Below are 144,179 nucleotides of genomic sequence, written 5' to 3'. Positions count from 1 at the left end.
ACTAAGGCGCTGGGTGTGGGGAAGCCAGTGGTCTGCCCATCGCTCATCACTGCAGAGACACTAAGGGGCTGGGAGTAGGGAAGCCAGTGGTCTGCCCATCGCTCATCACTGCAGAGACACTAAGGGGCTGGGAGTAGGGAAGCCAGTGGTCTGCCCATCGCTCATCACTGCACACTAAGGTGCTTAATGCTAGGTGTTATCAGGTGCAAACAGAGTATTGCTGCCAATGTGAGGGATAAGACGTCTGCCAGCCTGGTTTACTTTGCGCTGTGAACAGAGGGGATACGCATTCTAAGGTGAATTATTGTGAATGGTTTTCTCCTCACGAATGCATGCGCAGCCGATTACATGGGCAGGATTTCACGTGTGCAGGGCGGCATTTACCTGATCCATGGCCTCCGAAATCAGATCAGAATCAGGTCTCAAGATTTCTATCTAAAAGTCTCTCAAATGGATCCACAAAATCCCAGAATTGTGACATAAATAAATAATTAAATGTATTTGCACCACTGGCATTGCAGCAGGATTTGTCCAGGTAACGCTGAGCGTGACAGCGGTAGGTGGTTCAAAATATCCCGCAGTAAGGCATTACTAGGAGATAAGGCATTACTAGGAGATATCCCGCAGTAAGGCATTAGTAGGAGATAAGGCATTACTAGCAGATATCCCACAGTAAGGCATAACTAGGAGATAAGGCATTACTAGGAGATATCCCACAGTAAGGCATAACTAGAAGATAAGGCATTACTAGGAGATATCCCGCAGTAAGGCATTACTAGGAGATAAGGCATTACTAGGAGATATCCCACAGTAAGGCATAACTAGGAGATAAGGCATTACTAGGAGATATCCCGCAGTAAGGCATTACTAGGAGATAAGGCATTACTAGGAGATATCCCGCAGTAAGGCATTACTAGGAGATAAGGCATTATTAGGAGATATCCCACAGTAAGGCATAACTAGGAGATAAGGCATTACTAGGAGATATCCCACAGTAAGGAGATAAGGCAGCGATGATGGATGCACTAGTTTCCTCCGCTTATCTGCTCTGAGTTTCCTCCAATTGTCCAAATTCAGAAACAACAGAAAAACTCTGTAGCAGCGACATTTAAGGGAAAACTTAAAAAGGCCCAAAAAAGGTTCTGTGCGACCAGATTTACACTGCCTACGTTTTTACGCCCCCCCATCTCATCGAATGATTTCTCTCCCCTTAAGCCACATGCGGGTGGCTGGTGGGGTCGGGCGTTCGTCGAAACATCGGGCGGCGCTGAACTGTTCGCTCGGGGATGTTTCCTTGTATCGTGCAAAAAATCCATTAATTTGCAGGATGCTTTTTTAACTTGGGGATTTTTTTCAGCAGGCCAAAATTATTTAAATATGTTCGGCTTATTTGCGGTCAATCATCGGGGGGCGGCGGTGGGGCTCGGGGGCTGCACAAACCTCTTTCCCTCAGATTCATGTGTGTTTAACTTGGTGAAAAGTTCAATGTCTGTTGTGTTTTGCAGCGTGTGTCACACAAGCTGATGAATGACGACGCCCTGAAGCTAAGGATCTATTTCTCAGACTGCGTCCTACGTACATCTGGTGCTTTCGTGTCTTATAACCCTGCTCGGGATTATCCAGAGTATGATTTATGAATCACTGGGAAATGGGAACTACACTGAGCAGCGGTTTTTAAAGGGAATAAAATCATTTACATATCTGCTGACGAGCGTTGGCTAGCCAAGTGTGTGCACAAGGCAACTCTCCTGCCCTCCGAGCTTGTGAATGACATTGTGTGCCCAGCTGGACATGGGCAGCAGTAGGACCCAGTGGGGAAGTGCATAGACACATGCGGTGTGGGCAATGACAGATGAGATAAACAAATAGGTCTGATGATGCTGTATTAATAAAGGGATATATATATGAAACCAGGAAAGGTTTTCTGAGCGTAACATTTTGCCCCTTTTCACTGCTTTGGAGTCACAGTAAATGGACTAATGAGAGGATTTACTCCAGGGTTGCCGACTTTTTCTGTCTCCTCTCCGGGAGAAGCCCGGAATCCGGGAGGGTCGGCAACCCTGTTTTACTCTGGGAGACCTCAGAGGTGAGATCCAAGCGGCAAGCACAGACGGCCATGCTGACATTATTCCCAGCATCACCCCAAACTAGAGAGACAGCAACGCACCAGTAGAACGCGTAGGGGGAAACCGAACATGCACAGCACTAACAAATGCAAGATCTGTCTGCAATGCCGATTAGAATGAGCCCCAATATGCCCCCCCCCCCCCCCTCTCAGTTCCCCCATGGGTGCTCTGTGATTGGTCGCTCCATTTTCGCAGTCTGACTAATGCGAGTTCTAAGTTTCGGCCTTTCTCTTGCTCGCTATTGACCGGCCGCCTCGCTGTAAAAACTTGTCAGCAGGTGCCCGTCTAGTAATTAGAGCAGAGGAATGTTCTCCAGAGAGGTCAGTGCTGTATTAATCTGCAAATCACTAGGGCTGTACAAAAAGTCAGCAGGCTGCTCTGCAGAAGTCTGTTTCTGGATGGTATACAGGTGCAGTTGTGCTCATAAGTTTACAGAATGTGTGATTTTCTGGCCATTTGTCAGAGAATATGAATGATAACTCACAAACTTCTTTCACTCATGGTTAGTGGTTGGGTGAAGCCATTTATTGTCAAACAACTTTGTTTACTCTTTTTACATCATAATGACAACAGAAACTACCCAAATGACCCTGATCAAAAGTTTACATACCCCATACTTGCCTACCCTCCTGCATTCTGCAGGAGACTCCTGTTACGATGCCCTGGCCTGGGCACCTGGGACAATACGGGTTCCAGACGGTGAGATAATAAGGCGTGAGCCCACAGCCGGGACCGCCGGTTAGGACGGCCACAGCGGGTCCTACACTCTCTCTGTTGAGTTCCCGAGGCAGATGGCAAACCCCTGCAGAGCTAGGCTTCACCTGTGGCCGCCGCGTTCGAAGGAGCGAGTTAAGCCCGCTCCGACCCCGATGCAGTCAGGTCTTAGGTGATGACAAGGGGTAAGCGATCGCCACGGGGAAACCTCAAGAGGATAAGCTGACTAACGGACCTAACTGGAAATTGGCCCCTACCTGCCGGCACCAGGCCAAGACGGGGAGTGCGACCTAGTCGCAGACACCAGCGGATAGAAGGGAGTCCCCAAGAATACTCCAAAGGGACCGTGACTCCCAAAGCAGGGATCCGGATGAACAGTGACACTCCTGCCTAAGCAGAACACTAATGACAGACGGGGGCCAGGGAACAATTACCAAAAGACGGGGACAAGGAGGCAAAAGAAGATAACCAGGGATTATCCCACTGAGGGGCTTAGCCACGGAGGGCCAGAGAACCAAAGAAGAAAAAGACCAGAGCTCCACTGGAGCACTTACGTGACCCACGGAAGATGGAGACAGTGGGTCCGCTGCAGGCTCACAGGCTGAGGATGGAATTCAGCAGAGGAGTCCGGGGAAGTGCTGGAATCAAGGGATCCACTGACAGACACAAGCTGACAGACAGGGAGACCAGGAAGGCTGCAATAGAGATCCACAGCCAGGGAAACTGGGACCAAGGACCCAGGGGACTGGAGAGAACAAGCAATATGCCCTGGAGCAGATAAAGCTATAACCGGCGTCTGTGCCCAGCAGACGCCGGCTATTTATTCAAATCTCGCTCCGCCTGACTGACGTCAAGGGCGCGTACCTGGCCGCCGGGTGGAAGCTCGGGGACGTTGCCTAGCAACGCCCCGACGCTTAGCCTCAGAGGGAGGCTTGGGACGCTGCCCGGCAACGTCCCCCGCCGCGTCAGATGACGCCGTCCGTCCGGGTGCAGGGATACCCGGATGGCGTGCAACAGTACCCCCCTACCCTTGAGGAAGGGTTAACAACCCTTTCCCACCGGGTTTATCTGGGAATTGACGAAAAAAGGCCCTCCTAAGGTTGGGCGAGTGCAAGTCTCCATCGGAAACCCAGGACCTCTCTTCGGGACCAAATCCCCTCCAGTGTACCAGAAACTGCAAGGAACCTCTCACAAGTCTGGAATCGAGGATCTTTTCCACGTGGAACTCCTGTTGCCCCTGCACCATCACTGGGGCGGAGCCATTCCTCAGTCTGCGAGGAAATCTCTGTGAAAACACCACTGGCTTAAGAAGCGAAGCATGAAAGGTACTAGAAATCCTGAGGGACTTAGGTAAAGCAAGACGGAATGCTACCGGATTAACCCTCCTGACAATCCGAAAAGGCCCAATGAACCGAGGCCCTAACCTTGCTGATGGTTGGTGAAGCTTTATATTACGGGTGAATAGCCACACCCAGTCACCAACTTTGAAAGAGCAAGGCCGTCTGGACTTGTCAGAGAATACCTTCTCTCTGAAAGAGGCTTCTTTAAGGGCCAAGTGGACTTTCCTCCATATGACTTTGAGGCGAGAGGCAGCTGTCGAAGAAGAGCCAGAGGCATTCGGTCCCAGAGAATTAGCCCGTGGATGGAATCCGTAGACTGCAAAAAAGGGCGACGTCTTAGAGGCCGAATGATGTGCGTTATTATACGCAAATTCGGCTAACGGCAGGAAACTAACCCAGTCATTTTGAAGTTTGGAAACAAAGTCCCTCAGATACTGTTTAAGAGACTGATTAAGACGCTCTGTTTGTCCATTGGCCTGTGGATGGAATGCGGAAGTGAGGCTGATCTTAACCTTCAAGGCAGCACAGAACATTCTCCAAAACTGAGCCACAAACTGTGGACCCCGGTCGGACACAATATCACTGGGAAATCCGTGCAAACGAAAAATGTGCTGAAGGAACAGCGTGGCCAGTTCTTTAGCCGAGGGTAACTGCCTTAAAGCCACGAAATGCGCCATCTTAGAAAATCTATCGATGACGACCCAAATGACTTGACAGTGTGATGAGACTGGAAGACCCACAATAAAATCCATGGCCAGATGGGACCAAGGCCTGCCAGGAACAGATAAAGGCAACAACTCTCCCAATGGTCGAGAACATGGAACAGTGGGCCTTATTCTGGTTGGTGCGGCCGGGCCATACGCGTACGTTCCGGGGTTTTTCATGATCTGCGCATGCGTACAATCGCCAATGCGCAGGCGCGAACACTCCACAACGCTTACGGACGGGTCTCTCCGTGCGAAAAAACCTGTACGCGAGAGTACGGGCATTGGGGGCGGCATAGGGGCGTGTTGAGGGGAGCGGCCGAAATAATGAGGGAAAATGGGCGTAAATATGGGCGTACACGGGTGTGTGCACCAAAAATGAACGGTGCTACTACCGCACGATCGCCTAAAGCACCGTTCATTTCGGACACAAAACAGGCGGCCGCCAACCGCCACCTCAGACCACCCCTACAGATACCGCATGCCAGCGTGCGCCTGGGTTTGCTAATTTACGCTGATTACTACTCAAACACATACACCTGAATGTAATAAGCAATGCTGCAGTCTATTAAGTCCAAACCATGATTTCACTACCTGCAAGCCCCACACAGCACTCAAACACATTGGAAGCTTATCTTTCTATACTTCTCGACATTTAAAGGTTTGTTTAATTTAAGGTAAGAATCTTTTTAAGACCTGCTTATATATGCTAAGGTAGGTATTTGGTAAACAGTTATACACATTCACTACGTGCTTTCATAGACTTTACACAGTAGCACACTCAATCTACACAAGTCGACATGTGTCAACGTGTTCACTCTAATACAAACATAGGTTTTGTATTTATGATACAATAACATAAACCACATCTAACACCTACAAAGTATGTTTCAGCAATGTTTTAAGCCCATGCCCACTATTTTGCACACAATCTTTGTATAGTACCCAAAATACAGAACTGTACCACTATCTGATCTGCTATGAATTGGATTTTACTACACTCTGGATGTAAGATGCCACCAATCACATTATTGCACTCACATCTGCTTATGACACTGTAAAATCATATATATTTAAAAAGTTATACATGTTTGTTCACAAGCAATTTTCTCATGTTTGGCCGATTCACACATCTTTTTTTAGGGAGGACACATATGAATTCCTACACAAATGTACCTTTTGACCCTTGTTTGTCTGCCTCACCCACTCCATGAGGAAAGCATTGTTCTGGACCTGCTTTTACCTACTACTGTAGGAGCTACCTCACCTGCACACAAACTGCTTTCTCACCTATTAAGTTGCTCTGCACATGTGCTGACACAAACTAATTAGCAGGGAAAAGTTGGATAGGAACATGGGAATGGCCATGGAGAGGGTTACACATGGGAAACTTCTACCACACTTCAACAAATGTTCAAAAATACCCTGGTCAGTAAGTACACATAAATGTAGTATTTGTTTCACACAAGAAATTACACATACAACAATTTTGTTTTAATTGGTAAAAGAAATTTATTTGCTGTTCAGCATCACAGCTTATTTGACACTTTAATGTCATAAATCAAATAAACAAATAAAATAGACACAAAAATAAAAAAAGAGCCAGAACAAGAGGTTGCATATCTCCAAACATGTGTTACCCTGCAAATGCAATGATGAAAGAAATGGGGACACCAGAATACGTACTGCAACAACCAGGGTGAATACTAAGCAAGATACACACCACCAAAAATTTATCCTGCATTTGTAGAGGTCAAAATAAGAACTTTAATGCCCATGGCACGAAAATGGATCGATGGCCAACTCAGGAAGTGGATGTCCAGTGCAATTTAAACATTTGGGGTCCAACCACAGAGGAAGTGAACCAGGTCTCATTATTTGGGGCCTTTTTTCCCCTTTTTAGATGGGGCCTTGGGGACAGGGGCCTTTGGCTCAGATGGCTTGCGGCGTCTTCCCCTAGTGGACACAGGAGGGTCAGCAGAGGTGGAAGGTTGGGGAGCAGCTTGGGGTGGGCCAGCAGATGGGGGATTGTCCCTTAGGGACCTGGCGGTGGTCAGCAGCTCCGCAAGAATTTCATTCTGGCGGCTGAGGTGTTGGCCAATGCTTTGCATGCCAGCCGCCAGAGTGTCATTCATGCGGTTGAAGGCCTCACACTGCTGCCTGTTTGTGGCCTTCCAATCCGCCAGAAATTCCCCAACCTGCTGCTGACGGATCGCAGCATCCACCCCTTGCTGCTCGATCCTCTCCAGCATCACCATCACGCTGGCATCCCATGTCTCCTGTGGCTGGGGGTGTCATCTTGGTGGAGGCTGGACCACTTGCTCCACCTGTGGCTCTGCAGAGGAAGATGCTGCCGGTTCATCCTGGGTTTCTGCTTCTTCTAGGATAATAATTGAAAACAATGTCACCATCACATACGCACAAAAAAATATCTTTCAAAATACAATGCATTACTGGGACTTACCATCAAAAGCAGCAGCAAAGACCTCCGCCGGGAGCTCACTATCCATATTGGATATCCCCCTGACCTCGGCCACATCAATGACATCCAAGGCGTCCTGCTCCAGGGGGGTATACTCCAAATTATCTGGCATAGGCCCCCTCCCGGTGGACATGCTGTAGTTGTACCTGTCAGTCATCTTCCTCTTCAGTGTCATTTTGAAGTCTGTCCACCTACAAGTTTAAAAATACAAATATCACCATGAGATATGTGCACCACTGTGCTACGTGACATTTCCTAGTGTGGGTGATCTTATGTTTTTTAGCCATATGTGTCCCACACACACATTAATGTCTCCATTAGGAGGCATTTCAGTGTCTCATCTCATTCATTAGGCCACTAAATGCACATACATAGATCACTATGCAGAAATGACATCATCCATGGCCAAATTATGCACCTCCACCTGTTGTGAAACTACACATTCCACCATAGCTTGACAGTGTGGTTATTATGGAGTAATTTAACTATGGGATGGCATACTGGGATGTGTAGTTTCTCACCAGCTACATGTGCACAGTTTGGTCATTCTTGTTTCAGTAGCATCATATGGAACATGTTACAACAACTCTTTCAAAAACACACTTTCTCTTGTCCCATCACATACTTCACATACTTCACATGAGCAGAACTGTGCCCATAACCTCACATCACACCAATGGTGCATGTTTCATATATAAATGTGGGTTATTAGACATGGTTGTGTTCACATGTGACATTGAAGTGTAGCACTATCTACAAACACACCTTTCTATTATTCTCAAAACATACATGTAACATATGTACACACATATGACATTATCAGGGGGACAAACACACTTGCCTTTTCTTCACCGCTAGCCAATCTCTGACCACTGGTGACACCTGGTTCACTTCCTCTGTGATCTTGTCCCAAAGGTTTCTCCTTGCACTGGCACCCGGCTTCCTGGTTGGCAATTCGATCCATTCGCGTGCTCTGGGCACTAAAATTCGCAATTCTGCCTCTACGAATGCAGGGTTTCTCTTTTTGGTGGTGGTATCCTGCTCAGTCCTCACCCTAGATGTTGCAGCTCGTTTTCTGGTGGCCCCAGTTCTCTCACCATGCACCTGCTGGGTCACACCTGTTTGGAGAGATGCAACCTCTTGTTCTGGCTGGTTGCTTGGCCCTTGTGGAGCTGGTGGAGGTTGAACAGGGCCTGTTAGTGAGGGGCCCGCTTGGTCTTGCAGGCTACTTCTCTCTTGGGCCCTCCTTCTCCGCTCCTGTTCCCTCTTCTGCAAAGCTTCAAGCAGGGATTCTGCTGTAGCTCTCTGTAGAGCGTCCTCAGCTGCGGAATCGTCTGAGCTAGACATGTTTGCAGCAATTCTGGCCTGCATCTGACTGAATATTTATATGTTAATCTCCCGCCATGAACAAGGGGGCGTATATTTTTCCCCGCAATGTAGTTGCTAATTTACGCTGATATTTCCCGCCGATAATTGCCGCTTAAATTACGCAGGTCTCAACGCACCTGATCAATCACCTGTATATGCACATACACAGGTTGTGGAGCATTGTGTGCTACATCGTGAAATGTGTGCACCTGTCATTCCAATGATGAGTGTTGTCAGCTGGTATCTGTTGGAGTTCGTGTATGCTTTGTGAGTCACATTTCAAAACATCACGTTATAATGCTTTCCTTACATATGTAATGAGTATGAAATTGTCATACGCCAACATGTTGCATTGTGCCTTTTTTATCAGCGTATTTATTAGTAGACGGTTGCGTGTATTATTTTCCGCACACTGTATATACAGTACGTCTCTATACATTGAATGCATGCTGTTGGTTATGGTGTGTGAATATCGGAACGGTCCGCGTAAGTTTCTATTCGCATCCAGTTTGTTAATGTAAGAAGGATTAATAAAGTTAATACTAAACAAACAATTTTTTACACCAATCAGCAAGCACCAAAAGTGATATATGTACCTGCAATTAATAACTGCGCCATTGCCACTATGACTTCAACCAGGGCTAGGGCGTTTTCGACCCAGGAGCTGGTGGCCTTGGTTGAGGTCATGGACCGTCGGCTGGGGCCCAGGGGCCCATATGTGTCCAACATGGACAAGCGGCGGGCGTATAATGCTGCCCGCCGCCTAATATACACCCGGACCGGCGTCCGCAGAAGCCTGGCCCAAGTCGAGCGGCGCTGGTCTGACCTGCGCCGGCGGCAGCCAGTGATGCTCTCTTCAATTCGCCGCCATATTGCCCGATGTAAGTTTTTATTAACTAGTATGTCTGCGTTTTTTTTCAAATGATTTCTGTACTTTTATAAATATGTTCCTGAGTATGTGGGTGTATATGGGTGTAAAGGGGGTGTATATGGGGTGTATATGGGGTGTATAGGGGGTGTATATGGGGTGTATAGGGGGTGTATAGGGGGTGTATATGGGTGTATAGGGGGTATATATGGGGTGTATAGGGGGTGTATAGGGGGTGTATAGGGGGTGTATATGGAGTGTATATGGGTGTATATGGGGTGTATATGGGGTGTATATGGGGTGTATAGGGGGTGTATAGGGGGTGTATATGGGGTGTATATGGGTGTATAGGGGGTGTATAGGGGGTGTATATGGGGTGTATATGGGTGTATAGGGTGTGTATATGGGGTGTATAGGGGGTGTATATGGGGTGTATATGGGTGTATATGGGGTGTGTAGGGGGTGTATATGGGGTGTATAGGGGGTGTATATGGGGTGTATAGGGGGTGTATAGGGGGTGTATAGGGGGTGTATAGGGGGTGTATATGGGGTGTATATGGGTGTATATGGGGTGTATAGGGGGTGTATAGGGGGTGTATAGGGGGGGGTTTAAGTAGTTGCTCAGTTTTTGGGTGTAGCATATCAATTAGTTTGCATGATAAATGTCTGAAATATAACAGCAATGATAATTTGGAAGGTTATGAGCATGACTAATGTGAATTTTTCTTTCCCCCTTTTTTATGAAACCCAATCTTCGATTTCTATGCCATCAACATGAACATTTCAGCACGGGCAAGGGCACGCATAGAAGCCCGGGAGCAGGCAGCCCGGGAGCAGGCAGCCCGGGAGCAGGCAGCCCAGGAGCAGCCAGACGAGGAAGAGGAGGAGGAAGAGGAGGAGGAAGAGGAGGAGGAAGAGGAGGAGGAAGAGGAGGAGACAATGGGTCCAGCTGGGGCCCACCAAATTTCTACATCCCCTTCCACCAGCCACTCCCCTACCTTTTGAGTGTGGCCATGTCTCACCCCTTGAATAATTGACATAACAGTACATCCAATGACATATCCGACATTAGTGGTGTTGTAGTTATGTGGATCCAGGTGTTGTGTAACTCCACTTCCCAGCATGATGTGCAACATAAATTTAGAGATTGTTTTGTTAATAGTGTGTGAGGCCATGCGGATGCATGCTTTACAAACATAGCTTTAGGCCTATAATTTGTACAGCAATGGCAAACATTTTACTAAGTAAGGAGTGGTTAAGCCACAACAATGTCATTACCCTTAAATAGCACAGGTTAATTGTGAGGTTAGAGGTGATTCCCCCAAAACAAACCTCCCAATGGTGATACAGCATACATTTATCCAATAAGGAGGCATTTATTTCATTTCATGTAATATGTACAGTATGTGTGTGAAAACATACTAGTCTTTTGTACCGTGTTTACAGCAGACCCATCTTCAATGTAGTTAAAAAATGTATGTGGCCTTCACACTTAACTCACAACTTCTTATTATGTACAAATACAACAAACATTTGTGTATATTATATATTCAATATAATGTTTTTTTTTCCTTCACTACAGACACTGAACAGCACCAGGAAGATGTGGCCCGCATTTTGCAGGAAATATTTTTAACCCTGCTTTATTTGAACATTCTTTTTTTGCGCCTGGAGGGTCTCCTTTAATTTTTTGATTATTTTTCTTTTTATGTTTGTACAAAATACAAGTTTATATTCAGTTAGAAGTTGCCTGTGTTTTTAATCATAAATATGTGAGAGGGTTTGTAAGGGCAGGTACATACAGATGTGTCATGTAAGTTATATTGGTAATTTGAGGTGAGGGGTAATGAATGATGTGTGAATGTGTGTGTTTTGGGGTGAAATAACACATAGTGAAAAGGCATGATTTTTTATTGTTGTTAGATGAAAACATCACACATAACATCAGGGTAGGTATACATGTTAACAAAATCAGATCAAACTAATTAGGGACATAATTTAGTACATACACACAAACACCAACATAAATTTATTTCCAAGTAAAAACAATGTGGGGACACATAGATAGTGATTAAAATGCCACATTAGAACATTACAAATATACATGTAATGAGGGTTAAAATGTTGTTTTATTAGGGTCTTTATTAAGGTAGACAATTGAGTTAATAGAAAACAATAATTGAATAACAATTAGAATAATTAATTAATTGTCAGAATTGTAGTTGAAAGGCAAGATTTGCAGGTCCATATATGTGAAGGGTATGCCAGCGTGCACGGACGTACGCTCACTCTCACGAGCGGTGACATAAGCTGAGTTTTCTATTGAAAACAATAGGGACCCGTCCGTGCAAGCTGGCGTACGCTCAGATAGCCGCAAGAAGTCGGTGGGAAGACGGACGAGAGACGTCCGTAAACGGTGGCGTACGCTCTGTTGTACGCCAGTTGTCGGAGTGTAAGGGCTGGTCCGTCCGTGTACGTTGGCGTACGCTCATTTGTACACCACTCCCCTTCGACGTTGTTTCTGGCCGTACGTATGCGGCTGAGTTGTGGGTGGACTTAACCCCAATGGCCGCGTACGGAGAGCGTACGTTAATAGTGAACGTACGCACGTTTGGCCGCTCCGATCAGAATAACCTCCTTTATGACGAGCACACTCCGGACAAGATAAGACAAAGTCCTTGCTGTCCCTGGCCATCCCTGGCCACCAGACCACTCGGGATAATAAAGCAAGGGTTTTATATACTCCTGGGTGACCAGAAATCTTGGTATCATGGCATTCTGCCAACACTCTGCGTCTCAAAGAAGGAGGAACAAACAGTTTATTCTCCGGAGTTTGGGCTGGAGCTTGCCCTTGAGCTTGCCGGAGAAGACCCTCTAAGGTCTGGCTAACTCCGGCATGGATACAGGACGAAGGAATGATGGACCCAGACTTGATCCCACCCTCTTGTTGAGGAACAAAACATCTGGAAAGGGCGTCTGCCCTGATGTTTTTCGATCCAGGGACATAAGAAATAATGAAATTAAATCTCATAAAGAAGAGTGCCCACCGGGCTTGGCGAGCGTTCAGTCTTTTGGCTGATTCAATGTATTGTAGATTCTTATGATCAGTTAAGACAAGAATCTGATGAACAGCTCCTTCCAGCCACTGTCGCCATTCATCAAAGGCCCACTTAATGGCGAGTAACTCCCTGTTGCCCACATCATAATTGGACTCAGCTTGAGAAAATTTTCTGGACATGTAGGCACAGGGGTGGAATTGTGAAGACTCCGGATCTCTCTGAGAGAGAACCGCCCCGGCCCCAACTTCGGAGGCGTCGACTTCCACCACAAATGGCAGCTCAGGGTTGGGATGTCTAAGAACTGGAGCCGAGATGAAGGCTTGCTTCAAGGTCTTGAAAGCCTGTTCTACCTGAGGAGTCCATGCTGATGGATCCGCACCTTTCTTGGTCAAAGCCACCAAGGGTGCCACAATTGAAGAAAAGGCATGAATGAATCGCCTATAATAATTGGCGAACCCAAGAAATCGCTGGACTGCTTTTAAATAGGTGGGTCGCACCCAATCTAAAATGGCTTGTAATTTTTTGGGGTCCATTTGGAACCCTTGCGAAGAAATTATATATCCCAAGAAAGACACCTGGGTCACCTCAAATTCGCATTTCTCTAATTTAGCGAATAACTGATTCTCGCGTAATTTCTGCAGAACCTGACGAACTTGTGTCCTATGCGAGTTCAAGTCTTGGGAAAAGATTAAAATATCGTCTAAATAGACAACCACGAACTTGCCCAAGAATTCCCGAAGGACATCGTTAATAAATTCCTGAAAAACGGCTGGGGCATTAGATAGCCCGAACGGCATTACCAGGTACTCATAGTGCCCTGTCTGAGTACTGAATGCCGTTTTCCACTCGTCCCCTTCCAGGATTCTTATGAGGTTATAAGAAAGTGATCTCCTCCTGGTGAAAAAGACCAATGGTCAGCTGTATGGGTGGAGTCTGAAAAGTAACTGCCCCATTGGACAGAACCCCACCATCTAAGCCCCGTAAGGTAATGGGGATAGGAAGCTGGAATTGAGGAATCCCCAAACTCTGGGCGAGGGAAGAGTCCAGGAAATTACCAGCCGTGCCGCTGTCAACAAATACTGACCCCGAAAACGTAACCCCTTGAAAAGAAATATGCCCCGGGATTAATAATGAATCTAGAGAGGAAAAGAGCTGGAGGCCAAAGTGAACCCTCTTTTCGTTCACTTGGCCCGGCCTTTTACTGGCCTATTGGGGCAATTTCTCAAGATGTGACCCTTACAACCACAGTATAAACACAGACCTGAGCTTAATCGACGAGCCCTTTCTTCCGGGGAAATGCGAGCTGCCCCAAGTTGAATGGGCTCCTCACTTTCCTCAGGGGTCATCGGAACATAGGGAACCACTCGAGTGAGCGAGCCCCGTTCCGACCTCCGTTTACGGAGTCGACGGTCAATTTTAATGGCTAATTCCATTAACTTGTCCAATGATTTAGGTGCCGGGTATTGAATGAGGCAATCCTTGATCTCATCAGAAAGACCGCAACGAAACTGACTGCGTAATGCAGGGTCGTTCCACCCGCAATCATTTGCCCATCGGCGGAACTCGGTACAAAAAACCTCGGCTGGGTCTTTCCCTTGCCTAAGGGCTCTAAGATGAGTCTCTGCTGAGGCTTCACGGTCAGGATCATCATACAACAACCCGAGAGAACTAAAGAAACTGTCTACAGAGGACAGGGCTGCGCTGTCCGAAGGCAATCCAAAGGCCCAGGTCTGGGGGTCACCCTGGAGCAAAGAAATAACTAGTCCAACACGCTGGGCCTCGGATGAGAAGGAGCGTGTTTTGAGCCGAAAATACAACTTGCAACTCTCACGAAAATTAAAAAAGGTTTTGCGGTCTCCAGAGAACCGATCAGGCAAGTTCATTTTGGGATCTGAACCCCCTGAGTCTGGAGGCCGCGTCCTCTGCTCTTGGGATGCTACCTTCAAGGACAATTCCCGGACCATCTGAGTAAGCCCTTGAAGCTGATCAGAAAACGTCTGAGAAGGGGTACTCATAATACCAAACGACACAAATAACTACCCCTCCTGGTATTTGACAGAGGAGACCTGTCTTTATTTGGCCGGTTATAATGTTACGATGCCCTGGCCTGGGCACCTGGGACAATACGGGTTCCAGACGGTGAGATAATAAGGCGTGAGCCCACAGCCGGGACCGCCGGTTAGGACGGCCACAGCTGGTCCTACACTCTCTCTGTTGAGTCCCCGAGGCAGATGGCAAACCCCTGCGGAGCTAGGCTTCACCTGTGGCCGCCGCGTTCGAAGGAGCGAGTTAAGCCCGCTCCGACCCCGATGCAGCCAGGTCTTAGGTGATGACAAGGGGTAAGCGATCGCCACGGGGAAACCTCAAGAGGATAAGCTGACTAACGGACCTAACTGGAAACTGGCCCCTACCTGCCGGCACCAGGCCAAGATGGGGAGTGCGACCTAGTCGCAGACACCAGCGGATAGAAGGGAGTCCCCAAGAATACTCCAAAGGCACCGTGACTCCCAAAGCAGGGATCCGGATGAACAGTGACACTCCTGCCTAAGCAGAACACTAATGACAGACGGGGGCCAGGGAACAATTACCAAAAGACGGGGACAAGGAGGCAAAAGAAGATAACCAGGGATTATCCCACGGAGGGGCTTAGCCACGGAGGGCCAGAGAACCAAAGAAGAAAAAGACCAGAGCTCCACTGGAGCACTTACGTGACCCACGGAAGATGGAGACAGTGGGTCCGCTGGAGCAGATAAAGCTATAACCGGCGTCTGTGCCCAGCAGACGCCGGCTATTTATTCAAATCTCGCGTCGCCTGACTGACGTCAGGCGCGCGCATACCTGGCCGCCGGGCGGAAGCTCGGGGACGTTGCCTAGCAACGCCCCGACGCTTAGCCTCAGAGGGAGGCTTGGGACGCTGCCCGGCAACGTCCCCCGCCGCGTCAGATGACGCTGCACTCGCCGTCCGTCCGGGTGCAGGGATACCCGGACGGCGTGCAACAACTCCCTGAAATAGCAGCAATCTCCCTCTCTCCCTCATTAGTCTAGCAATCTCCCTCATGTCACCTAGCCCACATTACACTGTAACATTTTTGGGGAAAAAAGGAATGAGAAATAGATACAGTTACATTGATTCATCAGCACCATTTTCCAGCACTTGACCAAGTATAGTAGCTCTTACTAACTGCTTTGAGGCTCATCTACAATTGTATATAAGTCATTTTAAAATATTCTTCTCAGATTTAGCAGTACACACCCACGCTTCTAGGTGCCACATTCACAATCTCTTTTCATAATCTCTGGAACTAGACACGCCCTTTGGGTGGAGCATGACACGCCCTCTCAATGGGGCACGGTGCAAAATTTTAATTCCAAATATAATCTCCCTGGAACTAGCTTTCAAAAGTAGGCAAGTATGACATACCCCAGTTCTTAATACCTTGTATTGCCCCCTTTAACATCAATGACAGCTTGAAGTCTTTTGTGGTAGTTGTGGATGAGGATCTTTATTTCTCAGATGGTAATGCTGCCAATTCTTTGTGGCAAAAAGCCTCCAGCTCCTGGAAATTCTTGGGCTGTCTTGCATGAACTGCACGTTTGAGATCACCCCAGAGTGGCTCCATGATATTGAGGTCAGGAGACTGAGACGGCCACTTCAGAACCTTCACTTTATTCTGCTGTAGCCAATGACCGGTCGACTTGGTCTTGTGTTTAGGATCATTGTCTTGTTGGAACATCCAAGTACGTCCCATGCGCAGCTTCCGGGCTGATGAGTGCAAATGTTCCTCCAGTATTTCTGATAACCTGCTGCATTCATCTTGCCATCAATTTTGACCAAGTTTCCAGTGCCATTGTAGCTCACACATCCCCAAAACATCAGTGATCCACCTCTGTGTTTCACAGTAGGAATGGTGCACTGTACCTTTCATCATAGGCCTTGTTGACTCCTCTACAAATGTAACGTTTATGGTTGTAGCCAAAAAGTTCCACAAGTTTTGAGGCTCGTCTCTGTGCTGTTTGGAGTACTGTAAGCGGGATGCTTTGTGGCATATGCGTAGTAATGGCTTTCTTCTGGCGACTCGACCATACAGCCCATTTTTCTTCAAATGCCTCCTTATTGTGCATCTTGACACAACCACACCACTTCTTTTCAGAGATTCCTGTATTTCAGCTGAAGTTATTTGTGGATTTTTCTTTGCATCCCGAACAATTGTCCTGGCAGTTGTGGCTGACCGTGATTTGGTTTCCACAGAATCCCTCATTTCCCACTTCTTAGTTAGAGTTTGAACACTGCTGGTTCTCAATTGCTTGGATATCTTTTTATATCCCTTTCCTGTTTTATACAGTTCAATTACCCTTTCAGACACATCAGTGCAGCACTGGATGAAATATGCAAGGGTCTTTCAGGAGACCAGAAATTCACTGATCTTTTGTACACACACACACTGATTACAAGCAAACAGATCACAGGTGAGGATTGTTACCTTTAGTAGCCATTCAAATCATCCATATGTGGAAATTCATGCAGGACTCAAGGGAAGGGTCATATACCAATGTAAGCAACCCATGACTCACCAGTGGATGAAGCATAGTTACCTCCCCTCCTGCATTCTGCAGGAGACTCCCTGACATAGCAGCAATCTCCCTCTCTCCCTCATTAGTCTAGCAATCTCCCTCATGTCACCTAGCCCACATTACACTGTTACATCATAGTTACCTCCCCTCCTGCATTCTGCAGGAGACTCCCTGACATAGCAGCAATCTCCCTCTCTCCCTCATTAGTCTATCAATCTCCCTAATTTCATCTAGCCCACATTACACTGTTATATCATAGTTACCCCCCCCCCCCCCTGCATTCTATAGGAGACTCCCTGACATAGCAGCAATCTCCCTCATTAGTCTATCAATCTCCCTCATGTCACCTAGCCCACATTACACTGTTACTGGGGAAAAGGGAATGAGAGCCAGACACATTTACATTGAATCATCAGCGCCATTTCCCAGCACTTTACCAAGTATAGTATCTCTTACTAACTGCTTTCGGGATCATCTACATTTGGATATAAGTCACTTTAACAGATTCCTCTCAGATGTAGCAGTACACACCCACGCTTCTAGGTGCCACGTTCACAATCTCTTTTCACAATCTCTCCATATTGAACTAGACACGCCCTTTGGGTGGAGCATGACATGCCCCCCTCAATGGGGCGCTGTGCAAAATTCGATTACCAACTATAATCTCCCTGAAACTAGTTTACAAAAGTAGGCAAGTATGGCATGAAGAATTAGAAGATCCAGTATGCCTCTCCAATACTTGAAACTTGCTCCATCCCGAAAAAGCGACTAAAATTTATTCTGTTACATAAACTGTTAGAGGTTAGGGGCCTGAATTATGTTTGTAAACCAAGCAAATTATCAAGCGACTGGGCAAAACCATGCTGCACCACAGGTGGGGCAGATGTAACATGTGCAGAGAGTTAGATTTGGCTGGGTTATATTATTTCTCTGCAGCATAAATACTGGTGTCTTTTGCATGTAGCCCACAGATGTTAGACCGCTTTAACTCTCTCTGCACCTGTTACATCTGCCCCACCTGGTTTTGCCCAGTTGCTTGATCATTTGCTTTGCTTACAATTACAAACATGAGGCAGAGGCGTAACTAGATATTCACAGGCCCCCACTGGCGTAACTATAAGGCCGCAGCCCCCGCGGTGGCGGGGAGGCGCCGGGGGTCTGCGGGCGCTATTTTTTCTCTGCCAGCTCCCCACTGCTTGTGGGTGCAGCGGGGAGCTGGCAGGGGGGTCCGTGCGGCGCGGAGGTACCTGTATTCAGGGAGAGCCTGGAGGTCCCTGTGCCACTGAGTATGATGTTGCCGCCGCCGGGGTCCCTGCAGTGAAGTGGAAATAACGCGCTATCTCCGCCGGAGATAGCGCGTTATTTCCACTTCACTGCAGGGACCCCGGCAACATCATACTCAGCGCCGCAGGCGCAGGGACCTTCAGGCTCTCCCTGAATACAGGTACCTCCGCGCCGCACGGACCCCCCTGCCAGCTCCCCAGGGGGGTCTTTAAACGGGGGGCAGCGGCTAAATTGTCGGGGGGGGGGGGGGCGGCGAAATTGTCCCGGCGGGGGGGAGCAAAATTTTTCGTTACGCCACTGCAGGCCCCATTGCAAAAGTTTGTAAGGGCCCCCTATTTAGCAACTGATGGTGATAAATATATATAAGACAAATTACTTAAACAGCAAAGATGGGGCCCCTGCAGCTCTGGGTCCCATAGCAGCTGCACCCCTTGCACCAATGGTAGTTACGCCCTTGACATGAGGTGCATAAGGTGAGGAAACAATTTAGTAATTGGACAAATCCTTCTCAACTAAACTCCTCTCCCCTCCTAAAATATATCAGAGGTAACAATATAGAATCCTGTTATGGAAATGACGGGGTGAGCAAACTTTCCCAGGAAACAAAGTGCCATTAGCCATTTCCTTGCAATGTATTTAATGTGAACACTGTTTTGCATAACTTGTAGCATCAGTCCCCCGCTCCCCTAATCAGATCGCATTATCGCAGAGACAAGATGCAACGCATTCATTGGGAGTCTCTGCCTCCAGAATGTATCCAGCTTGTACCTTCCCTCAGGGTATATTAACAATTCCTTGCACCTCCCAGCTGCCTCGCTGAGAACAATGCGGGCTTCATGAGACAAGGTGACCTCGGAGACGGTGGCATTCCGCTGTGCCAGTGCCAGCGACTGAGGACAGAACTGGGAGACGGAAAAATAAGTCACCGTTGGGCTTTGGGATTCATTGTTCATTATTTTGGAGGAGGGAGAGACAATGGCCTCTATCCGGCATCCTCGCAATGGAGGTCATGCAAAATGAGGTGTCCTGTCTGTTCTACTCATCTGCCCAAGGGTTAAAGTCACAGATAGGCAAGTCTGAGCACCTTGCCAAATCTGATCTGGCCTCTGGCCCTGCGGTTTATTACATACCATGTCATTGGGGTCAGAAGGAAGCCATGGGTGGAGGGGTGGGGGTGAGGTGTCCTATGTACCAGGCACAGCTTTAGTGTTGAGTGAGCATAAGGTTTAGGTACAAGGGTAGGTACCGGAATACAGCAACACTTGATACCACTGGACCCAGAACACACCAATTGCGCTGCTGAACGGGGTGATCCCAGTACTGCCAGCAGCCAGCGTTTTGGTGACATCCTAAACATGTTGGCAATTCATCAGCGTCGACATGCTGAATGTCAATGCAGGCATTGTCAAGGTGCTAAACATTTTGACAGGCTGCATGTTGACATTACACCTATGTCGACATTGTAATTCTGATGACTTGGTAAAACCATGCTGCAATGTAGGTGGGGCAGAAGTAACATGTGCAGAGAGAGTTAGATGTGTTCAAACTCTCTGCATGTTACATCTGCCTGTCTGCAGTGCAGCATGGTTTTCCCAGTTGTGTTTTATTTTTGCTTTGCTAATCCAGCTCTCAGGCCCAATATCAGCATTTAATACATATTGTTTATTAACAAATATTCCAAGCAATTCCTAGCCTATTCCCATCAGCCAGAGTAGCAGCAGAAGGTTACACAGCAGTGTGGCTGTTCCTGATCCGGCCAGCTGGGGGCGCTGTGCTGAAGCCTCGCTCCTCACTGTCACCCATCATGTGTGTACTCAGTCACAGGGCAGCCTAACAAATTCATTCCTCGTTCCCAGCCCTATCTGCTGTTTACACTCTGCTATCGATGATATTCAACCAAGCCAAATAGTGTGTATAAAGGTGCAATTAGTGACCCCGGGGTCACATAACAGGGCATGTGCGGCAGCATAGTTCTCCATCATCACAGCGGGCAAGTATGACTGATAGGGCCTGGGCCAGACAGATCTGGGGAGTATTCCCGCCTCCGTCATCCAGCTTAGGGAGGATATGAAGTTTTCTTCCACACAGACCAGATGTCTGACACTGGCCACACGGAATCGGTACATCTGTCAGACCACACTTAGGTCTACAGTCATTAGGTCGACCCCACTAGGTCGACTGGCAGGAAGGTCGACCTGACTTAAGGTCGACATGGGCCAAGGTCGACATGACTTAAGGTCGAATTTGCATAAAGGTCGACATGAGGAAGGTCGACTGGTCATAAGGTCGACATGGGTTTTTCACTGTTTTTTTCCCGAATGTCGATACAGTCGACATGGACACAGTTCGCAATGAAAATCGGACCCTCGCATTGCTCGCTTCGCTCGCAATGCTTCGGGCACGGTGGCTCGCTTCGCTCGCCACAGCTTTAATAACCTCCTCCACGCCCTAGTGGATGGTAGGGCATGAAATACCGCCTGTCGGCACATGTCGGCTCAAAAAACAGTGAAAAACCCATGTCGACCTTATGACCAGTCGACCTTCCTCATGTCGACCTTTATGCAAATTCGATCTTAAGTCATGTCGACCTTGGCCCATGTCGACCTTAAGTCAGGTCGACCTTCCTGCCAGTCGACCTAGTGGGGTCGACCTAATGACTGTAGACCTAAGTTCATTCTAATAGATCACCGCTTCCCGGCCACACTGAGGATTCCAGCCCAGGATCCGATGCCTGCCGACCTGATTCACCGCACAAGGCTGCCCCTTATCCCAATCAACGCCTGATTGGAGGATGTAGACGTCAAGGGTAAAAAAGGGGCAGACTAGATGGGCCAAATGGTTCTTATCTGCCGTCAAATTCTATGTTTCTATGTTTCTATGTTTCTATGTCAATCAAGACCGATGGGATGAAATCAGGAGAGTGGCGTTCGAAAGCGGGCGGAGTAAGAGGGATCCGATGCTGCTTCCTAGAACGCAGCATCAGATCACCACTGTAGTAATAGAGGCCTCCTGCTACATTACCATACAGCGCTAGTGATAGCAACTCCGACCGCCTCTGAATGACACACCCCCCCCCCCCCGTGACTCGCCAATAGTGGAAGAACTATAAGTTCCAGCATGCCCTTCCAAAGCCTGAAATTTGGTTTATTCATAGAAGCCACAATCACATTCTATAAACTGTTCCAGATAAAGGGCCTGATTCACAGCTGTATACAGCGCCAATATCAGGATCGCTCTGCGCACAGCCCAAGGTACCTTAACGATGTCACTCATAGGGGGTTATTCAGACCAGATTGAATGGCTGCAAATTTTCAGGCTGAGCGATAATCGAACAACAGTGCATGGATTGCAATGTGCATGTCCACCGTCCTGCAATAAAATCCTGCTACTTTTATATTGCTGGCAGTACAAGTTGATTGACAGGAAGCACCTGGGGGTGTCACCCGGCCTTTTCTGGGCGTGTCAGGGAAAATGCAGGTGTGGCCAGGTGTATGATCCCACCGGCTCCCCAACACCCCCGAAGGTTTTTATTTTTACATGCATGTCACCATGCCCCCTCCCAATGACCACGCCCTTTCATTTTACCCGGACCCGGTAGAGGTGTTGGTGCCCCTGTCAGGGACTGTTTGGCGGAGGTAACGGGGAGTGGTGGCAGAAATGCAGGCCCGTTTGTGACAAGTGTCTCAGCCTGCAACTGTGATCCTGTATGTAGAAATATGGAGCCAGCGTCTCAATTTCCGCGACTGTAAGGGTAATCAGGCAGTCAAAAGATCTAATGCTAACCCGACCAACATACTTAGGATCAGCCAATATTTCAGCGTCGGCATCCTCCTCGATGTCCACATTCCAATATCAGTCTTCTGACTGCAAGTCGGGATGTCGACATCTTTATTTTGACTGCTGGCACCTCAAACGCCGGTACAATGAAAGCACCCCCTGGGAACTCCCTTGTTACCTGCAGCCTAGAGGTAGCTGGAAGTGCAGATCTAGGCCTTTATTCAGATCTGATCCAGGGGCGGATTGGGATGAAAAACCAGCCCGGGAAATTTCTAAAAGCAGCCCTACAAAAGGGGTGGAGTCAATGAAGGGGGTGGAGTCTTTTAAAGCGGGAAAGGCAGGGAACCCTTTATCAAAAGCAACAGCTCCCTTAAGGGGGAGACGTAAAAGGAGGAGGAACAGGTAGAGACGTGAGAGGCGGAACGGAGACACTTCAGATGAGGAACAGGGAGAGATGAGAGAGGAGAAGAAACAGGGAGAGACCTGAGAGGAGGAGATGAACAGGGGGAGACATGAGAGTAACAGAGGGAGGCATGAGAGTAGGAGAGGAACAGGGAAAGATGTGAAAGGAGGAGAGCCTTGAGAGGGGAAACAGGGAGACATAAGAGGGTGAGACATGAGAGAAGGAATAGGGGGAGATGTGAAAGGAGGAGGAACAGGGGGAGACGTGAAAGGAGGAGGATCAGGGGTAGAGGTGAAAGGAGGAACGGGGAAGACGTGAGAGGAGGAGATGTAAAAGTAATAGGGGAAGATGTGAGAGGAGGAGAGGAATGGGGAGACGTGGGAGGAAGAGAGGAACAGGGGGGGGATTTGAGAGGAGAGAAACTTTAAGAGAGCCCACCGGCAAGAGCTGCTGCACAGGGATGACTGTCCATATTTAGGCTCCTCCACCAGCGGCAGGGCTTGGAATGGTCATGGAGAGGTGGTAGAACTCACTTTCCCTGCCAATGCCCTCCCCAAGGGCTGGCGCTAGTGTGTTCAGTGCCCCCTACAAATTATAAACTGTGCCCTACCGCCAAAATGTTATAAAGGAATAGTGCACGCTGAAGGTGCATTACACAGCACATATGGACCCATATTAACATTACACATCATGTAGTGACCCATATTTACATTACACAGCACGTAGTGACCGATATTCACATTACACAGCACATAGTGACCCATATTAACATTACACAGCACATAGTGACCCATATTCACATTACACAGCACGTAGTGACCCATACTCACATTACACAGCACCTAGTGACTCATATTCACATTACACAGCACGTAGTGGCCTCTATTCACATTACACAGCACATAGTGACCCATACTCACATTACACAGCACGTAGTGACCGATATTCACATTACACAGCACATAGTGGCCTCTATTCACATTACACAGCACATAGTGACCGATATTCACATTACACAGCACATAGTGACCCATAGTCACATTACACAGCAAGTGGTGACCCATATTTACATTACACAGCACGTAGTGACCCATATTCACATTACACAGCACATAGTGACCCATAGTCACATTACATAGCACCTAGTGACTCATATTCACATTACACAGCACGTAGTGACCCATATTCATATTACACAGCACATAGTGACCCATAGTCACATTACACAGCACCTAGTGACTCATATTCACATTACACAGCACATAGTGACCCATAGTCACATTACATAGCACCTAGTGACTCATATTCACATTACACAGCACGTAGTGACCCATAGTCACATTACACAGCACATAGTGACCCATAGTCACATTACACAGCACCTAGTGACTCATATTCACATTACACAGCACGTAGTGACCCATATTCATATTACACAGCACATAGTGACCCATAGTCACATTACACAGCACCTAGTGACTCATATTCACATTACACAGCACGTAGTGACCCATAGTCACATTACACTGCATGCATTGATCCATGTTCATGTAATAAAATAAATCGGTTCTGGCTCCAATCGGAATGCAGTTCCAGCTCACTTAACCCTTGTGTTAGTGCCGACATGATGGAGAGGGCCTATCAGGGCCGTAACTAGGGGGGAGGGGGGCTAAAGGGTCACTCGACCAGGGTTCTGGATTAGGGGGGAACTAAATTACATTTGGCCACTGCCTGCGGTACTCTTGGCTGACTGCTGACCGCCACCCAACTCAGAGTCCCACTGATGCTATTTAAATCCCGGCCCTGCCCGAGGCCCCTGTTTGTGCCTGGGGTGATTTGCTGTTCCCTTCCTCCTGTTGCGCAGCGCGGATGACATCATGACACCATCGACTGCACATGCGTGTGACGTGGGAGGGAGGAAGAGCCGGACAGGGCGGAGAAGGTGCAGAGAAGTCGGGGAGGGAACAGGGAGGCCACGCTGCACACGTATTAAGAAAAGCAGTGCAGTAAGCCGTGCAGCAAGCCAGGGACAGACTGCCAGGTACATAACAGATAGTTATCCTTGTACTACAAGTCCCAGCATGACGTGTCAGTTTCTACTAGCAGTCTATCAGCAGCTGCCAGAGGACCACAGGCTATCTGATCCTCAGCATGTAGGTATACATGAATGAATGTTCAAATCTGTATACTAATAGAAACTGGTCATGCTGGAACTTGTAGTACTAGGATAATTCAATATCCAACATATATGAAAATGATACTTTTTATGGTGTTTTTGGTGGGGGGAGGAGGGGTGGGCAGTATGAAATTGCGGTAGAGACTAGTTCCCATGCAGTATAGCTTACAGGAAGTGACGTTCAGTGAGGGCAGAAGTTGTTAGATGCCCTCACAACGTTTTTAAATTTATGTGTAATTCATGTAGGTGTCGTTTATTTTGTTTTATTTTTGCAGCATTGTACCCTCGCGGGCTCGCTACGCTCGCACGCTTCGGGCACGGTGGCTCGCTTCGCTCGCCACAGATTTATATTCCCCCTCCAGGTATACGTGGACCCAGGGCATGATGGGAAAATTACCTAAACTGCATGGGATCTAGACACTACCATGAAATTGCTGCTGTGCCCCTCTCCCTCAAGTCAGCACACATGCTGTATATCAACACACAGATATACTGTTTCACACAGTGTAGTGACGTGGTCCCCAGTCCATGCACACACACATTACCTTGCTTCTGGACGTGGACCACACAGCAGCCACTCCAGCTAGTCAGCTACTGCAGAGCAGGGCCAGGCAAATTTGGGGGCGTGGCCTAATCGCGGACCCCCGTGACCACGCCCCCTTTCGGAAACCGTCTTGCTGCAGCCGGAGAAGGTACCGTTCACCAGTTCCCCCCTAGGCTGGCTCTGCAGTGCTGCTGATGATCAGGGACACACTACCAAAGCCCCGCGGGAGGAGCTGCTTGTGTGCGCGCATGCGCAGCAGCCCTCCCGCGGCCATCTTTGATCTGGGCAAAACACTGTGGCCGCGATTACGCGGTCCGCGGCCCAGACTGGGGGGGATAGCAGCCGGATCTGGGGTCTTAAGGACCGGCCGACCGGGAAATGTCCCGGTTTCCCGCCAGGCCAATCCGCCCCTGATCTGATCGCAGTACAAATTTGTTTGGAAAATGGGCAAAACCATGTGCACTGCAGGTGGGGCAGATGTAACATGTGCAGAGAGAGTTAGATTTGTGTGAGTTATTTTGTTTCTGTGCAGGGTAAATACTGGCTGCATTATTTTTTACACTGCAATTTAGATTTCAGTTTCAACCCCAAATTTAACTCTCTCTGCACATGTTACATCTGCCCCACCTGCAGGGTTTTGACCATTTTCCGAACACATTTGTACTGAGATCAGATCTGAATAAGGGCCCTAGAATTTTCCTGGTGGTGCTCCTCTTTGTACTCATTCTAGAGGGAAGATTACACTGACAAAGGGCTGTCCAATAGTCATTCCTCCCAACAACTATGGAAATACAAATAGGTCTTTTGTGCCTGCTTGGTAATGGGCAGCATACTGCTGTGTGCTGGGCTGCAGTGTAGCCAGAGGGCTGCTTAATGTGCTATTATTTCTTTATTTCATTGTAAAGGTGCATGGCCACACCTACCACTATATGACCACGCCCCCTGAAAAGAACTGAGGCCCAATCAGGGTCTCCACTGCCCGCTCTGAGCTGCTGGTAATGTCACCAGTCCCCTTTTCTATTAAATATTCACTTTGGTAAGCAGAACAGCGGGTGAGATGGGGTCTCCCAACCCGCCCCCACCGTGATACAGTACAACCCACAGCTGGAACAGTGCCCAAAGTGAGGGACTTTTCTGCCAAAATTGGGATGGAAGGGTGTTACAGCATGCAATAGCATTTCTTTGCAAATGCCATAGAAGTATGATGGTAAAGCATATACCCACACCTCCCAACATTTCAATTGAAGCCTGGAGGGACAGCCGAATTTTGGGGGACATGGCTTAGTGAAAAGGGGGTGTGGCCTGTTGCCCCCTGCCCCTCTGGCTGCAGGAATAGACCATACTTGCCGACTTTTAAAATATCCTTTCCGGGAGAAGCCTGGAGGGGACAGCCGGATCTCCAGGTCGGGGGGGGGGGGGGGGCAGGGACGGGGCTGATGACTCAAAACCCCGCCCCCAATCCATGGAAACTTTGTGGGTCCGCGAGTAGAGGGTGGGGCTAAAATGACCCGCGGCACGGAAGGGGGGGTGCAGGGGCTGCCTGGCAAATGCGGGAGGATTGCCCACCTACCCGGGGGGCCGGAAGGGGGAACCGATTTTCGGGAGCCTCCCGGCAATTCCGGGAGTGTAGGCAACCCTGGAATAGACATTGTGCCCAATGAGCCCGGCGAGCAGGTTTAACTCTGCCCCACTGAACACATGCCGCACCCTCCCCCCCACCCCCGCTGTCCGTGTCCCTGTGCAGGGTGGCAGATTTTAGCTAGCGTCCGCATAAAGGAGAGATGGTTACTTACCCAGGAGTCACTTGGCGGCTGCTGGTATTTCCGCAAGTTCAGGCCCCAGCAAATGCAGTAGAACGCCTGCGTTTGCTGGGGCCTGCACAGTATTTCCACGGGTGCGCCCACCATTTCTGGAGGCACACCCATGAAATGCCAGGGGTCCACCTAGGGCTCATCCGACGAAAAAGACGGCAAATGTTCTGATTTGTTCTAAACCCTAGTTTCCTTCGGTTTTTCCTTTTAATCTGTCTTATTCAAAGTTCGTGTTATGTTTTCTGTTCTATCTTGTGAGAAGAAACGTTTGCCACTGTCGGCATTATCCAGTCATGTGCAAAAAGAAAACACACAGAGGCTAGATCTCAGCTTGGCGCAGGTAATTGGCGGAACCTAGCATGTGTTTAGAATTAAGGACGGAGCTGGCTGTGTTCAGCCCTTCCTTGCTTGACTTGCACTTTCCGAGGTCACTGTCGGATCACAAATTGTTTTCATTGACTTGAGGTGTAGCCCAAAAATTCATCCAGACTACGTTCTAGAGCAGTTCTGTATATCCAACATTGCACAGAAGGGTAGAAGCACATATATATACGAATGCCTTCATCAATATGCCCGAGCTTCCAAGACTGGTGAGGATCTGTAATGAGAGGTGTGTGATTGGCACCTCTACCCAGGGGGCAAGATTGTGACAGGTGGCACCAGTTTCTGGGGTGCCTGGAGAGGCCCCCCACTACATAGCGGAAGGGTGCATCCTAAATAAGTGTCTACTGACCTGCACTGTATACTATCCTGCTTACATTCTCACTGCCTGTTTCTGCTGCTGCATAAGAGGGACAGCTAGTGATGTCAGTGAGTGATCCAGACAGGGGAAGGGGTGAGGCTGGCAATGGGGGGCCCGGAAATACAGTATTCCCTGATCACCCCCTTAATATAGCTATGTCGCAAACTCCTCTGCAACCGGGGTGCGCCACTCTGTTCTCCTAGGTCAGGCGTAGGCAACCTGTGGCTCTCCAGCATGCCTAGCCACAGTTTGGCTATTATGGAATGCTAAAACTGTGGCACGGCATGCTGGGACTTGTAGTTTCACACCAGCTGGAGAGCCACAGGTTGCCTACGCCTGCCCTAGGTTATCAAACCTCCCAACTTCTGGATCCCGTAAATAAGGACCTCGCAAGACTACAATTTGTGCGCTCCAGAAAAGGGGTGTGTCCTATGATCCTAGGGCATCGCCTCCCATCTAGGGGGTGTGATCTTAGAAACATAGAAACATAGAATTTGACGGCAGATAAGAACCATTTGGCCCATCTAGTCTGCCCCTTTTTTACCCTTCAGGTAAACTCAACCCTTTTTAATCCTTATTTCTCTGTAAGGATATTCATATGCCTATCCCAAGCATGTTTAAATTGTTCTACTGTCTTAGCCTCTACCACCTCTGATGGGAGGCTATTCCACTTATCCACTACCCTTTCTGTGAAGTAATTCTTTCTAACATTTCCCCTGAACCTACCTCCCTCCAGTTTCAGTGCATGTCCTCGTGTTCTATTACTTCTTTTCCTTTGAAGAAAATTTCCCTCCTGTACTTTGTTAAAACCCTTGCTATATTTGAAGATTTCTATCACGTCCCCCCTTTCCCTTCTCTGCTCCAAACTATACATGTTAAGATCTTTTAGTCTTTCCTGGTACGTTTTGTGATGTAGGCCATGGACCATTTTAGTTGCCCTTCTTTGTACACTCTCCAAAGTATTTATATCCTTCTGAAGATATGGTCTCCAGAACTGAACACAGTATTCCAGATGAGGCTGTACCAATGACCTATAAAGTGGCATTATTACGTCTTTCTTTCTTTCTGCTACTGATTCCTCTCCCTATGCAACCAAGCATCTGACTAGCCTTCCTCATTGCTTTGCTACATTGCTTTCTTGTCTTTAAGTCACTTGAAATAGTGACTCCTAGATCTCTTTCCTCCTCAGTAGTTTCCATTATAGTACCCTTGATACTATATTGAGCCTTTGGGTTTTTGAGTCCCAAGTGCATAATTTTGCATTTTGTAGCATTAAAGTTGTGTAGTTGCCATGCTCTTGACCAATTCAAAAGTTTACCTAGATCATCAGTCATTTGATTTACCCCTCCTGGTGTGTCTACTCTGTTGCATATCTTTGTGTCATCTGCAAAAAGGCATACTTTCCCTTCAATACCATTTGCAATGTCACTAACAAAGATATTAAAGAGCACTGGTCCAAGTACAGATCCCTGGGGTACTCCACTGGTAACATGTCCCTCCATAGAATGCACTCCATTTACTACAACTGTCTGTTTCCTATTCTGCAACCAGGTTCTTATCCATTTAATTGTTTTATAATCCAATCCCACTTTCAAGTTTATTTAGTAGCCTGCGATGTGGGACAGTGTCAAATGCCTTACTAAAGTCTAGATATGCCACATCTACAGCCCCCCTTCATCTAGTATTTTGGTCACGGAGTCAAAAAAGTCAATGAGACTTGTTTGGCATGATCTCCCTGCAGTAAAACCATGCTGTTTTGGATCCTGTAAGTTGTTTAATTTAAGATATTCAACTATTCTTTCTTTTAATAGTGTTTCCATTAATTTCCCTACTACTGATTTAAGGCTCACTGGTCTGTAGTTACTTGCTTCTTCTTTGCTTCCGCTTTTGTGCAGTGGAACTACATTTGCTCTTCTCCAGTCCTCTGGAACTGCACCTGTATCCAGTGAATGGTTGAATAAATCTGTTAATAGCGCTACCAACACATCTTTTAGTTATTTTAGTATCCTTGGATGCACTCCATCTGGCCCCATTGATTTATCCACTTTCAGTCTTGAAAGTTCTGTTAGGATTTTCTCCCTAGTAAATGTACTTCCATCTACATTATTTTTATGAATGTCCTTGCAACTTAACTGTGGTCCCTTCCCTTCTCCTTCTATAGTGAATAATTATTTAGATGATCTGCAATTGCCTTGTCTCCCTCCACCAAATTCTCAGTGTCTGTCCGCAGTCTTATTATTCCTCCATTTGATTTTCTCCTTTCACTTATATACTTAAAAAAGTTTTGTTTCCTTTATCTACCGACTGAGCCATTTTCTCCTCAGCTTGTGCCTTGGCACGCCTGATCACTTTCTTAGCATCCTTGCGTCTGGCAAGATACACTTCTTTGTCATTATTATTTTGAGTCTGCTTGTATGTCCTAAAGGCTATCTTTTTTGCTTTTGCACTAGTTGATACCTCTAGTAAACCACACTGGCTTCCTTTTCCTGGTACTTTTCTTAACCCTTTTGATACAAAGGTCCGTTGACTGGAAGACTTCCAACTGCCCGGCCACCGCAGGACACTGTTGCCCAAAGGTAGTGCCAAACAAACGGAACTGTCCTGCAAAAATGTATACAGTTAGGAGGTATGGGATATGGACCCTCCAATAACAAAATATCTCTATACCATTGCAGGTGTATCCAGGGACGGATTGACCCGGCGGGAAACCGGTCCATTTTCCAGTGGGCTGGTCCAGATCTGGCCGCTTTCCCCCTGGCTGGGCCGGCCCTTTCCCCCCTGGCTGGGTCGTGGACCGTGCCACCACAGCGGTTAGCGGCCGGAGCGACCGTTTCCTGCCTGCCCAAACTAAATATGGCCATGGTCGGCTGCGGCTTTGACCACTTTCAAGATGGCTGCAGGTGGCATCAGCTTTAGATTTTTCGCGGGCTGGATTTAGTTTCCAATCCGCCCCTGGGTGTATCCATTCCAGCTATAAGCTCCAATAACCAGCATTCCTAGAAACACTATGTAAAAGCTGTATATTCTGCTCGCGGTACAGTACTGAGCGCACGGTGCAGGCTGTGGGAGTACAGAACAGAGATATATTTGCATTGTATTCTCTCAGCAGTGCAATGTTTGGACAGGCTAATCCTGCGTTCTCCCAGCTGCTGCTGCTGCCTTGTGATAGACAGGCACCAAAGTCCGACAAGGTTGTAAAGTCATTAAGCAGATGTCAGCTGTCACCAGGGGTTGTTAAGAGAATCTTACAGAATATATGGATGTCTGGCGGTTTGTTTGAAGATATGTAACACACTGTATATAAAGGCGAGATGATAAGCCTTAAAAAGCACCCACCGACCACATACAGGGAAGGCTGGACCGTTCTCCCCTGACCAGGTATATGGTCATTAGTCGACTCTATTAAGGTCGACATGGGTCTAGGTCAACAGGTCACTAGGTCGACACAAGTATTAGATTGACATGGGCAAAAGGTCTACATCAGTACTGCGCACACGCTGGTCCCGGTGCCTGTAACTTATATTGTACAGGTGCCTGGACCAAGATTACTTCTATGGGCTGCTGGAATGGCAACGGCGGCGATGACAGGTGGAGGGGGGTGCCTGCAGCCAGAGGCAGCGCCCCTCCCCGAAAGAGGTAGGAGCCGCCACTGCTCAATATACAGCACATCAGCCCCACCTGCAGTGCAATGTGATTTTGCCCTATGGGCCTAATTCAGTACGGGACAGAGATTAAGGAAAAACGCTTTTTGGACATTATTATTAATCTGCACTTGCGCCCACGGTAGCGCGCATACTGTGCAGAGAGGGTTAAATTTGGGGGAGATACAGTATTTTGTTTATGTGCAGGGTAAATACTGGCTGCTTTATTCTTGCATTGCACTATATATATATATATATATATATATATATATATATATATATATATATCAGTTTCATCAAAACCCACCCAAATCTTATGCGGCCTACACACATGCCGATATTAAGGCATTTTCTAAGCGATTTTGCTTAGTTTGGCAAAGTCGCTTAGCAAATGCCCTCACATCAGTGTATGTGTGGGGGCTGTATCGGCAGCCGTGCGCGTCCCCGCGCGTCTTTATCGCTGGCCGAGATTGATGGACAGTGTCCATCAATCTCGGCATCGGCAGGGTTCTCCCACCGGAGAACACTGGCGCTGTCTGCTCGCTTAGCACATAGAGCTGACAGCTCGCTCTGTGTGTGGGCTGTCAGCTCTGTGTGCTATGCGATAGCGGCGCAGCACAGCCCAACCTAGCATAGCTAGGTAGTCCTGCACACATCGCAATGTGTGTAGGGCCCATAACTCTCTTATGCTACATCTGCCCAACTTGCAGCACATCATGGTTTTGCCCATTGGTGTATCAGGCCCTGAGTTTGGTTTTTAGCTACATACAAAAATCTACCTACATGACAGGTTTGGGGTTAGATTTAATAATGCGGGATTTGTCAACGCCACTAGCCCTTTATTACATATTTATGTGGTGCCTTGGTGTGGAACAAGTTTGGTCCTCCGGGCTAATACAACATGAGATATAAAAGTGATACAACTGTATCCTCTTGCCGCATCCACGGAGCAGCGATGGTGGTTTCAGCCTAACATTAAACAGAAGTTGGAGTTTTCAGGAATTCGGAGAGAGTTGGTCAGGAACCAGGATCGTTTGATAGCTGATTAGTGGCCCCTCGGGGGCCGTTAGACGGGGAAAGCGGTTAGGTATGGGATTGTAGTCTGTCCAAAAGAACAAAATCCTCCTCTCCCCTGATTGTTGTCTGCTGTGACCCAGAGACGCCTCATAGCTAAACACGTTTCATCTATACAAACACACTCCTACATTATTGAACAGATTTTATGATCATGTCATCTATTTAAATGAGCTACTATCTTGGGAATTGCAATCAGGCATTCCATCGTCCGTAATTGTTCCCATGTTGCATGCACAGAAGTAAAGAGATTATTCCGATCCGATCACGTGGCTGGGAATTTGCGATTATCGTTAGGCTATGCGATAGACGCATCGTAGCGCACATTATACCCCTTTTACACTGCCGAAAAATCCGGGTCAGCGGCGGGTCAGACCCGGATCTGCGGCGGTGTAAATGGGGTCAAGCCGTGTCTATTTACACGGGTCCTCTACCCAGGTCCTGACCTGGGTAGAATACGGTCAGGACCCGTGTAGAGGCCGGTGTAAATGGTCCCGCTGCGGGTTGAGGCACCCGCAGCGGGTCCGTGCACGGCGTGCAGGGTGGGAAGCTGTCAGTGTCCCCTCTGCTGTGGGAGATGGGGGGCGTCTGCTGAGGGCTGTCAGGCTGCTGAGCGGGGAGACAGAACTCGTAACTCTCCCCTGCAGCCATCGGGTACCTGCGGCGAAGCTGATGTCAATGGCGGGGGTCCCTTCAGCAAATGGGATGTAAGTGGCAGGGGTCTCTGCAGCGAGTAGTTCCCATCCGCCTGGCTGGTTCCCACCAGTGCTGTCGGGGAGGTGGCGGGGTCCCCCCAGTGCTGCCGGGGTCTCTCCACAATTGTGTCTTGTTTCTATAACAAATGCACGAGGTCTGTGCCGCACACCCACCTGCCACCACTGCGCCTGCACCACACAGCACCAGTGACCAGGGGGAGACTGGGGCTACAGTTCAGGCCAGTCCAGCATCCCCCCCCCCCCCCAGCACCACGTGTTACTGGCAGTAGTGTCACAGCTGCTGCAGAACCTCTGCCTATGCTGAGCTGTCACTCACTCTCTGACAGTCCCTGAGGCGCCTGTGACATCCAGGGGTAGCAGTGCTAGCTGGGGATATGCGCTCATGTATGCAGTGTGAGTACCGGCTGGGGGTACTGCACAGTGGGAGTGGGGCTGGGGGTACTGCAGGGTGAGAGTGGGGCTGAGGGTATATATATATGGGCCCACTGCAATACTTTGACCAGGGTCCCTAATGCTCTTAGCATGGCCCTGCCCCTTGGCAACAAGCAATTTCACCCCCCTTGGCAACGAGCAAGCATTTTTAACTACATCCACATGGAAAGGCCGGGCTGACCCAGGTTCAGTGTAAATGGTGCAGACCCAGGTCGAAGTGCTGTGTAAATGGTGTATAAAGCAGGGTCAGACCCTGGAAACTCCAGCGTTCAAAGACCAGGGTCCAACCAGGGTTTTTGGTGTAAAAGGGGTATTAGCTAGACTGTCCTGCAATGGGGATACGGTCACTGGGTCTACAAGCATAAGGTCAACACCACTAGGTCAACCTGCATTAAGGTCGACATGCAGGAAGGTTGACATGACTGAAGGTCGAAATGGGTTAGGTCGACAGGGTAATTAGGTCGACAGGGTCATAAGGTCGACATAGGGAAAGTCGACAGTTTCATAAGGTTGACATGGGTTTTTTCCCAGTTTTTTTGAGCCGACATGTGCCGACAGGCGGTATTTAAAGCCCTACCATCCACTAGGGCAGTGATGGCTAACCTTGACCTGAATGACCGATTGGCCTGTTTCTCTTGCAGTCGCCGAGTCACTTTCGGTCCAGCTCCTTTCGGGTTGGTCTTGGAGCACATCAGTGATTGGGTCTTTATGTCTCCGCAGGGCTTAATTCCTTTTGGATCTCCCAAAAGCAGGGGAACATCAGCTTGATCCCTTACCTGCTGGCAGAGACCTGGACAATGAGCCAGAGGAATTGCTGACTATGGCCACTATCCTGGTGGTGCTCAATGAGACGTTATCGACAGATGGTCCAGAACCCGTATGTCTATCAGCAGTAATGTTACCCGTATCATCAAACCTGTGACTCTCTATAGACGGCCTGATCTCTGGATGTGTGCAGTGGTCACTTCCACAGACCAACCCACAGCGCCCAGGCAGAGGGCACTGTTATAAAGTGGCACTCACTTGGAGCCTAGACTATGTCACCCACCCAACTGTGACTGAGTCTGGCACCACAGAGTCCGGGCACGTCGCAGCCATATTGTCTATTAGTGATATACGTGGCTCAGTCTAAGCTTAAATATAGACCCAACAATTGGTTTTTAATGCATCTAGCATTTACAAAGGGGTGTGGATCAATAAGTTTACAGTCATTAGGTCTAGAGTAAATCAGGCTTGCCTACCCTCCCAGAATGCCCGGGATGGTCCCGGAAATCGGGTTAACCTCCCGGCCCTCCGGAAAGGTAGGCAAGCCTCTCGGAATCCGGGCAGCTTCCTGTGATTTCCCCTTTCCCCGCAGTGGGGGGGGGGGGTCCATGGGAGCACGGTGGGGGACATGGCCATAAGGACGCAATCGCATTGACCATGCCCCCACACTGATCACCCGCCGGCCGCCCCATCCCACCCTGTCATGGCCCCGTGCCTAGATGAACTGGCTGCCAGGAAGTCGGCAACCTTGCAGTAAATAGGTCGACCATTATTGGTCGACAGTGTATAGGTGGGAAGGGTCGACATGGTCTAGCTTGATATTGACAAAAGGACGACACAAGCAAAGTGTCGACATGGGATAATGTCGACACAGTAAAATGTCGACATGAGGTTTTCACCTTTTTTTGTTGTCTGTGTCAAAATCTGCCGACTTGGACACCGTATAATTGTACCGCGTCCCCTCGCTGCACTCGCCCTGCTTCAGGCACAGTATTGTAATCTAACTCTTTGCCCACTTGGATCGTGAATGTGTCAACCTTTTTCATGTTGACCTCTTGCTTGTGTCCACCTTTTGTCACCACTGCCTCCTCTACTCTGATTTGATGACAGGCGCCGGGACTGTCGCATGCGCAGTACACATGTGTACCGTGCATGCAGCGAACTTCTATAGGCTGCTTGAGCAACAGCCCATTGAAGCAATATTGGTCCCGGCGCCTGTACAATACAAATGACAGGCACCAGGACCAGTACCGATATAGATACTGCACATGCGCAATCGCCGTTTTTGCACGTCAGCCCGCACAAAGGCATCGCGGAGGGGGGGGGGAAACACCTCCCAATGGGACTGCCTTTGTGACTGGCAGGTCGGACTTCCACTGCCAATCACAGTGAAGCCAGTGCAGTCTCACAGACTGAATCTGGCTTCACTACAGTGGCGGATTTTACCTGGGGGGACTGCAGCCCATAGGTAAAAAAACGCCACTGGTGTTGACTGAGAACATGTCAACCTTTTCCACGCGTCAGTCTATTCACTGTGGACCAATATGGGTAGATGGTAAGTAGCTCGGACAGCACAAGCTGTAGTTATCTTTACAATTGCGCGGTGCGCTCTGCTGACAGTCACAGCTCAGACACACGTACAGCATATATTGTGCATGTAGAGGTTAAATGCACTGGCGGCCAGCGATAATTGTTGCCATGTAATGGAAGGAGCGTCCCTCAACCGCTTTCAAGTTGTTATTTATTGATTAACCAGCCACCAATTGTTTGTTCTAAAGAAAACAAGAAGCGATAAGTCCCAGGTGTGAGGAGAAGTCCCTCCCAGCTGCCACCTGCACATAGAATTCAGTTGTTCAATATAAAAGTTTAACAATTTATTTGTGTAACAATCATATAATTCATCACACACAAAATATTGTGTAAATAAATGGATCACTACATTTCGGGTTTTATTTTACTGGAACTGGAAGGAAGCCTCTCATCCCAGAGAGTTTCTTTCTTCAGGCTGCCTGTCACAAATCTGAATTTACTTGCAAACTTGTAGCTTATCTTATACCGAACAAGATATTTATATATACTTTCAACATAGATCTACTGTTACCATTTTCACATGACATCAAAAGGAGAATATTATCAGTATTATATGCTAAAATACTACTTCATTATTGCACAATAATATACCTGCTGCAGCTGCAACAACAACACTGTAACAACTCTGTGGGTGACATTTATTAGAGATCGATGGTGGGTTTTTGGCGATTTTTATCGCAAAAACGGCCGTTTTTTCATTTTTTTCCCAAATCGATTTTTTAATGGGTGGCGATTTGCGGCATAAATCGCACTTTTTGCCGCGAAATCGCACTTTCTAAAAGTGCGATTTTTTTTTTAACTCTGGAATTCGCATCCAGATGTTTTCCCCATTGAAAAAGATACAAATCGCATTTTTAATGAGATTCGAATTTGGAAATCGCCACAAAAAATGGTCTAACGTTCCTAAAAAAAATAGACCTGATCCTGACTGGCGGTTTGGTCAGAAACATGGCGATTTTGTCAGAACCATGCACAGATCATTGTGATCTGTGTATAGTTCTTTGTTAAAATATGTGTAAAAGTAAAAAAAAAAAATGGCGTGAGGTCCCCCCTCCTGTACATAACCAGCCCCGGGCTCATTGAGCCGGACCTGGTTCCAAAAATACGGGGGACAAAAAGCATAGGGGTCCCCCGTATTTCTGAAACCAGCCCCGGACTCTTGGACCGGTCCTGGTTCCAAAAATACGGGGGACAAAAAATCTGGGGGTCCCCCGTATTTTGAAACCAGCACCGGGCTCCAACAGCCCGCGGTGTCATGCCACAGCCGGGGGACACTTTTTACACAAGGTCTCCCGGCCGAAACATGAGCACCGTGGCTGGTCAGCCTTGGACGGGGTACCTGGAGGAGTGGGGACCCCCCAATAAAGGGGTCCCCCCCCCAGGCTTCACCCGTCCAGGGCTGAAGCCCGGGGCTGTCACCGGCGTCCCTGGCCATTGGACGCTGGCCTGATAGGGTTAAATTCTCATTCCTAACATTGCTTAATACAGGAGAACTGCAAGTGCCCATTAATGGGCCCGCTGGGACTAGTAGTCCACCTGTAAAAAGAATGTTAAAATAAAGCACACACACAGAAAAGTAAAACTTTATTTCACACACATCCACACACACCTCACTTACACCGCTATACATACCGATCCAGGATCCAGCGCTGGTCTCTCTGCAGCAGAGCCGGACAGCCCGCACTATCAGCGGGCTGAACCGGCTTCCTCCGATGCAGCGAACAGCTTCTGTCGCGCTGTCCCAGCGCGACACAGGCTGAGAGCGTGATTGGGCGATGCGTCTCCATGGAGACGCATAGCTCAGTCCTGATTGGCTGAGCTATGCTTCTCCATGGAGACACATAAGCCGGAGACGCTTTCAGCCTGTGTCGCGCTGGGACAGCGCGACAGAAGCTGTTAGCTGCATCGGAGAGAGCCGGTTGTCCCCGCTGATAGTGCGGGGGTAGCCGGCTCTGCAGCAGAAGGGAGACCAGCGCTGGATCCTGGATCGGTATGTATAGCGGTGTAAAAGTGACGTGTGTGGATGTGTGTGAAATAAAGTTTTACTTTTCTGTGTGTGTGCTTTATTTTAACATTCTTTTTACAGGTGGACTACTAGTCCCAGCGGGCCCATTAATGCCCCGCATGCTGGGACTTGTGGTTCTCCAAGTCCCAGCCTGCGGGGGAGGTCTGCTGGCACTTGCAGTTCTCCTGTATTAAGCAATGTTAGGAATGAGAATTTAACCCTATCAGGCCGGCGTCCAATGGCCTGGGACGCCGGTGACAGCCCCGGGCTTCAGCCCTGGACGGGTGAAGCCTGGGGGGGGGACCCCTTTATTGGGGGGGTCCCCACTCCTCCAGGTACCCCGTCCAAGGCTGACCAGCCACGGTGCTCATGGTACGGCCGGGAGACCTTGTGTAAAAAGTGTCCCCCGGCTGTGGCATGACACTGGGGGCTGTTGGAGCCCGGTGCTGGTTTCAAAATACGGGGGACCCCCAGATTTTTTGTCCCCCGTATTTTTGGAACCAGGACCGGTCCAAGAGTCCGGGGCTGGTTTCAGAAATACGGGGGACCCCTACGCTTTTTGTCCCCCGTATTTTTGGAACCAGGTCCGGCTCAATGAGCCCGGGGCTGGTTATGTACAGGAGGGGGGACCTCACACCATTTTTTTTTTTTTTACAATCAGAAAATCGCACATTTTAAAAAAATCGCACCTTTTCATGACTAAAAAAATCGCACTTTCCATCCCGAAAATCGCCCTACATCGCACTTTCTCGCACTTTTCATGCCGGAATACACACCTCATTAAATATTCGATTTCTGGAAAAAATGCGATTTCAAAAAACGGCGATACAGGGCGATTTGTGCAAAAATCGCATTTACGGTAAAACGGTAAACACAATAAATCTCGCCCTGTATATAGCCTCTCTCCACTTTTTTTTTTCATATCCTTTTCACTGTATATCCTTTTCATATCCTTTTCACTGTCTTTACACCTTATTGCTTGTTACAGTGACTATTTCTCCATCAAATAATATTAGTCAGGGAAAGATTCTTATTTTCTCCTCCTGATGAGGAACCAAATAAATGTCTGCCCGTTGTACAGTTATCATCTCACGTAAATGATGTCTCTGTGTTAATCCTGCATTAGGTTCTTAGCTTCTTTTAACCTTCCTGAGATAATATTTCTTTCAATATATACATCTAGGCGAGAGAAGAGCGTATTACAGTCTTTCTGAGGTAAAATGTATTTTTCTGAGGTAAAATGTCTGTAAAACATATACAGCGGTATAGGTAAATATGAGAACACCTCTTTCCTGGGCTGGTACAGGTATGTATGTATTTTGGGGCTGGACTCACCATACCTCACCTTTTATCATTTACAGTCTGACAGGTAACAGCAAAAACTTTAAAGGGAATCCCAGCGACTGATGAGCCATCTCCGCACCCCCCCAGTAAGTATAAGCGTCCTCCGTGCTCCCTCTGGGGCACATTCAGAGGCGTAACTATAGCACCGCAGCCCCCGCGGCCACGGGGGGCGCTGTGCATGTGTGGGTGCCGGGGGGCTGTGGTGCTATAGTTAGCCCCCTCCCGTCTGCCCATCTGCCGCCCGCCAATCCGCAGCCTTACCTGACTTCACTGGTCCCGTCCCGGCTCCCTTGCTGGCTTCATTCTTCTGCTAGTGAGACGGACCACAATAAAATGTCCATATAGCAGACAGTTCTCTGAAACTGTCTGCTGTATGGGGGCGGACATTTTGTGTTGGTCCGTCTCCATAGGCGTGCGCACGGGGGGTGCCAGGGGTGCACAGGCACCTCCTAATGGCCGGCAGCTGCAGCCTGTCAGATGCGCAAGGATCCAGACACACACAGTTTTTTTTTTTATCTGTGCGGCGGTCAGCTGTATAGATGTAAGCCCCAGCACTTCAGGGGTTAACACGGCCCCCAGCACGTCTCCCCAGCCAGTGACTGACAGGCCTGCATGGCCTGGGATAGGCGGAGGATACAGGAGAGGGGAGGAGGGTAGGCAGGAAGGAGAGGAAGGGAACTCACGTGGAGCGAGGGGTCAGGAGAGCAGCGTGTGCGGAGCTGCTGAGCGGTGCCGCAGTGAAGTGAGCCAGCGGCGGGACAGCAGGTGAAAGCGCTGACGCGGGGACTCACAGACGCCGGGAGCCAAGGAGAACAGCGCGGGAGTGACGTCACAGCCGGAGTGAGGAGAAGAGACAGCGTGCGACGCTGACCCCCGCCGACCTGCCGAGGAGAGCAGCGCGGGAGTGACATCACAGCCGGAGTGAGGAGAAGGGACAGTGTGCGACGCTGACCCCCGCCGACCTGCCGGGTGAAGAGAGCCGGTAAGCAAGGGAGGAGGACGGCAGTGGCAGCAGCAGAGGGGCAGACACGGGTAATACCAACACCCGCGCCCCTTTACAATTTAGGGTCAGCACAGGGCCACCCAGCAGCTCTATCGGTGCAGCATCCCCCAACCCCAGGTGCCCACAGCAGCAGAGGGAGATAGCAGAGCCCAGCAGTATTGGGGAGTCAGCACCATCTGTAGAGCACCCCTCCAACCCCAGGTGCCCGCAGTAGCAGAGGGAGATAGCAGAGCCCAGCAGTATTGGGGAGTCAGCACCATCTGTAGAGCACCCCTCCAACCCCAGGTGCCCGCAGTAGCAGAGGGGCACGGGAGCCGGGAAGGGAGAACAGCAGAGCCCAGCCGTCATCAGGGTTCCTGCTGTGTCTGCCTGCTGTAAGTGCTGGAGTGGCAGACTCTGCGGCCTGAGGTGATGGTGCACCCCCTAAGAAAATGGGCTGCGCACGCCTATGTCTCACTAGCAGAAGAATGAAGCCAGCAAGGGAGCCGGGACGGGACCAGCAAGACAGGTAAGGCTGCGGGCGGGGGGTGCGGCGGGGGGCGCCCCCATTAACGGTGGGGGGGCGCCCAATTCATAGTTACGCCACTGGGCACATTTATCAATGATCGCATTTACAATGCGATCTGGGTGGAATATTACCGCCCAGGATCGCATTGTAAAATGCGATCACATCACCTAAATGTATTATTCTGCTAGGCGCAGGGACAGGGCTCCGAAAGGAGCCGGTCCCTGTGAAGTGCTGACCCGGAAGCTGGGGGGTCTGCGCATGTGCAGTTATGCGCTGACCCCCCAGCGACCCCGCTGACCACACTGCCGCCCGGTGCGATGTGTAGCCATAGGCTACAATGGACTATCACCAACTCAGAATGGCGATAGCCCAGGGGTGCGAAGCCGTGCTGCCCGATGTTGATACATTGGGCAGCTTCGCATCCCCCATAGAAACCTATGGGGAATGCGGCCGGCAGCACTGCAGGGGGAATCATTCCTGCTGCGGTCCCCCTTTAATACATTCAGGGGATACTTAATATTTGCGGTTAACCCCCGAAAAAGGATGTTTTGGGGGATTTAGCCGCAAATATTACTTGATAAATGGGGCCCTCTGTCGGCCACACTCTTTCTGCCTGGACCTCTCCTCACAGACTGCACTGCCCAACGCCTTACCCTCATTCTGACCCAGGTCATGTGACATGCTACAGACTTTCTGTGCAGCTGCCGAGGCTGCTGGGAATTATTCAAAACTGTAAACAAATCCACTATAGTGTGTTTTATCATGACACACAATACATTGTATATCAGGTTATTACATATATATATTTTTGACTTTAGATCTATTGATCCCCACCTCATGTAACACAAGTGGTGCAATTCCAATGCTCAGGTAAATATAGTCCCCCCCCCCCAATACTCTCTAACACAGCAGACACGGGAGGACTGACAGCCAGCCAGACTTGCTTTGCAGACGTCCACTGTGTATATTTGGCTGGATCATGTGTGTTTCTCTGTTACTGGATGTGGCTCTGTTTGCTACACAATGTCATTCTGTTTAGGGGAAAAACACGGGCGTGTGAGGAGATGTTGCAATCGTCATCCGTTAGTTACAACAGAAACTGAGATCCGAGAGAGAGAGAGAGGGGGGGGGGATGTCAGAGAAAGGAGAGAGAGAGAGATGAAGAGAGAGAGGGAACAGAGGGAAGAAATAGATTTTCTGTAGCAGGAACTAAATATGTACATATTACTTGTATCGTCCAGAACCATATAGACCCTTTTATTGGGGGTAATTCAGACCCCCTCATACACCTGGCCACGCCTGCATTATCCCTGACACTCCCAGATAACAGCCGCTCACCATGTAATGATTCCCCAGTGTGTGCAGTGTGTGTGTAGCCCAGGACTTACTCAGCGGCTGTGATAGAAACAGGCTGATCGGGGGCGGAGCTGACATCACATGACTTCCCCTCATACACCTGGCCATGCCTACGTATTACCTGACACTCCCAGATAACAGCCGCTCACCATGTAATGATCCCCCAGTGTGTGCAATCTGTGTGTAGCCCAGGACTTACTCAGTGGCTGTGATAGGATCAGGCTGATCGGGGGCGGAGCTGATGTCACATGACTTCCCCTCACACACCTGGCCACGCCTGCGTATTACCCGACACTCCCAGATAACAGCCACTCACTATGTAATGATTCCCAGTGTGTGCAGTCTGTGTGTAGCCCAGGACTTACTCAGCGGCTGTGATAGAATCAGGCTGATCGGGGGCGGAGCTGACATCACACGCCCTCCCTGTCACTCCTAGTAAATGGCCAGTTACCACCCCCGAATACTGGCATCCTGTCAATCAACTTGGGTTCGGCCAGTGATAAAAAAATGTAGCAGGTTTATATCAAAGGCTGTCCTTAGGCATGCAAACTATGAGATACTGCAGGGGAAGATTTCAGGGGTAAATATCCCCCCACCCCTCCTGGGATATTCACTGCCTTGCCCCCACCCCTGGATCATGCACTACATGACTTATGAACGCACTCAAGGCTCAGGACATACACTACCATTCCCCCCAGACATCCAATACCTGCACTCCCAACCCCCCACCTGGAATGGGACATACACTACTTACTTTGGAGCCGATTCAGATTTGCTTACACAGGTACAAATTTGGCCCTGTTCCCAATGGTGGGGAGCTGCGCATAGGTGCATATGCAGTACCCCCACAATAACAGTGGGCGCGCCCATATAAACGCTGTACAGGCCCCAGGGAACGCAGGTGTTCCCCTGACTGCTTGGGGTGGGCAGACAACGTCTCATGACATCAGCACGCCCCCAATTCAGACAACATTCAGCAGAAAAGTAAGTCCTGGGCTACTCTCTGCTGTGAACGGAGGAAAAGTCATTCGATGGTGACCATCGAATGATTTATCATCTGTGCGGGTGTTTGCGATGGAATGTGTAAGCGTTGGTTGGCACAGTGGTTAGCATTGCTGCAGCTCTGAGGTCAGGAGTGTAATTCCCGGTCATAGCCGTTCTGTGTGAGTTTCCACTGAGTGCTCCGATTTCCTCCCACACCGCAAAACAAACTGCTAGGTTAATTGGCATCGGTCAAAAAAATTAACCCTAGTGCGTCAGTGTGGTAGGGAATTTAGATTGTAAGCTCCAGCGGCAGGGACAGATGTGGATGTGTGGAATATTCACATGAGCTTTATATAAATAACTGGCAATAAATGAACATTTGTCTAATTTCTCATATCCTAAGCACAACTTATCTGGATGCAGCAATGAAGGAGTTAAATTCTTATCGTACAGTATACGCACGAAAACATTTCTACAATCCAGGTTTCATCACGCGACACCTTTGTTATGTAGTCTCTTTGCTGGCGTAATTAGGGTGGTCAATCCCAGGATTGGCCGTTTCCCAGGATTTGGCCCTAAAAATGTCAGGATTTGAATGCAAATATAATGCTGCTCCTCACCACAGATGTGCGGCTCTGTGGCAGTGTGACCTGATGTTAGAGGTCACGCTGCGCAGCTTGTCTGCCATTCTGCTGCCACCCACCGCTAAGAACCTTCCCGCAGCACTGCTTCACTGACAGCAGCACATCCCCACCTCACTGACAGCAGCACATCCCCACCTCACTGACGGCAGCGCATCCCCGCCTCACTGACAGCAGCACATCCCCACCTCACTGACAGCAGCACATCCCCACCTCACTGACGGCAGTGCATCCCCGCCTCACTGACAGCAGCACATCCCCACCTCACTGACAGCAGCACATCCCCACCTCACTGACGGCAGTGCATCCCCGCCTCACTGACAGCAGCACATCCCCACCTCACTGACGGCAGCACATCCCCACCTCACTGACGGCAGTGCATCCCCGCCTCACTGACAGCAGCACATCCCCACCTCATTGACTGCAGCACATCCCCGCCTCACTGAGGGCAGCACATCCCCGCCTCACTGAGGGCAGCACATCTCCGCCTCACTGACGGCAGCACATTCCCGCATTACTGACGGCAGCACATTCCCGCCTCACTGGTAGCAGCACATCCTCGCCTCACTGACGGCAGTAGATCCCCGTCTCACTGACAGCAGCACATTCCCGCCTCACTGACAGCAACACATCACTGCCTCACTGACAGCAGCACGTCCCCACCTCACTGACAGCAGCACATCACTACCTCACTGACAGCAGCACATCCTCACCTCACTGACAGCAGCACATCACTACCTCACTGACGGCAGTAGTTCCCCGTCTCACTGATGGCAGTAGATCCCAGTCTCACTGACGGCAGTAGATCCCCGTCTCACTGACGGCAACAGTTCCCCGCCTCACTGACGGCAGCACATCCCCGCCTCACTGACGGCAGCACATCACTGCCTCACTGACGGCAGCACATCACTGCCTCACTGACGGCAGCACATCCCCGCCTCACTGACAGCAGCACGTCCCCACCTCACTGACAGCAGCACGTCCCCTCCTCACTGACAGCAGCACGTCCCCTCCTCACTGACAGCAGCACATCACTACCTCACTGACAGCAGCACATCACTACCTCACTGACAGCAGCACATCACTACCTCACTGACAGCAGCACATCACTACCTCACTGACAGCAGCACATCACTACCTCACTGATGGCAGGGGTGTTGTATGAGGCAGAGTAGAGGTGAGGTGTTAAATAGGAATAATTTTGAGGCATCTGACAATGAAGGGCTGAAGGTCTGGCAGTGATGGGATGAGGTATGAGTCAGGGAAGGGATAAGGGGGGTGACTCTGAAGGGATAAGGGGGGTGACTCTGAAGTTGCATGGCTCGCAGCTTACCGAGACCTTGTAATATCGCACAGGCGAATGCACACCCCCCCCCCCCCCATGGGAGGAGATGTGTCACGAATACACTTCCGCTCGCATGTGCCCACAGCAGGGAAATCATTTGATGGTCGGCGACTAAGTCAGCGGAGAATGACATATTTGCGGGCAGAGGGACGAAGACAGGGCGATGTCATGTTCCCGCCCGCAATCCCATGGGAAGGCCTAGCGTTTCATGGGGATGCCCATGGGCGACACCCGAGTCCGCCACACGCCCCCCCGGGCCGCACCACTACATGCGACATTGCGAATCGCAAACTCCGACCATAGGGGCAGGGGACAATGGGCCCCAAGGTGTGAGCAGGGAAGGGGTGAGGTATGAGGCAGGGAAGGGGTGAGGTATGAGGCAGGGAAGGGATGAGGTATGAGGCAGGGAAGGTGAGATGTGGAGCAGGGAAGGGGTGAGGTATGAGGTAGGGAAGGGGTGAGGTATGAGGCAGGGAAGGGGTGAGGTATGAGGCAGGGAAGGTGAGATGTGGAGCAGGGAAGGGGTGAGGTATGAGGCAGGGAATGGGTGAGGTATGAGGCAGGGAAGGGGTGAGGTATGAGGCAGGGAAGGTGAGATGTGTGAGCAGGGAAGGGGTGAGGTATGAGGCAGGGAAGGGGTGAGGTATGAGGCAGGGAAGGTGAGATGTGGAGCAGGGAAGGGGTGAGGTATGAGGCAGGGAAGGGGTGAGGTATGAGGCAGGGAAGGGGTGAGGTATGAGGCAGGGAAGGGGTGAGGTATGAGGCAGGGAAGGGGTGAGGTATGAGGCAGGGAAGGTGAGATGTGTGAGCAGGGAAGGGGTGAGGTATGAGGCAGGGAAGGGGTGAGGTATGAGGCAGGGAAGGTGAGATGTGGAGCAGGGAAGGGGTGAGGTATGAGGCAGGGAAGGTGAGTTGTGTGAGCAGGGAAGGGGTGAGGTATGAGGCAGGGAAGGGGTGAGGTATGAGGCAGGGAAGGTGAGATGTGGAGCAGGGAAGGGGTGAGGTATGCGGCAGGGAAGGTGAGATGTGTGAGCAGGGAAGGGGTGAGGCAGGTAAGGTGAGATGTGTGAGCAGAGAGGAAGCATGAGGTGTGAGAAGCAGAGAAGAGGCATGAGGTATGATGCAGGGAAGAGGTGAGCTGTAAGGAAGGGGTGAGGTGAGGTATGATGCAGAGCAGGGAAGAGGCATGAGCTGCGAGCCTGGCACTGGGCACTGGACAGTGGGCAGGGAAGGGGTGAACCCCCAGGTGTGAGAGGCGTGAGACTAGGGGGCGTTGTGCGTCGGTGACCCCGCCCTTATACGATGTAGTGTATTTTGGGAGGTGTAGTCCACGTGACAGTGTTCTGGGATTGGACGCTCGCTGGCCAATGACGGAGCCGCACTGTTTCTCCCGTTACTCCCCGCGCTGTGACGTTGAGGGGGCGTGGCTGCGGCTCAGGCTGCTCGGTCAGTGGCAGTGCGGCTGAGGAGAGCGGAGAGACGGATCATCCATGGTGAGCTGCCCGCCCGGGGGGGGGGGGAGATGGGGGTTCTCTCACTCACGCAGGCTGGAGGCCTGCGGGCCGCTGGGAGACTTACAGGTGGGGGTGCTCTGCTGCTGGTGCAGTGAGTGCTGGCTACCCTGTGTGTGAGGGGCACACGTGCAGTGTGAGTGCTGGCTACCCTCTGGGTGAGGGATGTGGAGGGAGCAGTGCGGCGAGGATGCTGCAGGGGTGAGCGGTGCAGGGCGCAGCATGATGTTGGAGCTGCAGTGATGGTGACAGGGTGCTGGGTGCAGCATGATGCGAGGGCTGCAGTGGTTCTGGATGCAGTGCTGAGGGGGTGCTCAGGTAATATGGGTGCAGGGCAGATGGTACTGGGAGCAGGACAGATACCAGGAGAGACAGAGTACAGGACAGAGGTACCAGAGAGACAGGATTCTGGGCAGGGGACAGAGGTACCAGGGGAGACGGGGTGCTGGACAGAGGTACCAGGGGAGACGGGGTGCTGGACAGAGGACTGAGATACCAGGGGAGACGGGGTGCTGGACAGAGGTACCAGGGGAGACGGGGTGCTGGACAGAGGTACCAGGGGAGACGGGGTGCTGGACAGAGGACAGAGATACCAGGGCAGACACGGTGCTGGTCAGAGGTACCAGGGGAGACAGGGTGCAGGACGGAGGTACCAGGGGAGACACGGTGCTGGTCAGAGGTACCAGGAGAGACAGGGTGAAGGACGGAGGTACCAGGGCAGACACGGTGCTGGTCAGAGGTACCAGGAGAGACAGGCTGCAGGACGGAGGTACCAGGGGAGACGGGGTGCTGGTCAGAGGTACCAGGAGAGACAGGGTTCAGGACGGAGGTACCAGGTGAGACTGGGTGCTGGACAGAGGTACCAGGGGAGACGGGGTGCTGGGCGCAGGACAGAGGTACCAGGAGAGACAGGATTCTGGGCAGGGGACAGAGGTAAAGGGGAGACGGGGTGCTGGACAGAGATAACAGGGGAGACACGGTGCTGGTCAGAGGTACCAGGATATACAGGGTGCAGGACAGAGGTACCAGGGGATATGGGATGCCAGGCGCAGGACAGAGGTACCAGGGTAGACATGATGCCAGTCGCAGGACATAGGTACCAGACCAGGGTAGACATGATGCCAGTCGCAGGACAGAGGTACCAGGGTAGATGGGATGCCAGGCACAGGACAGAGGTAGATACAGTACCGGGCCCAGGACAGAGGTTACAGGGCTAAAAGGGTTCTTCAGAGATTGTGTGTATAGTTAAGAGAGGGCACTGCAGTGATTCTGGCTGCAGTGCTGAGAAGGTTCTGCAGGGATTCTGCATACGGGGCAGAGGGCGCAGCAGGGATGCTGGACGGAGAGGGCTGCTGGGGTGCTGCGCGCGGGACGGAGAGGGCTGCTGGGGTGCTGCGCGGGACGTAGGGCGCTGCTGGGGTGCTGCGCGCGGGACGTAGGGTGCTGCGCGCGGGACGTAGGGCGCTGCAGGGATGCTGGGTGGAGGATAATTTGGGTGAGTGTGTGTTTCATGAGGTCCAGCTGTCTTTTTCCACAGGACAACATCATGTAAAACCTTAGTACTAGGCAGCACTGGTCATGTCATATGGCTGTAGTTCTGTCTGGCATTGAGAGTGCTGTCCTTACAGTATGGCGGGGATATGCAGTGTGACACTGGCATGTTGTGACCTTGAGCTACGTAAACATAACATTGGCTGTTTGGCTTTGGACACGTGTATTGTGGTGTGTCTGTGTAGTGACCGCAGGCAGCATGGTCTTGGAGGTTTGTATTGGTCTCATTATTCACACAGGTGGTACATACGGAAAGTGTCAGTTCCTGCAGAATACTAATATCAGGAAGGGTGGAGTGCGTCCCTGCTCTCACACTGCCCTATGTTACATACCTGACGGTACTCCTGCAGTAGATCAGTATCGTTATGTGTGACTCTAGAACTTATCTCCGCTCACATCTGGCTCCGTGCGGCGCTGGTGGGCGGTTGGGTGACCCCTCCCAAACTGATGTCATTGTTTGAATCTGCAATGTTATGTGTGTTTGGGATCAGTATAATTCTTTTGGATGGGGAAGTATTTGGTAACGTTCAGTGAAAATGTTTTTGATTCATTCTAAACCCGCATGAGCTGGGTGCCGGTTACAGCTCGAACTTGTGACTCAAAAAGGCTGCGATTGTCCGTTGTGTTCCGCCAGCTCGTCCTGTGCTTGATAACGATCTGGGCAAACTCGCCATTCAAGTGTATGCGTGGGTGCATGAATGAAGGCGCCTACTTGTGTAGGCCCCTTTACTTTGCACTCATAGCGGTGACGAAAGGGGCCTTCACCTGTAAGTTCTGTATAGTGCGGACAATGCCAGTCAACCGCACCCCTCCAAATTCAGCGACGGGGCACCGGGTGGAGAACGCCTTCTGCTCTTGCCTGTTTACATTGATTTATATCAGTGTTGATTATTTTTCTCTTCCCAGCAATCTGCGTATGCCAGCCACTGACTGGGAATATATTCTGTTATTACTGGTGTTGCGGCTGTGGAATTGTAACACTAGAGTCCTTTCTCATTTCCCCTCCTTTCAATGCCGTCCTTACAGCTGGGCTGGGCCCATGCTGGGGGACCGCTTTTGAAGTGAATGAAGTTGACTGCTTTGATATTGTGTCCTGGGGACGCAGTTACCACGCTCTCTCTCTGAGGTGTCAGGAACTTCACCTCTAAAGTTTCTTTTGTACTCAAACTGTAAAAAGTATCTGGCTGTATAATGAGTTTCGCTGATTTACGGGAATCTGGGTGGTGATTTGGTCAGTGATTCTATTGGCTTTTTTAAAGTTTTCTTTAACAGTGACAGATTCCAGTCTTTTAACATCAGTTGCGTTGATGCATTTCTCTATGCACTCTACCATATTCTAACTAACGTCTGTCCCGCATCCCTGACAAAACCTTACATAAGCAATTTTCTCTTGCCTTACATCCATAGGGGGGATGGGCTGTGCCCTTTGTTGTTCAATATAGACTGCCAGGAGCCCTACTTTGGCACAGCAGGGTACCCATTGGGTCCTGTAAAGGCTGATACCAGTTAACAATGGCTTGTATGTAACTTTATTGTCCTCCTTATTGCAGTGTCAAAGTTAGCAAGACTTGGAAAATACATTTGTGAATGTTTCAAGATGCCTCTTTCCTATTTGGGGGTGACCTGTATAGTTCATATCATGGTCCAATAACATTGTAGCCTTCTCCTTGATTTTGGCCCCTTATCAGGTCCGTACACACTAGTTGATTTTGAGCTCCAAGTACTTTTCCAGTTTTGAGCTGAAAATCTCCTAGTGTGTATGGCTGGGCGATGAGTGCAGGTGCGCGCTCCCGCATCATTGCCGACTGACGTTGGCCTGTATTACAGGCTGATTGAACATTTATCGGCCAGCGATTTTCATAGCATCGCTCACGGGCAAAAATGTCCAGGGTGTACGATATTTCTGCCGATATGTCTGATTGGCCAGCATTGTTCTCCATGCTCACTGGCCAATCTGTCCTGACATTCACATGCACCCTCCTCCCCAGAGTTTAGCTGTCAATCACCGCCTGGTGCTAGTGTACAGGTGGTTGTTGGATCGCTTGTACACAGCACGATGCACCAATATATTTTTGTGTGTTGAACAGCCGAAGCGATATGTTTCTTTTTTGGTTGTCAATGTTGACACCTGAGCACGTGCACCCCCAACTAGTGCGACATGTACCTCGCTTCTGCCCACTTTACTGTTTCTAGTGGATGGTAAAACATGGAAAAAGTCTGGAAAAAATGTATGGAAAAAGTCTGGAAAAAATGTATGGAAAAATTATGTCAACCACTGCCACATTGACCTATACATGGTAGACCAACCAATCCTCTCATTTCTGTCATGTTACAGGCGGTGTACGACACATGACAGGAGCTGGCTGGTTGGTAGTTGATTTTATACATCTTTATCTGGCATGGGGGGGCGTAAAAAGATTACATTAGTAAATTGATGGACTCATTTTATTTAGAACATATGGTGGTCATGCTGCACTCAGTTATTCCCAGGAATCCAACCCTGGTAGCTAACAGGGCTGAATTCGACACAGATCCAGTGTGAACGGGGTTTCCAGCCCCTGTTCTAGGGTTTGAAAGTGTTCAATAGGTTGGACCTGAGTGTGATAGGGGGTATAAGTAGCCCCCCCTCTTCTCCTCCTCCCTGTAGACAATTGTCTTCATAGAAAGTAAAGTAGTTCCACCTGCAGCCCGGAAGGGAGGATTTTCTTTCTTTAAATATATTTCTTTATAACTTCAGCTTACAAGTCCCGTGGGACGGCTTCTACAGGTGATAAATATAACATTATATACTGTGTGTGCGTGTTTGATGCATATTTTACACCAGGAGTAGACCACGTTTGTCAGTCCAGTTGCTGTGGGACTACACATCCCAGAATGCACTGCCACTGTTTTGCTAATAGGATCAGTGATCAACAACCTGATATATTTTAGAGGCTTCAAAATCCTATGGATAGCATTACAAATGACCATTTTAGGCTCATGAAGGTCACAGAAGGCCCAATCAATGTCTCTCAGTGCTACCTGGGTCAGAAACCTGGGTAATGTCAGTGTCCACTGCACCCTTACCTGGGTCATTCTTGGGTCCGATCTTGGTTGTTGAGTGCCAACACGAGACACTTATATCTAGTAACTACTTTGAGCTGTGACCGTTTTTACTTTCACTCTGAACTGTGACAGTTTTTACCCCACAAACTCTCCACCCCACCCCCTATCTGCTCCTACCTCCAATATCCATATCCAGCAAGATTGAAACAGATCAGTGTCCCTGCAAAGATTGCCCCCCCCCCTCTAACACCCATTTGTTTTAAACAGTGAAGTGACAGACACTGGAGCAATATCTTACAGGATATGCTGTGTTTCCATCACAGGCCCTGCACATAATAACAGGGTAACATCATGGCAGAGGTTTCTGCTGTGAGACCGCACTAGCTACATGTCAGCAGTAGGGGGCGAGGGGGTAGATCTGCAGAAGGAAGTCTGTCCATGGACAGATACTCAGCTGGGGCACTACACTTTCCTCCTGGGAATTCTGATTGCAGAAACTCCAGGATAATTCTGCGGGAATAGATGCAAAACTGCAGTTGTCTTGTTCAGAAAAAGAAGGAAAGAAATCAGTTTTCACTGGGATGCACTCCTCATCCACATTGTCCCATGGGACATAAAAACTGCAGTTGTATAAGATCCCATTTGTTGTAGTAAAGCCGTTCTACATCCCTAAATCCATTTCCTGCTTATAGTTCATGATGGTAACGGAGGTGGGTAATGACTGGAGGGGGATGATTTTTCTCAACCGATAACCGCCTACAAAACGATCATATCCGATAATGCTCCTGCTCTCGTACTCATTTGCACAAGCAAACATTTAAAAATTCATTCTAATTCCTAATTTATTCACTGTTGATCTTAGGAACCTGCAGTAAGTATAATGGAATGTATTATTTCTACGTTTAATAAATGCAATCTGCAATGAGGACATAATGGCTCGTTAATGTACACTATGTTCCGGATCTATCACAACAAGGAGATCAATAGATTAGGAATATTGCATAATTAGAAGGCGTGATGATTTCACAGGCAGCTGTCCCGGGAATGTGCAATGAATTAAAAGTGTGAGTCTCAGACATCCGCAGGGACCTTGCGTCCTATAACGCAGCTGGGATAGATCAGGAATGCACCAGACGATGTTACGGTGCTAAACAATTAGGGATTTATATCGGGTATCGGTTGCTATAAGCAACATCCCATCTTCAGTAGAACTCCCGTTTTAGTAAATTTACCCCTTTTGTGTCTGGCAGTAATCCCTAGACCCAGGCTTCACTTTCATATAATATCCAAACAGTGCAGAATATAACTCAACGGTTGCTTGCTTCAGGCTGCCATATAGCTTGAAAATTTCAGTCCACATCACAAGTCGCTGACTGGGAGCGATAGTTCATGTTACAAATAATGAATGCCAACGGTTCCTTTTATAAGTACTGATTGGCCGTCTGGCTCATAGCCTTTAATAACTCTCCAATCTCATAAGGACATAATTGTGAATGATGGGTCCACTTTCCCTAGTTACATAGACAATTTTGGTGTCTCCTCTGTCTTTATAATTGTCCCTAATGATTTTAATAGAGCGAATCGTAGGGCTACTCCATGTAACAATAAGAGGGACCTCTCCCCAGCCCTCTCTATATTAGTAGAAGTTACCTGGGTGGGTCTCAGGCCGCACGGCATAACTTTGTAACCGGATCAGAGCTGTATTATAGAAATATGCCCGTCATTAAAGTCTCTTATTCTGTAATTGCTCTTTGATCTGTATTTTTGGCAGGAATGCGAGTCTTGCAAATTACGCAGATTATGTAATTCAGTGTCGCTGAGCGTTTACGCTCCCCCTAGGCAGTAATCTTCTGACATGCTGCTTGCGCAAGTCTTTTGTTGAAGGAGAAGTCAACTGAAGGGTCAGCTGTGAGTTTTATAAATATAGAGTATATACAGGGTGGAAAAATATATATATATATTTTTTAAAACAAAAAAGCTTTTTTTGTTTTTGTTTAAACTGTTTGTTTTTTTTAAACCAATTTTTTTTACCATTAATTTTTTAATGAAAACAAAAGTTATCCTGTTTGTTATAATAATAATGTGAAACTTTGTTATGTATCAGAATCCTTGTTTTAATGCTTTCTAGCAAAAACAATACAAAGTTATTAAGGTGCCCACAGACGCATCAATTTTACTGTGCTATGCGTTTTTGACTGTACAATGGTTCTATACAATTTTTTCTTCCAGCTTGCGATGCGATGTGCACTTGGATGCATGCGATGCGATGTGATGAACCCATGTTTGTAATGTTAATTTACAGATGAAGTCTAAAAAGTACGTGCAGCACATACTTTTTTAGACATACAATATCGGGCTCCCGGGAACGCGCATCGCATCGCACAAGCCCATAAACACCACCCGATAATTGTACATAAGATGCGTTTTGTACTTAAAAAGTAGAAAACGCATTCGATAATTGATGCGTCTGTGGGCACCTTTAAGGTCCCGTTGTGCGTTCTGTGCTTAACTAGCACAGATTGCATCGCATCGTATCGTATGTGATGCGATAAAAAGCTAGTACAAAAAGTATGTGCAGCACATACTTTTTGTACTGTGCGATGAGGTGCCGCGGGAGCGCGCACCCCATCGCATAGCATCGCACCGCCGGGATCGGTGCGTGTGTGGGCATCATTAGGCTTTCATATGATTTCTTTTAAATCTTTCAATACAACCAATTTTAGACTAAACACAATTAAAACATGCAAAAATAAAAAAGGACTTAAGCATGGATGTCGCAAGGTTTTCAGTTGAAGAAAACATGAAGGTTAAACCATGAGGTGTTTCCATGTGTATTGCCTGTTGAATGTGTTGGTGTTGTTTACGCCTTAAGATTGTGAGTGAGAATTGTACTTTTTCCCTGTCCTATTGCAATGTTGGGGGAGAAGCTTGAAGCGAGGCAGATTTAGCACCTCTGATCTGATTCACCTCCCTGCATCTTATACCCCTTTCAGACATACGGCAAAATCCTGGGATTTTTCACGTGCACAATCCCGGGGCTAGCGTATGTCTGAAAGGCTGGGATTTTAGTCCTCTAAAATCCCGGGTCCTGCGCACCTGCAATGGGCCTGGGATTTTTAAAAACCCGGGTTTGAACCGGGTCTAAAATCCCGGGTAGTATGTCTGAATGGGGTATTAGTGTTGTGTGGGATATACTGCATTGGATCATCTTAGTTAGATGAAGATCACAAGCAACAAGATTGTGGAATAATATCAGGGATTCCCTTTCAATAGGCTTTTTGTAGTCACCATCCAAACGCTGGCCAAGGTTTGTGTGTTGTGTTTTTCCTTATAAACCGGCATTGTTGTTGAACACTTGTGTGTACGAGGTCTTAGATCACATCAGAGCGAGGACACCATATTGAATGTTTCCTTGGTTACGAATGTTCACTCATATATATGGGTGTGGTAATTAGATCAAAACGTACTAGCCGGTCGACAGTGACAGGGGCGACATGAGTGTTTAACTTTTCTGGTGTGCACATCGACACGCGGACCCCTTATTTAGTTTACCGTGTCCCCTCGCGTGGTTGGATTTGTTTCGGAGCAGGTGCCACACTCCGCCACCGCTGCACTCTGCACTTTACCTTTCCCAATCGGTGTCCACATGGACGTTGAAGTGTGAAAAAGTAAAAAAAAAAAATGCTAACCAAAACTTTGCTTTTGTCGACTTTTTGACCATATGCACTTCGACTTACCATCTGGATACCCCCATTTTGGAAATATTGAGCAAAAAAGAAGCTGGTTCCACGGTGTGACCCAAGCACCCATTTTTTCCAAAGCCCCACCTACTTATGAAGCCTCCGCCTGTACGGTGTACCAAATGGGATTGTGCTGCCAATCAAGCAAATTGATTCTAAATAGGTTATATTTAAATATTATGTTACCCCTATTTATCATCTTCATTAATGTATTTTGTTCTGCACATGTAAATGCTGGACATGTAACTCCATAACCGTGACGTACATATACAGTTGTGTATTTTGGCTGCCGGCCTTGTGTTCTGCACACCCCATTGCTCCCCCCAGCAACGCTGTGATATCCGTAACCAGATTTATGTCTTCCTGACCATTTAATTCTGAGATCTTGGTTACAAATATCTGCAAATATACGGGAAGCCCCCAAGCCTATTGCTATGTCTAGGTGCAGGGTGTGGCATCCCAAAAATCAACATAAGCCAGAAATCCCAGAGCAGCGCACCAGTGAGAGAACTTATATTTGCAAATATATGTAACCAAGATCTCTGAATTATATTAGTGATCATTCTAGCACCCACTATCTTTGAAAACCATTGCAGTTCCTCTTCCCTGCCTGGGGTGTCGCTGTCTGCTGTAGTGCTTCTAGAACAGTGTGGTCTGTATATCAGCACTGATATGCAAACCAGACCTGTGCTAGAACCAGACCCTTGCAAGTCTCCTGTCACTGTCACTTAGCGTATTGACCATGTGCCGGTATATAAGTCCTCTGTGCACCCTGGCAGCATTTCCGAAGTCACTGGGAGCCGTTCTCTGTATGTAGTGAGAGCTGGAGGTGGAGGAGCAGCATTATCTGGATTCCACCCTCTGTGAGAATATCCAGATGAGAGATGGGGAGGGGGGAGAGGTGTTGGAGGATTTTGACAGCTGATAGTGTTACTCTATATTTGTTTGACATTCTTTCCCCCCAAGGTGTAAGATATCCCCCCCCCCCCCCCTTCTCTCCTTCATCATGGTACAGTGCAGAAATAACAACCCTTTCCTATAGGATAAATTCCACCCCTATCACTAGTGATCTCTTCCCCAGAGCTGACACTCCGAACAAGGCTTCGTCTTACCAGGCTTATCAGTAACTCGCAGTCTGGGCTGTACCCGCTCTGAGCAGCAGAGGCGATGGGCTGCGGTTCTGCTGGCGGTTGTGGTTCCGTCTCTGAAATGTCTTTTCAATTCGTGTCTAAATCGTATTCCACAGAACTGGTAGAAGAGTGGGAAGTGACGGCTGAGGAGTTCCTGGGTGACTGGCATGTTACAGATATATTTGAGTAATCCCTATGTAACACGGAGGCATGTTTGTGAGACACGGTCACTAGGCCCATTTACTGAGAAACAAATGTCGATCTTTTGGCTGTCAACCTGCACATTGTTGACCTAATGCTTTAGTTGACATTCCAACCATGTCAACCTATTTTAGGCGTTGACCTTAGCCCTTTCGACCTTTAGTGGTTGACCCAATGACCCCCTACACATATTTGTTTCTTCTTGAAGTTGCATAGAGCGCACTCATCATGGTCAGTGAGATAACCCTGTAGCAGATGTATATTGATCAGGAGAGCTTACAATCTAATACAATATATAATGCAATCAGTAATACCTTTTATAGATGGTGCCGTTGATAGCGATGGATCCTCATACCTCGTGATGGATGATGGGGGTTGTCCTCCTTCTACATTGGGATGTCACTTGTATGCCATATTCTGGAATGGGGAACGTGTATGTCTGAGGTTTGTCCCCAGCTGGTGTCAGCAATGGGCCAGCCGGCCGCCTGCTTCTCCTCTGCAGATATCTGTCAGAAACATACATGGTAACATTACTGGCAGGCTGGAGATATCAGTTATCACACAGACCACACGTGGCTCCCGGAGGTTGTGCCAAGAGATATTAACCCCAGCCCCTCTTTCTTCAGAGTACTGGAAGCCGGCGTGCCGGCGGACGTCCCCGTCCCTTTCAGTGGTTCTTGCGGAGAGGTTCTTACTTGCATTACTTGTCTTGACCTCTGTGCAAATCCCCTGGGTTAAAAAAACTGCAACCTATCCGTTCATTAGGAACGGAGTTATGAGGCACTGTGCTGGCAGCCATATTGTAAGAGTGACCTTTTCGAGAGTCACATGGGTCGAGGCTTCGTGTGGGCAGCCATTTTGTGGGAGGAGCAAATATGTGAATGCAGCTTTTCCATTCATTAGGGTCCAGTGTGAGGCGGGAATTGACAACGCTACCACTAGAGGCCGCTCCACCAAATTACTCCTTAACAGAAAGTGAAAGCAGAATTATTTAAATGTTTTAAACTTGATTTGTTAGGGAGAGAGGGAGCTGTGAAGACAGATATTTTGATGAGCTTTTAACTAGTATCATAATTTTCACACACACACACCAACCCCTATGCACTGGGATAGGTCTATTTCCAAGTGGACTATAGGACCTGTCACATGACAGGGCGAGGAGCAAATTCAGAAGAATGGTCCCAAGCAGACCCTCACAGGCTTGCCAAGCTTCAGGCACGGTGGCTCGCTCTTCTCCGCTTCACATGCCACCTGGTTACAAAAGGCAACCAGTGGTGGTGTGGATAATGACACGGAAAGGCCCCCGGCATTGCTCCTCCCCCTGAGTGTGCCGTGTGCACTGTGGAGGTGTGCTCCCTGCCCCGGACCCTGATTCCGGCAGAGGTTTGTTTCTCACAGCGCCCTCTGATGGCTGGCACTAGCGTTCTCTTGTTGACACATGAAAAAGGTTGACAGGCCTAAGGTCTAGAGCAGGCATGTCCAACGTTGGCCCTCCAGATGTTGTGAAACTACACATCCCAGCATGCTATGCAATAGTTTTAGCATTCTCTAATAGCAAAACTGTGGCAAAGCATGCTGGGATGTGTAGTTTCACAACATCTGGAGGGCCAACGTTGGACATGCCTGGTCTAGAGGGCCAAAAAGTCAACACAAGCATTGTCAACATTGGGAAGGTGGACCGTCAAAAGGTCGATGTGGTCAGATCTGTCTGATGCAGCGCCCATGTTCTTCTCATAAACAAAATGTCCATATTTGAATTTATTTCCATTTGTTGCCAATGTAATATGTGGGTAAATTGTAACATACTTTGCCAGTAAACTGCGCATTTTATTGATGTGAGGGAGAGTCACTCACAGAAATATGGCAGTAGGCAGTAAGAAACGGCTCAATTATTCAAAGGAAATAATGTAGCACTGATGCACAGTCCCGTCCCCCTCCTCCAGTGCATGCACGTAGGTTGGTTGGGGAAGGTAGAGGGTCCACTTTAATGCCTTGGCTTCCCAGTGCCGAGCTGGTGTATATGTGTCATTTATCTTCTGTGTAATCTGTGGCTGATCCATGTAAATGTTTATTGTCTCCTGATTGTGGAGAACAGCTTTATATTCACAATGACAACCACAGAAGAAGCTGCTGACGTCACGCCGGCACCTAATTAAAAACAAATAGAATATGTTACTTTTAGTTCATGTATAGAGGCTGTTTCCTGTAATTATGTGGGAAGCGCGGGTTCTGCTCTCATCTGTATCCTGAGAAATACACGGCTGGGATTATATACAGGCGGGTGGGAAGCTGGACTGGACAGAGGGGCAGATACAGGGTCTCATTACATTCATCTTCCTATATGTCATTTCCTCACCAATATAGATACAATGTATGTTTATCTGGGTAGATGGGGTCTCCACCTCTTCGCATTGTCAGTGACACTAGGGAATCCCTTCGTGGGTCAACCCAATGACCCATACCCCGTTAAATATCCGAGTCACAAACCTTTATGTGAGATCAAGCTGATATCAGCATGTCTGTTCACTAGGAGCTTGTGACCCCACTGAGGCACGAGGCTGTGCATACCTCGTGCCTCAGTGTGTGGGTGGCTAGTTCCTGGGGATCTGATTGGCTGATTCAACCACAAGATGCGAATTATGAGTGCGGCTTAGCATTCCTTCTGGTTTTTGCTTCTGGATTACGTACCAATGTTTTATTTCACCAATGTTCCCCACCCCTAGACTGTTGCGTTGGGGGGGAGGTTGGGGTAAAGATAATGTGTTTTGTTCGGCTGATGCAGCCACAGCTCCCGTACAAGGATCCCCAGCACCTGCGCTCAGCTGTCACATTATCAGTTCCCAGTTGTTTGCTCTGCACCTTTTTTACTGTTTGTTCTGGGATTGAGTCTCTGTGTCATGGTGAACTCTGATAGACCGGCCTACCTGACGGGACCTTATAATGTACACACACACACATAAAGGTTTTGTGTATACCATCTGCCGAATGGTGATTACAGGGAATAGGTGGAAATATTTCTGTTATGCAAAGGGTTAATTGCTAGGAGGCACCTTCTATAGGAGATTTAAATGTAGCCCACAATTCTCACCGAGCCAGGTGTATGCAGCTCGGAGCATATCTCCGGTGGGTAGGTGTGACGGGGCTTCTGCCGGTAGTACATGGCTGAGCGTGAGACCGTTCTGGACTTAGGAGGATTACTCCAGTTTTCAGACAGACCTCTGGGACCAAGTATAGGCAGCGCAGGGATAGAAGAGGACACTACGCAGTAATGCATGCACGCGTTGCGTATCTGCGCACTACAATGTGGGAGTATGTCCACCTTGCACAGGTCTCTCCCGTCAGGCCCTCTGTGTCTATCTACCATTATGGATTCATTGTATAGCAATTTGTGTAACTTGAGAAATCTAACCAGTGACGCAAATGCTGTAAAACGAATCTGTCCTTGTAAACTTTTAAAAGATTTCTAAAATTCGTCTCTTCTTTTGGAAGTTGCATGTTGCATGCTGCCATATTTCTGGAAACACTAATTCTGTGGCTCTGCAATAGATCCCTATTTGTTGCCTGCAGCGTCAGATGTCCATGTATTACAGTACAGACATCCTTGCCATAAACATCCCATGATACTCCCAACAGGACCCCGTGGATAGCAGAAACTCTCCCTAAACTTCCAGTTTGTTTGCTTTTTATTGACTAGGGTGCATGGAAACCCAGCACTTAGCCATTCACTGTTACTGCTTGATTTTCTAATTAGACCATAAAAGCAAGGCTGTGACAGTGGTGCCCAATGAGGTGTTGTGTATGTGCCGTCCTCCGGGGTGGGGGTGCTTGGGTGGAACGGTCACGCACTGCACTCCTCTGTTTTCTGCAGGCCAGCCAGGTGTCTGTGCCCCTCCCATATGCGAATTTCAAGTACATGGGGGAGGAGCATCGACACCTACTTGGCCTGCATGAAACCGGGTGAGAGGAGTGTGCTGTGGGACTGGTACAGAGTGTGGGACCATAGCTGACATCTATATCTATTATCTACATGAAGAAATGTAAAAAAAAAAAAAGCTGAATATCAGTCGCATTTATTTCTTGAGGTGTTAAGCACCCAAACATGAAAGGTCTGTAACTAAAGCATAGGCGTGAGCAGACCATTTTATTAGGGGGTGCACCATTGGAGGGGTGTGTCTATCACCGCCTACTGGGCATCAATGCAAACTAAACAGAAGGAGGCTTATTTATGTATATGGGCTTCAAAATAAATCATTCCCCCTCACACATGCATACCAGAAATGGGGACAGCGCACAACTAATTACACATTATAACACACACCATAATGCCCATTACACATTATACCACATAAGTGCCGCTTACCTACATGGCTCATTGTCAGAGGTATATTGCTCAATGCCAGAGGATACATGCCATGCTCGTTGCCAGGGGTTTCATTCTAGTTGCTATGTGGGATTACATGCTCGTTGCCTAGGGAGGATGTTACATGCTCATTGCTAGGGAAAATACATGCTCGTTGCGATGGAGTGCTACATACTCATTGCCAGAGAAGGGGGGTGGGGTGTAACATGCTTGTTGCCAGGGCAAATGATATGTTATTTGCTGGGGGGGGGGGGGGGGGGGGTACTGCATACGCTTGTTGTCAGGAGGAAGCGGCACATGCTCATTTCCCATGGGGTTCCTTTCAAACAACAGGCCGCCAGCGCTGCTAGAATCCAAGCTTCTGGGTAGCGCTGGCCACGCGGTTATCCTCTGACAGACACTAGAGGTATGGCAGTACCTCCAATGTCTGTCTCCACAAAGGTGACGCCCATTTTTGGAGTGCCCGTTGCCTTAAGGCCCCCATACACTATGAGATTTTGGGACAATTTCATCCGATTTCGGCTCTTTGGGCCGATAACCGGGTCAAATTCGGCCCAAAATTGCAGGTGTGTGACATTTGAACCGATCCGATGCGCAGTCCCGTGCGGATCAGATCAGGTAGGTCGGACGGTCAGCACATAAGATCACATCAGACCTCCCTGTATGCATATGCCTGCCCGCCTGACAGGCATATGCATACAGACTGACCGGGGGAGCAGTGGGGCGGGCAGCGGGTCCCTGAGCGCTTAGCTGGTGGCGCCTGCGAGTGCTGACCTGGCCGGGCGGTGTGATGCAAGTGGTACAGTCCACACAAAGGACTACGTCAGCAAAGTAGTACATTAATTTGGGTTCATGTGTGAAAATGTAAAAAGTTAACGCCCCAAAAACCTAAAAAAAAAAGACCTCAGGTTGACTTTTTCCTCATGTCGACCCTTGTCGGGGTCGACCTTTTTTGCCTACCCTAGCTCCAGGTGTAAAGCAGAGTTCACATAAAAGAACACCATGATCTTGTAGGCAGAGACCGTGATCAGTGTGTACGGCACAGACACGCGGAACGTCCCCCAGCGATGACCTTTCCGTGCTCTGATAACAGCGCGGATCTCATGGGCAGCTGATAACCGTTTCCTTTGTTCTATCGTTATCTTCTTGTTCCATGCAAACACGGTCATATACGGATCTCTTGTTTGTTCCATAGACTGAAGCCAGGCCTGGCTGTCACCATCTGCCCTGAGGTTCATTTAGCAATGGAGAAGAATATTCCTCTAGGGCTAGTGAATGGTAGGGGGTAGAATTAGGGAAATATTAGCGCTGGAACCCATTCTGCACAGCTTTATCTCACTCTATGCTTTGATAAATCTCTGTGAGAACCGTATGATTAGCGCCTTCCACTATCGTTCACTTTCACGCCAGCTCGCGTCGCCTGAACAGCTGGCAATCCGTTCCTTGCACTCACAAGGACCTACAGTGAAAGTTGAGGACGACATTCAAACCCGTTCCTCCAGTTTCTGCGGTGGTGACGGTGCATCACATCTGCGGAAGGTCTCCAAACAGGTTTCCCCACTTCAAAGGCCAGAACTCTGCAACTTTGAGAATCTGCCAGCACAAATACAGGGGGATGGCCTGGAGCCACCAGCTGTGACCCCATCCTCAACTCGTGCAGCACCTCTGCTAGCTGTCAGAGCCTGCGGTGCAGTATTGCACACCAATGGTTAATTCTGGGAGGAAGCACGGGGTTAACCGCATACCCCACCCCACCTTCCGTGTTAGTAAGCATGTTCATGTTTCCACGCTACACAAACAGGAGCCAGATGTGCGTGATTTCATTTTCCTGGTGGAGAGCATCCTGGCTGACGACTTTGCTGCAAGTTTCATAGTGCACACTTTGGGGGGGGGGGGGGTGATGTTTTTAGGTTACCCATGACCCACATTTATACCTTATGAATATAATAGACAAAATCATTGGTGGGGTTAATCCTCGCTGTTTGGAATTATTTTTGACACCAAATGTAATTAAAGCAATTTATGACATTGGGGAGATAGGGTTATGCTGCGAGGGTGAGGGGAGATGGTTACAATACTGACCCTAGAGCTGTCAGGATCGTGACAGTCAGGATTCTGAGGGGAAGTCTTCTGTCCGCCGCCCTTCCCTGCGCTGAAATCTCGTACCCGACCACATGAGACCATAGGGTGGAATACAATTGGAAATGGAGAGTGCCCAAAAACATCTAAACTGATGGGAGTTATCCGATTGTGACATTGGGCAAGAGTTCTGTGGGCACCCATTATTTCTACTTGCACCCTCCTGAGGTGGTGCTCTGACATCCACCCACAGTCGGGCATTTGGACGCCCAAGCCCAGTACTTTGCACTAGTTTAGCTGCTTTACACGTCCGAACCCAGTGCATTTGCACGTGACACCTGTGCCCACCTTCAGAACAACTGGATATCTCCCATCATTCACCTTTACTTACAGAAAGAATGGCATTCCCCCCCCCTGGAGTTCAGTATGTGCTGTTCCTAGTCCCTGCTGTTATTGCCTACATGGTAATGGCCACTCACTCTCTTAATGGAATTTTTAAGTTCCGGATCTCAATTTGTATTCTCCTCACGGCCTTCGCTCCTGACCCTGCAAACCATTTAGTAGTTTTTATGGATCATGGTCTTTAAAGGTCACATGTAAACTGAAGGTTCTTTGTCATGTGACCGTTTCTCTATTTAAAGAGCCTGCGTCCCATCAGCCCTATATGGAGGGCAGCGAGAAAGTTCAGCTGATTGGGAGATGCACGATCACCGCATCCCGCCAGCCATTAGACGGCTTTTCGCTTTGGTTGGCTGCTGGTTTTTGGCTTTTATTTTGGTTCTTTATGCTAATTAATGGGCTGGTCTCCAGTGAACTCTCTTCTGTCTCCTAAACGTAGCTCCTCCTCTCCCCTCACAGCGGGGCGATGCCACAGTGCCTCCTCTCCCCTCACAGCGTAGCCTTTAAGACGACACCTATTCACAACCTGTAAACCGTCAGAGCACTTAAAGCGAAGAGCACCTGACCGAACCGTAACCAATTAGAAAGTTATGAGGACTGGGCCAATCGGAGCATTCGAATTTTAGGAGGACTTGGAACAGCCTGCAGCCAATCAGAGCATCAGAAAAGTCGGAGGACTCTGCCAACCGGTTGGCGATCAGGAAAGTGGAACATTGACAGTGATAGTCGCTTGGCCTTGGCAGTGTGCCCATTGGTTGACCGTCATCAGTTTAGTCTCCATTGGTGGCAGTTGGAGCTTGGATGCTGTGGATGGATCATCTGGTAAATTGGTAATATTAACATTTCACTTCCATTGAGTTTATTTTGGGTTAAAGTTACCCTGAGCTATTGCTGTGTGCTGGTTGGGTCATCTGTACCCGTTAGTTTTTTTTAGGTTTAGCCAAATCTCACTCTACAGGCCATGCATTGCGTGTAAGGGGGGGGGGGGGGGGTCTCTGTAGTTAACATGTCTGAGAACTTACATCTGGGCCCTAGTCCTAGAGCCGGGTGTTTCGCTTCCAGCCAAATGTGATCTGCGTTCCCAGGGAGGATTAAAGAGAAGAGGGAACCTCTGCTCAGGACGCTCGCAGCAGGTCAGAGATGATCAATGCCCCCTCCTCAGGATCTCCATTCTACGCCTCATTGCATTTCTCCACTTGACTTGTGGATGGTGTTATTCTAGGATCCCTGAAGCCCAGTCTAGTTAGGTGATAAATCGCTGCCTCCATATATCTTGAAGCGAATAGCGTTTGTTAAGCGGCTCCATCCCCTACATCTCTCATCTTCCACACACAGTGTAACAGAGATGTGGACATAGAACACAATCCTTTACAAACGTAGACATTGAGCAAATAGTACATATATATAGTGTATACATGGTGGCGTCTGGTGCATTATAATAAGTGTCCAGGGTGTGCACCAATGAGTCTGCCCTGAGTGATCGGAGAATATATGTCAACTACTTCCTATATGATATAATTATCGCTTCTGCAAAGTACAAAGATATATATCTGGTTATTCGGGTAGGCAACGCCCGGCACTTCTATGGAACTACATAACCCAGCATGCCCTACCACAGTTTCGCTATTAGGGTGAAAACATGCGGCAAAGCATTCTGTAATCTGTGGTTCCACTACCTACCACTAGTATGGATTATAAGCGCTTACAGCAGGTATGTCCAAACTACGGCCATCCAGCTGGTATGAAACTACAAGTCCCATTATGCCTTGCCACCGTTTTGCTATTCGGAAATGCTAAAACTTTGGCAAGGCATGCTGGGATGTGTAGTTTCGCAACAGCTGGAGGGCCACAGTTTGGACATGCCTGGCTTACAGGTAACACCCTCTCTTGTTTCAGCACTGCCGCCAATAAGAGGACTTGTTCTCTTTTTATGTACATTGTGTTTTGTATAATATAGTTTTGATCTAAGAGAGATCTATATAATATAATATATATATATGCTTCAGAGTGCATCTATGTCTTTGTTTATTGCCATATATCCCTGATAACAGGTGGATGTGCCATGTTGTATTGTATACACATGTATAGGATATACTTGTGACAACGTCACTCATTATCAGGAATGTGATTTGTCAGCAGACAAGAAGAGGTTATTTGTGTAGATTATATAGACAATCCTGTTGCCACTGCAGAGAGATACAAGGGTAATAAAAGTAACTGGCTTCTGTTTCCGCTCAGCTGTGCGCTCAGGGGCGCTGTACAGCAGATTTGCAGGGTGGAACCCTGGAGATTAATCTATTCTTTATAATGCACAGTTTCTGGGCAGTTGTAGGCTGAGTGTAGGAGTCTCCATTTGTAACTATGACACAATGGTGGATCTACAGTAAAAAGCCAATAAGTCCTTCCCAAATGGTCGACCTATTGAAAACATCGGCATGGCGATGGTTGACACATGGTAGAAGTAAACTTTTTAAACAATGTTTTCAACTTTTACCATCCACATGGACTATGAGAGGGAATCAGCACAGATGATAAGGCAGTAGTTAGCATTACTGCCTGACAGCACTGAGGTCATGGGTTCTATCCCCACCATGTGTTATATATACGGGGCAGTATGGACGGTGTAATGGTTAGCATTACTGCCTCACAGTGCTGAGGTCATGGGTTCTACTCCCACCATGTGTTATATATACGGGGCAGTGCGGACGGTGTAATGGTTAGCATTACTGCCTCACAGCGCTGAGGTCATGGGTTCTATTCCCACCATGTGTTATATATACGGGGCAGTATGGACGGTGTAATGGTTAGCATTACTGCCTCACAGTACTGAGGTCATGGGTTCTACTCCCACCATGTGTTATATATACGGGGCAGTACGGACGGTGTAATGGTTAGCATTACTGCCTCACAGCACTGAGGTCATGGGTTCTATTCCCACCATGTGTTATATATACGGGGCAGTATGGACGGTGTAATGGTTAGCATTACTGCCTCACAGTACTGAGGTCATGGGTTCTACTCCCACCATGTGTTATATATACGGGGCAGTACGGACGGTGTAATGGTTAGCATTACTGCCTCACAGCACTGAGGTCATGGGTTCTATTCCCACCATGTGTTATATATACGGGGCAGTATGGACGGTGTAATGGTTAGCATTACTGCCTCACAGTACTGAGGTCATGGGTTCTACTCCCACCATGTGTTATATATACGGGGCAGTACGGACGGTGTAATGGTTAGCATTACTGTCTCACAGCACTGAGGTCATGGATTCTATCCCCACCATGTGTTATATATACAGGGCAGTACGGATGGTGTAATGGTTAGCATTACTGCCTGACAGCACTGAGGTCATGGGTTCTATCCCCCCCATGTGTTATATATACAGGGCAGTACGGATGGTGTAATGGTTATAGCATTACTGCCTCACAGCACTGAGGTCATGGGTTCTATCCCCACCATGTGTTATATATACGGGGCAGTACGCATGGTGTAATGGTTAGCATTACTGCCTCACAGCACTGAGGTCATGGGTTCTATTCCCACCATGGCCCTAACTGTGTGGAGTTTGTATATTCTCCCCATGCTTGCGTGGGTTTCCTCCAAGTACTCCGGTTTCCTCCCACAATCCAAAAATATACTGGTAGGTCAATTGGCTCCTAACAAAATTAACCCTAGAATGTCTGTGTGTGCGTGTACATGTGGTAGGGAATATAGATTGTAAGCTCCACTGGGGCAGGGACTGATGCGAATGTTCAACTATACTCTGTACAGCGCTGTGGAATATGTGTGCACTATATAAGAAACTGTTAATGAAATAATGCAGATAACTTTCCAAGACCGTGTTAGAGTGTAAGCTCTGTATAACAGGGGATTGGGTACGGGATGCTGTCAGAGTGGAGAAGACCCCCAGTGTTATCTGCAATGGAATTCCCTGTGTGTTGGTGATCATGCTGAAGTGCTTTACCCAATGCCATTAAGACCATGGCCATCTACTCACTCTTGTGATTGATTTAAGCTAGAACCAATCAGTATTTAGTATGTAATGAGAAGGCGGGCTGCTAAAGTGGTAGGAGGGTGGACCTCGATGTTCTATTTACCCTCTTGCCCAGTGCGCATGTCCACTCTATGGGCTTGATTCAGGTTTTGGCGGAAAGAGCATCGCTACTACTTACTGGTCTGTCACCTGGCGCTGGATCCGTACTGCACATGCGCAGCACCGCTCTGACGCCATGTACCAAACATCGGTGCAATGCGTGGCTTATGACCTTACATTGAATCAAGCCCTATTATCCTCACTCTGAAATATATTTACTAAAGCTTTTAAAAAAAAAACATCATTTGCAATAGAGAATTGACTCTGGTTGCTATGGGCAACATCAACATTTTCATTTTTAGAAGCATTTAGTAGTTTTACCCCTCTGACATTTAATAAGGATTATTTTACATCTGTAGTTTAGTGGCCTTTACAGAATGGTGATCAGAGGAAGGACAAAGTGTCTGCACGCAGAACGGTGGAACTTGCACTTCCAAGTCCCCCCGCCCCCCGGGACAGGCCTCTCCAAGTGCCAGCTGGCAGGGTAGAATGGGCACTTTGTTGGGAATACGCGACTTCCTCCATCACACACCTGGCTCCCTTTCCCCAGCGCTTCCGGAGGATTCTCTTCCTGCGGCCGGGCCTCTTAAAGACGATCCCTAGGAATAATTAGCCGTGTGATAGGCCCAGGCTACCGTGGGGACATGTATGTTCCATCGTAGGTCCCAGAGGTGTACGGAACATGTCGGGAATAATGAGCGAATGAGATGTTCATGTATGAATGATTTACTCAGAGAGTCACGGAAGCCTTTACTGTTCCACGTCTTACAGTGCTTTCCATGACTTGATTGTATCTGTGCGGTTCCATTGCAGAACTCTGTCATATAGTCGGTTAGTCTGATGCAAGCGAGCAGATTACCGCAGACCCCAGCAGCCGGTCTGTTCCATTACTCTCATATCCAGGGTCTCTGGTAGGGCAAGCTTTGGGTTCACTGCACAGAAACCACCCCTATTGCCGCTGGGGATGTAAGGAATAACAGGCAGGTCCCGGGAACCTCTGTGCTGTGAGCTGGGGCACATTCCCTGGTGAAATGCTGCACTGGATTCCTGGGATGAGTCGCCCATTTAAACCTGGCAGGAATAGGGTGTGAATTCCAGCAGTCTGTGTGAGAGATAAGCGGTGTAATGTAATACGGCTCGGCGTCTAACCTCAGCAGTCTGCTCTATATATAAAGAGCTCAGTGCGTCACATAGGACTGAATATATATTGTATGCAGCTTGTTATGTCTTGGTTATTCAATACCACACATGTCAATCAAACTCAGGGCTGGCTTATCATAGTAACATAGAATTTGACGGCAGATAAGAACCATTTGGCCCATCTAGGTCCTGGGTAAAGCAATGCACTGGTGCCCCTACACACCCATTCATTGCAGGCTGGAAGGTGAGACAAGAATGCTGCGCTCTGACTGGTGGGTGATTGGAGCTGTCCACCAATCAGCAGGCCAGACAGGCAGGTAGAGAATGCTGAATTATAATTGATTGGTTGATGGGCAAAGCTATTCACCAATCAGCATGCTGACAAGTCTGTCTCTGTGTGACTCCCACCCGACCCTGCCTAAAGGCCCATAATATTGTGGAGCTATGGGCTGCTGCCCAGTGTGCCTATGTGATCAGATGGCCATGCACCTGCCTCACTTCTACATCAGGATATACAGTTGTGAAGGAACGATGCCCTGCCCAATTTATTATCGGATCAGGCTGAATCTGGGGGGCTGACATCTCTCCCAGAGGTCGGGGAGCGCTCCCCAAATTTCACTGAGCCTCAAGGACATCCTGGGAGTGTGGGGGAATTAATGTTTGTGCTTCATATCAGAAAGGGCCATATTTTAGGGTGTAGTCATCTTTCTAACAGTCCTGACATCTTTATTATTGTTTCCTTTGTGTATATTTTGTGTTGCGTAAAGCAGAGTGTCATAAACATGCCCTTCCTGTGTAATCACATTTTACAACCGTGTTATCTGCTGAGGTTTATTTATTCCCTCATTTGTATACTAGTTCGGCTTCACCCCCTCTCACAGCGATGCACAGTGCCTGCCCCCCCCCCCCAGCGGGGCGATGCACAGTGCCTCCCCTCCCAGCGGGGCGATGCACAGTGCCTTCTCTCCCCTCCCAGCGGGGCGATGCCACAGTGCCTCATTTCCCCCCACAGCGGGGAGATGCATAGTGCCTCCTCTCCCCCCACAGCAGGGCGATGCACAGTGCCTCCTCTCCCAGCGGGGCGATGCACAGTGCCTCCTCTCCCCTCCCAGCGGGGCGATGCACAGTGCCTCCTCTCCCCTCCCAGCGGGGCGATGCACAGTGCCTCCTCTCCCCTCCCAGCGGGGCGATGCACAGTGCCTCCTCTCCCCTCCCAGCGGGGCGATGCACAGTGCCTCCTCTCCCCTCCCAGCGGGGCGATGCACAGTGCCTCATTTTCCCCCACAGCGGGGAGATGCATAGTGCCTCCTCTCCCCCCACAGCCGGGCGATGCCACAGTGCCTCCTCTCCCCCCACAGCGGGGCGATGCCACAGTGCCTCATTTCCCCCCACAGCGGGGAGATGCCACAGTGCCTCATTTCCCCCCACAGCGGGGAGATGCATAGTGCCTCCTCTCCCCCCACAGCGGGGCGATGCACAGTGCCTCCTCTCCCCCCCCCCCCCCCCCACAGCCGGGCGATGCACAGTGCCTCCTCTCCCCCACAGCCGGGCGATGCACAGTGCCTCCTCTCCCCTCACAGCCGGGAGATGCACAGTGCCTCCTCTCCCCTCACAGCCGGGCGATGCGCAGTGCCTCCTCTCCCCCCACAGCCGGGCGATGCGCAGTGCCTCCTCTCCCCCCACAGCCGGGCGATGCACAGTGCCGCCTCCTCCCCTCACAGCCGGGCGATGCACAGTGCCTCCTCTCCCCTCACAGCCGGGCGATGCACAGTGCCTCCTCTCCCCTCACAGCCGGGCGATGCACATTGCCTCCTCTCTGTTATATGAATGTATGTAGCTGTGTGTGTAATGTGTAATGATGTAGCGGAGGATGTCAGCCCCCTGTATACTGTAACTGCCCGGGGACTTGTGTGTGTGTGTGTGTGTGCACAGTGCCTCCTCCTCCTCCCTGCACTGAAACCTCTGGTATATGAATGTATGTAGCTGTGTGTGTAATGAGTAATGATGTAGCGGAGGGTGTCAGCCCCCTGTATACTGTAACTGCCCGGGGACTTGTGTGTGTGTGTGTGTGTGTGTAATGATGTAGCGGAGGATGTCAGCCCCCTGTATACTGTAACTGCCCGGGGACTTGTGTGTGTGTGTAATGATGTAGCGGAGGATGTCAGCCCCCTGTATACTGTAACTGCCCGGGGACTTGTGTGTGTGTGTAATGATGTAGCGGAGGATGTCAGCCCCCTGTATACTGTAACTGCCCGGGGACTTGTGTGTGTGTGTGTGTGTGTGTGTAATGATGTAGCGGAGGATGTCAGCCCCCTGTATACTGTAACTGCCCGGGGACTTGTGTGTGTGTGTAATGATGTAGCGGAGGATGTCAGCCCCCTGTATACTGTAACTGCCCGGGGACTTGTGTGTGTGTGTAATGATGTAGCGGAGGATGTCAGCCCCCTGTATACTGTAACTGCCCGGGGACTTGTGTGTGTGCACAGTCAGGGGATTCCCCTGTCCTACACATCAGGGGCTATAGCAGCACGGGACAATAACCGATACGCCATCGCTGCACCATTGGTATGCGGCTTGTGCGCTCGGGTTCCCCCCGTCGCTGACCTTGCAGACATCTGAACCATCTACTTTGAAGTCTGCGTTGACTGCAGTCTAATGGATTCTCCATCTCTTTCTGGAAATCGATTCTCTTCTACCAGTAACTTTTATGTTCCCGGGAGGTCTCGGTGTCTCTTAGCGAGTGGTCTCTGCACATTACAGCGCTCCACACAGTCTGGTTCTCCTGTCCGCCCCGCAGCGTTCCCATTAGATGGGGCGGAATTTCCCATTTCTGTCTTACAGGCGTCGCTTGCTCCATATTACCGGTACATTGTGGTCGGGCAGGTTAATGCCATATACTGTATGTGCTGCCGTCTCCTACTATATATTACTGTAACCCTTCTGTTTACATCGCTGCTTAGTGTTGTATGTACATTTCTTATATATGCTTATAAAACTGTAGCATCCAATCCGATGCTTTCTGGACTGAACTAAAATAAAGGAGACATTCTGATTGGGTATGGGTCATTGGGTTGCCCACTGGAGGCCCGCATGGCTTAGGCATGTCGACCTATGTCAGGTGTCAACCTAAGATTGACATGGATGTAAGGACGACAATGGTTAGGTCAACAGTCAAGTTTGACATGTGTATTGCCTGTCGGCTCAGTAAAAAGTGAAAAACCTGTGTTGACCTAATGCTTGTGTCAACCTTCCATCCATGTCAACTTATTTCAGTGGTCAACCCAATGAATGTCGACCTTATGTGTCAACCCAACCACCGTATACCTCCTCATTGGCTGCACAATCACCTTTGCACCAGCATTTGCGTCTCCCCCGGTGCATGCTGGGCGGTGTCTTGGTGTGACACAAATATTGGTCCATCCTGCAGAACCGCTTCCTGCGCTGTGCAAACAATGAAATCCGTTGATGTACCAGGAAGGAATTGGGGAAGTGTCAGCTCGGAGATACCCACTCGCAACCTTCAGGAAGCTCTCTCGTATTGGCAGAACCCTATACATAGTCCGGGCCAGCAGTGTCTGTGTAACTAAATGACTGCAACTGTCACAATGCATTACTGTCATTTATATGTGTACATCCACTCTTGGGGTTCAGAGGTCACCCCTCTCCAGGCGGCAGCAGGCCCTCTCTGTATAAAGTGGTATATGGCTTTCACCTACTGACCTGTGCAGCAATAATGCCTCACATCAGTTTTGTATAGGAGAAGCTGTCACCTGTGTGTGACAGTAATCTCCCTGCCGTAGATCCTGGTACCGGCTTGGTATTTTCCCAGCAGCCTTCTGTGTTGCTGCAATTTCGGCTAATCTGCAAAGCTACGTGTAAATCTCGGTTAATGATATGGGGAAATTAGAGGAGATCTGCCCACGCTGAGATTTAGGATTAATATGTACTAAGCCGGTAATTTGTCAAAACTTGTCCCAAGTTGTTGGGAGAAACTGCTGATAGAGAGATAGAGGCGCCTTTGTCGGCTGAACGGGGCCCCGGCAAATTCTGTTTTTCTGCAGTTGTGGAATTTATTTTATTTTTAGCTGCCGGCGTAGAACCCGCGTTTGGCTTTGATTTTGCTTTTGTCGCCTCAACCAGCCTTCTAGATTTTGTTTGTGTACCCATAAAGTATTGGCTTTGCTCCTGGATCACTTACCTGTGGCACCCAGTGTGGGGTACTATTGCAAAGTGCCGGGCAACCAGATCCATCCGTGAATTCTGCAGCCAAAAATCAGACTGGCTCAAGTTTCCGCTAGTTTGTTACTTTACTGCGCTGTAAGCCGCCCGCCCTGAAGTTAATTCCTGCGCTGGGTCCGGCTGCCCTCTGTAAACGCGAAGGCAAACGTCTGCAAGGAAGTCTTTGTAAAACAGCCACAGACCACGGGTGGTGTATAATAGGCGGCGGATACAGGGCAAGATCTCTGTAGTCCTTATAGGTCACTCCATCAATCTGTACAGTTACGTTACATTTATGCCTGCCTGGAGGCTAAAGCCTGTTACTGAATGATCAATGTCATTTGTTGGAATATCTCTGAAAATCCATTCCTGCCTCCCAAGATTTTGCCTGTGTTGCTCCTTACCTCTGGAACTCTCTACCTCTCCTCAGCAGACTCTGCAATGCTCTACAGACGGGCTCTCGAGACCCACTTCATCACACCCAGTCTCACCCTAACCCTCTATTACCCACTCACTGTGGGTAATAGAGAGCTACAGGGAGGCCGAAACCGAGGGCTAGGTGTAGGGAGGAGTAGAAGGTAGTCTAAAGGAAGAGTAGGAAAAGCACATAAGGGCAGAGGGCCCTGTTTGTGGGAGCTTACATTCTAAAGGGGGGGGGGGATGCAGACAGACTGGGGTGAATTGGACCTGCTGCGAGCGGGTCTGGATCGGCTCCTTGGTATGGTGCCATAAAAATTAAGCGTAATAATCAGTAGTGGGACCATTATCACTGTGGACATGTCGGTGGCCCCTACACTGATTCAGGTGTAAGTGGAGTAAATTACCGTTTATATGGTTAGCGACACTGTGCGATATACTGACCCTGTGACCCCTGTGATACACTGACCCTGTGACCCCTGTGATACACTGACCCTGTGACCCCTGTCGCTGATGATCTTATTGGTTTGTTTTCTTTAGGTGAAGAGCTGAACGTGTCTCCTGGGAATATATTTGGGTAAGTGCCACTATTGTGTGTATATGTGACAGCATCTTATGGAGTGACGTTTCCAGGTCTTCTCCACTAACTGCAATTGTGTTACAGGACTTGTATTTAGAATATAGGACCCATTAAATGCAAATATTACCATGTGTATATATTTGGGGGCTCACTTGCACATATTAGATGGGGACATGGGGTGGGGATATAAAACTGATGCTTTGAATATGTTCTTATGCATTGTCAGTCCGCACTTCCAGTCCTTCTGGCATGTTTTAGACCCATGTGAAGTCGGATCAGACAGACGGGCTACTTATCACACAGGCGCCCGTATTTCATGTCTTCCACACTCCTAAAATGAATCGACGCGGCACACAAGCCTAGTGCTTCAGTGATGTCACTGGCTCCTAGTGAACGGATAGGCTGCGCATTCATGAATATTAGCCCCTCCTGTAATATGCCACACCCCCTCCCTCACCAAAAAAATAGGACCTTACACGTCTGTTCTCACATTGGAGGTTTTTTACTATGAAGAAGATCTGGTTTTCCCCAGCGAGTATTTCTCTCTCTGATTCAGGCCTAATCGCACATCTGCAAATTTGCGTAAGATTGCAGTTCGTTATCCACCTCCCAGGCAGAGCGAAAACCCACCCTGTACAAGTCAGCAAGTGAAGTGGGAACACCTCGCTATTCAATTGTATCGGAAAATCCATGTGCAGCTCGCTCACCATCCTGTGATTTTCCCGGTCTGTGCACACCTGACCCTTCCACAACCGTGCCACAGAGACGGGCAGACCAGGGCCGGAGCTGGCGTCACAGACCCTCCCTGAGAATGTCTGGGCACACCTGCGTTCTCTCTGACACCCCCAGATAACAGCTGGTTAACACCCCCCAAACGCCGGCTTCTTATCAGTCAAATTGCGAGGGGATTGCGATTAGATCCATATGCGCTATCCAATCTGTTCGATAAATGTTTGGATTGCGGATTCCTACATAAGCAGTCTACTCTGAATTGGGTCCTTAAGGCCCCCATACACTGGGCTATTTACCTGCAGCTGTGATTGCAGCAATTGATCATGAGAAAAGAGCCTAAATTGCAGGTGACTGACAGCGAGTCTGATGCGATGCGTGCTCCTGGGCAGGCATGGCTGGGATTGCATGTGGTATATCGCATGCGATCCTGCGAGGGGAGAAGTCGCCGTAATGTATGGGGCCCTTAGTGCTGACATGCTGTATACACATTATAATGCCTGTTTCCTCTGATGGGTCCTCACTGCAGCCAGTTTGATGTTTAGCCCCCGTTTTGCATTACGAATACATTTGATAGATCGTGATTTCGGCCTTTTGTGCACATTGTGAAAAACCTGAGTGATCTGCTCACTGATGCCTGGCAATCCTGTAAATCATTGGGATAATCTGTTCTAGGAGAGTACGGCTGAGTGAGGGGGTTCCTCACTGGGTGGTGGCACTGTTCTCATAGCGTTCGTGCAGGGGTGTGGCATTCCCCTGTAAGGGGGGATCTTCTGCGGTTTTTGGCTGCAGCACAGAGGGCGCAGATTTCCATCTGCTGCTTCCTGTTTGTGTGTGTGTGTGTGTTTGTGCTCTTCTAGTAACCGCGTTGCCATCTATCTTTGTGTGTGTGTACACAGAGATCAGACTGTGATTAAAGGGCTTGGCCATCACGTTACTCTTTAAAGCCGTTCCATTAACTGGATGCTGATCAGTCGTACGTGCATGTCAACAGTTCATCTGATCAGAAGTACAGTAACGATTTAGTGAAACCGCCCCATTACGTCATCCGCATTTATATCTTATTCCCAGGGAATGCTTGATGGGCCAAGTGGTTCTTATCTGCCCGTAAATCCTATGTTTAATGCTTTGTATCCCCACAAGTTTGTTTGTTTAGTATTCCTTTAATCCCATGAATGATGGAGCAATCTCCAATGCTGGGAATTTATTTCTCGTGGAGTTGACTCCACACGTTGAATTCTAACTTTTTTTGTTTTTAACTCATTGTGTAGGGGACGCAATTGATCTGTTGATCTATAGGTCAGCGGAGTACGGTGTTCAGGTTTGGAGACCATGGTAGAGTATTTCGGTGATAGGTCCATGAAACAGTCTCCCAGCACTTGTGGTCGGGACTCAATGTGACAAAATGGAGTAGTTCAGTAGATTGCGAACGGTAGATTGTGTGCTTGGGAAGGTTTCAGCCAGCAAGGAGTTAATGCTTCCACCTGATGTTTTGCAGAAAGCTAAGCTGCTGGGGGTGGTCCTGGAGTTTGGCGCGGTGCATTATCATTTAGCCTGTCTGCCCGCCCCAGGATGGCAAACATCCATCCCACCACAATTGTGGTTACACGGATGGATCTCATGTCGGCGTAGTCACTGTAAAACCGCTGTTATTATTAGACTCTGTGGAGGAAAATGAGGAGACCATAGATAATGTGTTTGTGTAATAGTTACTTTATCCACAGTGACTGCAAAGCATCCAGAAACTAGGATGTGCCTTAGTGATGTCACTGGCTCATAGTGACTGGATAGGCTGCACTCTCAGTAATGTCACTAGCTCCTAGAGAATGGATAGGCTGCATTCTCAGTGATGTCACTAGCTCCTAGTAACTGGATAGGCTGCATTCTCAGTGATATCATTCGTTAATAGTGAATTGAAAGGCTGCACTCTGTGATGTCATTGGTTAATAATGATGCTAGATTGCACTCCTCAGTGATGTCACTGGCACCTAGTAAATGGATGAGGCTGCACTCTCAGTGATGTCATTGGCTCCTAGTGACTGGATAGGCTGCAATCTACATGGTGTCACTGGCTCCTAGTGACTGGATATGCTGCACTCTCAGTGATGTCACTGGCTCCTAGTGACAGGATAGGCTGCACTCTACATGGTGTCACTGTTTCCTAGTGACTGGGTAGGCTGCACTCTACATGGTGTCACTGTTTCCTAGTGACTGGGTAGGCTGCACTCTCAGTGATGTCACTGGCTCCTAGTGACAGGATAGGCTGCACTCTACATGGTGTCACTGTTTCCCAGTGACTGGATAGGCTGCACTCTTAGTGATGTTACTGGCACTCTTTGATTTTGCTGGTTTCTAGTAATAGATGAACTGCTATCAGTGATGTCACTGGCTCCTTGTACAGCATGTCCTGCTCTCAATGATGTCACTGTCCTAGTGAATGGATAAGTCTGCATTCTCGTTGATAACATTTTGTTTATAAATCCCATAATGCACAGGGCATGTTGTAGTAAGCACATATAAAAGCCAGGGTTGGATTCGGTGACAGTTTCTTTTTAAAAATATACTGAAGTGTATTTTGAATTGTTCCATTGTTTTGGGATTTTAGCCGTAATATAAAGCTATTATACATGTGAGTGTCCTGGAAACATGCTGTCGAGCGGTTTCATCTTACCTGTTACCTGGTGGAGCGGTCTCTGGGATCTGCAGAATACATTGTCCCTGTATTCCTGCTATGGCCGGCTGAGGGATACTAGCTAATAACAATCGGCGCTCGCCGGTCTTGCCTGGCTCGTGTTTGTTCACAATCCATGGGCTGCGTTGATAATTAGTTTATTTTCTGGGCTTTGCTTTTTATTTGGTGAAGATTGGGAACGATGATCCAGCCCAGTGTGCTGGCATTGCGCGATTGTTTGTGCTGTAAATGTTGAGTCATTGATTGAATGTTAATCTCACCCCATTCTCTATACAGTGTGCGGTGAGCGGAGACTCTGCATTGCCACAGTATGACGGAGCAGTGCTATTAAAGTCTTGTTTTCTTTATCGCAGCTGCTTGGCCACTTTGTATAAAGGTTACTGATACTGGATATTGGTGTCAGAATTGCTCATATCCACGGACCAATCTCTGGGTAATACATACATGGCACCCAATCAGTGTTCCTTGTCCATAGGTCTAGAGCAGAGAACACACCCACCTCCACATCGTACTCTGTGCACACGCATTTGCTGATCTTGGTCTCCATTGGTTTCAGCAACAGGTGAGATGGTTTCTGTGTATCGGATACACCTGAACGTAAGCTGATCTCTTGTATCGAAGCATAAGAAAATAAACCAGTGTTCTCTGAAAGCGGAGTTCCCCATTTAATCATCTATTAAAATATGTATACAAATATATACTGAAACCAGTTTATCCTGTCTGGCTATGACGCATCATTCTGAAAGTAGAGGGCCATTTTTGATTCAAATAAGTTCTTTTCCCTTAAAACTTAGAGAAAGTGATTCGCCGTTGAATGTCACGTCAGTAGATAGTAAGTGCTGCAGGAACGATGGCATGGGGTGTTTAACCAAATGCAATCCGCAGGTGGGGCGCGGAGGGAATGCTTTCGGCGGCCTCTGCTTTGGGGAGAGGGGGCCGGAGGGACCGCTGCTGGTGTCCATCTGGGTACTTTAGCACTGTGAAGGAGTGCTAGCAGGCGGCGGGGGTCAGCAGTGGTGGCAGAATTGTTTAAAACACTGGGCAGCCCTCTGATTGGCTGAGATCTCTCAGCCAATCCGAGTGCCGCCGAGTGTTTGTGATATATATTTTTAAAATTCTGCTGCTGTGCTGGCTCCCGCCGCCCGATATCGCTACTTTATAGCACTATGCTACTCCGCTGCCCTCTTTCAGCTCCCAATGTGCCATCGCAAAATGGCATGCAGCATCGGGTGCTGAAAGGGGGCAATTTTTGCACCATAAGATGCGATGGACATCACAATTCAATGTCGCATTGAATCCGATTGCATAAGTGTATGGGTAGCATTAGAGAAAAATACATGGTTTCCCCAGCACACTCAGTGGTACCAGTGACCAGATTTAAATACTATATGACAATAGGCTTCAGAGATCTTGGTTACTTATATTTGCAAATATATGAATAAGCCCCAAGCTGTCGTCAAGGCTTCTCTGTGTATCGGGGTATGCTGCCTGCACATTGGGTATCATTTAGAACACTCTGGTTAGAGTTATCCGGCGACTCCCAACGTTATTTACAAATTCTGTGATTTAACGTGAAATGCTGATTAATGCTTAAGGCAAAACCTGGGAGTATCGCATTGCAGGACGGTGCGTCCTGAGCGGAGATCTCCCAGGCTCTCCTGTACTCCATCCCCCATCATTCTCCCTCTAGTCTACACTGCCCTGCGGCCTTCTCCAGGAGATAAGCTTTCATATCAAGTTGCCTGCAGATTCCTGGGCTGAGAGGTCCTGGGGGGGGGGGGGGGGTGATTGTCTCATCCCTCTACTTAATCCTCCACTTCACGCAACTCCAGATACCCCAGGAATTCACATCAGTGACTCCGGCCGGATAATAGACTTTCTCTGTCTTGTGACTGGATTTAGGGGCCCATTTATTAAACCATATTTGCGGCTAAATCCCCGAAAACACCCGTTTTCGGGATTTAGCCGCAAATATTAAGTATCTCCTAAATGTATCAAAGGGGGACCGCAGCAGGGATCTCCGATCCCTGCTGCGATCCCCCCTGCACCGCCGCCGGCCGCATCCCCCATAGGTTTCTATGGGGGATGCGAAGCTGCCCGATGTATTAACATCGGGCAGCCCGGCTTCGCATCCCTGGGCTATCGCCATTCTGATATGGCGATAGCCCATTGTAGCCTATGGCTACGTGATCGCACTACGAACGGAGCAGTGCGGTCACAGGGGTCGGCGGGGGTCAGCGCATAACCGCGCATGCGCAGACCCCCCCGGCTTCCGGGTTAGGGCTTCGCAGGGACAGGCTCCTATCGGAGCCCTGTCCCTGCGCCCTTTTAATGATACATCCCGGCGGTGTACTTCCGCGGTGCCAGGAAACACAGTGTGATATATAGAATCCAACAACCTTATGGTGAAAGAGGGCACTTCATGGTGCATTAAAAGATGATTTTTATTGGATCTAACAATCACAATGATCCACGATACATAAAGACAATTGCTCGTACCAAAATGAATAAACTCTGTGGGCTGGTTAGCTGGTTACCACAAGGCATAAGTAGATATACCAGGCACAAGCTGCTCACGGATCCACTGCAGACGTACTTGTTCCTCCAAAGCTAAATATTGGTGACACACACACACACACACACACACACAGCACCTTATATAAATATATGTATGCATGTGTGTAAGTATGTATGTTATGTTTAAAATAAATAAAGTGTGTTGTCTATGGTCCTACTAGGAGGGGAGTCAGCCACAGAAGTGATGTTGAAGGCTTTCAATTAACTGATTTAATTTGCAGGGGAGGAGAGGTGCCCCCTTGGGAGCAGGAGCCCGGCGGCAGATGACTCCGTTGCCTCCCAGAGTTAGGCCTCTGTGCACTGATCTGATCACACAGATAATTGTGTACTCCCATCTAACAGCCTTTCTCCTTGGTGGTGGTTGTGAATTATAGCGGACTAGGACGCAGCCCACCATAATCCGGTGTCTGCGTATTACAGCAACAGGAACGTCTCTGTAATTGTTTCCGGACTAGCTACTGCGCACAGACCGTCAGCATGAACCTTTCACTGGGCCTAGATCCGACTAAGGACAACATTGACTTCGTTATCTCCCTGCAGCCTCCGGAAATAGACCCTTCTGTAGAATCATTATAGGACAGTTATAAAATACAGAAACCGTTACATGCGTGCAGCCGGCGCCCCTCCTAATATATTCGTTTTAGACTCTGGGGGAGATGGACCAAGCCTTGGAAAGAGAGAAAGTACCAACCAATCAGCTGTCCTTTTCATACACTGGGGCAGATGTATTAAGCCTGGTGAAGTGATGAAGTGGAAAGTGATAACGCAGCAGCCAAGTAACTGCCAACTGCCATTTTTCAAACACAGCTGATTGGCTGGTACATTATCACCTTCTGCTTTCTCACCTTCCCTGCTAAATCTAGGAGGCTGTAAAACAGGAATGGGGAACCTTCGGCCCTCCAGCTGTTGAACTACACTTCCCAGCATGCCCTGCTACAGTTTTGCTGTTTGGCCATGCTAAAACTGTTGCAGGGCATGCTGGGATGCGTAGTTCAACAACAGCTGGAGGGCCGAAGGCTGTGAAACCATTGGCCTTGTCACAGAACAGTTCTGATTGGCAGAGGGCCATTGTCCTGCTTTGTGACGCTTTCTGCATTATTCCGATAGTTGATTGGTTATTTGCAGTAGACCATTACCCTAGCTGTATACACAGTGGTGCTTCTGCGTACGGCTCACATGGGGTGGTGAATGGAACGGCAATGCTAAAAGGTGTTAATTTGCTGGTGGCCTGAAGTGAACGCAATAATGTCTGTTATGGGCGTGTCAGTTACTGCGGCTGAATTCTTATTTGCATAGCCGCTTCTACAGAGGTTGTGATTGGATGGCGACAGTACACCTGTCATAGGGGAAGGGCCGATGGTGGCCTGCCTATATCTGCTGGCAGTGTTAGTCTGCACGGACTCTAAACGTGGGTGCCTTGGAACCGACCGGTCTCTGAAAACTCATCACGGTGTCTTATAACTACAAATTACAGCTCCCCAGCTACTAATTAATGGATCTGGTTAGTAATTTTTAACTCTTAGATCTTCTCCAGGAGCGGCCTCGAGGAGCTGGGAAACGGTTAATTAAATGAGGTTGTTATCGTTCTCCATCTATTGTATTAATGAAGAACATCTGTTTGCCGTATAACCCAGGGCGGTTTTCATAAATATTTCTGAGCCGAGGCCTGGATTGTGTCCAGCGGCAGAGGCCTTATTGTGGGTGGGACGCCCAACGTGCGGTGGAGATGTTGAACTTCTGTACCCTGGTGGTATATTTACAGTGAGAGCGCGTCACTCACAGCTGTGTGCAGTGATTAGTGCCGGGGGGGGGGGGGGGGGGGGGGGGGACGTGTTATATCACAGTATATATGGGATAGATTACTGAGAATGTGGCTCCTTTACGCTGTCCGGGTGCTACGTGTTAGGGCCGCAGCATGTTTGGAACGGAGAAGGGGACAAATTATTTTTTTCTGGGGTGTTATTCAGGCTGTTTGGTGGAGATAGATAGATATATATATATATATATATATATATATCACACACTATGTAGTCATAAAGTCGACCACCGTTGTCGCCCCAAGTTGACAGGCAGTATGTTGCCATGTCCACTGTGTCAAGATGTGAAATCCTGACATTGTCAGAATGCTGACGTTAAGGTTAGGCTGCAGGAAGGGAGGATACTCGCGGGAACTGCTGATCCATCAAATGTCTGTGCCGGAACTATTGCACACAGCTGTCAGAACCTGTAACCCACTAGGGATGGTCTATCGACATTCAATCATGTTGACGTTTCGGGCATGTTGACGTTCTCACGACAACTTGATAAACATCGACCTTATATACAACACCTGATTATGGATTTATATTAAGGCTACTCCTTCTTTGCTAACGTACTGCCAGTATCATGAGCAGCGAGCGAGTGCCTTGTGTCCTCTCCTCCTCTCGCTCTTTCCATGCTACATCCATATCTTCCCTCCAGAACTGTAAATGTCAGGCCGATAACACAAAGACGGATCTCTTTCTAGGAGCAGGGGTTTTTTTTCACATGAGTGAAGGGCGCTGGAATGATTAAGTCCGCCATCCAAGTGGTGCGCTCCGAATATTAGGCCCCCACCTCCTTTAGTACAAAGACCTGCTATTGCTGCGGATTTAACCCATCGCTCCCCGGACGAGGTTCTGGATATCTTATCTCCGGCACATGGTGTTCCGTGGCCCTGCTAGGACGGAGCTGGCCCGGGGAGCGCTCTTTCTGGAGTGTTTCTGGCAGAGTTCCCCGCTGTGATGTCATTTGGAACTTGCTGAATCCCAGCTGGAGGTTGCAGCTCATCTGTTGCTATTGATTTACAGGAACACAGAGCCGGGACTGCCGCGTTCATGGGCAGGACCCTCCTTTCCAAATAAACGAAGCTAAACTCTTTATATATAATGTATTTATGTAAAAAAAGGGTGGGGCCTGAGCGGTACAGCGCCGTGTGGTAACTGGCGCTCCACCACGGTTCATATGGTAACGTTTGCAAGAACTTTGTTTTGAGAACAACCCAGATTTATTATCTTTTTCCCTCTCTATTTCCTGGATCGTTTTCCTGTGTCTCTGTCCCTAAGGATCTCCCTCTGATGGGATCCAGTCGTTTTCTCCATAATATTCCATCTTGGGAAGGGGATACGGTCACTAGGACGACCCTGTTTCGGTCAACATGCATTGGCTGGGATACAGTCGATTGGTCAACAGCATGTTTGTCGACAGTCATTAGGTTGACATTACTAGGTCGACATGGGACAAGGTCGACAGATCATTAGGTCGACACAAGGAACAGGTCAACATGGGCAAGGTCAACAGTCAAAAGGTCGACATGGGATTTTCCACAGTTTTTTTAGCCGACATGTGCCGACAGGCGGTACTTCATGCCCTACCATCCACTAGGGCGTGGTGGGAGAATAAAAGTGTGCCGAGCGTATAGAGGCACCGTGCCCGAAGCAAGGGGAACCTGTGCTATATTTCAGTGTCCATGTCGACTGTGTTGACGTTTGGGTCAAACAGTGAAAACCCCCATGTCGGCTTTTTGACTGTCGACCTTGCCCATTTCAACCGACCTATGGACCTTGTCCCATGTCGACCTAGACCCATGTCGACCTTTCAGCATGTCGACCTAGTGGTGTCAACCTAATGACTGTCGACCAACATGCTTTAGACCTAATGATCCACACTCCATTGGGTGGACCACTGACGGTCGGCTAAGGTTGGCAGGATTGGAAAGTTGACACAAGCTTTCCGTCGGCAGTCAAAAGGTTGACATGAGTTTTTCATATTTTCTTTCTCCCACCACTACAGGGTGGTGGGAGAATAAAATGGTTCATGGCGAGGCATGCGTGGGGACACGGTACATTTTGATGTCCACGTCGACTATTTTGGCATTTGGAACAAAAAGTGAAACTCTTGTCTACCTTTTGAATGTCAACCTTGCCATTGTCGTCCTAATGCTTGTCTCACTTCCAACTTTTTTAACCTTAGGTCAGCACCTAAAATAGGTCGACGTGGCTAAGCCCTGTAGACGCAGTGCAGGTTGGGTGAAGGCAATGACCCGTATCCCTTGGGTGGGTCCGGCTGGTTTGTTGTTCTACAGTGCCGCAGTAACCGTCTATTCCACAGCTTTGATCCCTGCGATACGATGCCCGGATTGTTGGCACGGAGCCCGGTAAATCCCCTCTCTTGGCTGGACCTAATATGCCTTGCGGGTCCCAGAGGGAATTTCTCACCCTCTCTAAGCCAGTAAGTCGGTGTAATGTCAGCAGTGGACATTAGATCTTAGATGGGATGCTGGCAGGCGTCCACTTGTTCTCCCCTGCACGCATTCTACGCTGCAAGTGCTTTGGGTGTTTGGGATTCCATGGCTTCGCTGCTCCGCAGGAGCTCGCACACATTCCTGGCTTGTGGCAAAGCGTCTCGTTTCTTCTAGGTATTGCTTACCGAGGGCCTTCAGTGGTGGGGGAGGCGCAGAGCGGTGATCTGGGAATATGCGGGTGAAGGAATGCACTCTCCAGATAAAGATGTTCTCTCCCAGTACCGTCTCCTTCTATCTCCTGCTCAGATGTCTCTTGTCTAATGTTTAAATCTCTGAAATAGAAATTCTGCACCTAAATAGTCCGTAGGGCACTGATTGCGCCCCCATCTAATTGCATTCTAGAGATTAGGGAGAGGAAAAACTTCTAGAAAAAATAAACGTTCCTTTATTTAGAGGTGTAAATATGGGGAGATTGCTCTGTCGGTATTGCAGCTGCTTTCTGGTCTGATCCGCTATTTATGATGATACACCCGATCCGTTACTGAGACATGAGGCGTTTGTGTCATGCGAATGTTCCGCGCTGCTTCGGCTGAGGACTTTAGCACAGTATATGGGAGATGAGTCTGTTATAACAGATCAGTGATTCACGACCTGATATTCCTCTCATTGTTCATGGGGCCACATTATTACACTTATTTGCAAGTGTTTGAAGAACCCCCCAAGTCACCAGACATGCCACGTGCTCTGTAGTTCCTGCCCCAGCTCATGGCAGGACTCCCAGATTCCCCTGACCATCAGGCATTACCCCCATGCTTCTCACTGCTCCCCTACATCTACTCACTTTTTCATGTGCGTCTGCCAGTTACGTCGTTACCCCCTCTTCCTCCTCCTCTGGGCAGGAGCTCACATGATGCTGAGGTCCTTTGCTCCTGTCCAGTTGCTGTCTTTTCGTTATTCCAAGCAGATCATAAGGGTTAAGTTGGCCATACATCTACAGATCGATTGTCAGATCTGGCTAGTTGGAACAAAAACCTGGTAATATCTGGGTGACAGTTTTTGGCAGTTTCCAGCAATTCAAAGCAAATGGTCAACTGTCATTTGCTCTCATCCATTACCAGGTCAAACGTTTCCTGTTGTCCTTGACCAGGTTGCACACACTGTAGCAGGTATTTTGGGCACTTGTCCATGCAGATCTTCTCTATATCTGTCATGTTTTGGGGCTGTCTCCGGGCAACACAGACTTTCAATTCCCTCCAGTTTTTTCGATTAGGTTGAGGTCACCCCACTGTACACCCGCTATTCTCCAAACTTTATGCTTTAGAGACTCCTCTCTGGAATGGAAAGTTTACAATCCCCCCCAGGTCAAGCTTTCTGCAAATACAATAACACGTAGTTGACCTCAAGTGCACAGCTGGCTATCTACTGCATCTTCTATCTAAAGCATTGTTTAGAGTGAATTTAATGAGTCTAATAGTAACACATAAATGACAGGTCATCCACTAGCCAAGGAAAATATACAAGTCTGTTTAATCCTGGGTTTTAATTTAAGTTTTTAGGGATTTAGTCAGGATCCCAATGGATGGAAACCCAACAACCAATCACAATGCTGACGTGGGCTTTAGGCAATAGGGTCAGGCACTAGGGGGGAGGGTTAGGGTCAGGCACTAGGGGGGAGGGTTAGGGTCAGGCACTAGGGGGGAGGGTTAGGGTCAGGCACTAGGGGGGAGGGTTAGGGTCAGGCACTAGGGGGGAGGGTTAGGGTCAGGCACTAGGGGGAGGGTAAGGATTAGGCACAGGGGCCGGTGGTTAGGCACTTGGGTGAAGATTAGGCTGCAGGAAGGGAGAGGTAGTGGTGGGGGTGTTATGGTTAGGCACTAGAGGGAGGGCTGGGCTGCAGGATGGGGGGATAGGCTGTGGGACGGGATGGTTGGGGTTAGGCACTAGGTCTAGGGTTTATCTGAGGGTGGTATAGGGTTAGGCAGTAGGGTGAGAGGGGCAAGCTAGGGGAGAATTAGGCTGTCGGGGGCGTGGCTTATTACTGGGGTTAGAATACTCACTGGGATCCATTGGCATTGTGACTATCAGAATTCTGACATTTCATGTTCCAGACCACCAGCATTCCATACCCAACTTTTTTTTTTCTCCTTTTAAAACCCACCCCCCTCCCAAAAAACTGCTAATATCATGCTTGTTTATGCCTCTCACATGTAGTGGACATCAGTCGCCCCTGGGGTACGGGAAGGTTGAGTAAGCAGTGACTGAGCCGTCCCCAGCTTGTCCAGAGTAGTGTTGTTGTGGCTTCATATAAAGCATTTAGTGTATGTTTGTCTGTTTCCACCTACCTGCACTTCCTCTCTGTGTATCGGACACCGCCGGGTGCAGAAGCCCGTGTACTCTGTGTATCGGACACCGCCAGGTGCAGAAGCCCGTGTACTCTGTGTATCGTACACCGCCAGGTGCAGAGCCCATGTACTCTGTGTGTATCGGACACCGCCAGGTGCAGAAGCCCGTGTACTCTGTATCGGACACCGCCAGGTGCAGAAGCCCGTGTACTCTGTGTATCGGACACCGCTAGGTGCAGAAGCGTGTGTACTCTGTGTATCGTACACCGCCAGGTGCAGAGCCCCCCGTGTACTCTGTGTATCGGACACCGCCGGGTGCAGAAGCCCGTGTACTCTGTGTATCGGACACCGCCGGGTGCAGAAGCCCGTGTACTCTGTGTATCGGACACCGCCAGGTGCAGAAGCCTGTGTACTCTGTGTATCGTACACCGCCAGGTGCAGAGCCCATGTACTCTGTGTATCGGACACCGCCAGGTGCAGAAGCCCGTGTACTCTGTGTATCGTACACCGCCAGGTGCAGAAGCCCGTGTACTCTGTGTATCGTACACCGCCAGGTGCAGAGCCCATGTACTCTGTGTGTATCGGACACCGCCAGGAGCAGAAGCCCGTGTACTCTGTGTATCGGACACCGCTAGGTGCAGAAGCCTGTGTACTCTGTGTATCGTACACCGCTAGGTGCAGAAGCCCGTGTACTCTGTGTATCGTACACCGCCAGGTGCAGAGCCCATGTACTCTGTGTATCGTACACCGCTAGGTGCAGAAGCCTGTGTACTCTGTGTATCGGACACCGCCGGGTGCAGAAGCCCGTGTACTCTGGGTATCGGACACCGCCGGGTGCAGAAGCCCGTGTACTCTGTGTATCGGACACCGCCGGGTGCAGAAGCCCGTGTACTCTGTGTATCGGACACCGCCGGGTGCAGAAGCCCGTGTACTCTGTGTATCGGACACCGCCGGGTGCAGAAGCCCGTGTACTCTGTGTATCGGACACCGCCGGGTGCAGATGCCCGTGTACTCTGTGTATCGGACACCGCCAGGTGCAGAGCCGTCCGTGTACTCTGTGTATCGGACACCGCCAGGTGCAGAGCCCCCGTGTACTAGATATGTTTCTGTCACCTCCTGTATCCACACTCTGCGGGCTGTGTGATACGACTTCAGAGCAGAGTTGATATATTTCCTTAATACCTGCACCCCCATAATGTGTGGGGTTATATCTATTTCTTTCCTTGAAACCGTAACAAGTTAATATATCCAGCAGGAGGTAAAACCAGAACATGCTTCTGTAGCAGTTATAGTTAGGTGCACCATACTGTCCCTTTAAACAGGACACAGGTTACACAGGTTCTGTGACTGGCTAACTTCAACCCTACATCTTACCTGGTCTTATTCAGCCCCAGAACATGTGTAATCCATGAGCGTCCTGGTGTAAACGGATAGTGTGGTATACCTAGATCTACTGGGGCGTTGTCACTTCCCTTTTTTAAAGGAGAAGTAGCAGTTGTATATTTCTTTGCTTTTTACCTATGTGACCTTTCAGTCATGGGGTCATGCGCAAAGGGCGGAGCTATGACGCTGAGGTCATTGTGTTGGGAGAGTAGAAATCTCTGACGTCCCCAGGTTTGCTTAAAATCCAGATTGGGAGCTTCTTCCGATAATTGTATAGGTGTATTCCTGCGTGCAGCGTGTCGGCTGGTAAAGGGGCCATCACAATAGTGCATTATCCAAATGTATGCTCTGACGTAGCCTCTTAGAAGTGTGTTGTTGTGGTGGCGTTATCCGGTGATCCTGCGGTTCTCTGTAATGATCTGTCTTCTATACTGAGGAGGATATTCTCCATTGTATGAGGCTTGGAAGCAGATCAGAGTCTGTGCTACGTAGGGGAATCTCTCTGGGCCTCACTTCAATACCACATCCTAAGGTTAGTTTGTCAGAAAGATGAAACCCCTGGGAAGAAAATGTGAGTGTTGCTGGATTACTGTCACTACTACACATATCCCCTCAGCCTCGCTCACAGACACACATTCCCTCTAGGTGTGGGTTTTGTCACAGCTTGGAATGCTGGTATTTGTAGTTCCATGATCGCTAGAGGGGGAGGGGAGTGATGACACCCTAACTGCATGGTGATGCGTCTTTCAGTGATGTCACTAGCTGCTTGTGTTGTGTCACAGGCTGAATATTGATCACACCCCCAACATGGACTTGTCCCCTCTGCAGACCGATCTCTATTACCACTTCTATTATTTTTGTGATTACTTTTTTCTTTTCTACAGTAGATGCCGGATTTTCTGTCGCTCTTTGTGTAATCTGTGCCCTTCGTTAGGTAATAACATCATGGCTAGTAACCTTTATCTTCCTCCCTGGGGTTTACCGGAGTTCATGGAAGGGCTGATGTCCCCCCTGTGCTGGACAACAGCTTGAGTTTAATCTCTGGTTCTGTCTGCTGTGTTTTTGTGCCGGTCTGATCCGTTTCCTCCTCCCCAGGCTGCCGTCCTCTGTCCCCCTGCCTGGGCTCTGACCTCTCGCCTTCATTCTGACATCAAGAGGAGATTTTAGCAGATGTACAAAGCGGAATGGCGCTCACCCAGCCAAGTGGTGGCCTGATTAAGCCCTCGCTGCTATCCGGTGCGGTCGCCTCTCTCTCAGAGATCATGTGAGTGGTGCGGTCTGTAGGCGACCTGTACAAACACTCCAAAAGTCCCATTGCACTAAGCATCCAGGCTGGAACTGGAATCTCTGCCGGATTGGATCAAAGGGGTTTTTGTTTTTTTAAAGTCCCATTTCTGGTCTGCTCTTGTGTCCTTTTTAAATATAAATAAATTACCATTTCCGTTACTGTATCAAATATAAGACCCTGTTTTACATACTACAACCTCTTCAAACGGCAACATGATGGGCTAATGGCATTGGAACATTACAGTACTTATACATATTGGACTAAGGGTAGGGGGGGGGGGGGGGCACTGAGGAGTTCTGCCCCATGTAAAAGGGCGAGACTGTAGACCGGGCGATTTTATGTTGGGTCATAGAAATATGGGGCGACTTTCCATATTTAAAGGAAGTTCTTGTACAGGGTGCATGCTGGGAACACTTTATTGTCCAGTGAACAGACTTTAATAAAAAAAAAAACTTTGACATACTTTATACAGACTAGGTATAGACCTAGTGATCATTCTAGAACCCTGCCTCTTTCAAAACCCGAGCAGTTCCTCTTCGCTGCCTGGGGTGGCGCTCTCTGCTGTGGGTTCTGTGAACCTGAGTAGTGACGTCAGTAAGTTTATACTGAGGTAGGGTAGAACCTTGGTCTATAGTACGTCAGCCAGCGGGAGATGAGTGATTTGCCCAGAATTCCCCGGGGTGGTGATTACGCCCTGCAGTCCGGTGGGGTAAATGTCCCCTTCCTAAACTCTCTGTGAGAATGTGGCCTTTGCACCTATAATGTGATATTTGGGTTCTCCTGCCTCAGAGGAGGGGATCCTGCACAGAGAACCAGGCGGATGTCTTCCAGTCCTGCAGTTCTCTGCAGAATCATATGAAAGTCATTAGGACCCTGAACTATCCCCTAAATGTGATTGGTGCTGCCTGGTTCTGTTTCTGTCTATTTATATTTCATATGCCAGACATCTGCATGCGCGGCGTATGGCGGGTGTGGAACAGCAGGTTAGTGAGGGAATTCTCATTTCGCTGCACTGGTTTAATACATTCCTGTTACTTTATCATCCCCGGGAATAGCACCTCTGTGACTTTCCAGCCCCAGAAATAGATGGGGGGGGGGGGGTTATTAATGCTTTTTCCTGCAGGAAATCATCTCTCAGCTGTGGACCTCTCTTCCTGGGGAAACCATAGACACTCACAGAGAGAGACTAATGGGCGCCAGGCACTGTGACTTCTGTCTGTTACTGTATGTATTCCACAGTCTCTAAATACAACCTCATGCATTCATGGAGGAAGGGGTTACTCTGGTGCTGCCTTGCCCGGGAGGCGGGGGAAGTAGGTGCTCTGTTGCTGTATTGCCCAGGTGGCATCGGAAGTAGGCGCTCTGCTGTTGCCTTGCCCAGGTGGTGGGGGAAGTTGGCGCTCTTTTGCTGTCTTGCCCGGGTGGCAGGGAAAGTAGGTGCTCAGTTGCTGAGAGGTGAGAGATGCTCTGTTGCTACTTTGGAGGGGGGGTGAGAGTTTAAAGCACTATGTTGCTACCATGGCAGTTGGGAGTCTTTTTGGCAGCCCTGCCCGGGTGGTGAGGAAGGTGGCCTTTTCCTGCCTCGTCCATGTAACCAGGGAGGCTCTGCCAAATAGCTGACAGGGGGTCTATATTGCCACCCCCTTTTTAACACTTTTCTATCTGTATAACAGTAAAATGGAATTATTTGTTCCCTTATTATGTCACCTGTACAGTGACCATCGCTGCCAACCCGCTTTTACCCTGAGATATGAAGATTATAGCGGGAACAGCGCTGCTCTTATTTGCACCTACCCACCCACTGTACGGCGAGTTCTCATGATCTGGGAGTCCACCGACCGTGCGATTGCTCCCTGATTATACATTATTATTACGCGCTAAGCCTCATGACCACCAGTGGAGATTGTATTTTTATATATGAGCTTAAGTCTGCTTTTCTAACACCGCACTCCTAACCGTAATTGTTTCCTGGCCCCATCCTGCTCAGCGAATGGTCTTGTGTCGGATTCCCAGTCTGTCTGCCAAGAGCCGCGCTTGTTCAGATGGAGGGGAATGATAAGCCGGCAATGTGGGACTCTGAAGGGTGTTTGTGTTCTCCCAGCCCATCTGCGGTGCGTCCTGTGAGCTTTGGGTATGTGCTAATGCACAACCAATCCACCTCCTCCTGCGGAGGCGTTCACAGCCTTGCAGGACAGGCTGACCTCATTGCTGTGAGTGATGGGGACAGTAAATGAGATTTCTGAAGCACTAATGGCAAGATTGCAAACTGATTGCCAGGCAGCGTAATGGACATTGGGACAGATGTATTAGGCCTTAACATGTGATAAAGGACTAGCCAATCAGCCCCTAACTGCCTTGTGACAGGAGCTGATTGGCTGGTCCTTTGTTACCCTCTACTTTATCTCTTGTTAAGGCTCAATACATCTGCCCCAATATACCATCTCTAATGAGTTATTGTACAGTTGTGTAAAGGGGTGTACACACGGGACTCCGCCCCGCCTGCTGTGTACACAGTGTGATTCTGGCTAACCACCTATGTGATTTTGATGATCTAGTTGAAATCGCCTGGCAGAATTGCCCCGTGTGTACACGGCTTCAGTAATATGGAGGAGCTGCAACTACAGTACTGTAGCATTTATGGTCTTCTGCTGACCACAATAATCATTAAGCAGCCGGGATGGGTCATAGGGTTGACTGGTCTTAGGTGGACCAATATACAGTAGGAGCTGTCCTGATTAAGCCGGGCCTCGGCGCGCCATTCCCCCTGGCCTGCCAGCGAATGTGGTGGACGTGCATCTGAGATACTTGCAGGTAACACACTCACATGTATAATGTTGGGTGTAAGCAGTAGAGCTGGCGATCCGTTGTGGGGAGCGTATGGTATCACAGCACAGTATAAGATAGCCCGTCAGGCCCTTAATGCCTTGTGTGAGTTGTGACTGTGCAGTTCCCTTTCATCGCAGGCGGTTTTTCCTTTCAGATTTGTGATTCTGCAGCTGTGATGTAATAATGTAATATTGGGACCTCACTGATGGACAGCGTCTTCCTGACCAGTATATTCTATGTGCCCTTTGTATAACCCTTCCTATGAACTGTCCAGTGCATGCTGGGCGATGTGGGAGGGGCGTCGGTACGATGGTGTTCATACCTGTATAGCTTTGTGGTATTGATACATGGTCATATGAACCCTTGTTATTTGATTAAAGTGGACCCCTACCACCATTTGTGTACTGCGGAGGCGGCTACTTCATTCCCAGGCTGAATTTAATTATTTCTATAAGCTGTCTATGAACGCTCCACATACCGCAGTGATGTCATCGGCTTCCAGGGAAGCGATTGGCTACATACTGACCCTATATCTTAGTCTGTGAGCCTGTTATGGACTTTGGTATTCCCCTTATCACCCTGTCAGTCCTGTGCTACGGAGACATATATATTTATTTCCCTTTTCAGCTGATAAACCGCACATGACGGATACTCTGCGGACACCAGGAATATCGCTGGAAATATCTCAGGCCTCCTGTCCTGGGGCCACGATAGGAGTCGCCGTCTGTCTGTCTGGCGTTCAGCTTGCCAGGTTATATAATCTTACGGAGGTGATGTCAGCCCTCCCAAATCCCTGTAACCACAGCCAGCTGCGATTCCGTGTAACCCTTTCTTATCATGCTTCGCTTTTCTTTTTGCCATTACCGTGACTATTTTCCTGCTAAGTTTGGTACTGATCGTGTAGCCACTGGATTCCGCTGGATGATGCAACTGCTGATAACTCAACACAAACTTTATTATTACTTTTTACCAAAGAATTTTGGTCAAATATCAGTGTGTACAGCTTATATAGAACTGGGGACACTTAAATGTCTTTGTTTTCTAACTTTTTTACATATATATTATTTCAATTAGTTGGTGGTGGTTGCAGCAGAAGTTCTTGGAACACTAGGGTCATGTGATCACTCAGAGCCAGTATCCTGCCAGCTGGCAAGTTTGTTGACGTCACATGATGTTTCTCAGGGACACACTGAGCGTGTTCCTGCCAGTACATGGGCCCTTTACACTCATTCTCATGAATATTCGTGGCTACCTAGGAATGGGGGGGGGGTTGGGCAGCAGGGTTGCAACTGTTATCCTGCATATTAAAGTGATGAACTTCATTTTTTGGCACCCCCTATCAAAAACTCTGCTGTATCCTCTTGCCCCAGTCGTTTTCCAGTGATGAATTCATACCCTCCTCACTGAGGTTATTACTGTGTCATACTTGTAGCCAAATACAGCGAAAGCGAACCGGTTGATACTAAAGCCTTACTGAAAAGCCTAGCATTATAGTGCAGGGCAGCATGCGCGCAGAGGGGCTTGTGTTTAGCACATCCTATAAGCTATACTGACATATATACCTGTGGCAGGAAGGGTTAATCCCGCTGAGGATTGCTGGAACATGACTTCATGGCTCTTCCAGTGACTGGTACAAGCAGCGATGCTTCCATGTCCCCCTTCTCTTCTTCCACAAAGAAATGTCTGTCTCTTGTGTCTGGGCGCGCGTCGTGTTGTCCTCAGCCTTCCATAGAGAGGCTCTAAGCCCTCACACTGGCACATGTCGCCTGTCAGGAAGGTTATAGCAGACACGTGACTCCGCACACCCTGTTCCCGATAATCAGGACGCCTTTGATTTTTCCTCTAATTAAAATCTGAAGGGGTCGGTGAAGGGAACATGCTTTCCCAGCACGTAGCGAAGTTCTGGTGAGGGGAATCTGGGGCACGCCATCGTTCATGATTGCCTAGATAATTAGTCGCAGTGCCACCATACAGCGTCCGATAGCAGCGAATTCTACAGAAAGTGCAAAACATTTATTAAATAGATCGATGCAGTGTGCTGGCCAAATGTTGTCACCTTCTATTCTTTTCTCAGAGCGGTCTGGATTGTACCCATGTGTATTTGGACAGAGGCTCCTGCCACTCCTGTTCCATAATTTAAGTTCATCGCTGAAGAAGGCAGAGATTTCTGCAGAACTGGTGTCATGTGACCTCTCAGAGCCAATGTCCTGCAAGCTGGCAGCATGGGTGCTTGTCCAGCCCACTGGGCAATGCTCCTGCCAGTAACTCTCATTAGTGCTCATGAATATTCAAAAATCACGGGTGCACATAAACGCTAGGGTTATTTATTTGTCTGCAGCCAATTAATTTACCGTTCGGTTTCTGGAGCATTGCAGGAACAGAGCACCTGGGGGAAGCCCACACAAATAATGGGAGAAGATACAAACTCCAAACAAATAGGGACAGGACTGGGAATTATACTCATGACATCTGTAGCGATGATTATACGCGTCGGTGTCCGTAAATGACTAAGCCGCATTGTAAAGAATATTGGTTCATACGACAAATATCTGCATATCCTGTGAGGTGATTGTTCCACTCTACTTTCATATTCTAGAAGTAACAGCCAATCAGATCTGAGAGTTGGTCACCCTTGGTTACTCCAATGATGATGATGGTAACATTGTAACTATTTATATGCTACAGTTTGTATCGCACAATAAACTGCCAAGGGCAACAGTTACGCGTCCCACGGACAAAACCCCATTCATCTCAGGATCCTATATATAATAGTGTTATCTGTCCCTACCCAATATGTGCATCACGTAATATAATTCCAGTCCGCGGACAAAGGTCACAGAGCTCTTACATCTGTTTTCCTTTCCCCATAGTTGTAACCCATGTCTCTCATGTGATGTAGGGGCCTTAGGTGTTTCTTATATCCATTCAGTTGACTCAATGACCCATACCCATCTGTATATCCATATATTGGATCAGGGGTGGGCCGCCAACAGCCGAGGGGGCTGGCCTGGTCTGTGAGGGGCTCTGTGCTGACCTGACTCACAAAATAAATGATTTATTACTACTTTTCGCACAGTGATGATTACAGTATCTCTTACTTGTGATCTAGAGTCAGAAAAAAGGAATTAACATCCATAGCGCTACAGCCTGACTGATTACTGCTCGTACAAGAAGATGCGGAGAGGTTCTGTGAGAGATCTGGGAAAGCTGCACCTGTCCTTGGGATGGTCCTACTAGGATCTCGGTCCAAGGCGATGTATCTAGCAGTGGAGAAATTGACCTTTGCAACCAATCAAATTTGAGATAGAATTTATCCAGGACATTCTATAAAGGCTTAATGTTTGGCAGGTGCAATGCCTCCAATGGTCCAATGCACTAGTTAATCTGCTTCGTCGCTCTCCCACTAAAGGAGTAGTTGGAGCCACGAAAACATGCCGGGCTCACATTACATGTGCACGCTCCCACTGTGGGAAGCTCGCGCCAGCCCCAATCTGTCACACCTGACTAATGCTGGGTACACACCAGGACGACTAGGGCCCGATCCCCACAATCTAGATCCAATTCCGATCAATTGGATGTAGATTGTGTGCTGATTGGGCCCTTCTGACCTGGTGTGGACCGATACCGATCCGATGCGCGGTCCCGCGGGTCGGTCGTTATTGAGATCCTACCTGCTGCAGGTAGGATCTCAATGACGACCATACAGCCGGGTGCGGGTCGCCATCGGATCGGACCCGCTCACGGTGCACATCGTGAGCGGGTCGTGACCCCCCCCCCGCGCGTCACCGTGAGCGGGTCGGACGAGACACTGACGACCCGCTCAAGATGTGCATCGTGAGCGGGTCGTCCTGGTGTGTACCCTACATAAGGTGCTGCCAGTCAGTGAGCCGCATTGGACTCTGAATGTTATTTTAGGGCAAAATCTATATATAGGTAGAGTCTCCCTTGGTTTTTCAGAATATTTAGTTTTTTCCCCTCCCCTGCCTTTTTTTTCACACTTACTTCGTCCCATGGTGGCCATGAGATTCCTCTTCAGCGGCATCCCCGTTCCCAAGGATGCATTGCACAGATTGGCTGGTGATGTCATTGGCGCAAAGCCCTCCTGGGGCCGGAGATGCCGCTTAAGAGGATTCAGAAGGCCGCTGTGGACCTTGGGGGGGGGGGGGGGGGGCATTTTGGCACCGCCGGGGAGACCAGATAAGTATGAAAAAAAAAAAATGATTCCAAAATTCGCAAAAACCCTTTATCCAAAATGCTCATGGTCCCGAGCGTTTTGGGTAGGGGATATTCCACCTGTAGAAAAACGACAATGTTAAACTGCAACAATGTATGTTTTTTTCTACTAAAATGACATATGTAACACTGCCTAGGTCTGATGAGTCTGCATTGTTGTTCTGCTGCAGTTATGACCTCACCTGTCATTGTTACACTTTGGCACCAATCGGGTTCCCCCACCTATTTCTTAGCTACTTCTATAAAGCCGCATAACCTGCAGAAGCTGTGTGGGAAGTTGCTGGTCTGGAACGTATTAATAATCTGGATTTATACACCGCTTATACAGATATGCTGTAGCTGTCTGTCAGCGACCACACTATAGAGAAGTTTATCATGCCCTATAGTAAAATACAGTATAAATCCTTAGTGCCATAGAACTCTGCGTCCTCGCGTATGAGCGATGTGTCGTCTGCGTAGTTTCTGTGGCTGTTTAGCAGAACAGAGCTAAAGTTGCAGGTGTGACTGTATTGGGCCTGTAGTTTCACTAAACATGTTATCCCGTGTTCCCATTACAACCAGTGGTACTTATTCTATATCCAGCTCTTAGCGCCCTCCTACCGCTTTGTCTGCTAGTACCTATTTCTGTACTATCAGTGTTCCCTGGTGCTATATAAATTCCTGTTAATAATAATAGGCAGGCCACATAAGAAGTTGAGTACAATACTCTATATGGATATATTACACATAATGGGGTATTTAAAACTTATTTTTTAAGCTTTTATTAGTGGACTTCTGGCTGCAGGTCTTTGATTGGCTCTCCTCTGGCTGAGCTGCGTTCCCATCTCAGGGTCTTCCAGCTTCCCATGCTCACAAATCCCACTTTCTTCCCCTCTTCTTTCGTCTGTTTACTTTTCTTGTCCATTTCCTTTTCATTGTTCTGGCACCATCTGCGCAGAAGTGGTCTTCCTCCCGCTTTTAACTGTTAGCTTCCCAGCCTAGCCGGCTCATTAGCGGCCCCATACTGTAGTCCCGCGGTGGCTGCTGGGCTCAAGCTGTAATCTGAAAGAGACTCTTACTGGTAAACTATAAGAGATGCCTGACTGCTGGGATGGGCACACATGATTTGTAGCAGGGTTTGGAAAACTGTGGCACTACAAGTCCCAGAATACACTCCCAGACTGCTGGACAGAGAGGCAGCGTTTGTGCCTCTGGCTTATGTTTAATGCACTGTGGAGGTCTATATAAATGCTCAGCGAGAGAGTGCCGCAGTGATGTCACTACCCCAACGCTGACAATGGATTTACTGGAAATCAGTCTGCAATACGGCTGGATTTGTCTGAAACCAGCCCATTGTGACCGAACTGTTGTGGATAGGGAGCAGGGGGGGCTTTATTATGTACATACACACCAAGCCACACTGTATCGGTCAGACTGTGGGAGCTGTGTACACAAGGGACTGGTTATGTATGTTGTGTACACGTCACAGATTGCTCCTTGCTGGTTAATCCCTCGTCTTTGCCATGTGACCCTCTCAGGTTTCAAAACAAATCTGAGCGCGGAGTGGGGGGGTGGGGGGGGACCATCTGTCTGCTGGGATGTACAGGACAGTCACTCTGCAGACAGCTGATGTGTCACGTCCAGGTATCACCCATGTATCACCCATGTATCACACAGTAAGGTGTACACGTATAAGGATCTATTGTCCCTAATATTATGGTTTGGGTGCTTTTTAACTCCTAAGGGTTCTGGTTCATTTTGGAAAACTGTTAATAAAATATGATGATTTCTAGAGTGTAAATGCAGTCCTATTGACCCCGTAATTTACTCTCTCTCCAGGTGAGACCCTGCTCCGCTGTGACTGAGCCATGAGTTCCAGTGCCAGCCAGGGGGTGATTACTTCCCCTCCCCCTCCCAGCATGCCTCACAAAGAGCGCTACTTCGACCGCATCGATGAAAACGACCCGGGCTACCTCCGAGAGAGAAACATGTCCCCGGATCTCCGCCAGGACTTCAACATGATGGAGCAGAAGAAGAGAGTGACTCAGATCCTCAAGAGCCCGGTGAGTGTCCCGTTCCCGTCCTGCCTGAACTCGCACAAAGCCACTTTATTGTTTTATTTTACGGGTGTACAGTTATTCTAAGGGGTAAAGTAAAAGTATCAAACTTTCAAAAAGTTTTATTCTTGGGTTTTGTCTTTCTTCCTGCGTTGCTATGTCTGGCTGCAGGGAACCCGCCCTGAACAGTCACGTAACTATAGGATAATAACAACTGTAGTTTATAGTCCTGTATGTGGAACACTGATGCATATAGTTCCCTCTCCCAGAATGTTTTAATTCCTCTGGAAAGGATTGTACAGGGGCCACGCCCGGACCTCCCTCCCTAGCGACCCTCGGGCCACGGCTGCTGGCTTGGCCAGAGGGCTTTGAAATTCTGTCTGAGCGCCGTTCGCTTCATTACACAATCACAAGAGTGTCCAGCTCACTGTAGGGAGCAGCGAGGACGGGCGGGGGAGGCTGGGTACCCAAAACATTAACCCTTCGTCATGCAGAGTGTTGTAGTAGGCCCAAAGTAGTCTCCTGGGATTACATTCGTGCTAACCCAGACAGACTGTTTCACACTTGTTAGGACTCCTTAGTGCAGGTCCGGGTCAGAATTGGGTACAGAGAACGCCTTTCAGCCAGGCCTTAGAAATCTCTCTAACGGTTTATTTGGAATGTCTGATGAATATACAGAACATTTGTGTCCTCGCCTTGCCCTCCGAGATAATGGCAGCCATGTACGGGACTGCTTTGTGTTCCGCACCAGGTCTCTGTACAATCCCCCTCGCCCTGTAATGCTCAGAATACAATGTACAAGAAACACAATCCGGAATGAGCAATATGTGAGAAATGCGAATGATATCCGAGATCTTAACGGAAATACGTGCGGTATTGTGCTGCAGTCTCCTTCAGACCTTATTATGGGATAAGTACAATATAAATCACTCTGGGAACACAGGTCAGTACCGCATTGTATATCAGCGGCCTTAAATACAAAGTTCTCCTTTTTTTGAGTTCATAATGCACCCTGCTGGTGGTTCCGGGTACTGCACATTCTGACAGTACATGCGGAAGCAGTCAGTGTACACGAGAAGGACAATTATGCCAGCTGCATATCAGATGGGATTTCCTATGGTAAAATCCAATCCCCTACACCCTGCGTAATCCTCTACCCTATGGCACACAAGCTGCCATTGCTACCCTCTGTGCTCTGCAGTAGTCACCCCGCGCCCTGCCGTGTCCTCCTGCTCTCTTGTTGCCCCAATTCTGGGCAGGGGAGGATGGGTCTGTTCTCCGGTGTTTACATGTAGTGCTGGGCAGGTTTCCAGGCTGCTCTGTAGATGTGTGGGAGATGTGTCCTCCCACGCCTGTTCTGATGATCAGCAGATCCTATGCGATATATACATGTCTGACTGGGAGCGTTGTATATACTCTGTGCTGGGGAATGCCAGGTACAGCAGTGTGATGTCATACAGTCAGTGCCCGTGCACAGTGTGATGTCATACAGTCAGTGCCTGCGCACAGTGTGCTGTCATACAGTCCTAATACTCTGTGCTGGGGAATGTCAGGTACAGCAGTGTGATGTCATATAGTCAGTGCCCGCGCACAGTGTGATGTCATATAGTCAGTGCCCGCGCACAGTGTGATGTCATATAGTCAGTGCCTGCGCACAGTGTGATGTCATATAGTCAGTGCCCGCGCACAGTGTGATGTCATATAGTCAGTGCCCGCGCACAGTGTGATGTCATATAGTCAGTGCCCGCGCACAGTGTGATGTCATACAGTCCTAATACTCTGTGCTGGGGAATGTCAGGTACAGCAGTGTGATGTCAGAATCACCGGCTGCCCCATATAACTGCATATAGGGCTGTTCTAGTTACCGTTAGATCATAACGCCTGTCTCTGCCCGGGCACAGTGTGATGTCATATGGTCAGTGCCCGCGCACAGTGTGATGTCATACTGTCCATGTCCACACGGGCACTGTGCAGGGTCATACAGCATAACCCATGTCTGTACCCGCAGTCTATAACCCATCTGTGCCCGCACATCCTGTATTGTAATACGGTCTATAACCCATCTGTGCCCGCACATCCTGTATTGTAATATGGTCTATATCCCATCTCTGCGCCCGCACATCCTGTATTGTAATACGGTCTATAACCCATCTGTGCCCGCACATCCGGTATTGTAATACGGTCTATATCCCATCTCTGCGCCCGCACATCCTGTATTGTAATACGGTCTATATCCCATCTCTGCGCCCGCACATCCTATATTGTAATATGGTCTATAACCCATCTCTATGCCCGCACATCCTGTATTGTAATACGGTCTATATCCCATCTCTGCGCCCGCACATCCTATATTGTAATACGGTCTATAACCCATCTCTATGCCCGCACATCCTGTATTGTAATACGGTCTATATCCCATCTCTGCGCCCGCACATACTGTATTGTAATACGGTCTATATCTCATCTCTGTGCCCGCACATCCTGTATTGTAATACGGTCTATATCTCATCTCTGTGCCCGCACATCCTGTATTGTAATACGGTCTATATCCCATCTCTGCGCCCGCACATCCTATATTGTAATACGGTCTATATCCCATCTCTGCGCCCGCACATCCTATATTGTAATACGGTCTATATCCCATCTCTGTGCCCGCACATCCTATATTGTAATACGGTCTATAACCCATCTCTGCGCCCGCACATCCTGTATTGTAATACGGTCTATATCCCATCTCTGCGCCCGCACATACTGTATTGTAATACGGTCTATATCCCAGCTCTGCGCCCGCACATCCTGTATTGTAATACGGTCTATATCCCATCTCTGCGCCCGCACATCCTGTATTGTAATACGGTCTATATCCCATCTCTGCGCCCGCACATCCTGTATTGTAATACGGTCTATATCTCATCTCTGTGCCCGCACATCCTGTATTGTAATACGGTCTATATCCCATCTCTGCGCCCGCACATCCTGTATTGTAATACGGTCTATATCCCATCTCTGTGCCCGCACATCCTGTATTGTAATACGGTCTATATCCCATCTCTGCGCCCGCACATCCTGTATTGTAATACGGTCTATATCCCATCTCTGCGCCCGCACATCCTGTATTGTAATACGGTCTATATCTCATCTCTGCGCCCGCACATCCTGTATTGTAATACGGTCTATATCTCATCTCTGCGCCCGCACATCCGGTATTGTAATACGGTCTATATCCCAGCTCTGCGCCCGCACATCCTGTATTGTAATACGGTCTATATCCCATCTCTGTGCCCGCACATCCTGTATTGTAATACGGTCTATATCCCATCTCTGCGCCCGCACATCCTGTATTGTAATACGGTCTATATCCCATCTCTGCGCCCGCACATCCTGTATTGTAATACGGTCTATATCCCATCTCTGCGCCCGCACATCCTGTATTGTAATACGGTCTATATCCCAGCTCTTCGCCCGCACATCCTGTATTGTAATACGATCTATATCCCATCTCTGCGCCCGCACATCCTGTATTGTAATACGGTCTATATCCCATCTCTGTGCCCGCACATCCTGTATTGTAATACGGTCTATATCCCATCTCTGCGCCCGCACATCCTGTATTGTAATACGGTCTATATCCCATCTCTGCGCCCGCACATCCTGTATTGTAATACGGTCTATATCCCATCTCTGCGCCCGCACATCCTGTATTGTAATACGGTCTATATCCCATCTCTGCGCCCGCACATCCTGTATTGTAATACGGTCTATATCCCATCTCTGCGCCCGCACATCCTGTATTGTAATACGGTCTATATCTCATCTCTGCGCCCGCACATCCTGTATTGTAATACGGTCTATATCTCATCTCTGCGCCCGCACATCCTGTATTGTAATACGGTCTATATCCCATCTCTGCGCCCGCACATCCTGTATTGTAATACGGTCTATATCCCATCTCTGCGCCCGCACATCCTGTATTGTAATACGGTCTATATCCCATCTCTGTGCCCGCATGTCCTGTATTGTAATACGGTCTATATCCCATCTCTGTGCCCGCACGTCCTGTATTGTAATACGGTCTATATCCCAGCTCTGCGCCCGCACGTCCTTTATTGTAATACGATCTATATCCCAGCTCTGCGCCCGCACGTCCTGTATTGTAATACGGTCTATATCCCATCTCTGTGCCCGCATGTCCTGTATTGTAATACGGTCTATATCCCATCTCTGTGCCCGCACGTCCTGTATTGTAATACGGTCTATATCCCAGCTCTGCGCCCGCACATCCTGTATTGTAATACGATCTATATCCCAGCTCTGCGCCCGCACATCCTGTATTGTAATACGGTCTATATCCCATCTCTGCGCCCGCACATCCTGTATTGTAATACGGTCTATATCCCATCTCTGCGCCCGCACATCCTGTATTGAAATACGGTCTATATCTCATCTCTGCGCCCGCACATCCTGTATTGTAATACGGTCTATATCCCATCTCTGCGCCCGCACATCCTGTATTGTAATACGGTCTATATCCCATCTCTGCGCCCGCACATCCTGTATTGTAATACGGTCTATATCCCATCTCTGCGCCCGCACATCCTGTATTGTAATACGGTCTATATCCCATCTCTGTGCCCGCATGTCCTGTATTGTAATACGGTCTATATCCCATCTCTGTGCCCGCACGTCCTGTATTGTAATACGGTCTATATCCCAGCTCTGCGCCCGCACGTCCTTTATTGTAATACGATCTATATCCCAGCTCTGCGCCCGCACGTCCTGTATTGTAATACGGTCTATATCCCATCTCTGTGCCCGCATGTCCTGTATTGTAATACGGTCTATATCCCATCTCTGTGCCCGCACGTCCTGTATTGTAATACGGTCTATATCCCAGCTCTGCGCCCGCACATCCTGTATTGTAATACGATCTATATCCCAGCTCTGCGCCCGCACATCCTGTATTGTAATACGGTCTATATCCCATCTCTGCGCCCGCACATCCTGTATTGTAATACGGTCTATATCCCATCTCTGCGCCCGCACATCCTGTATTGAAATACGGTCTATATCTCATCTCTGCGCCCGCACATCCTGTATTGTAATACGGTCTATATCCCATCTCTGCGCCCGCACATCCTGTATTGTAATACGGTCTATATCCCATCTCTGCGCCCGCACATCCTGTATTGTAATACGGTCTATATCCCATCTCTGCGCCCGCACATCCTGTATTGTAATACGGTCTATAGCCCATCTCTGTGCCCGCACATCCTGTATTGTAATACGGTCTATATCCCATCTCTGCGCCCGCACATCCTGTATTGTAATACGGTCTATTTACCATCTCTGCGCCCGCACATCCTGTATTGTAATATGTCTATATCCCATCTCTGCGTCCGCACATCCTGTATTGTAATACGGTCTATATCCCATCTCTGCGCCCGCACATCCTGTATTGTAATACTGTCTATATCCCATCTCTGCGCCCGCACATCCTGTATTGTAATACGGTCTATATCCCATCTCTGTGTCCGCACATCCTGTATTGTAATACGGTCTATATCCCATCTCTGTGCCCGCACATCCTGTATTGTAATACGGTCTATATCCCATCTCTGCGCTCGCACATCCTGTATTGTAATACGGACTATATCCCATCTCTGCGCCCGCACATCCTGTATTGTAATACGGTCTATATCCGATCTCTGCGCCCGCACATCCTGTATTGTAATACGGTCTATATCCCATCTCTGCGCCCGCACATCCTGTATTGTAATACGGTCTATATCCCATCTCTGCGTCCGCACATCCTGTATTGTAATACGGTCTATATCCCATCTCTGTGCCCGCACATCCTGTATTGTAATACGGTCTATATCCCATCTCTGTGCCCGCAGGCATTCCGTGAGGATCTGGAAAGTCTCATTCAGGATCAGATGAAGAAGGGGAAGAACCCCGCGGGTCTCCTGGCCCTGCAGCAAATCGCAGATTATATCATGGCCAGCTCATTCGCCGGCTTCTCCTCCTCTCCTCTCAGTAAGTTACCTGACGTCTGCATTGACGCGATGAACACCAACGGCCTTTATGTGTCTCGCAGGTATATGTAACGCAATTTGCTGCAAACTGTTAGACATAAAGGTTATCGCCACTTACAAGAAATCACCTGTTAATGACACCTAAACGTACTATTGCTGGTGATATCCCCTGATGCTATGTAACTAGGGCGTCATCGCTGGTGACCACCCCTCATCTGTTGGTATTACCAGCAGGTGAGCGACGGGGTGGAAGCGAATTGTTAAGCTACACATAAGTAGATGGCAGATTGTGTCTCTCTCCACTTAAATCCAACCAATCTTATCTGTGCTAGATGGGATTGTACAACGTGGGTCCTAACGGCAAGTGCGGGATGAGAAATGTAAATAAATCTAATGGGGTCATTATCACTTGTGTTTTTCCTGCACCGTATTCTCCTAGCTTATTATCCCTGAGCATGCTCCCGGTCGCACCCACTCACACGTGTTCTCAGATATACTGAGCTGCAGGTACAAAGGTTTTTGGCAGGCCACAAGCACTGCAGGGCTGGGTTACTCCTGTTTAATATCCAGCACAGGAGAAGACGCCACCAGATGTCTTGTGTTCCAGAGGTGTCTGCCTAAATCATTCACATGGACGGTTTTAATTACCCGATAGCCTCCACTCCAGCTCGGAGGATTACTACCAGAAATCTCGCTGCTATCTTATAATGTGAAGATTTTTCGGTGGTACGCACCTATAGCCTCACTGTCACTGTAATGTCACAGCGTCTGCTGCCCCCTACTGACCAGAATACCATACTGCGGTACACGGTAGGATGCTGGCTTGTCAGTGAATGGTGGTTAGAGTGCGGTTCTCGTGTCCCGCCCGCAGTTATCCTTTGTGTTAGATATGGTAAGCGGACTTCATTTCGCTCATTGACTCTCTCTTTCACTCCACCAGGTCTGGGAATGGTGACTCCAATTAACGACATCCACCCGGCCATAGAGGCCTTGATGGCTAAAGGGGAGAAGTTGACTCGCTGCAAGCTGGCCAGCATGTACCGTCTGGCCGATCTCTTTGGTTGGGCGCACCTGGCCAGCGCCTACTTCACGGTGAGTGACGCTGATCCCTACTTTTCTCACAGAGGCTTTTGTTAAATGTATAATAAAATTCAAATAAATTCCTCCCAACTGAATCTCAGAGGGGGACAATCGCTCCCGCCAACCATGTGCGACACTGGTCTAGAACCCGGGTGGAGGCTGATGGGATAGTGGGGTTGACGTTCTATAAGGTCCTATATAGTGGATTTAATATATTGGGGCAGATGTAATAAGCCTGGACTAGAGATAAAGTGATAGAAGATAACACACCAGCCAATGGGCTCCCAACTGTCATTTTCAAACACAGGTCATTGGCTGGTGCTTTATCTCCTTTCACTTTATGTCCAGTTTATCTCTTCTCCAAGCTTAATACATCTGCCTCATTGTTACATCTGGCGGTAAGGGAGGGTGTTATAAAGAGGTATCGCCATGGAATATTTAAGGTTGATGCCAGCCGTCATTTATTCATTTGTAATTGTGTTTAGATATTTTGATAACCAGGAGCCTGGGGTTGGTCCTGGGGTTGGTCCTGCCCTTGTCCATATTTAGGGATCAAGAAGACGTTTATAGTGGAACTAAACTCTAATAACGGTAATTGTTTCCTAGCACGGCCACACCGATTAGCATCGGGATGGTCGTGTCGGAAAAATCGCGTCGGTCGCATCGCATGCGATTTGGTCGCATGCGATGCGACCGATGCGATCCGATTTTTACATTGGATCCAATGTAAAATGGTTCCTTGGAACCGATTTTACATAGGATTCAATGTAAAATAGCCCCCAGACCCCAATTTCTGCACCCCTGATGGTTGAAATGGCCCCTCATTGGTAACGCCACCCCACGATTGACGCTAACCCGAAGCGTGGCGAGCAGCGGCGGTGCGCGTCCTCCGACCTTTTCATACCCCTACTATCCACGTCGGCGTGGAGTTGAGAATAGAATAGTGTGGCGAGCGCAGCGAGCCACCGAGCCCGAAGCGTGGCGAGCACCGCGAGGGGACGCGGATACCTGTGAAGCACGCGAGGGGACGCGGATACCTGTGAAGGTATCCACGTCCCTTCGCGGGGCTCGCTGCGCTCGCCACGCTTCGGGCTCGGTGGCTCGCTGCGCTCGCCACACTATTCTATTCTCAACTCCACGCCGACGTGGATAGTAGGGGTATGAAAAGGTCGGAGGACGCGCACCGCCGCCCCTTGCGGGTTTGCTGCGCTCGCCACGCTTCGGGTTGGCATTAATAGTGGGGTGGCGTTTACAATGTGGGGGCATGACGGGGCCATATACAATGAGAAATGGCCCATATTGGCCCCTTTCCCATTGATTACTATGTGAAGATGGACTTAATCAAGTCCATCTTATCTTGTGCCATTATAATGGCACAAGACCGACGCGACCGACGCGATTTCAATGTTAAAAATATTTTAACATTGAAGCCTATGGAGAAATCGGGTCCATCGCGTCGGTCGCATCGTGTGCCATGTTAAGGCACACGACGCGACCGACGCGATGGACCCGATGGACGCGATTTCTTCATAGGCTTCAATGTTAAAATATTTTTAACATTGAAGCCTATGGAGAATCGGGTCCATCGCGTCGGTCGCGTCGTGTGCCTTATTAAAGGCACACGACCGACGCGATGGACCCGATTTTCCATTTGCCGGTAAAATGGACCTGATTTGAAAGAAAATCGGGTCCATCGTGGGCATCGTGTGCCTTAAAGTTAAGGCACACGATCAAGAAGATTGTGGCCGTGCTAGGAAACAAGTACCCTAATAACTCTCTATGGGGTAGATGTATTAAGCCTTAAAAAGAGATAAATGTGAGGGTGATAATGATAAACGTCCAGCCAATCGGTTTCTGTTATGTTATAGGCTGTGTTTGAAAAATGACAGTTTGGGGCTGATTGGTTGGATGCAATAATATACTTTATGGGTTTAGTTGGTCTTTAAATGTGGTCAAACTCTGCGAGAATGACTATGACGCTGTGTGATAGGAGCTACATCCCGTCTTACATCCTACACTGTGCGACGCTTAGCGGGATGGCGCAGGAACCGCACAGCCCACAGATTCTGTACAATGGAAAACATCACTGTTCCAGCCTCTCATACAGATTATTCTGTCTTTATAAAAGCCGCTTGTAGATAACGATGTGCCTGATCTTTTTATCAAACCGAAAAATGTTGAATTTTGTTGAACTGCGTGTTACCAAGCTGAGGTTACTGTAATATATTAGCACATGGAAACGTCAGATGCTCCGTAGTGATGAGATCTAGTAGTAACTGACGTCCTACCAGCTGATCGCGTATTATATCATTGTGTTCTTGCCGTCCAATCCCTGATTCTTTACTGTTGTGACAGGTCAGAGTCAGCAAGGAACAAGACCACATCCTGATTATTCCCAGAGGTCTCTCCTTCTCCGAAGCCTCGGCCTCCAATCTGGTAAGGGCGCAAGTCTCTCCTCCATTATCTGTTTATTCTAGAGCCACCCAATAAGTCATTGTGTGTGTGTGTGTGTGTGTGTATGTGTGTGTGTGTGTGTGTGTGTGTGTGTGTCGTCGTGTCCCCCCCCCCGCCTGTTCTCTCAATGTTCTGTTCTTTGAGTATCGCCTCTCTTCTCTGCAGGTGAAACTGAACATTGTCGGCGAAGTGGTAGATCAAGGAACCACCAACCTGCGAATCGACCCTTCAGGTTTCAGCCCTCACGCCGCCATCTACTCCACGCGTCCTGATGTGCGCTGTGTCATCCATATCCACACACCCGCCACCGCTGCTGTGAGTGATATGCCGTATTTATAGGTCACAAGCATAGCCAGATAGGGGATTATTGCAGTCTCCCTGTATCTTACAACTGTTTCAGCTTTTATGTGGGCATAGTCTGTCTCTCCCCTTTCATTTGCATAGAACGCCCCTGTGACTAGGAAGAAGTTCTAAATGCTGAGCTCTAGGAGTCCTTTTCTTGTTCCGTCCTCATAAGTTCCTTGCTCTCATCAGGTCTCATCCATGAAATGCGGCATCCTCCCCATCTCCCAGGAGGCTCTGCTGCTCGGTGACGTGGCGTACTACAACTACCAGGGCTCTCTAGACGAGCAGCAGGAGAGAATCCAGCTACAGAAAGTCCTGGGGCCCAACTCTAAGGTAGCACTTCTGTGCGGTGCAACGCGTTTTACAATATCTGTCTGTGTCCTTTACCCGCTGTGGGCATCACACTTGACATGCCGGTTGTTTCTCTGTGTGCAGGTCTTGGTGCTCCGGAATCACGGGGTGCTGGCGCTGGGCGAGTCGCTGGAAGAAGCTTTCCACTACATCTTTAATGTGCAGTTGGCCTGCGAAGTTCAGGTAATTCCAAGCACCAAGTCGTGGGTATTAACCCCTTGAGTGGTAGGTTTTGCTGGGGCAGGACAAACATACCAGGGCAGGTTTGTCCTGCCCCAGCAAAACCCACCACAGTTGAAAATCCCCCTCCCTCACCTCTGCTCCGGCGATAGTACGCCGGAGCTTCCCTGCCGCCGCTGTCCCCGCTGCTTTAGCCACCGGCCTGTCACATTCAGCAGTGGCGGCAGGCTGGGGGATGTTCGCGGTGGCTCGGGAGGACTCGGGTGCCTGAGCGCTCCGAGTCCCCCTGAGCCGCCCGAACATCCCCGAGCCTGCTGCCTACGTCATTGCTGCTAAAAGTATGGTGGCTGGAGGGTTGGGGGAATGACGGGGGGGGGGCTCTAGAGGTTCTGCGCCAGTGGTGCACACCTGGACAACACTGTCGCGCACCTATTTCATATTTGTGGTATGCCCAGAAATTTTCCAGGACAGCCCGCTGCAGCAGCACAGCTGAGCCCTGAAAATTTCCGGGCATACCACTCATGGGGTTAAATAACAAGACGGGTGAAGTGTGGGTACTGGAGTACCGATTATCGGTCATTAAAAATCGTGATTACCTGATAAGTATCCTTGCGCTGGCATCTCTGCAGACTACTGTGTCCTTCAGAAAAGTATTATCCTAGGCATCAAAATAAACCGAATAAAGTTGTGTTTTCAATTGGAGTTTTGGGAAAATCTGTAACTTGGCGCCATGGCCATTGTTCAACGCTGAAGGGCGGACATCGGTCTGCAGTGGTGTCTTTTTGGGGAATTAAATCTTTTTTTATTTTTTCCTTTGTGATAAATGCATCATTTGTTGCGACTGATACTGTGATGTTATTGGCGTCGCCCCTGAGACGTCAGTGATTATTGGGGAGTCTCTTAGATATCTGGGCTTATTGGGGAACCCCTCAGACTTCGGTTCTTATTGGGGAGCCCATGTTCATGGTAATATCCTTGCAGGTACATGCGCTGGCTGGATCTGGCGGAATGGATAACCTTCTCTTGTTGGACCTAGAGAAGTATAAGGCTGTCACCCATTCCGTGGCAGCAGCCGGTGGAGGTGGGGTGAACATGGAGGGGCAGCACAAGTGGAAAGTTGGGGAGTTGGAGTTTGAATCTCTCATGAGAATGTTGGACAATCTGGTGAGTGCTGAAGCAAATGTAAAAACCACAGCGCCACCTACGGGCTACTGGGGACTGATTTAATGACGTGATGCCATTTGGTATACAGCTAGTGACAGACTTTCTTCATATTTACTTCCTCCGCAGGGTTACAGGACAGGCTACGCCTACAGACAGCCCCTGACACGGGAGAAGCCGCGGCACAAAAGCGAGGTGGAAATCCCGGCCACCGTCACAGCCTTCTCGTTCGAAGACGACCAGATGATGCCGCAGTCTCCACTCAAGTTCCTCGCCCAGAAGCAGCAGCGGGAGAAGACGCGCTGGCTCAACTCGCCAAACACGTACATGAGGGTGCACGTGCCCGAGGAGTCCCTGAATGGGGAGATGAGCCCCAGGACCAAGATCACAGTGAGTGAGGTTTCTACGTCTTAGGATCTGTTCGTCCAGCCCGATGCATTTACCACGTGCCTTGTCTAGGATTAGCACTGTCAAACCACTTATTTGCTGTGAAGGAGGAACCCACGTAGGACCTACGTCCCATATCATATCCCCAATCCTCAGCCGTGCTGTCCTTCTCTCTCTTGCAGTGGATGAAAGCCGATGAGTTTACCAAGAGCTCCAGCGGGTATCCCATCAAAATAGAAGATCCTAACCAATTTGTCCCTCTGAACACCAACCCGACGGACGTTCTGCAGAAAAGGAACAAGGTAAGGGTTTTACAGATGTTCTCCGAGTAGAGTTGGACCACAATACGCTCAACCGGTTTCTGTCTTTAGTGCATCTATCTTTTAAGACATCCTGGTGTCATACTGAGTTCTATGAGTACATTCTTATCATAGTACATCGTAATCCATAAAGGAAGAGGAAAGATCTTAGGGGTAGATTTATTAAGCTCGGTGAAGTGATAAGGTGTCTGGTTTTTATCACCGGCCAATCAGCTCTTACCTGTCATGTTTCAAACCAAGCCTGTAACTTCACAGGTTGGAGCTTGATTGGCCGGTGATAAAAAACCAGACACTTTATCACTTCACCGAGCTTAATAAATCTGCCCTGAGTTCCACAAAGGCCTGTGCAGCTCTGGAAAGGAGAATTGGCGGCAGCAGGAGCAGTTCTGCTAAACCGATTGGTCCTTCCCAGAAGTAATCCTGTAACGTTACATACAAAGTCTTTCCAGTATAATAATGATCTATCTGTCCATCTTCTTTTTCTCCCCTAGATTCGGGAGCAGAATCGGTACGATATGAAGACAGCCGGTCCTCAGTCTCAGGTTTTGGCTGGAATTGTGGTGGATAAGCCCATTCCTGTAAGTATCCTGGCTTGGAAGAGCCATTGCTTGCCTGTGATGGGAGTGAATATTATATCTTGGCGCACGGAGATGGTGGTATATCATATACACGGGTGGGCTATAAGAACTAGCTGTCCTGGCATGGGACTATGACCGGTTGTGTCGCAAAAATGCTGGGAAGAGAAATCTTTCAAGGGACATGTTAAATCCATAGATTTGCTGATTCTATAGAGCTAGTTATTTAAATCTAATTTAGGGTGGATGCATCGTACTGTGTTGCACGCAGAATAGCGCACTGGGCCTCTGCAAAATCGGTGTAAGATTATCGCATGTATCGGAGACCACAGAAATGCTAAATGCGTCCATGGACACTGTTATTTCGTTCTGTCCCCGCACTCTGGCTGCAGAACCCCACCCGCTTGGACCAGCAGATCACTAGGACTCTGGGTCTCCCGGTTGCATCGTTCCTAGTTATGAGCATGCGGTAAATGTGGTGTGACCGCTCATCTCTGTTTTTCCCGCAGCAAATGCAGTTTGAGGAAGATGAGAACGCTCCTCCCCCGCCCCCCAACCCATTCAGCCATTTGCTCGAGGAAGCCAATGGCGGAGTCCGAAAGGGTGAGGGCAATGGAATACGAGGTGAGTGGGGACCCCAAATACAGACCACCCGATCTCCGTTATTTGTGACGTTCCTAATACAAACATCCTACCTTTTATGTCCTTACTCATTCAGTGTTTCCCTGTGACTGCAATGTTTCTGTGCATGACTGCATCCCGTCCCCTAACCCCCCAAGTGCCTGTCCTGCATGACCACTAACCCCAGTCTAAACCCAACAGATGCCAAGCATGAACTAATCTCAGAAGAGCCTCCTATCCCAGTAACCCAGTGCCCGCCCCTGGCGCCGATCGCCTCCACAGGTACTAGTCTGCGGTAGGATGCCGTGTTCTGCGTGATCACCTGCTACATACAGAGACTTGTATATCCTAGATTTTAGTCTAGATATCCATCAGTGGGCTCGGGTGCTGCCCCCATGGCAGGCACATGAGAGGATGCCACAGAAGAAGGTGCAGGGACAGATGTGAAGCCTGGTGTGAACACAGGGTCATATAGTTGTTTTAGAAAATACTGGCCACTAGCTGGAATGTGGGGGTGCAGGTATACCAAGATGGAACAGGCTGATATTTCTGGGTACAGTTACTATGTGGGGGCACAGTATACCGAGATGGTACAGGCTGATATTTCCGGGTACGGTTATAATGTGTGGGCACAGCTGATATGTGGGGGCACAGGTATACGAGATGGTACAGGCTGATATTTCCGGGTACGGTTACTATGTGGGGGCACAGGTATACCGAGATGGTACAGGCTGATATTTCCGGGTACGGTTACAAAGTATGAGCACAGCTGATATGTGGGGGCACAGGTATACGAGATGGTACAGGCTGATATTTCCGGGTATGGTTATAATGTGTGGGCACAGGTAGTATTTGAAGGAACCTTTATAATTCATAATCTAATATTTAAGAGTTCTAATAAATATATGTGTATATATATATATATATATATATATATATATATATATATATATGTATATGTATATGTGTGTGTGTGTGTCATAATCTAAATTGTGGGTATACTGCAGGGGCACAGGCTGACATGTGGGTACTCTGCACTGGCATAGTTGGAATACTCTGGGGGCATGAGATTATTTGGGTACACCGGTATAGAGGTGAGGGCTCAGGGTAATATGTTGGTATACTGCTAGAGCACAGGCTGGCAGGTTGAGGGGTACTAGCATAATACTTGAGCACAGGTTGTTAAGTTGGGGGTATTGGAATAATGCGTAGGAACAGGGTAGTATGTTGGGAGTACTGGCATACTGCATGTACACAAGATGGTATGCTGAAGGGTACTGGTTTAATGCTTGGGAACAGCCTGGTATGTGGGGGTACTGGCATACTAGGTGGGCACGGGCTGCTATGCTGGTGCCTTGGCTCACTGTGAAAGTAAGCATTGGTATGGGGGCACCAGAATATTGGGGGAGGGGCACAGTCTTGCATAAAGGTGCATGAGTATATTGTGTGCAGCACAGTCGGAGTGTTGGGTGGGGGCCATTGATGTTATGTAGAGGTAGAGCTCAGGCTCATTTCGAATTGTAACCTACAAAATTGCTGGCTCCTAATATGCGGCCCTGGCTTCTAGCTTCTGGATAAACATTCTCCACTCACCATGCACCTCTGCCTCCTCAGAGCCTCTTGATGACTTGGTGTTCCAGCACGACTCCCCCATTGTGTTGAATGGAAAGAACGGCAGCAGACAGGAAGCAGAGGAGTCCCTTGCTGTGCGCGTGAGTCAGCTGAGCGTTGGGGAGAACGTGGAAATCACCGTCCGGAGCACGGAGAAGATCATCGAAGGGGAGCTGACCCCAGAGGGTTCTCCTTCTAAGTCCCCCAACAAGAAGAAGAAGAAGTTCCGCACCCCATCCTTCTTGAAGAAGAATAAAAAGAAGGAAAAGTTGGAGGCATAACAAGCGGTTTAGGGGGAATGTAGACTATTTACGGGGCTTATCGTGTTTCATGCTGGAGGGACGTGTGATGCGGCCCCCCCCAACCACTCTGATGCAGCCGCAGAAAAAGCTTACCTCCAGCAAACAGAAGGCAGCCGAGTCCCCACCTCCACCTGTTACTCTCTCCCTGGACTGCCCTCGTCTACAGAACCAGCTCTTTTTCTATGTGTATTTAATGCTACAGAAAGAGAGAAAAAATGCATCTCTGTTTTTTTAATGTCTTTTTTTAAAGAGCCACACGCACATCCACCATATACCCTTTGCGTGTGCGCCCTACGGTATACCTACATATACCCTTTTACGCGTGCGTCTATTCCATTCAATTCAGGAAGGAGCTTTCTGGAATCCGCAAGCAACTGGATCTTAAGCTGGAATTAAAACTGATATGCGATTGTGATTTCTTGAGCACAGGCCTCATTGCGGACTCTATATTGTGGGGTCTGCCGGGGGAGGCCTCAGTCCCGTCTCTGTAAATGTATGCCTCCTCTTACAGCTCGGAAGATGAATAATGCTGCACTGTATTAGATGCGGAGCAGAACAATGTAATCCTCTGGCATTATAACATACGGGCAATGGTTTGGTCTCACAGAGGGCAATTCGGAATTGTAATGGGCAATAACTGGCCTTGGAAAAGATCTGTATATGGTTATACGCTGCACACCTTGTCACCGCGACATAGAATCCCTCTTCAACTTGTAACCTACGGCACATTCTGGCAGATCATTTGCTTCAGTACAGACCAACTCTACTGTTTTGTTCATTTTAGGCATTATAATCCGGGTTCAGTAGAATTAGAAAATAATTCCATTTTTGTTTTTAGTTTTCTTGCCAAATATTTGTTAATTTTATTTTCTTTTTTTTTTCTGCCAAAGGGCTTCTTAAACATATTGCACAAACTGGGGGGGAGGTGGGGGGGAGTAATTGTTAATATTGCAAAGTGCGGTTGTGGGTTGTATTTTTTTTTTTTTTTTTTTTAGCTTTTTAACTGGGCTGTGAATATGAAATCTTCCATATTTCTTTTTGGAATTTTTAAAAAATGTATATACACCTTCAACTCCTTATTTGTATGGGCATTTTTTTTTTTTTTTTTACATTTTGTTTTTAATTCTTAAACGTCAATAAATAATTTAATGGCGTGGTTGCACCAATTAAATAATAGAATTTGGAAATTGATTTAAAATAAACTATTTTAATTGAAAAAAATATTTTTTTTTTTTTTTTTCTAAAACTTAAAACACTTTAAAAAAAAAAATATTATTTTTTTCATTATAATTTTACATGCTATATGCTTTGGGTGTGCCCATGTTTTTCTGTTGGTTTTATAATTTAATATTTTTTTTATTCTATGAAAAGAAAGCCAATTCTGAGTTTTAGATTTCCATTCGGACGGTGAGTTTGTAATATCAAAGTTTAAGTATGTGGCTGATAATGAGATGGTTCCGTATCGTCTCAAAATATACGGGGAGGAGAAGTTTCAGGTAGATGATTGTAGCCTGTAGTTGAGCAAACTGGAGGAGTCGGCAATCTGCATTTTTTATGTGGTTCATGGACTGTGAAGAAGTCATATGAGTGAAGAATAGAGACACCAAAGATACCCAAATTTCCAGTAAACCTATTGCCGAGCCGAGGGCATGTGTCTAAGCACTGCCGTAACGTGGTTCTGCCTATTCACATCCATTCTTCAATCCTGTCCTGTGTCCATTATTCTAATGTTCATGATCATTTCTTTATCCTGCTCTGGGATTTCCAAAGTGTATTTTTTGTTGTTGTTTTTTTTTATTATTTTCAAACTTTAACTCTTTTAAAGGGCCAGATGTATCAAGCTTCAAAAGGTGATAAAATGGAGAGTGAAAACAGCCAGCCAATCAGCTGCTACCTGACATGTTACATCCTGGGTTTGAAAAATGTCAGACAGGAGCTGATTGGCTGGTTGTTTATAACTCTTTATTTATCACTTGTTGAAGCTTGATACATCTGGCCCTAACTAATCAGAATTTTTTTTTCTTTTTATCTTCATGTCTCAACGTGGAAGGAGGTCACCATGTTGTGTACCTTGCAATGTGTTTCCACCTCAAAACTGAACTCATTAGTTCATTGAATGCCATGCAACAAACCTAGAGCAATGGGATTGGACCCCTTTCTTGATATGAACCAAAAAGATTAATAAAATATATATATTTTTATATATATATATATGTAACAAACCAATCATTTTAATTTGTTAAAGCGGAGAACTTCTTTAAATCCATCAGAGAAATAAATGTTATTTTTTTCTCTATTTTCCCAACTTATTTTTTTTTTCCTTTTTAGTTTTGTTATTTAAGTGTGCATTTTTTTCAATATAGGCTTCAAATACAAATAATATAAAGTCTAGGGGTTACGTAATAAGGTTCGAATTTTCAGAATTGGCAATCTCAGCTGCAGATTTGAAGTAGCAATGAATGGGGAAAAAAGCCTGGTTTTTTTTTTTTGTGTTTTTTTTAATTCTTGCTGCTTTAAATTTGCATTGGAGATCACCGGAATCACACTTCTTCTGAAAACTCTGACTTTATTGCGTTACCCACATTTTCTGCCTTATTCCCCCCCAAGCCTTCATCTCACTTACTTGGTGCTTCTTTATAGGAGACACTTTCGGCACCTCCAGCAACACAATTCACTCCACTTTTATTGATATATATTTTTTTTTCAAATCTAAAATAAATGGGTTTGTTTTGTTTTGTGCAGTGTGAGACAGCAGCTATTTGTGTGCAGCGCTGCAGCATGACTTATTTAAATTCGAACTATACTGGAAACTATTAAGACACGCCCAAAGAAAATCTGTTTGCGGAACAATTTTTTTTGAGGGGGGTACGGTCTTTAATTCTCTTTGTTTAAAAAAATATATACATATTTAATTTCTGGGAAATCTGGACATCTATATTCTGGACAAGAATTTCGGTACTTATGTAGTATCTGGGCTGCCGATTTCTAAATCGGGTACATCGCATCGCATGCGACCATCGGATGCGATGCGATGACCCGATTTTTCCATAGGAATCAATGTTAAAATGGACTGAGTCCATTTTAACATGGAATTCAATGGGAAAAAGGGGTCCTTTTCATACCCCTACTATCCAAGTGGGCATGGAGTTGGATATAAACCTGTGGCGAGCGTAGCGAGCCCCGCGAGGGGACACGGAATACCGTTCGCTCGCCACGCTTCGGGCTCAGTGGCTCGCTACGCTCGCCACAGGTTTATATCCAACTCCATGCCCACTTGGATAGTAGGGGTATGAAAAGGACCCCTTTTTCCCATTGAATTCCATGTTAAAATGGACTCAGTCCATTTTAACATTGATTCCTATGGAAAAATCGGGTCATCGCATCCGATGGTCGCATGCGATGCGATATCGCATCGCATCTGATTGTATGCCTTAACTTAAGGCATACAATCAAAAAATCGGCAGCCCAGATACTACATAAGTACCAGAATTTCTTTTGGGTTACACTTTCTTTTAGACTCCTATCTTGTAATTGAGGAGATGCCTTTTCAATTGCTTAAACTTAAATGTGGTGGGGGTTTTTTTGTGTTTTTTTGTTTTGGGGATTTTCTTTTTCATTTTCTTCTTTTTGTGTGTGGTATTTTTACATTGTATTACAACCATAGGAACAAGAGTCTGTGAACTATGCTACACATTTTCTAAATAATAAAAAAAAGTATACAGAAATAAGTCTATATAAAAATATATCTCTATGTATGCAATGTGCATAAATATTTTTAAAATGCGGTATGTTATATGCACCTTCCCCTTGCAAATTCCCTTATATATTTGCTTGAGCCATTTGAGAATCTGTCCTGTGGAAATATGTTATCCTGGAAATTCCTGGTAGTTGTATTGCTAATTAATGTTCGATCACAAATAAACAGTATTTTAAGTAGAATTTTTTTTGTAATTTCACCTTTTTAATAAAGAGGAGTTAATCTTGGAATCTCAGCGTTTGTGTGATTTGTGTGCATAGAGACTGCACACGCGCTTTGCTTAGTTACATCGCTGAATATGTGGCACCTCCTGAACATAAGCGCTTCATAGCACTCAACAAGTGGATACAATGGACAACAGGATTTATTTATTTATTTACAGTTTCTTATATAGCGCAGCATATTCCGTTGTGCTCTACAATTGGAATCATAAGCACAGACTAATATAAATAGTATATATAGTCACATAAATATGTATGGGCTTAAAATCTACAGAGTGTGTATTGGTGGGTTTGTAAGCTAGAATGGAAAAATTGTTTTACGAGGAAGCTAAATGTTGTGGGGGGGGGGGGGGGTTCCAGAGGTTAGGGGCCGTATAAGGGGTATTGGAATCCAAGAATTCAGTACTGGCTAATTTCCGATAGTCGAAAATATCGGCCAGCAATCTATTCATTTACCGCTGGAAATCCGACTTGTTTAAATGTTCGATCTGCATTTTTTGACCAAAAGACACCGATCTGTGGCTTTACAGACTATTTCCAAAAGTCGGTAGATCGTAACAGACATTGACTAGGAGGTCGAATGTACATTTAACCTAATCTTGTTGAAAATAAAGGGATTTTTGTAAGAACTTACCGTTCGAATCCCTTTCTCTGATATGGTCCTGGTGAAACAGCTCAACATTGGGATGTAGGAGGGTCTGCAGGAGCCAGGCACCTATCCTAAAGATTTCACAGGGGTAGGCTCCTCCCACTGCCTCCCAGAATCCTCAGTTCAACTTGCAAAGCCACTGGAATACATCAACTCAGTACAAACGTCTGAACATATTATATGCACAACTTTAACATTTCTTTGTAACCATTATAACATGAAACATCATGAACACTGGCATACTTACTGAGCGTAAGGGAGGGATCGCTGTCACCAGGACCATATCAGAGAAAGGGATTCGAACAGTAAGTTCTTACAAAAATCCCTTTTTCTCTTTCAATGGTCCTGGTGACACAGCTCAACATTGGGACGTTCAAGAGCCGGTCCTTTGGGAGGGTACACTCAGGTCTGCAGCTCTCATCACTGCTCGCCAAAATGATGCATCCTCTGACGCGAACTCATGGAACCTGTAGAATTTGGCAAAAGTGTGAACAGACGACCAAGTGGCAGCCCTGCATACTTGCTCAGCTGTAGCCCCATGGCGAACCGCCCAAGAGGTGGCAACAGACCTGGTGGTATGTGCGTTGATCTTAGCCGGAACAGGTCTACCAACCTTAGTATACGCAAAGGCAATAACTGACCTCAACCACCTGGCAATCGTCTGCTTAGAAGCAGGCCAACCTATCTTGTGCACATCGTACAAAACCAATAAGGTGTCCATCTTCCGAAAACTTTTCACCCTGTCCACATAAATGCGCAAGGCGCGCACCACATCCAAATTCCTTAATTTGTACCTTTTCTTCCAACCCTCGGGGGGTTGAAACACAGGTAGAACAATCTCCTGATTCAAATGGAAGGTAGACACTACCTTCGGCAAAAATTGGGGAACTGTTCTAAGAACAGCCCTATCATCATGGAATATAAGGAATGAAGGCTTACAGGACAAAGCCCCCAGCTCCGAAACCCTCTTAGCAGAGGAAATAGCCAATAAAAACACCAATTTCCACGTCAGAAACTTAAGGTCAACCGACCTTAATGGCTCAAATGGTGGCTTTTTGAAGGCACTCCAGCACTTGTATGGTGGTTGCTTGTATGGTGGTTTCAACCTGGAAACTCCCTGAAGGAAGGTCCGGACCTCCGGAAGCACCGCTATCTGAAAGAAGATTGACAGAGCTGATATCTGTACTTTAAGCGATTGGAGGCTGAGACCTGAAGAAAAACCATCCTGAAGGAATTCAAGTAACTTTGAGAGACGGAACCTTGATGTATGAGATTTCTGTCTCTCACACCACCTAATATAGGTCTTCCAGACTCTGATAGTTGGCCGATGACACTGACTTCCTGGCCTTAATCATGGTATTCACCACAGCCTCTGAGAAACCCTTGCTTTTCAAGATGGCGGTTTCAAAAGCCACGTCGTCAAATTCAGCCGAGCTAAATCCAGATGGAAGAATGGGCCTTGACTTAGTAAGTCTGGTCTTAGAGGCAGGCGCCACGAGTCCACTGACAGTCTTCGAACACTCGAATACCAGGACCTCCTTGGCCAATCCGGAGCTATCAGAATTACCAGAATTCCTTGAGACCTGAATCTCTTCAGAACCCTTGCAATCATCGGCAAAGGCGGGACAGACTCCCTGTCCAGGGAACGGTCATTGCATCCACCGCCGATGCTAAAGGATCCCGTGTCCTGGCATAAAACCTGGGAAACTGATGGTTGAACCGGGACGCCATGAGGTCCACCTCCGGGGTCCCCCAACGAGATGTTAACTGCTGAAAAATCTGTGGGTTCAACCTCCATTCCCCCTCGAGCAGTTCCTCCCTGCTCAAGAAGTCTGCCTCGACATTTTTCACCCCGGCGATGAATATTGCCGATAAGGCCGGAACCTTTTGCTCCGCCCACTAGAAAATCTGGGAAACCTCCCTCATGGCCAGCCTGCTGCGTGTGCCCCCCTGATGATTCAGGTATTGTCCGACTGAAACCTTAAGGGAAGACCTTTAAGCCTGTCCTCTGCTAGGGATAGTGCCATCCAAACAGCCCGAAGCTCCAGAACGTTTATCGGCAGTGCTGACTCCTCCGTAGTCCACAGGCCCTGAAGCCTTAAGTCCAGGACTACCGCCCCCCAGACCCTGAGACTGGCATCGGTAGTGACTACCAGCCAGTCCCAAGCCTGAAGAGACCGACCCCACTGCAGGGAATCCACATCCATCCACCATCGGAGGGAAGATCTGGTTTCTGAAGTCAGCTCCATCCTCTCTGTTTTCATGGTCTGAGTATTCCCCGACCAAGATGTCAGAATGTTCCATTGGAATACCCGGGAATGGAACCTGGCAAACTGTAGCGTCTCGAAAGTCGCCACCATTTTGCCCAGCAACTTTTTAAGCTCTTCCAGACCGAGGGATTCGGTGAATCCAGAATCTCCCTTACCAAGAGACATGTCCTTGGCCTTTGTCTCCGGCAGGAATACACGATGTAAATGAGTATCCAGGATCACCCCCAGGAACTGAATCCTCTGTGATGGGACAAGTTGAGACTTTTGTAAGTTTAAAAGCCAACCGTGAACTTGCAAAAACTGAATAGCCTCCGCTAGGTTTCTGCGAAGTCTCTGCTGAATCTGCTTTGAACAGCAGGTTGTACAGATAAGGTATCACAATGATACCCCTCAATCGGAGAGCAGCCATCACCGACATGATTTTGGTGAACAACCTTGTAGCTGTGGCCCGTCCAAAGGGCAACGCCTGGAATTGGAAACGCCGGTCCCCTATTGCAAACCTCAGGAGTGTTTGGTGCTCCGGTTGAATTGGGACATGTAAATATGCGTCCTGGATATCCATGGATGCCAAAAATTCTCCCTGGTACAGGCTAAGAAGCACACACCACAAAGACTCCATCTTGAAGTGGTCCACCCACAAGTGGAGATTTAAAGATTTTAAATTTAAGATTGGTCTGAAGGTACCGTCTGGCTTGGGCACTAAAAACAGAATGGAGTAAAAAGCTGTTTTCCATTCTCCCCGAGGGACCAGGATCACCACTCCTTTTTCTAGAAGGGACTGAGCCGCCCCCAAAAGAGCAGTTCGGAGCCGAGACTCCTTTGGTAACGGTGTGGGCAAAAATCTTCCCGGAGGAAGACCTTTGAAAGGGATTTTGTATCCCTGTGATACAATGTCCAACACTCAGGGATCCTGCTCCAACAATGCCCAAGTGTCCCGGAACCATAGCAGACAACCCCCCACTTTGACCACAGATGGGGGGCTCCCCAGGCAGTCATGCCGAGGGCTTCACATCACCTTTGGTGTTCGGTTTCTTATGGAAAGAACCAAACTTTGACTTTGGGGCCTTACCCTTAGATGACTGGAATTTTCCCCTGAAAGACTGTCCTCGAAAGGACGCACCCCCTCTAGGGGAGGGCCGACCTTTAAAAGCCAACGCTTCTAAGGCCTTTTTGGATTCGTTATCCGCCTCCCAGGCTTTGAGCCACAGGACTCTCCTGACATTAATGGACACAGTGGATACCCTAGAAGCCATCTTGATAGCTTCCTCCTCTGCCTCAAGCACACTTCAGATTTTCAGCCAGCAGCAACACACCTGTATCAGCGTGCAATATAGTACACAAATTGCTAGCCCAAACTATCATAGCTTTAGAGACCCAAGCTGATGCAATAAGGGGCCGAAGTGTAAACTCCACCCCCTCAAACATGGCTTTAAAGTTTCCTTCAAGTTTCTTGTCCACAGGGTCTTTAAAAGCCACACCCCCTTGGATTGGTAGCACAGTAGCTTTTGAAAGCCTTGCCACAGAAGCATCCACTACAGGCACTTTTTCCCAGAGGTCTGCATGTGCCTCCGGCATAGGATACAGACTCAAAAACCTCTTTGGCATTTGAAGCCTCTTATCGGGCGTTTTCCAGGCCACTTCCAAAATATCCTGTAAACCTTCATCTGCCGGGAAAGTAACAGCCTCTCTACGCTGCCGCTTAAACACCCCTCTGACGGGAGTCTTGTCCTCCTCGGACAAATTTAAAGCCTGCTTAACAGCAGCAATCAAATCCTCCACCCCAGGGGCCGAGGTATCTTTAGCATCATCACTTTGATCCCAGGGAATGTCTGACGTGCATTCTCCTTCCTCACCAGACTCAACAGCCAGCAAAGGAACCGAATGAGACCTTTTTGGAGTCCCCATGGCATCATTATCAAATCTATCAAGCAGATCATTAAATCTGCTAATAGCCTTCGCAGTGTCCTGCATCACCTGCAAGAGGCCAGGATCTGCTTGAGTCAGAGGCAAGGAGCCTGAAGACTGCTGAAAGGATGACATAGGTTTTGGGGAAGACACCATAACATCACTCTGCCTGTCTAACAGTTGCACTAAGGCATTAACAGACCTGCCCAGGGCACTGGCCCATGCAGGCTCCGGTTGCTCTACCCTCTGGGGTTCACTGCCCATGGGTCTCACACCAGCGCAAACAAGACACAAACCCCCCTTGGCCATCTGTTCAGGGGCAAATTTGTGTGTACAAACACTACATGCGCTCAATGTAATAAGGGCTCCCTCCCCCAAAGCCACAGACTGTTGCTCGGACATGATGCAAAGAAACCACACAGTGCACAATGTACAGGCGTTATACTCAGTGCTAATGTATATCACAGCCACTTATCTGTCTGAAGCTTCTTCCAGAGAAGGGGGGAAGCGATGCCCAGGAAATCCACACACACTGTCAGTATCCAGCCACTTCAGCTCCGCAGCAAGTGTCTCCCGAATGGCGCCAAACAGAGTGAGGGAAGAGACCAAAGTCCCCGCTACTGCGGGGTCTGTAGCTTTTGGCGCCAACCACCCCCAGTCAGCCACTCCCACTAACTGATTTCCTTGTTCCTAGTGTCTCCCCCTCGCCTGGGGACCACTTGGAATGCGCCTATGACATGCTGCTGTCCTCTTGGGGAAGGAGCTTAGCATGTAAGCTCCTCAGAAAATGGCCGCCACCATCACGGAGCGCCTGTCCCCCATGACCCCCACCTAGCGTGGAGCCGGCTTCAGTGCGCTCCGGAGCCCAGGCAGCTTCTTAGTAGAAGCTGTCAGCGCCACACAGGGAGACCAGACAGTGTCTCCCCTGTGCGCAGTGAGCTGACAGAACGCGCTTCTGTCAGCTCCTGCTGCGCTGTCAGTGTGAGGATTCAATGAGAATCCTCACACTGTGCATACCTGACTAAGTGTAAAATGAATAAAATAAAAAAAACACCTAATCTATCTCTAAACCTTCAGCTGCTCAGCAGCCTCTTCAGAATAGCACCTACTCCGGTGGGCACCTAAAACGAACTGAGGATTCTGGGATGCAGTGGGAGGTGCCTACCCCTCTGAAATCTTTGGGATAGGTGCCTGGCTCCTGCGGACCCTCCTACATCCCAATGTTGAGCTGTGTCACCTGGACCATTGAGAGAGAAATCGGAAATATCAGCTGGCATTGAATACCATTCTATGTATTAACGAAGGCATAGTATAAACAGTAGTCATGTACACCGCTTCTGGTAAAGTTTTTTTGTTCAGCAATGGGGAACACTGGGAAAATCTTGGGGTATAGCCGATATTAAAGGAGTCTGGCCACGATAAAGCAACATTTGAGACACACTTCTTTTGGAAATAGTTTCTGATACATCGGTGGTTACTAGACAGGCCCTTGTGTTTCTCCCATTCAGTGGCAAGATACTATTTGTGCCTGAACTGGACACAATGATCGCTTCCACATCAGCTTCTAATCTCTCCATCCATGGCTCCTGTGCTTTCATTCACTAGGACAAGGTTCGTCCTCACATGGTGGATTTATCGCTGCAGCACAAACAAATCACTGGCAATATGGTCGCTCTTGTTTTCATATTAATTATGATCCTACGCTTTTGCAGTGGAGGATCAAGGGGGCTCGCAATTGTCCTTGTTATCTATGGGTACAGGTAATCCATTGCTCCTTGCTCGAACTCCACTGGCTTATTATTCGGTTGTCAAGTAGCCATTGGGGCCATGTACAAGGATGAGTCTGCTTGTTGCACAGTGATGCTGTTTATATGCTAGGTCTCTGCTAAATCTTGGAATAAATGACCTGTGGTATAGTCAGACCTCCCTTTGTGCCACCTTCACAGCCTCGGGTGGTAATGTTGAATTTACATAAACTAACATCAAGTTAGCTGTACACAAAATAACCACTAGGTGGCACTGCAGGGCCTTATTAGTAGTTCATGGCAATTTATTTTGTACTGCTATCAGATAACGTTTGTGAAACAAGCACACAGCATTGGGGGGGGGGGGGGGGGTGCCTCTTTTCCTATTATTGCATATAAGGTCCTGTGCAGCACAAGGGAGCACTGTATATAACTTCTCTGCAGTCCAGTTCTTATGGCGTTCATACACTTCTGCGATCTGATGCCATCCGATCGCATCTTAAGTGTTTTTTTCCAGCACCCAATGTCGCATGCCACCTGCAATAACACATCGGGTGCTGGAAAAGGGCGGAAGGGCTGGCGCTGGGCAGCCCTCTGATTGGCTGGGAGAGCTCTGGTCTGGTGACACATGCAATGGCATGTGATACATATAATTTTTTGCTGCAATTTATCAAAATTCAAGAATGGCATGCCATATCTCACATGTGTATGGGCACCATTACAGATATCTATACTTAAATACATTTGTGAACCTCAGTCATTTTGATTATACGATCTGTGCAAAAGTATGGGTAACTTTACCAAAATTAACTTTTTGGGATGCGTGCCCTGGCTTCCATTGCGCACGCACCGAGGCCTAACCAATGATTGTTTCAGAGTACTATTGTTCATTAAATACCATTTAATATCAAAAAAAGTTTTTACAACTAAACCATTGCACTATAAGCACATATTAGAAGCAATCAGCCAGTCGTCATCAATAGTAAAAATGGCGATGAACCGCAGGAGTGGAATCTTAAGATGACGGCAGTACAATCATCAAATCGAAAGTAACCACCCAACGTGTTTCGTTAAAACATGACGTCATCAGCGGTAGATGTACCTACTGTTTGATTGAACACGATCAGCCATTATAGAGGCATTTCCTCTTAAGGATATGTTTCAAAGGGCAATGTATGTATCGGTTCGATTGTATATGCTAGTAATCCACTGAAGATGTTCTCCCACAAGACTTTAATTTGTAAGAATCCTTTTATTTCACGGATGTAAGAAATGATCCATTTAAAACTGAAGTAGGGATAGCGGACAATGCAATGGTCCAAATTGCGGATGTGCTCACAGCTTAGCTTCCAAAATAGGAGTGTATATATATATATATATATATACATACACATACTAGTTGATTCATCGCGCCCTGCGGCGCTGTGCCCCCTTAATTTGTGAACGTTTGTATATGAGAAATATGGTTAGAATTGTATGAAAGATGGGCTGTATTGCAACTTGAGTTATAGGTGAAATGTGATAAATAGAGAGCATATGATTTGGAAGGGGGTGTATTGTTTTGTTTAATTAAAAAGTGGTTACAGAGTAAGATGTACATTGATAGTGTGGAGGGTACTGTCACATTTGAGGGTGTGGGGGGGGGGGTGCGTGCATGTTGTTTAGGTGTGTGTGTGCAATAGTATAGTAGGGTGTTTCTGAGTCAGCGGCTCCCCACTGGTGGAGGTCACGACACAGGAAAACAGGAGGCTGGGTAGTGATAGGGGTGTGTGGACATAAGGGGGACTAAAGAGGAGGGTGGGGGACACTGTGCAGCTTCTGCCGGTGGGTGAGGGTCCAGTGTGGCAGTACAGGATGGTGGCCCTGAGTCAGTGTCTCCTCCTACTGGGTGGGAGTTAGGGTGCATGAGAACAAGAGTCTGGGCTATGAGGCATGATAGGGGCATGTGGGCAAAACAGCGTCAGCGACTCCCCAGTGGTGGAAGTTACGGTTCAGGAGAGCAGGAAGCTGGGTAGTGATAGGGGTGTGTGGGCATACGGGGGACTAAAGAGGAGGGTGGGGTACACTGTGCAGCTTCTGCCAGTGGGTAAGGGTCCTCTTTGCATCACTGGGCTATCGCAATACTGAGATGGCAGCAGCCAATTGTAGCCTATGGGATACTAATCTCAATGCCACTGGGTCGGCAGGGGGTCAGCACTAACCGTGCATGCACAGACCCCCCCCCCCCCCCCCCCCCCCGGCTTCCAGCTGTCCCTGCGCTTTTGGGGTGATACATCCCAGCACTAGTATCGCATTTAGAATGCGATTCTGGGTGGTAACATTGTGCCGAGATCGCATTGTAAATGTGATACATTATAAATGGGCCCCTGTAGACTGTATACTTATTACACAGCGCTGTACACTGGCTGAACGGATCAATGATGTACAATGGCAGAAGCTAAGCCACCAGAGCTTGCAATCTAATCAATGTGGAGGACACATAACAAAGGTTAGTTACCCTGGGTATGTTTAGGGGCGTACTCCACACCTGCGGCCCCCTGCCATACCCACATTGTGTACATGGACAACAGAGCAATTGCCCTGTGTGTTCTCCAAACTACTAGCCAGAATCTTTACGACCCAGGTATTATCAGCCGGGAGTCTGGAGGGGTTCATGAGAAGGGCGGATCAGGAGTAAAAGTTCACCAGGGACAATAAATTTCGCTGGTAACAAAGACCCCACATCTGCGTCTTACCAGCGGTTTCTGTGTAAATATCCAACCCAACGAAATCTTTTCATTTAATTATCTGTTATTGCAGGATGGGTCCTATTAAATGAGGCCCAAGCAGACTGTAGTGTCGCAAAGGCGTCTCATTTCTGTAAAATATAATACCTAAATAGGGGAGATTTACTAATCTGCTGTATTTACGGATTAGTATTTACCCAATGACATAGGCGGTCATATGCGTTCGTATTTAGCGGCCCGTGTACACGGCCGCTAAATACAATTACAAGTCAGCAGCCTGCACGGATCAGTCAGATCCATCATATCAGTCAGATCCATCATATCAGTCAGATCCATGCAGGATTCAGTGTAAAGAAAAAAAACTTTAAAAAAAAATCATTTAAAAAATGGCCGAACGAACAGTGACAAGTGCTGAATGTAGTGTTTACATTCAATGCTTCTCAGTCCGAAGTGCGCTATTGGCCAGCTAGCGGCCAATCAGGAGCAGAGTTTCCGAAACTCGCCTCCTGATTGATTCTTGTATTATGTAGTAAATTAGGAATCACCATTCGACTGGTGATTCCTAGTCATATTCGGTACTTCCATTTCCATCGTAGGGCATTGTACGATGAAAAATCGCGTCGCATCGCATGCGATATGATCACATGCGATGCAACGCGATATCACCTGATTTTTAATTGTACAGGCACCCAGATGCCTTATTACCATGTTAAATACCCCCCCAGACCCGATTTTTAATTGTATATCCACCCTCATGGGTCATGAGTATGTGTAATGCCCCCCATTGTTAACGCCACCCCACTATGAACGCCAACCCGAAACGTGGCGAGCGTAGCTAGCCCGTGAGCGGCGGCGGTACGCGTTCTCCGACCTTTTCATACCCCCACTATCCACGTCGGTGCGGAGTTGAATTTATAAAGTGTAGCGAGTGCAGCGAGCCACCGACCCCGAAGCGTGGTGAGCGGAGGCGTATACCTGTGAAGTAATGTGCGTCCCCTCGCTGCGCTCGCCACACTTCGGGCTCGGTGGCTCGCTGCGCTCGCCACACTTTATAAATTCAACTCCGCGCCGACGTGGATAGTGGGGGTATGAAAAGGTTGGAGGACGCGTACCGCCACCGCTCGCGGGCTAGCTACGCTCGCCACGCTTTGGGTTGGCGTTGATAGTGGGGGGGCCATTAACAATGTGGGGGCATTTTACATATTTATTACCCATCAGGGTGGGTATACAATTAAAAATCGGGTCTGGGGGTGCCATTTAACATGGGACTCAATGGCAAATCGCGTCGCATCAATGGCATGCGATGTGACCCGATTTTAAAATTGTATACTCAGCCCGGAAAAAAGGCTGAAATCGGGTCCATCGCATACCTTAATTAGTGGTATGCGATACGATGTGATGGGCGCCGTGATAATACACAAGTACCTCATATTCTTTCAATGGCGTACGCATTAGTATCCGTAAATACAAATATGAATGTGCCATGAATACAGATTGGCGTATTTTAGGCAGTTGTATTTGCATCCGACTGCCTCCAAATATGCCAAATCCGGGCGTACTCACCTTTGTAAATTTCCCCCAATGTCTAGGTGGACACTTAATAATGAACGGTCCACATGAGTTTACTTGAATGGTAAAGTGGCCCATGGCGAGATAAGCATTGCACTAATACCCCTTTCACACCGCACAAATAACTCAGGTCCGACCTGGGTCACTGTGTGGTGTAAAAGGGTCTTTTATACTACTTTCAGACCGCAAATGCCGTGTCGCACACGGGATTAGGACACGGGTCCCATCCCCAGAGCGACACGGCATATTGCCGAGTCAGTGACGTCACATGGGGCGGAGCTGGGCGGTGGCGCGTCATCGGGGGCTCGGGAGGAGGCAGTACTTGGAGCTGACAGTGCTGCCTCCTCCATACTGTGAACGGGACACGGGTCGCTCGACCCAGGCACCCATTCACACTGCACTTGACACGGGTCATAGCCGTGTTCAACCCTGGTCAATACCAGGGTTGAACACCCGTGTTGCTCGACCCGTGGTGGCCTTTTGAGACCGCACCTTGACCCGTGTTGGGGCCGCAAGAACACGGCAATAACCCGGGTCTTGAGTGCGGTCTGAAAGCGGTATTGAATAAAACCCTGGACCCATTTCCAAATCCCTGGTGTGACCCGGCATTTGCCATGTGAAAGGGGTATAATTAGGGGGTTACGTGCTCAGGAAAAAGACATTGAAAAAAAAAATGCTTATTGTGTTGACTTTTTCCACTCCACCACCTTTGTTTGTGTCAACCCTTTTCCCATGTTGACCGTGTGCATGTCAACCTAGACTTTGTCAACTTAATATTAGGTCTGTACAAAAAGCATATTACGGTTTGTGGATGTGAGAGAGACTGTCCCAGATGTGTTCTCTCTTACTGTTGCTTCAGAACCGCCAGGTCCCGGGGGACTCGCCTGCTGGGAGCTGCTCCCTCGCCCCAAATGTGCATCTTATTAGCATCAATACAACCCCTGGGAGCGAGAACACAATATTGCTGGTGTAAACTGCTCAATGGGGCGACATTTATACATCTGTTTGCATCTGGAATTAGCTGTAACCAGCCTTGTAGCCTTCTCAAACCAGGGTTTCCCACACTCGGCCTCAAGGCAACATAACAATCCACCTGTGCTTAAGTATGGATATCGTTACAACCTGGACTGTTATGCTGGGTACACACTAGATCTGGGGTAGCCAACCCTAGTCCTCGAGAGCTACCAACAGTGCATGTTTTGCAGGTCTCCTCACAGAATCACAAGTGAGCTAATTAGCTCCATCTGTGGATCTTTTAAAATGTGTCAGTGATTAATGAGTGCAGCTGTGCAGCAGCTAGGTTGTCTGGAAATTGTGAACTGTTGGTAGCTCTCGAGGGCTAGGGTTGGCTACCACAGCACTAGGTCATTTCATTGAGCGGCCGATTTTATTGATGACCGGGCAGTGTGTACCAGCGATACGCCAGTGACCGGTGTATATTGGTGCATACGGGCGATCCGCCGACCACCTGTACACCTGCACCAGGAGCGGTGATTGAGAGCTCACCTGCGCCCGTCAGTTGTGATGTCAGTGATTGAGAGCGCGCCCGTCCAGTTGTGATGTCAGTGATGTCATCGCCTGTACCTGCAGGATGACGTAGGATATCGCTTGCGAGAGTCATGCTGCCACTTGTCGTGTATAGCATCGGCAAGTGTATATGGAATAGCTAATGCTGCCACCCCAACCGGATCCCCCCCCCCCCCACGAACGAGGTCGCTGGGTGCAAATATAGTCATGTGTGTACCCAGCTCTAATGCAAATGCCCTGGCACGGACAGAGGAGGAAAGGGGATGGGCGGGGTCTGTCATGCCCAGCATTTGATGGGCATCCCATGTTCTCATACACATCCAACTGACGCGTTTCGCCACTGGCTGTGGCTTTTTCAAAGGCCTTTGAAAAAGCCACAGCCAGTGGCGAAACGCGTCAGAAGTGACCTCCAGGATTGGACCTCCTGCCACCTTTTATTCACTGACCTCCACCACCCCCGCATCCAGTTTGGGAATTGCCCCTTGCCTCCGCATACCCAACACCACTGGACATTCCATTGGAGACCTCCAGGTGAGCCCTCCCTCATCAGCCACCTGTTTAGAGGATTCATTGCCACCATTCACCGAGTGGTATATTACAAGGCCCAATTGTGCCCAAACCAATAGTGGCACATGGACATTGTCACCCCACCTACCCCAAGGGGTACAGCTCAGTAATCAGATCCACTGCGATCAGTTGCCTAGTGGTTCCAGGTGCATTCACATTCCATCACCTGCACCGGTATCCCAATACCATCGGTGGACACATACCAGAGCTCCCACTGAGGTCCCACTTTTCCACCCTTCCCCAATATTGAAAGTGGACCAATCCCCTCATACCATCTAAGGATTGTCCTGATGGGATTGACCGCAGCCCACCTTATCCTCCAGCGGCTTTTGGTGGCCCCGCTTCAACTAGAGAGGACGTTTGGGCACCAAAGGAATCTACATCCACAGAACCCTCCAGCGGCAAAAAGATACAGTTTTCGTGTTCTAGTGAGGACCTGTTACTTCATTTCCCCACCCCATCTTGGAGCAGTGATTTCCCAAATACCAGCCATTGGGCTAAGTGCACTTACCCATCATTGGACCAAGCATCCAGCGTCCATCCTGAGAGTGAGATACCCCTCTTGCATTTCCCATTTCATTTTTCATTTTTTAACTGTATTTAAATGTATTTGCTTATATAAATGTTTTAAACTTTTTTATTACATAAAAAATATCTACAATATAAACATCCATTGAGATTGTGTATTTCTTCATTGTAGTACCAGCGCTGCTTCCTTCTTTACCTAGACACCTGTCGACCTTCATCCATGTCGACCTAGAACCCTGTCTACCTTGTTGCCTGTCGACCCAACGGTGTCGACCTAAGTCGGGTCGACAATATGACCGTATCCCACCTAGAGAACAGGTGTGAGTCACGCTCTGTGTTTGGGATCCCCTGCTCTGAACTCTACCGGAATAATTAAAAAAAATCTTATATAGTAAAGTTCCCAAACTCCACCATTACAGTCCAGGTTTTAAGCATATCCGTGCTTGAGCACAGGTGAATGAATTAGTACCATAGTGAATTTGAGCTAACTATTTGGACACAACCATGGAAATATGGATAGCGATGGCAGAGTTTGGGAAATGCTGCGTCATAGTATCTTTTTTTCTTGCACCAATTTTCCAGACCTGTTCCCCATCCTTGGCTGGCTCAGCCCTCCCAATAGCGAGTCCCCTCCTGACATCTCAGCCAGCCAGATTGTCCCCTGATTGCATCAGGCCATGTGACAATTGAGCATCTATTGATGATGTTCTAAGTGTCTCTTCCAGGGGTCACACATGGTGGACAGAGGTCACGATATCGTCTGAGGACACTGGCAGCCTGTGTTTGTCACGGCTCTGCTGAGGGCAGGGGGCGCTGTGATCCCTGTTGCTTCGGCTGGGCGGCTGGGGTACAGAAGGAGCAGATGGCCTGATGCCATACTCTGTATTGCTGGCTGGCCTGTGTGAACGACGGTTCTGCCTTTGTGCTCAGACAAAAGCCACAAGAACTGCTGGGGTGTTCGGTAGCCCCCTCCTCGCCGGCAGTTGCAGGTGAAAGCAGCTGTGTTTCCCTTAATTAGAAAGAGTTGGGAAACTCATTAATCTATTTACTGTGAAGCGGGACTGGAGACTTGGCCATGGCTATCAGTTCCTAATTAAAACATTAAGTTGTGTCCTGCTGTTTTTTTTTTAGCAAATTCCCCCAAGTAGGAGCTGTAATTTCATGCAGGGGGCCACGAGCAGTCTTATACACTGGCGGCCATGTCAGGTGGAGAGTTTGGCCCCTTATTCTGGTTCACTCGCAAAGGCACATTCCTTCTCAAATGGACAAAACCATGCTGCACTGCAGGTGGGGCAGATGAAACATGTGCAGGGAGAGTTAGATTTGGGTGAGTTATTTTGTTTCTGTGCAGGGTAAATACTGACTGCTTTTTTTTTTTACACTGCAATATAGATCTCTCTTTAAAGTAAAACCCCACCCAAATCTAATTATATCTACACAACTTACATCTGCCCCATCTGCAGTGCAGCATGGTTTTGTCCATTTGAGAAGGAATTTGCCTTTGCGAGTGAGCCAGAATAAGGGTCTTTGTACCTCCACATGTCTGGTGCCATGGATGGTACGTCTTTGCATGATCAGCGGCAGATTAGGGGCACAACCTTAGTATGACGACCATCGGGTGCGGCATTAGCATAAAACAACAGTGCAGGGGGCAACAAAATACGCATTCGCCACTGCAATGGCTTCCACCTGTAAATGAGGCCCTGTATGCGTAGCGGACGCATCTGCACTATTCCCGCCACCGTTGACAGGTGTGATAATTACTGTACAATGGGCCAGATTCAATAAAGCAAACAAGCAAGTTATTTTGTGGCTGGAACATACCATGTTTCTGTGCGAGGGGAGAAAATACATTGATATTGTTTTTGTGCAGGGTAAATACTGGCTGCTTTTGCATGTAGCCACAGGTGTTAAGCTGGCCATGCACTACTGTGATCTCTCGCAGCAGTGTATGGCCACAAGCCGCCCATTACCTTCCAGGGTGGAAGGGTCAAATGCAGGGGCGTAACTAGAACTTGTTGGGCCCCATAGCAAAAATCTTGGAAGACCCCCCCCCCCACACACACACACACCGTGCCTCGGATTCTGTTGCTGCAGGGGTCTGACAATTGGGACAGGAGGACATAGGGGGTTCCGGTGGTGGTATTATACCCCTGTTCATCTTCATACCCAAAATACACCCCCTCCCCTTATATTTGACGTAATTACGTGTTCTATACTATAAAGCTGTTTGTCTCCCATAGGAAGTGAGCACCGTATAATTATTATAATTATGGCTGTGGGAAGCAGACTGAGATGAAGGCTTTTTAAAAAGTTGAGTATTATTTATATTCAGCGTAAAGGAATATATATGTGTAATAAGCACCCAGGAGCAGGGCCCTCTCCCCTCACAAACTTTCCCTACTCTTGCCAATGTAGCTAAGTTTATATACTCTGTTTTTGTCCTATATTGTCTTGTACTGTTCTTGTTTTGCCTATTTGTATATGTACTATGTAATTGGGCGCTGCGGTTCCCTTGTGGCACCATACAAGTACAGGATAATTATAATATACGTTATTTTCTGGTATAACTGCTCGGCAGGTGGCAGAAGGTACAACACTGTCTAACTCATCTCTTGTTCAGCAGAGGGAGTAAATGACCAGATGGGGCTGATGTCTCCTTATATTAGTCTAGCGCCTATCATCCTTTATCACTGATAGTTCCTCGTGTGTCAGCCCTAGGACCTAGCGGGCCGCAGTCCACTCTGATTGTCTTACAAAAAGTTCCACAAGTCCATTAAAAAATGCTGCACGTGGCCAGCCAGAATGGGAGAAATGAGCGGATAATCCGGGACCTGCTGCCATGGCAATAAGAACTAGGGGACAATGGGGACAATGGGATAAAGGAGGCTTGTGGCTGGTGGAGGTTCAGCTCCTGCAATCTCCATAACAATGGGCCAGACTTGGGTGAAGTCTGTGAGTCTCTGTCCTTTCTCCGCTCTGATCATCTGCAGTCTCGGACGGTATGAGAAGGAGTAAAGTGACATTATCCGTCTGCGTGTCTCGCCATGGTCTACCGTACAGGCAGAGCAGGCACAGGGCTAGGGCAGCTACCGTCAGGGGGTAAACCCCCACCCCCCGGGATCCGCCAATGTAACATGCTCTACTTCTCCACTGTGCAATGCTACAGATCCTTCTCCTGTCTGTATGTCATTCCCGCCCACACTCCCTAAATGTGCAGGATGCTCCCAAATTACAAGCGGCTCTCCCAGGCTCCCGACAGAGTAGAGCTGACTAGGGATGAAAATCGGAAGCCGATGGTTGGTAGTCATAAATATTACTGGCTCAATCGAAATGAGTTTTCCATCATTCCTTTCTGATGTCACTCTGGCATTCGTAAGGTTCCAAGCCAGAGCAGGGGACCCCCTGGACCAGCACGAGCCGGATGTCAGGGGCAACATAAAGGTTTTTGTTTTGTTTCAGTTATAAATTAGCAGATTTGTAACAATATGCACCTGATCTGGTTATATAATTGGGGGGTACATTCATTAAAAATAAACTGGGCGGTCAGAGGGCGCCCGGAGATGCTGAAAGCGGCGCATAGGAAACTAAACACTTTACGCAACAAGCAATTATCTGATCAAAGTGACATCATGTCCGATTTCCCAGCAGGGCTGGCAACAGAAATCTTAGGGCCCGGTACACTGATATCTCTGGGGCCCCTCCAACTGCACACCCAGATTTTTATGGGTTCCATTCCCACCATGGCCCTAACTGTGTGGAGTTTGTATATTCTCCCCGTGTTTGTGTGGGTTTCCTCTGGGTACTCCGGTGTCCTCCCACAATCCAAAAATATACTGGTAGGCTAAGTGGCTCCCAACTAACCCTAGAATGTCTGTGTGCGTGTACATGTGGTAGGGAACATAGATTGTAAGCTCCACTGGGGCAGGGACTGATGTGACTGTTCAACTATTCTCTGTACAGCGCTGCGGAATATGTGTGCGCTATATAAGAAACTGTTAATAAATAATAATAAATAATCAATATTCACTATTCAATTCAATAGGGCATGATGTCATTTAACGCATTTGGGGCCTCATTTTCCAAGATCGTATTTACAATGCGATCTGGGCGGAATATTACCACGATCACACCGGCAAAATGTATCAAATGTGAGGGTGCAGGGACAGGGCTCCAGAAGGGCTGCGAAGCTGGGCTGCCCGATGTTGATACATCGGGCAGCTTCGTATCCCCCATAGAAATCTATGGGGGATGTGGCTGGCGGTGCTGCAGGAGGGATCGCAGCAGGGGTCGGAGATTTAGCTGAAAATATGGTTTGCTAAATGGGCCCCTAGTACTGGTAACTGGAAGGGTGGCCAAACCGAGGGGGGTTACTTGATTAGGGTCCGTGTAAGTTTCCTTCCAGGAACCCAGGTGAGCAGGCAGCACCGTTATGATCCTAGGGCTGCACTGCCACAGCCCCTAAGCCGCTCAGAGCTTTGGGGCCGCTCACAAGTTTGGTACAAGTGTCCCCTTTGACCCAGCATGCCCTTCCCACTCCAGCCCCTTGTTTTAGGTGTGACGTCAGGGGAAATGCCCTCCTTTGTGGGATGCTGCAGCAGCTGCATTGCCCTGATCTGTAATCGCCGCACAGAACAGGGCACGGTGGGAGGGAAGGAGGGGGCTGCACCTGCTCTTCATTACCCCTTCCTCCATGAGATACAGCCCCTCTCTCTCACAGACCATACGGTGGAGAGCGATAAAGTGCCGGCCAATCAGCTTCTGCTGCATTACCGGCGGTGTTTGAAAAATGACAGTTATGAGCTGCTTGTGCGATACTCTATCTCTCTCCACTGTATCACTTTTTAAATCTTAGTACATCTGGCCCTAAGTATGCCGGGGCATTGGAGTGTTTGATAAATGGCCTCAGGACCTCTAGGCTTGTGGGCATCATACATTGCAACGCTCCTGCATACACACTATCATTGGATGGCATGTACCCAGCATATGGGTCATTTATATAACAGTTGGCAGCAAAAGGGGCAGCGCAGGACGACAGACGGGCAGAGATGCATCTGGCGGTGCCTGAGCTCATTAGGGCTTATTGTAATGTGGCCCCATTATATGCTGTGTGTAGGAAGGGGGGGGGCAGAGAACTGGGGGGATGGGCAGTTATCCCACATTACCAATGCTCTCCTACAGGAACAATTGCAAACAGCTAAGAGCCGTTAGATGTCCGGTAAGAGCCTCAAACTGGCAGTGTGCCGCCATTATTCTGTTTATGTGCAATAGGACTGGTTTGCACACTGGATCAGAGCTGGATACATCCCTGGTGTTACCATGATACGTCCCACTGCGGCGTGATGTCATGTATCTTGGTGTGACATCACAGGGACGGCCCACGATAATGTGAGATTAATTGACTTTATAGTGTACAGTACCCCCCCCCCCCCCCTCTTCCCAGCACACGGCCGGACCCCCAGACACAATGGAGGATTAACCCCGGGCACACGGAGTAAAAGGAGGTGACAGATGCCGGCACAGTGAAAGCTATCATTAGGCTATTGATTTGGGGCTTAGAATCGGCACTTCCCCCTCCCCAAAGTAAGGCCCATTCTCCTGGGGTCTTTGTTAACTTGTCACATAATCCTGGATCACTTTGCAGAGAGGCCTGTCACCCTGTCCGTCACCTCACACGTTACTATTGGTTCCGGCCTCGGCCCTTTGAGCTGATTGGATGAATTCATAGAACCCCCGCAATGGGCAATGTCATTATTGGCTGTACGGAGGGCCTGATTCAGACCAGGTCACTGGTTTTCCGCTCTGTTATCAGCGGCCAGTAAGCCAGGACTTACTCAGTGCTGCGATGGCGGTGGGGAGGAGGATGACGTCAGCGGCCCTCCCTCCCAACAGCCAGGGAACCCCCAGATCAAGCTTCAAACCCTATTTAGGTCGACATGCATTGTGTCAACCACTGAAGGTCGAAAAGGCTTAGGTCGACACCTGAAATAGGTCGACAAGGCTAAGGTTGACAGGGTCATGTCACCACAAGCATTAGGTCGACAATAGGAAGGTTGACAGTCAAAAAGTCAACTTGAATTTTTCACTTTTTTTGGAGCCGACGTGTGTCGACAGGTGGTATATCATGCCCTACCATCCACTATGGCACAGTGGGAGAATATAACAATGTGCCGAGTGCAGCGAGGCACTGTGCCCAAAGGACGTGGTACACTTAGACAGGGTCTATGTCGACTAAGTCAACATAGACAGTATCGACATCCGGGGGAAAAACATAAAAAAAACCATGTCAACCTTTTTTCAGGTCAATCTTTTTCCTGTCGACCTATTGCCATGTCGATCTTTTTGGTGTGTCGACAGGTGGCCTGTTGAACAATTGGTGTTGACCTATTGACTGTCGACCGAAGTTGGGTGGACCCTATGACCTATTCCCGCCCCCAGCGAGGCCCGTAGAAGGCCAGTTGTGTATCACAGGAATGTGTGACCACAGGCTACGTGAGGTTGGATGTACAGTACACCCATGGTTCCGTGCCAAGGACACTGTGTGCTGCTGCTCTCCGTCCCCCTCCCCACAGTCACATCCTCTCTGGGACCCTGGGATGTCACACACGAGCCTTCTCCTGCCCCCTGTACTGTCTGCTGCTCTCCGTCCCCCTCCCCACAGTCACATCCTCTCTGGGACCCTGTGATGTCACACACGGGCCTTCTCCTGCCCCCTGTACTGTCTGCAACTCTCCTTCCCCCTACCCACAGTCACATCCTCTGTGGGACCCTGGGATGTCACACACGGGCCTTCTCCTGCCCCCTGTACTGTCTGCTGCTCTCCGTCCCCCTCCCCACAGTCACATCCTCTCTGGGACCCTGTGATGTTGCACCCGGGCCTTCTCCTGCCCCCTGTACTATGTGCTGCTCTCCGTCCCCCTCCCCACAGTCACATCCTCTCTGGGACCCTGGGATGTCACACACGGGCCTTCTCCTGCCCCCTGTACTATCTGCTGCTCTCCGTCCCCCTCCCCACAGTCATATCCTCTGGGACCCTGGGATGTCGCACACACGGGCCTTCTCCTGCCCCCTGTACTGTCTGCTGCTCTCCATCCCCCTCCCCACAGTCACATCCTCTCTGGGACCCTGGGATGTCACACACGAGCCTTCTCCTGCCCCCTGTACTGTCTGCTGCTCTCCGTCCCCCTCCCCACAGTCACATCCTCTCTGGAACCCTGGGATGTCGCACACACGGACCTTCTCCTGCCCCCTATACTGTCTGTAGCTCTCCGTCCCCCTCCTCACAGTCACATCCTCTCTGGAACCCTGGGATGTCACACACGGGCCTTCTCCTGCCCCCTGTACTATCTGCTGCTCTCCGTCCCCCTCCCCACAGTCATATCCTCTGGGACCCTGGGATGTCGCACACACGGGCCTTCTCCTGCCCCCTGTACTGTCTGCAACTCTCCGTGCCCCTCCCCACAGTCACATCCTCTCTGGGACCCTGGAATGTTACACACGGGCCTTCTCCTGCCCCCTGTACTGTCTGCTGCTCTCCGTCCCCTCCTCACAGTCACATCCTCTATGGGACCCTGGGATGTCACACACAGGCCTTCTCCTGCCCCCTGTACTATGTGCTGCTCTCCATCCCCCTCCCCACAGTCACATCCTCTCTGGGACCCTGGGATGTCACACACAGGCCTTCTCCTGCCCCCTGTACTGTCTGCTGCTCTCCGTCCCCCTCCCCACAGTCACATCCTCTCTGGGACCCTGGGATGTCACACACAGGCCTTCTCCTGCCCCCTGTACTGTCTGCTGCTCTCCGTCCCCCTCCCCACAGTCACATCCTCTGGGACCCTGGGATGTCAGACACGGGCCTTCTCCTGCCCCCTGTACTGTCTGCAGCTCTCCGTGCCCCTCCCCACAGTCACATCCTCTCTGGGACCCTGGGATGTCACACACAGGCCTTCTCCTGCTCCCTGTACTGTCTGTAGCTCTCCGTCCCCCTCCCCACAGTCACATCCTCTCTGGGACCCTGGGATGTCACACACGGGCCTTCTCCTGCCCCCTGTACTGTCTGCTGCTCTCCGTCCCCCTCCCCACAGTCACATCCTCTCTGGGACCCTGCGATGTCACACACGGGCCTTCTCCTGACCCCTGTACTGTCTGCAACTCTCTGTCCCCCTCCCCATAGTCACATCCTCTCTGGGACCCTGGAATGTTACACATGGGCCTTCTCCTGCCCCCTGTACTGTCTGTAACTCTCCGTCCCCCTCCCCACAGTCAGATCCTCTGGGACCCTGGGATGTCGCACACACAGGCCTTCTCCTGTCCCCTGTACTGTCCGCTGCTCTCCGTGCCCCTCCCCACAGTCACATCCTCTCTGGGACCCTGGGATGTCACACACGGGCCTTCTCCTGCCCTCTGTACTGTCTGTAACTCTCCGTCCCCCTCCCCACAGTCACATCCTCTCTGGGACCCTGGGATGTCACACACGGGCCATCTCCTGTCCCCTGTACTGTCTGCAGCTCTCCGTCCCCCTCCCCCACAGTCACATCCTCTCTGGGACCCTGGAATGTTACACATGGGCCTTCTCCTGCCCCCTGTACTGTCTGCTGCTCTCCGTCCCCCTCCCCACAGTCACATCCTCTCTGGGACCCTGGGATGTCGCACACACGGGCCTTCTCCTGCCCCCCTGTACTGTCTGCAGCTCTCCGTGCCCCTCCCCACAGTCACATCCTCTCTGGGACCCTGGGATGTCGCACACACAGGCCTTCTCCTGCCCCCTGTACTGTCTGCTGCTCTCCGCCCCCCTCCCCACAGTCACATCCTCTGGGACCCTGCGATGTCACACACGGGCCTTCTCCTGCCCCCTGTACTGTCTGCTACTCTCCGTCCCCCTCCTCACAGTCACATCCTCTCTGGGACCCTGCGATGTCACACACTGGCCTCCTGCCCCCTGTACTGTCTGCTGCTCTCCGTCCCCCTCCCCACAGTCACATCCTCTCTGGGATGTCACACACAGGCCTTCTCCTGCCCCCTGTACTGTCTGCTGCTCTCCGTCCCCCTCGCCACAGTCACATCCTCTCTGGGACCCTGCGATGTCACACACGGGCCTTCTCCTGCCCCCATGTACTGTCTGCTACTCTCCGTCCCCCTCCCCACAGTCACATCCTCTCTGGGATGTCACACACAGGCCTTCTCCTGTCCCCTGTACTGTCTGCAGCTCTCCGTCCCCCTCCCCACAGTCACATCCTCTCTGGGACCCTGGGATGTCACACACGGGCCTTCTCCTGCCCCCTGTACTGTCTGCTGCTCTCCGTCCCCCTCCCCCACAGTCACATCCTCTCTGGGACCCCAGGATGTTACACATGGGCCGCCCCTTCTCCTGCCCCCTGTACTGTCTGCAGCTCTCCGTCCCCCTCCCCACAGTCACATCCTCTCTGGGACCCTGCGATGTCACACACGGACCTTCTCCTGCCCCCTGTACTGTCTGCTGCTCTCCGTCCCCTTCCCCCACAGTCACATCCTCTCTGGGACCCCAGGATGTTACACATGGGCCGCCCTTCTTTTGCCCCCTGTACTGTATGCTGCTCTCCGTCCCCCACCCCATTAGAGGTGGGCTGTAGTACAGCCCACCTCTAATGGTGCCCCACCACCTGCCCACCCATCAGAACGATTCCCGGCCCGAACGCACAATTTTGACAGTTTGTGCGATGCGTTGTGTGTTATTTGTGCACATCATGAGGTGCTTAGGTGCATTGCACGGGGCCGCAGGTTGTGAAATGGATCCTGTGATCTTATGTGCAGAACCACGAATGCTGAATAAGCACTGAGTGAGCATAAACCCCTGATGGGTTCCCCAGGTTACGCTGGAAGGTCAGCTGATATGCTAATAGGATGGGCACAAGGCCTATCAGAGCAGTGGGAGGGTACAGACAGGGAAGAAAAGGAACATACTTACAGGAAGTTCTCCCTCTGTCTGAAAAAGCTGCTGCAGGATCAGGCAAGCGCTGCTCTGCAGCAAATATCTATTGTATCCTTACAAACGGAGCCTTCATCTCTATATTCTTTCTTTCTGTCTTCTAGATCTGTCCCTCTCTATCTTCATCTGTCCCTCTCTACCTGGTTGGATTAGCCAGCCTACCTGCGCAATTGCATTATGGCCTACAGGCCGCGCAGGGCTACCCGCCCGCCTGCCCGCCTCCATGACTATGCGGAGGCTGCCTGGGAGGTCGCTGGGCCTAGCGGCGTGGTCCCTGGTGGTTCTAGTGGGGACCGGAGGGGATCACGCCGGGGTCTGGCGGCGCCTGAGCCGCCCGCACAGACTGGCGCGATGGTCGCGGCGCCGGCTGATGACGCGGCCCGGCGCCGGACCTCGTGTACAGCCACTACAGGCCGCGGCGCGCGCGGCGGGGGTCGCGACGTCCAAGGGGGGTCGGGCAGGGGTAGAGCCCGTGCCGCACAGGTCCGCGGAAGAGGCCTAGGCCCCCGCATAAACGATGGCACGGCTGCTAGGCCTGGATTGCGGCCTTCCGCCCGGTCCAGCGCCAGGGGCAGGTCAGCGCCTGCCAGGCTGCACACCCACACTCAGCCCCATGATGCTAGGGCATCACCCAGCCTCCGCCCCTCATCCATCCCCATCCTGGCTTCCAGGCTGACCCAAGGGGGTCTCCCATCCGGAGCCCCCTCTCCCACTATTAATAGACCAAGTAGAGGCCGTGGGCGAGCCAGGGGAGGGGGTCAGGGGCCGAATAGGGCCCAGATGGGGCCAGCAGCCCCTGCTGACACCCCCACGGGAGTTAGGGCCACAGGGATGAGGTCCTCTCTGCACCTGGCTGGGCGGCAGCTGCTTAGAAGGGCCAGGCTTGTCCCAATACGCAGCTCTCAGCCCCCTGCCCCTCCTGCACCCGTACCCATTTCAATCCCCCCGCTACCTGCGGCTGCGGATGGGGGGGTACAGCAGTTCCTGTCCCTGCTATCCAATTTTATGAGGCAGTCACCTGCGCAGGTAGGGGGGGTTCTGGACGGCAGTCCTGCTCTTCCGGCCACTTCAGTGATCCCTGCCCCAGCCCTGTCAGGTGGGGCAGCCCCAGCCATGGCTACAAGACCTACGGCCCCTCTCACGGCAAGGGATATCGTTGCTTCTGGTACCCCGCCTGTGGGTTTGGTGGAGGAGCCCTCCCAGATGAGCCTCGTACCAGTGGAAGGTACTTCAGGTGGGTCAGCGTCTAAGCGCAAGCGGCGCAGGCGTAGGGCCGCGCATACCTCCTCTTCCTCTGGCGGGTCCGATTCGGGAACGTCGGAGGAGGGGGGAGGCCGTAAATCCCGCAGGCGGCACAGGCATAGGCGCCGTAGGCACTCCAGTTCCAGCGGTAGCTCGGGGTCCCCGTTGTTCCCTAGGGGAAAGGTAGTCCAATGCGAGAACACGGCAGTGCTCAGGGGACTCAGGCGCAGCGTTCAACAATGCATTAGGGACGGGAAGTACGTCAGCTTCTTCTCCATGACGGCGCAGGCTGAAAAGGAATATTGCGCGGCGAAGAGGCGAGGGGGTATTGGGGAGGAGGCCTACTGCACCTATCACCGGTGGCAGGCGGGCATGTTTATGTTCGCGGCTTGTTACTTAGAAACAAGACCGCAGGAGCACATGAACATGGTGCGCTACATGCACATGATTCATCAGATGTTCCTGTCAGAAGCCGACTCCTCATGGCGCTCATATGATGAGAGCTTCCGTCGCAAGCAGTCAGGGCTGGCCATTATGGCATTGGGGTGTAAAGACGTGGAGATTTGGATGGGGCCAAAGCCGGCGGCCGCTCCTGCGGTTGCTCCTGCGGCTACACCAGCCTCCAGCCCCGCCCCTCGCAAGCAACAACAACCCTTTCGCGGTAGGGCGGGGGGTGCCCCCGCCGGGCGTTGCTTTGCATTTAACGGAGCGGGTTGCACCCTGGGAGCTTCTTGCAAGTTCAAGCACGCATGCTCAAAATGCTGGGGCAATCACCCATTTAGGGATTGCAGGAAGGGAAAGCAGGGAGGCACCTCCCAGGCTGCAGCAGCCGGGAGCGCACCTCAGTAAGGCCCCTTCTCCTGTACGGGTTGACCGCCTGGCCGGCTGGCTGGGACGGTACCCGTGTAGGGAGGAGGCAAAATTTTTAGAGCAAGGCTTCCGCCTGGGTTTCCGCCTACCAATCCTGGGGGAGGTAGTAGCGCATGCCCCCCGTAATTTAAAATCCGCAATGCAGATGCCCGGGATAGTGTTGGAAAAGGTGGGCAAAGAGGTGAGCTTGGGTAGGATGGTGGGCCCCTTCCCATCTCCCCCTATAGAGAACCTGGTTCTCTCTCCGGTGGGGGTGGTCCCCAAGAAGGCTAGCTGCAAGTTTAGGCTTATACAACACTTGTCCCACCCCCCGGGCAGTTCTGTTAATGACGCCATCCCTGAACACTTGTGCCGTGTGCGGTACCAGTCGTTTGAGCAGGCTCTTGATATAGTGCGCAGCCACGGACACGGGGCTTTGCTGGCCAAGGTGGACATTGAGTCCGCCTTTCGCCTTCTCCCTCTCCATCCGGAATCATTCCGGTTCATGGGATTTCGCCTGCCCACGGGTTTTTACGTGGACAGGTGCTTACCGATGGGCTGCTCGATTTCTTGCGCCTATTTCGATAGATTTAGCAGTTTCTTGCATTGGTGCGTAGAGGCGGGTTCAGGCGAAACTGGGGTGGCCCACTACTTGGATGACTTCTTGTGTGTGGGCCCTGCCGGTTCCCAGCGATGCAAGCTTCTGCTGACATACCTGCAGGATCTTTTCAGGGAGTTCGGGGTCCCCATTGCGGAGGACAAGACGGAGGGCCCAGTGCAGTGCCTGTCCTTCTTGGGTATAGAAATAGACACAGTGGCGGCCTGTTGCCGCCTCCCACAGGACAAGCTGTCTCGGCTACGCGGAGCCATTAGCCTGGCATTGGCCACGGGTAAGCTACAGTTGCGCCAGCTTCAGTCACTACTGGGACTTCTGCATTTTGCTTGTAGGGTCATACCCATGGGTAGAGTTTTTTGTAGAAAGTTGGAGAGATCCATGTCAGGCGTCATGCACCCCCTCCATTATGTA

At 49.0% G+C, this 144,179-nt stretch overlaps 1 protein-coding gene across 3 annotated transcripts; it reads left to right on the top strand.

Moving 5' to 3' along the window:
• The first annotated feature begins 46,791 nt into the window (after positions 1-46,791).
• On the top strand, positions 46,792-116,696 carry ADD3 (adducin 3). 3 transcript variants are annotated; one of them, XM_083149849.1, is made up of 16 exons: positions 46,792-46,867; positions 73,805-73,841; positions 97,994-98,217; positions 104,109-104,247; positions 105,187-105,338; positions 107,682-107,762; positions 107,946-108,095; positions 108,315-108,458; positions 108,561-108,659; positions 109,638-109,820; positions 109,947-110,207; positions 110,387-110,506; positions 111,016-111,102; positions 111,609-111,723; positions 111,922-112,002; positions 113,335-116,695. In XM_083149849.1, the coding sequence occupies exons 3-16, from the start codon at positions 98,023-98,025 to the stop codon at positions 113,610-113,612; spliced, it is 2,085 nt and encodes a 694-aa protein (XP_083005975.1). In that variant the 5' UTR covers positions 46,792-46,867; positions 73,805-73,841; positions 97,994-98,022; the 3' UTR covers positions 113,613-116,695. The 3 variants fall into 3 exon arrangements, with proteins under 3 accessions (XP_083005975.1, XP_083005977.1, XP_083005976.1); XM_083149851.1 differs by lacking the exon at positions 111,922-112,002; XM_083149850.1 differs by lacking the exon at positions 73,805-73,841 and having other exon boundaries at positions 46,848-46,867; positions 113,335-116,696.
• Positions 116,697-144,179: the final 27,483 nt, after the last annotated feature.

Source organism: Crinia signifera, chromosome 6 (genome assembly GCF_055691185.1).
Source record: "Crinia signifera chromosome 6, ASM5569118v1, whole genome shotgun sequence".
Taxonomy (NCBI): Eukaryota; Metazoa; Chordata; class Amphibia; order Anura; family Myobatrachidae; genus Crinia; species Crinia signifera.
This window is presented reverse-complemented; position numbering and strand designations above follow the sequence as displayed.

What these genes read in the sequence shown, in the direction of transcription:
- ADD3 (XM_083149850.1), top strand. Translation starts at nt 98,023, where the DNA reads ATGAGTTCCAGTGCCAGCCAGGGGGTGATTACTTCCCCTCCCCCTCCC. An exon ending in GCCCCAGGACCAAGATCACA is followed by an intron (nt 110,208 to 110,386) that starts GTGAGTGAGGTT and finishes TCTCTCTTGCAG; the next exon opens with TGGATGAAAGCCGATGAGTT. An exon ending in TGAGGGCAATGGAATACGAG is followed by an intron (nt 111,724 to 111,921) that starts GTGAGTGGGGAC and finishes TAAACCCAACAG; the next exon opens with ATGCCAAGCATGAACTAATC.